Source organism: Gorilla gorilla, chromosome 2 (assembly GCF_029281585.2).
Source record: "Gorilla gorilla gorilla isolate KB3781 chromosome 2, NHGRI_mGorGor1-v2.1_pri, whole genome shotgun sequence".
In the NCBI taxonomy this organism is placed as follows: Eukaryota; Metazoa; Chordata; class Mammalia; order Primates; family Hominidae; genus Gorilla; species Gorilla gorilla.
In genome coordinates, this window is record NC_086017.1 from 159,930,046 (window position 1) to 160,074,224 (window position 144,179).

Consider the following 144,179-nt stretch of genomic DNA (forward strand, 5'->3'; position numbering starts at 1 on the left):
TAGGAAAGGGAATTCCCTGACCCCTTGCATTCCCAGGTGAGGCAATGCCCTGCCCTGCTTTGGCTCACACTCCATGGGCTGCACTCACTGTCCGACAAGCCCCAGTGGGATGAACCTGGTACCTCAGTTGGAAATGCAGAAATTATCCATCTTCTGCATCGCTCACGCTGGGGGCTATAGACTGGAGCTGTTCCTATTCAGCCATCTTGGAACTTCCCCACCCCCAAATATTTATATAGTTTCAGTACATAAGGATTTTATCCCTACAAAATCCTTATTAATTACAAAGGGATAAAGAGAATCTTCACAGTGGAAAAATCTGACTGTACCACTTTAACAATGGTCATGATTACCAGTAGTGGGACAAATCAACACTGAGTCCCACCTGATAGGATTCAATGAGAATACGGTATCACTTCTATAATACTCCTATCAAAATGCATAACCTGAATCAAACCATAAGAAAATATCAAAGATACAAAAATTAAGGAACATTCAACAAAATAACTGGTCTGTCATCTTTAAAAGTCACAACATGAAAGTCAAGGAAGACTGAGGAACATTCCAAGCTGAGGGAGACGGCAGAGACATGACAGTTACAGGTGATGTATGATCCTTTGCTAGATTCTTTTCTCTAAAGGACATGATTGAGACAATTGGCCAAACTTAAATTGAGCCTGATGAGATGGTAGTAATTTATCAGTATTGACTTCCCAGTTTAGATGTTGGAGAATTTCCTTGTCTGTAAGAATTACACACTGAAATAGTTGGAAGTGGCAGGGATTTACATCAGCTACTTACTCTTAAGTGTGTCAAGGGGAAAAAAAGTTTTTTATGCTACTCTGCAGTCTTTCTCCTGGTTTGAAATTATTTCATATTAAAAAATAAAACTCATGTACCAAACAGTAGTGCAGACACAGTTGAGTGAATTATTTGGAACCTAGAACAGAAACTGTTTTAAAACAAATGGAGTTAAAATATTGGACAAAGACAAAGAAAGTGAGTGGAGGACTTTGGAGTTAAGGATTTCAAAGGGCCTTACGTTGTTTCAGAGCAAGATAGATGTGATATTTAATTTCCCAGTTTAAGAAGTCACATAAAAATTTAAAGGTAATGTAGAGCAGAAAAAAAATGAAAAACTTTCAGGCTCATAGAGGAGAAAATGAGTAATAACAAAAACATGATCCACGTTCTAGAAAGCTGCATGGAAGAAGAAAGCCACAGAAACTGAATAAGTATGTAAGTGTGATTAAAAAAATCAAAGTTGGCAACACTATAATAAACATCCTTGGATATAAACCTCTCTCTCTCTCTGTCTCTCTCTCCTTCTCTCTCTCTCTCTCTCTCTATATATATATATATATATTTAAAGTACTTAAAATTATATAATATTTGATATTAATATAGTTTCAAAGTACTTTTCTACAAAATCTGTATTAATTACAAAGGGATAAAGAGTATCTTTACAGTGGAAAAACCTGACAGTGCCATTTTAACTGATCACCAAAAATGGGACAAGTTAACAACAAGTGCTACCTGATAGGATATTATATAAATGTCCTTAGACATTATATGACATAAGTGTTCTATGTTTTACAAAATGTCCTCAGAATCCCTGGAAATAGAATTGCTATGTTAAAACTACAGACACATTAGTGTCTCAATTCATTAACAAGTAAACAAAGGTTTTACTTAACAAACTATAACTTTTCTATTCAAAAAATGTAACTACATTTACTGTGCTCCATCCTATCAATGAGGCTCCACCACACTATCCATCTACCTACTCTCACAACAGGCCAACCTCTTTCTTGCCCTAGGGCCTTTGTAAATGCTGTTCCTTGTGCCTGGATTGGTCTCCCATTTTCCCCCCATCCTTCCTTCATAAACTCACTCCTTTTCATCTTCCCATAATTGCCACCTCCGCGGTGAAGTCCTCGCTGACATCCCTGGGAGATCACCTCCTACGCACCCCATAGCCACACTTTGTGCAAAAAAACGTTCAACAATTCTCTCCTAAAATTGAGGAGCTTAGTGTCACCTTCTTATGTTAATTTTTACAGAGCAGTCTTTCTCCTGTGACACCCTATATTCAATTTTTTTCTTTCATAAGTCAAGCTGCTAAGTGCTAATAAAACACGTAATAAAAAGGTAAATGGCCTCTGTATTAATCTTAAGTACTGCTGCCTGTAATATGATTTTTAAAGCTATATTCTCAAATTACATAAACCCCATGGGGCTGATTGTCAATGTCTTTTATACATAAGAAAGCCTCACTGTGGCTGTCATATAACTTATGCCAAATCTGTTTTCTTCTCCTTAAAAAAATATGTTTTCAAAAACTTTTTCTAAATATTTTCATGAAGTTAGTGCTGGTCAACGGAGCCACACTAAAGCACTCATAACCTCAGCTTAACCACGGGAAAAGCACTTTCTTATAGCATTGATCGACCTCACATTTATTTCAGAAAATCCACAGTTTTCTTATAAACAAGCATCTAATGCTGGTGAAAACTGTTGCCATTTCCAGCAGGAACTGACCTAGGACTCCTAGAAAGCAACTGCTTTTAAGGGTCTGGTGATGACCACTGGGCATGAGCCGGTGAATGATTAACATTGTTAGATTTGTCCGTAGTATTTAAGATGTTCAGAGTGTTTTACAATCCCTTTTCTTAGTCATAACTCATAGGCTTGTGAAGGAGGCAGCTCCTGTCATTATTGCTTTGCTATTTGGATGCTGATCCACAGAAAGGTTAAATACCGTTTCCAAGGTCACGGAGAGTTTTCCTGACAGAGCCTACTTAAGCATTCATTGCCGCTGACACAGGGCTCTAGGGAAAAGGAAACAGAGCAGGCGAGGAAAAGCCCTAGGCTACAATGAGAACACAACATCATAAGCACATCACTGGGGATAGCCTTTCTCATGTGCTACTAAAGACCACTATGTCAGCAAACATCCAATTATGTCTGATTCTTGCTAATATTAAATAACATTCTCAGGATTCCTGGGAAACAGCAAAACTATACACTGACATAGAATGGGAGGGGGACGAACTTACATTGACTTTTTCATACCTACCCAGATGTACTGTTTATTTTCTATTTATAGTATGCTAATACTAACACATGTAAGCTTATATTTTAAAATGCTAATGGAATCCTATCATATGTGCTGAAAACAGTAGGCATCGTTTAGTTCTTCTATCTAAGGTTCACAAGTAGGCTTTTATTATCAAAGGAAGACTCACTTTTCAGAGTACAAGTTGAATATCCCTTATTTGAAATTCTTGGGACCAGAACTTCTTCAGGTTTCAATTTTTTTTTTTTAATTTTGGAATACTTGCATATACATAGTGAGATATCTTGGGGTGTCTAAAGTCAAAACACAAAATTCATTTATGTATCATATACACCTTATATACATATCCCGAAGGTAATTTTACACAGTATTTTTAATAATTTTACGCATGAAACAAAGTTTTGACTGCATTTTGGCTGATATCCGTCACATGAGGTCAGGTGTGGAAATTTCCACTTGTGACATCATGTCAATGCTCAAAGTTTCAGATTTTGGAGCATTTCACATTCAGATTTTTTGATGAGAGATGCTCAACCTTTAGCACACTATGTTCAGAAAGGTTAACATCACACAGTTACTCAGTGCACCTTTCCACCAGCTCAGCGCTCCTCCGTCCCAAGTGGTGTGTCTCCCTGTGGCCATCCCCTGCTGGGCACTACTGATACGTGTACATATGTGAAAAACAACATCCATAAGGAAAGGTTAATTTGGAGAAAAGCCTAAGTGGAGGAATCGATCAGCAACAAGAGTTAATAATCAATTGCAGGTGATTTGGGTAAATGTGAAAATACCCTGAGATCACATAGTCTTTATCACATCCCCTTTAAGGAGAGGAACTCATCATTGCTCAGTAGTCACCAATCTCAGTTTACTTCTTATCCTAAAAACATGGACAAAGGGAAGATTGGAAACCCAGATTGGCCCTGGAGGCCGGCCAGCTGTGAATCCCATTCTAGGCTCTTAGTCCTTATAATCATTTGTTTAATCAGACTGCCTTCTGCACATGGAAGGGGGAGTAATGGCTATTTCTCACTTAGAAAGCAAAGTAATAGTGTACAGATCAGATCTCTAGTCTTCGTTCCAGATACTGACTTATTTTCAGTACATTGTGGTTCAAGAACACATCGATCATAAAAACGTGGCAACTTTAATGAGCTAATGTTGTCTAAACTGGAGTAGAAAGAATGCCAAGACAGAGCCTAGGGCTTCTGAGTAGATTTGGACCTTCAATAAATTTCTTTCAGTCACCCCATACTCTAGACAGAGGCCAAGAATGACCCTTTGATTCCTGTCTTCAGCAGCAAACCAAAGACTTTTTCACTGTGGGGTTTTGGGGTTTGGTTTGTTTTCCCTAAACCCTGTGACCATGACTTTCCTAGCATGTGATAGAGCTCATTGTCTTTCTGCTGAGCTCTCCAATTGGTCCCCACAGAACACATTTGGCACCCACAGCAACACAGGCAGACCACAAAGTCTCCAGAATGAGGAAATGTTGGAAGCAAATAATATATTCAGCTGAGCATTCTTCCTGGCAGTGGGAGCAGGAGCCTGATTTGGACCTTAAAAGCTTAGTGGCAACAACAAATAAGCATTGGCCTGGAAAATCCACCTCCCAACAGGCTAAACAAGGCAGGTAATATGAAAATAAGTTTGATGTATTTACAAAATCTCTCTAAATTTTCTTTTTACTGGTCGCACTCTCAGGCCACTTTCATGGAATCATTCAGTTCTGCATCCCTCGTGTGGGATCCAGAGCTCTTTGTATCTTTGATTGCCTCCCAGCACCTGAGGGTCAAGTGTCCCACTGAGAGCTTGGAAAGAGAAGCCAAGAAGATTTGGAGCTGGTGCGGGTGACTGTCAAGCGCAGATGGCCAGTTACCGACGTAATCTGTGTATCTGGGAGGCATGTGCTGTAAGAAGGCAGCTGCTAAACCAAATGAATCAAGCCACAGTTTTTAAGAAGGAAAAGTGTAGATTGGAAAAGGATAAAAGTTTTGAATGCATGCAGCTGTGCAGGGCTATGATCAATGCTTTAAAAATTAGGATTATATGCACTGATGGAGGGTGTTTTCCCAAAGTGCAACCCTATGTGAGGTCAGAGCGATAATCCATTTCATTTCACTGGCGGAGTTGGGAGAGGGCATTTAACAAGGTCAGCTTTAACACTGTTTTCCTGGGATGCTGAATGTGGTTTGTTACTGTTGATGCTCTGTGTTTTGGAATAAGGTTGTAAGACTAGGTTTAAAAGAAGGTATTGACCTGTTATTTTCCTATAAAAGTGGAGCAGAGATGGCTTTTATTCCATTTATTGATCACTTAGATGTGTGACTTAATCTGTATGGCTGGATAAATTCTGGATTTTCTGTCTATCCATGGTTTAACCCATAATGTTACTGGAAAATGAGCCAACATTACTTTGTTCTGGCTGTGTGCACAGCAGTGAATTCTAATTGTGTTTCTCAATCTAAGCCCCAGAATGAAAACTGCCAAGATCAATTCATTTTGATAAACTAACTGTTTCTGATGGCTATCTACACTGAACTGCAGCTGCTGTGTTTTTTTCTTCCTTAACAAAATGATTATGAAGTAAATGTGCTCCAACTATTGCTCACATTGTTTTACTGAACTAATGAATTGCTCTGGGAAGCTCTATGAAGACTTTTGATCAATTATTGTGTACAAATTGTTTAAAAGGAAATACATCATAATTAGGCTAACAAATCTGCTGTGATGCTGCCTCTCCTGATGAATAAATTTTGTGTAGATAGAGGGGTAGATACATACGGGTACTTTGCATTTTTCTCTTTATTGATTTTCATACATTATAATACGATGGATTAACCAACATTGGCTCACAATTGTTCTTTGTCCGAAGTTTAATGGAGGAAAAAATACCTTTTAATCCCTTATAAAAATCTCCTATAAGTGTGAGACAGATAAGCATATGGTCATCAAGCAATACTACTGAGAACATTCACCTAGATCAAAATGAGGAAATGTATTTCAGCTGTCACTGCCATGTCATTATAGCCCCCCCTTAACTGCATTTATGTTGCCAAGAGGAATCCTCACCAGATCAAAAATGATTGGAATGAGGCCCAAGACAGCTGTGGCCCAGATAAAGAAAACCAAATGATTTTCAGTCTCCTGAATACCAAGAAACAGGATATGTCATTGATGGCCAGTTAGTGATCTTGTTCTACACTCAGTACTGCTCATCTGAGTGTGACACTTTCTGTATCGTCATTGGACTACTGTCACTCATTACAGTTTAAAGAGAAAATTATTCCATTTTCTTTAAAGCCTTCTACTGCAAAGTTTGGGACTCAGACACCAAGTAATACAGTCAGAGAAGACTTCAGGAGTCTATACAAAGCATCCTTAATTCAATCAATGACAATGCCCATTGTTCTAATAATTTCATTGTTTTTGAACTAAAGATAAATTGGCATGGAAACACGTACCAGACTAGAGACTACCAAATAATATAGAGAGTATGTATGTATGGATATATATATAGAGAGAGAGAGAGACAGAGAGTATGGATTTATTAAAATTTGACCTTATATAAGAGGGGGGAAATGACTACATGAAGATAAAGGTTTTAGTCAAGCCTCTCACAGGAAGTTTTGGGCATTGATAAGAAATTAGCCCTTTTTAGCTACCTATCTTTAAAAACACTGTTAGTGTTATGCTCTATGAGATGAAACTTCATGAATTAAAAAATATGTTGTGCCAGCCACAGTGGCTCACACTTGTAATCCCAGAACTTTGGGATGGTGAGGCAGGCGTATCACTTGAGGCCAGGAGTTCCAGACCAGCCTGGCCAACATGGTGAAATCCCATCTCTACTAAAATATATATATACACATACATATATATGTATGTATGTGTATATACGTATACACATACACAAAAATTAGCCAGAGTTGGGGGTGCGTGCCTGTAATCCCAGCTACTCAGGAGGCTGAGGCACAAAACTGCTTGAACCTGGGAGGCGAAAGTTGCAATGAGCCAAGATCACACCACTGCACTCCAGCTTGGGCAACAGAGCAAGACTCTGTCTCCAAAAAAAACAAACAAAAACAAACAAACAAACAAACTATGTGGCTTTGATGAGTGTTGGCATGATCAAAGTCATTGGGACTCTATGTCCAAACAAATAAAAGGGAGTCTCTGAGACTTGGGGATAGTATGTTTCTTAGGAAAAATCTGTGTAACATCATCTCCTGTCCCCTCCCCCCAAAAAAAAAAGAGGGGGCTGGGCACGGTGGTTCACACCTGTAATCCCAACATTTTAGGTGGCCAAGATGGAAGGATTGCTTGAGGCCAGGAGTTCAAGAGCAGCCTGGGCAACATAATGAGACTCCATCTCTATAAAAATATATATTTTTTAAATTAGCCAGACGTGGTGGTGCACAACTGTAGTCCCAGCTACTTGGGAGGCTGAGGCGGGAGGATCACTTGAGCCCTGGACATTTATGCTACAGTGAGTTATAATCACACCACTGCACTCCAGCCTGGGTGACAGAGGGAGATCCTGTCTCAAACAAAAAAAGCCAAAAAGAGTTCCTTTAAGTGAACTTCATTTTCCCTGGCCAGTGAGTGATCTTGTTCTTTTCAAAGGGGCTTTCCCTGAGGAACTCTCAAGCCTCCTAGAGTTTCCTATTCCTCTAAGTTCTTGTCCTTCTCTGTAATAAAGCTTCTCTCTCCCTAAAAGATAATAACATCATATATGCAATAATTTTTTTAATGTGGTGTCTTTAGAAGAGCAATATTTTAAAAGTCAAACCCTAGTAACCTAACAGTTTGCCTAAACTTCCTTTGTCGTAGAACACATGAAGTTTATGTTTGCACAGACAAGTTGGCTTGAGGTCAGGGCCTCAGGGCCTCCCCCACTGAGGACCGAGAGCGAAAATACCGCAGACACACTGTAAGCCATTCATGTGGGAAGGGTTGCTGTCCAGTAGAGGTTGCTAACTTTTTTTGTCATGCTATCTGTTGACATCTATTAACCCCTTCTCAGAATATTTTTAAATGCATGAAATAAAATTTATAGGATTGGAAAGGAAACTGATTATATTGAAATACAGTTAGCAAATACTTTAAAACAAATGTATGATATAATAATATAGGTACTTCTTTTTGAAGTATCAATTAAGATCAGTGGCAACTTCAAAGTAATTGTAAGTATAAGTAATTTTCAAGGTATTTGCAACCATTACATTGTAATATGAAAATATTTTTTGTTTCTATTAGAGACCTAGTCATGGATGTTGCTAATAATACAGAAGTGTGTAGCCTATATTTATAGTTGAGGGAGATGACAAATTTTGAGAGAAAGTAAGGATGCAATTTTTTCAAATGCCAACTCATGGACCCCTAAGATTTTTTTTCCCCTAAGAAAACCCTGCTTTAGAAGAGGAAAGCTACAGGAAAATGTTTCTATTGCACTCTCTTCTTCCCTGTCCCCAGACTTTTCCTGAATCACTCATAATCCCTTTACCTATATTCTTTTTTCCTTCAGTTTTATCTATATTTGTTCTCTTTGAATTAGTCTTTTTTCACTATTATCTTGCAAATTCCTTCCCTTCTTTTCCTTCACTTCATTTCCTTTCCTCCCTTTCCATAATTCATTTCTCAATACACTTAGTACATCAGCAGCTCCATCAGGGCAAGCCCTTGAATGAGTCTGTCCATAGCACACAGTAGAAGTTTGAGCAAAGAAAGAAATGCACCAAGAAATGCAGCCAAGGTATAGGAGGGATTCACCTTGCTCCAAGCCAGGCCCTTTGTCATAAGTAAAAAAAAGAAAGCAGTTTTTACAGCTCAGGATAAAAGTGGGCAATTGTCTGTTTACCTTAGTCAATATAATACAGTCAGTAAAATTACCTAATCATCAAAGTAGAATATTGCAGTCATTTTTATCACATAAATATCAAGTTCTTCCTGTAGATTAAGGTTCCATTAGTTAATCTCATATCTTAATAGAAGTGATTATCATTAACAAAACCCTAAAAATATTTATAGACAGTCAAGATTATATGAAATTGCAAGCATTTAAAATTGTTCTCCACATACCTCAAATACACAACCATACATTGGCATTGAAAAATGTCATAACACCACACTCATTTACCACCCTTCTGCTCAAATAATATTCTAGATAAAACTTGTATGATTAGGCAGGGCGCGGTGGCTCATGCCTGTAAATCCCAGCACTTTGGGAGGCCGAGGTGGGTGGATCACGAGGTCAGGAGTTCGAGACCAGCCTGGCCAAGATGGTGAAACCCCGTTTCTATTAAAATTTTTAAAAAATTAGCCAGGTGTGGTGGTAGGTGCCTGTAATCCCAGTTACTCAGGAGGCTGAGGCAGGAGAATCACTTGAACCTGGGAGGCGGAGGTTGCAGTGAGCCAAGATCGCGCCACTGCGCTCCAGCCTGGGCGAAAGAGTGAGACTCCGTCTCAAAAAACAAACAAACAAACAAACAAACAAAAAAATTTGTATGATTATGCTCTTAGAGGCCATGAATTATCTGCTTGATCTCTTGGGGCTGCCACTGAGTAATCCAGAAGACCATTAAATTCCCCAGTAAGGGCCAGGCACAGTGGCTCACACCTGTAATCCCAGCACTTTGGGAGGCCGAGGCAGGCGGATTGCCTGAGGTCGGGAGTTCAAGACCAGTCTGGCTAACATGGTGAAACCCCGCCACTACTAAAAATACAAAAAAAATTAGCCAGGCATGGTGGTGTGCACCTGTAATCCCAGCTACTGGGGAGGCTGAGGCAGGGGAATAGCTTAAACCAGGCAGGCGGAGGTTGCAGTGAGCCAAGATCATGCCACTGCACTCCAGCCTGGGTGACAGAGCAAGACTCCGTCTCAAAAACATAAAAATAAAAATAAATTTCCCAGTAAGTAGGTGAAGAAAAACACTAAATAAATATGGAAACAATAGGAAAACAAGAGACTCATAAATGAAATTGATTTTTAAATTGTGCTAGATTAGGCTTACCAATAAGGAAAGGGAATTCATTAAATGTTAAGTCTTTCATTTCAGTAAAGCACATGTAACAACATCTAATATAATTGTGTGTACGACCATGTGAGCTAATTTTGCCACAAAAAAACAGCCACCTGGGTAATAAACTGTCTGAAAAAATAATGATAATTTAAAAAAATGCCAATTGGGGAAAAGCACTTAATATTATGCTGTCTAGCCAAAGAAAATGAGATCCACTCCAATTATTTCAATACTCTGACATGAAGCATTTTGTGTTACTTTGATAGTCATAATTTATCGTGAGGAAGGGCTGATCAGGAAGTGGACAGAAGCATCTGTATGGAAGCCACACCTCAGTCCACAGGCTTTTTCAGGTGACTCACCTATTTCCAAGCTACCTAGCTCTCCCTGCTGATTGTTTCAAGTGCAAATAAACATGCTGTATGATGCAAATCTTGGCTTCGCTAACCAAATGTGTGACCATAAGCAGTCATTATATTTTTCTCTAAGCCTCAGTTTCTTCAAATGTAATATGGGGTAATTCATAGAGCAATCATGAAAACCAAGTTAGACAACACATGTTAAGTTGCTAGTACCGAGCCTGACACAGAGTAAGTTCTTAATCAATAATATGGTGATGGCCTTTAGCTGATCCAAGCAACTGGCCAGATAATACTTTGAACTCTAAGAAGAAAATATGGTTGAATTTTATATGATGTGTAATGCCTTTTACCTGTTTAGAAATCTATTTTATTCTTCTTCTATTTGGTGCAATACATACCAATGGTGATCTAATGCTGTGGTATTTTTCACACACCATAGTGGAAGTATTACTTTAATGTCAAGTGTAAGCAGCTCATATTATGCTTAAGACCATGATATCTGCCTTGAAATAGCGTAAAGAAAAATCACATCCACCTGGAGAACCTGAAGATAGCTATAATATTGTTTCTATAGGGGGAATAAATTAAAATTTTGTGATTTCTTTACATTAAAATTTGAAGTACATTGACTTAGCCTGGGGATTTCCAAAATAACTTTTTAAGAAGTAATAGGGATCTTTAAAATAAAATGATTAAAAATCCATCTATTTTATTTGGCTCATTCAAATATAATATCTATAAAAGCTTTGCGTTGTGGTAATAATCCCTTACTATTTCCTCTCTCTCCTTGGTCTTTTCATTTATTCATTTCCCATTAATCGTAAAACTGAAATAAAAAGAGAATGAATTTTTTAAAGTCACTTTCCATTCTAAAGCTTTGTTAATTTCTTCTAAGTGCACTTTAGTGCTGTTTAATTTGTATCTAGGGGTAGCACATTGTTGCTGCACTATTTGCTTATTCCTCCAGATAGAAGCAATTCACTGGGCTAGCCAAATCCTCCACCTGGCCACCATCAGCATATGCACATCACCAGGAGGAAACAGGCAGCTGAGTGTACCTTTGGGCCTGTTTCCTTTGGTATTCAAATTCTCCACTTTCTCCAGTGGGCCCACAGTAGTGGGGGCATATTTATGGAACTCAGATCATCTCTGATCCTAATCCTGGCAGACAATGAACATAGCTGTGTTTCCATTCTGATATTTTAGTACTAAACAAAGCTCTATCTATTTAAAAGCTATTGCGCTGACAAATAAGGAGTCTCCAACGTGCACTTCCGAATTTAACATTAGTTGTTACCGGAACTCACTGTTTTGTTAATGTTATATAAGAAAAGTCTAGAAAGAAACAGGAGTGATCTTGTTGTGGCTCAACCAGGATTATGGATGTCCACACTTTGGAAAATGTATAGATGTTAGACTGTGGTGATATGTTTTTTAGGGTCACTGGACAACTCCATACCCCTTAGAGCTAGAATTTGGTATGTTAAGTGTAACTTGGTAATACATATGTTAAAAATGGCTTTTATCTTGGATGATAACATCACTAGTTTCTAGGCATAGCATTTTTTCTAATGTGAAAGAAGTTTTACTCCATGGATGTCACCTGATGATTGACCATTTTGATGTAGACAAGTTTGAATTTAAACACCAAATCATGCTTTATCTGAGACTCTGTTATCCAAGAGAGCAGATATTTTTAACTAAGGATGTATCATGCCACATTGAACTGAAACAAACACTAAGCACGTTGTACAAGATCAGTAGTGGCAGTAAATGTGCACGAATGACTAGGACACAGCACAGTATTTTTATTCCAAATGAAGTACTTGTAATTAGCTTTGTATTTTTTGAACAATATTTATATAGATTTCTTTATGTTAAATTTCAATAAAACATGTAGGATCCAGAAGACCTCATCTTGGAGGTCTTGGGATTTTCACCTTACAGAATGATTCTTCTTGTCCTTGGTCATATTTTTCTTGGTCTTAGAACCTGCTAAATACCAAACCTTCAGAAAAAAAAAGAAAAAGAAAAAGAAAAGAAATGCCAACCAAGCTATTCTACCAAAGAGCTGAAGAAAAGCCCTAATGATCTTTAAATCCAGTAACCAAAAGTTGCCAGCTACTTCTTCTAAAACAAATTAAATTTTTTTAATTAGTTGGGAAAATCATCTGCTACATAGCTTCTTTCTTTGCTGTGTACAACTTGAACTGCTGTTCACACCCATAATCTACATGCCTAGCTTAGTGCCCGGCACATGAAAGGTATCACATAAATATATTTAGAATTCATAAGAATCTAGTTTAGTGAATTGAATGAATGAATGAAGACCATATTCTAAGTCTTAATCCTTATCACTACTAATTTAGCAGAAATGTCCTGAGAAATGCTGATTTTCACATTCCTCCTCATCACATTTTTCCTATTGATACTGTTAAAAGTGGCAAATGTAGAACTCCACTCCAGATTTCTCCAGTGTAGGAAACCAGGGAGCAGAGCAAATCAAAGCAAGGGAAGTCTTTCAATCTTTTAGCATCTCTGGTAGATTAGTAAGGTATCCTCCTGCACGTTGCTCTGGGTTTGAAAAGGTTTTAAAACAAATTACTTTTTTCTCTTGGCCTGTCTCAGGAGCAACCTAAATCCTACTTTTCAAATGTTGAAATGCCCTTAAAAGGGAGGGGTTGAAATGATATATTCAATGAATCAGTTTTAAAGAATTAGATTGCTAGCTCTCCTCACAGCAGATAGCCTGGAAACGACAATTGCTAGGCTTTTTGGTGGTAGTAGCAGAGTAGTAAATATAATGTATATGTCATTTTTATTCCAGATGGAAAGACTAGTAGTTACTAGTGAATGACAGTAAATTGTACCAGATACCAAGTAAATTTTAACAGTTTTATAGAGGCTTTTCTCACATTCATATATTCATTAGTATTTCAATGTTTAGGTACATAACTCAAGGTTTCAATATTACACCATGTAAAAAGAAAATTACAAAAGTGTCTACAGAACAACATTCCACTCTTGAGACAAAAATCCATAGTTTGGTCAAGAAATTATTCTATATCAACCCAAAAGAAATGAAAATATATATCCCACAAATATCTATATGTGAATGCTCATAACAGCGGTATTCAAATAACCAAAATGTAAAAATTATCCAGAGGCACATGAATTGGTAAATGGATTAAAAAAATGTGGTTGCTCCAGACAATGGAATATTATTAAGCAATAAAAAGGAATGAACTACTCATAAATGCTACAATATGGAAGAACCTCAAAAACATTGTGCTAAATGAAATAAGCCACATGCAAAAGATCACACATTATATTATTCCACATATATGAAATGTCCAGAAAATAAAAATCTATAGAAATAAAAAGCAGGTCTGGAGCTCAGAATGGGAGCAGGAATTGTCTGCAAAGAAGCATGAGGAATATTTTCAGGGTGAGAGGAAGAGTCTAAAATTGGATTTTGGTGACAGTTACACAACTTGTAAATTTACTTAAAAACTATTAAACTGTATACTTAAAGTGAGTAAATTTTATGATATATAAACAATAAAGCTGTTAATAAAAGTGAGACCAAACACTTTTGTTACAGATGAAAAGCTTGATTAAAATGCTTACCTGTACAAAAAAAAAAATCACCTGTGAAATATAAAATACTTTTACTAATATGTAAAGCAATTGTCAATTGTCAATGAGAAGTGGTTTTTTTCTCTAAACAATATGATAGAAATATGAGAACAGACATTCCCTAAATTGCCCTACCTTCCAATATGTTCTCTCAACAATGTCACTGAGTAGATACTTACTGGGCGCCTCCTGTGTGTCAAGTATCATGTTAAGTTCTTAAAAAGTGAAAAGATTGAGACAACTTTAATCAAGGCCTCCTTTTTTTTAATTAATTAATTTATTTATTTACTTATTTATTTATTTATTTTTGGCTTTCCAGTCATAGACCTTCTTTACCCTCACTGATCTAGAGACTGTCTCAAAAGGCATAGACAAGCACACTTGTAGATTTATCGTTCCGATTCCAACATCGGCTGAGCCATCTGTGTGAATCAGTGTATGCCCTAACCCCTTCCCCAGATTTCGCTTTCCTCACATTCCCTTCCAGCCACATCGCTCCATTGTCTGCAAATAACCTTGCCTTTTACTTCAAAGAGAAAATTGAAGCCACCCTGCAGAAAATGCCTCTTTCCACTCACCCACTGACAATTCCTCTCACCTACCAACCCTTCAGCCCCTCCTATTCCCTCAGGGGTCAATATTCAACTCTCTCTAGTATATTTAACCTCTTCTTAATTGGTACTTTTACCTTAAGTTACAAAACATGTTCAAGATCTTTCATTATTTTAAAAGTATTCTTAAAACTTACAAACTCCTCTAGCAACTTTCCTCTTTCCCTCTATCCCTTCATTTCCTTGAAAGATCTGGCTAAATTTCCTGCTTCCTCTTCTTGAGCCCTGTCTAAGATCAGCAATGACGTGCCAGTTGCTATATCACTGTTTCCTCATCAATATTTAGTTTACTTGCTGTTTCGGTAGTATGCTTTTGGGCCTTAGAGTTGATTCTGGAAAGGATTGAGACTTTGGAGAATGCTGGAACAGAGTGAATATATTTTATACCTTCACCTCTCCAAAGACCCAGATCATCATTTCCAACTGCTTATTGTACATTTCCACTTGGATAACACATTGACTGTGCAGATTCATATACTGTATTTCATCAGATCAAAATTTTCATCAATTATAACATAACCCATTATTTTATATACCACTAAGAAAAAAATGCCACTAATTTGTTGATGCTATGCTATTCATTGTGAGAATCATAGCAAATTGAGAGATGTTAAAAATTGGGATCTAATTAAACTAAAGAGCTTCTGCACAGCAAAAAAAACTACCATCAGAGTGAACAGGCAACCTACAGAATGGGAAAAAATTTTTGCAATCTACTCATCTGACAAAGGGCTAATAGAATCTACAAAGAACTCAAACAAATTTACAAGAAAAAAACAAACAACCCCATCAAAAAGTGAGTGAAGGATATGGACACTTCTCAAAAGAAGACATTTATGCAGCCAACAGACACATGAAAAAATGCTCATCATCTCTGGCCATCAGAGAAATGCAAATAAAAACCACAATGAGATACCATCTCACACCAGTTAGAATGGTGATCATTAAAAAGTCAGGAAACAACAGGTGCTGGAGAGGATGTGGAGAAATAGGAATACTTTTACACTGTTGGTGGGACTGTAAACTAGTTCAACCATTGTGGAAGACAGTGTGGCGATTCCTCAAGGATCTAGAACTAGAAATACCATTTGACCCAGCCATCCCATTACTGGGTGCATACCCAAAGGATTATAAATCATGCTGCTATAAAGACACATGCACACATATGTTTATTGTGGCACTATTCACAATAGCAAAGACTTGGAACCAACCCAAATGTCCACCAGTGATAGACTGGATTAAGAAAATGTGGCATTATATACATCATGGAATACTATGCAGCCATAAAAAAGGATGAGTTCATGTCTTTTATAAGGACATGGATGAAACTGGAAACCATCAATCTCAGCAAACCATCACAAGGACAAAAAACAAAACACCACATGTTCTCACTCACAGGTGGGAATTGAACAACGAGAACACTTGGACACAGGAAGGGGAACATCACACACGGGGGCCTGTTGTGGGGTGGGGGTAGGGGGGAGGGATAGCATTAGGAGATATACCTAATGTAAATGATGAGTTAATGTGTGCAGCACACCAACATGGCACATGTACACATATGTAACAAACCTGCACGTTGTGCACATGTACCCTAGAACTTAAAGTATAATAAATTAAAAAAAATTGGCGGGGGGTAGGGGGAGACAGGGACCAATGAAGTGAAGGAAGGATTCAGTGAAGTGAAGGATTCAAGGAAGTGAAGAATTTAATCAGCAAGGAAGTGGAGGATTCATCTTCAGAAAGAAAGATGTTTCAAGCAGCTGGCAGAGCGTGAGCAAATTCATGGCTGTTTAAAAATGCCTGGTCTACTTGGAAAACTATGGCATCTGGAAAGACCAAGGCCAACTTGTGACAGTCTGTTATCAAAAATATCTCAGTAATTAAGCAGATTTTAAACTGTAGGGAAAGGAATAATAACCCCCATACGTTCTTAGTTGGAACAGACTCATTACAACAGACAGATTAACAAGAGAAAAACAAACAGAAGTTTGTTAACATGTATATTTCATATATAAATGGGCGACACCCAGGGAATAAGTTCTCAAAGACGTAGCTTTGAATTCCAGCTTATATAACATCTTCAACAAAGAACAGTAAATTTTTAGAGAAGTAAAAAGACAAAGAAAAAGGACTTGGAGTCTCTAGGGACAGCAACTTCGGGAAGACTAACAGAAAAAGTTTAGTTAGTAAAGCTTGTTAATGTGGATTTCTCTGGCATCACCCCAAGCCTATAAATTGTGTGTATTAGAGGGAAAATCACACCTTTTGTCTTCGTAAATCTATGTCCTGCTTTTAAGCCAACAGAGAGAAGACAGAGAGCTTTCCTGTATCTCCTTCTTAATTGCCTTCAGCTCAACAATTCTTTATATTTTGGGGTGGTATATTCTGTTCTTTCATAGTCCCACCATTGAAACTTTATTTATATAAAACTTCGCAAAATAAAAGTAGGGTTGGTAGCTATGGAAAGATTTGGGTTGCAAGTTGCAAGATCAAAGATGGGCAAAAGACAGAAAAACATAAATTGAAACAAGCAGAAAAAAAAAAATACATTGGAGTACATTGTCCCATACCTTATTGAATCAGTCACTTAGTACTAAGAATAAGTCAGTTCAGTTAAACTGAACTGAACTGAACTGAACTGAACTGAACTGAACTGAACTGAACTGAAATAAGTCAGTTCAGTTCAGTGTCGCATTTCAGGAGGTGGTATTACAAGTGGGCTCCCACAAAAGTTAGGCCTATATGGTGCAAGCACACAGTTATTTAATAAGAGGTATTTATATGAAAACAAGAGAAAAACAAAGATTAATCATTAGAGCAAATTTTAAACCAGTTACTGAATTCAGAGGGTGGCTGGTCAGAAAGAATTCTAAATGTTGGGCTCAAGCATCTTTTGCAATTTTAATGACTCCAGTGATGTCTGAGTGGCCCACAGGCAAGAGGCATGAAGGAAGTCCACATGTGAGCTATTGTGGTTATTTCTCCTAAGTTTATGTTAAGTTGTCCAGTACCAACTTGCAGGGTTTTGGGAAAAGGGTAGATTTTGTTCTTAGTGATGCCAAGTCAGAAAGGTGAGAGAATATTGGAAATCTTAATTTGGAGACCCACAGCCAAATATTGGAGGAAACTAGAAAAATTCAGAATCCAGTTCAGTTCACAGGTAGATAATAAAACCTCAAAAACAATGAATAGGACTAGAATCTAACAATAGGTGCACTGTACTTTTATTCTGAAATATTGTTTTCTCTGTAATCACCCCTATTTTTACCAAAGAAAATCACAGTAAGGCTAATTTATTTTCAAAATACGTCTAGTGTTATTAAACTTCAATTGATTATTTACATAAGTGCAGCAAAAACAGTGATTGATCACATAGGCTCTTTTTAAGTCTGCTTTGCTGGAACTTTTGATAAGAAATCTCAGATTAGACTTTTAAAAGGCTTTGACTCAAGGCCAAGGATTTGCTAGAAGACTTTGACCACAATACCTATAGATTTGATTAAATTCTTCTCTTCTTAAGATTCCTGAAATATTTTGAGGTTCCTGATTCTGTCAGGAAGTGACATTCCGTACTCACCTATAAGGTTTGCAACACTTTTAATTAGGTACTAGGCCAGGTTTTTCGAGGGGGGGGGCTTTATTGATTCCATAAAGCCAACCTTAGTTTCTTAAAACTACAGACAGCTTGTCACCCAGGCTGGTGTACAGTGGCCCAATAACAGCTCGCTACAGCCTCGAACCCCTAGAGGGGATCCTCTCACTTCAGCCTCCCAAGCAGATAGGACTACAGGCACATGCCACCACATCTGGCTAATTTTTATTTTTCATTTTTTGTAGAGACGGGGTCTTACTATGTTGCTCAGGCTGGCCTTGAATTTCTGGCCTAAAGTGATCCTCCTGCCTTGGCCTCCCCAAGTTCTGGGATTATAGACATGAGCTGCACCCAGCCCATTTCTTATTTGACAATGCTTCCTATGCAGATTTAGCATATCAAATAAGCTTAATTAATTTAATATGTCTCTTGTTATAAAGAGAGAGAGTAAATTTTTTGAGATAGTCAAGGGGCTTATCTGAAAAATCCCGAAGCTAATTCTAGGTTAAAAAGAATTTGATTTAGGGCGTTGTTAAAAATGCCAAAATGTTTAAATCACTTGAATCCATAGGATCACAGATCACTGTGAAATAATAGTCATTCAATTAACCAGAATGAGAATTAAAAGACTTCAAAGGTGGGCCAGGCACGATGGCTCACGCCTATAATCCCAGCACTTTGGGAGGCAGAGGTGGGCGGATCACGAGGTCAGGGGATTGAGACCATCCTGGCTAACACGTCTCTACCACAAAAAATTAGCTGGGCGTGGCGGCGGGCACCTACAGTCCCAGCTACTCTGGAGGCTGAGGCAGGAGAACGGCGTGAACCGAGGAGGCGGAGCTTGCAGTGAGCCAAGATCACGCCACTGCACTCCAGCCTGGGCGACAGAGCGAGACTCCGTCTCAAAAAAAAAAAAAAAAAAAAAAAAAAAAAGACTTCAAAGCAAATACAGAAAGTTACATAGTTGCAGGAAACAACAACAACAACAACAACTTTGCTCTTTTAATACAAAGGACTCAGTTGTCTTAAGTAATCAAAGACCTAATAATAGAAAACATAAAGCACAGAAAATTATTTTGATAAGACACAAAATCTTTGTTTTCTAGTCAGAGCCCTCTAAAGGTAAAACTCTTTCAGTGTCTCTTATCAAGAGCAGATTTAATGTTCCAAGAACACTTTGCTTTTTTAACAGAGAGAAAAATAGCTTCTAGTTTTACACTAATAACTTGTTGAAAGTAAGACTCATTTTTAAAACCCATATAATATAATACATTTATTCAATTTCAGCCAGCTTCAGCACAAAAGATAGTCTCTCTCTCTTTGACCCCTCTTCTCTTCCCCCACATAACTTTCTGTATCCTTTCAGTTTTCTCCTTCATTTTCCTTTTTTATTCTAAAATAACCATTCCTTTCACTTTAGTACAGAATTAATTACTCTTTTTCCTTTAACAAAACAGATCCTCATACCCTATAACTTTCCTTACCAAAAGCACATCTTATTTTCCTTGTATACTTTGCACTCAGAGTTGTTTCCCTTATTATTTCTAGTAGTTTTAATGATATATGTTAATCCAAATTTTTAACTCGAAGTAACTTTAATTTCTAGAAACATGTGCTTCCTCATAGTATAATTTTTTAACGTGACACAAGACATGTTTAATAACAGACCCAAATATCTTCAGCTTCTCTATACTATATGAAAACAAAATGCCAAAAGTATACAAACTTAAACTTATTTTTAGTAATTAGTGCATCAGTATTTTATCTTATTTGGAAATGATCTAGATATTGAATAAGTATCTATTTTTTAACTTAACTTAGCAAAACTTAAGGGTGTAAGTTACCAAAGAGATTTACAAAACTGTTTTTAAGTAGATATATTATAAAACATAATTATTGTTTGAAAGCATATTCATAAATTCTTACCCCACTTACACCTATTTAATTCACTTATTCTTCACAATTGTGCTTGGATTACCCGTGAAATTTTCAGGGACCTCAGACAAAACTAAGCATCATTTCAAGTTATTTCCCCATTAAGTATTTGCACTGCACCTGCATGTTAGTCAGACGTCACCAAAACAACAACTTAAAAGTTAAATACATCGGATTTTTGTTATTATTAAACTAACAATATTAAAGTAGTCTTATCTACCAGAGGTTTATCCAAGTCAAGTGAACTTGAAAAGCATTTGGGTTAGTTCCTATACTTCTGGCAGTTTTAGGGATAATTTATATAAGCACTCATTTTTCTTTAAGCCCATTAAATAGAGCTCTTTTATGTATTAATTTTGGCAATGCCATCCAGAGTTAGGAAAATATCACATATGCTAACATACATACAAAGACATATATAGACATGTAGACAGTAGCAGATTTTATTGCTTTCATTCTAAAACTTCAGCCATGTTCCAGGTACTATAATACAAAACTCACTAGTTTATAAAAGAATAAGCAGAATCCAAATTGTTTCTGACAAATGGGACAAGCCAGGGTTACCTGCTCAGATGGCCAAACCTTTCTACCACTATTTTTGGAAAAGACTTAGATTTTTTTATTTGCCCAACTTCCAGATAGCCTTTTTTCCTTCTGATAATCATCTCCCTGAAGTTTGCATTTCAAAAGGGATGGTTCTCAGGTAAGACAGGGTAGAACATTTATATCTCAAAGGTACAGAAAAAGAATATAAGTTTCTCTCCAAGAAGGAGCCTTGGGGAACATTTTTCTATCATCAGAGCTCAATCCTGTGGAGGCTGTTGACTAAATTTTAAGTGCCAGTATATTTCCAGTTAACCTTTGTAGTCTCGGATATATGCTTTGCGGGAATCCTGAGATCCATGAGAGCAGGACTCCAAAGCTCAAGTGACTGAGAGGGTAGAGTGGGAGGGAAAAGGTCCGTCAAAGAAGGACAGAGGGACGGAGGAGGCAGAAGCTGGAAGGAGACATATCAACAATGTAAGGGAACTGATGGAAGATTTAAGGCAACAAAAGAAAAAAGGAGAAACAGAAGCAATGAGAAGGAAGAAGCCAACTTGGGGAGATCTTAAGTTCTTAAAGAAGCTAATGAAGTTCCATATTACCCTTAACAAAATTTATGCCAATAAGAAAGAAACCTGAAAGTGGCGGCAGAACCTACAGTTAGCAAGGGTTTGAGAAGAAGGGCTTCCCATGGAGGAATTCCTATGGGAGGAGCAGGATCAAATGGAGAGAACAGAGTGGACTTTAAAAAGTTGCTCCTATCAGGCTATGAATATCAGAAACCAAACTTTTTTAACCGAAGGTATTATCTACTAAGCAACTCAGGATCAAAACCAATAAACCTTTTATGGCTTAACCACAGATACACTAGTCATCTCCAGAGGTGCAAAGATACCACCTCCATGATTTAAAAGTTCACTTTCAGAGATAGCCAAAAAAAATCAAAGATCTTTGTTGCCACAGGCGGTTAAGGATAGTGTTTGTGCAAAAATGTGTCCCAGTGAACGTGGGATGCCTCCAATCACAGCCCTGCTAATTTGAAATACCATGCATGCATTTTACTGGGATAGATTTTCCCTGCACTAACCAAAAGCAAAGAAGGTTGAGACGATGAAAGCCCCCTGTGGACTGGGATCTATTATTAAGACAAACTCTCCTGAGAGTTGGCACAAAGAACACTTAGTTTCTCAGATTCCCAACCCGACTAGCTTCCAGACACAAGTTGACACCTGCAACCCCACCCCAACACCAGCAAGGACCAGAGAAAATATTTTTACCAGTCATAAAGCCAAGCTCTCAGGACGTAAACAAGACAAACAGGAAAACGATGGTTGTCCATTGAATGAAAAGGATCAATAACAAGTGGGTACCCCAAGATAGAGAATCACATTTCAAACTAAATCATACAAATGTTTTCCTGCAGCTAAAATGAATTTGGAAAGGAAGGGACAAGGAGAAATTTTTACTTTGCTCTCTTAAATGGGCACTATAGATAGAGATCAGGAAGAGCTGACTTTGATGTAAATTCTTACCCTTTTGCCTGCTTCTGCCATTTCCCCAGGATCCCATCTGTGGGCTCTGAAGCAAGTGAATGTCCCAGAAAAATCCCACATCCTCTTCATCAGAAATTCAGGGAAAGGAATAAGAACCTCCCTAGGTTCTTAGTTGGAACAGACCCATTACAAAAGACAGGTTAACAAGAGAGAAACAAAGAGAAGTTTGTTAACAGGTTTATTTCATATATACATGGGAGACACCCAGGGAATGAGTAGCTGAGTAGCTCTCAAAGATGTGGCTTTGAATTTCAGCTTATATCGCAGATTTAACAAAGAAAAGTAAATTTTTAGAGAAGTGACATGACAAAGGAAAAGGACTGGGACTCTCTAGGGACAGCAACTTGGGAAAGACAAATAACCAACAAAAAAATGGTTAAGTAAGTAAAGCTTGTTAACTGTAGATTCCTCCAGCATCGCCCCCAGGACTATACGTGTTTAAAGCTGCCGTCAGTGGTTGTTGTTCTTGGTAGAACAGGGGCAAGATACCTTTTGTCTTTGTAAATCTTCGTTCTGCTTGTAGGCAAGTAGAGGGAGGGTAGAGAGTTTTCCTGTATCTACATATTCTTAATTGCCTTCAGCTCAACAATTCTTTATATTTTGGGGTGACATATTCTGGTCCCCCACACAATAATAGTCTATAATTCCTTGCCTCTGAAATTTATTTCAGCCCCATATTCAAACTCTCAGAGAAGTTCTGTCTCATTTTAAATAAAGATGCATCATTCACTTCAGTCTTGAAACTACCCTCTTTTAAATCACACAGTGAGGATTTACACATTTTTAAGAATTCTGTAACTTAGAAATCAGCTAATGATATTTGCTCTTAAGAATGAGAAAGAAACAATTTTCTTTGAAATGTGTGTTAAACGTGAAAGAAAAGAAAATGTAAGTAAGGAAGAATGTTTAGTGCTTGCCCAGATTTTTCCTACTTTTATTAGGTAGTCCAAAGTCCACAATGTGTTAAGGTGTATGGGAAAATGTCAAGTATACCAAGAAAACATTTAATTAGATCATAGACAATAACCAGCAAGAAACAGTTTCCCTCTTCATCACTTCCCTTTGAGGATATAACTAAAACAGGAAGAAAACAGAAATAAGTTCATAGCACCTAGTTGCCCCTGCCCAGCATGTCTTCACCTGGAAAGAAAAGAGAGAATTGAGCCAAAGAGAGGTAAGAAATAGTAAGAAAGCATCCAGTCCCATTAACTATGGTCACAGCTTCTAGGCCCAGCTGGACTGTGCAGGGAACTGTTTTTCCTGGGAGACTGGCAGCGCTTGCAGATGTCAGAAGGAACAAGTGCCAAGGAACTTTAAAGAAATCAAGTTACCTCCATTCAAGAAAAGCCTCCTACTCAGTAATTGCTGCCCTTTTAATACGCCAACTGCTGTTGCCTTCCAGCTTGCCACATCTCAACCTCAACTCCTCAGATCATGCTTCAGGGCTCTTTTTTTGCCCTGGGTACCATTGTTCCACTTCATCTCACAAATCCGTAGCTGCCTCCAAGGACACCAACCTCTGCTTTGCACAGTTCCAGAGAAGAATCTATTGCAGCAAGCAATGTGTTCATGCTGGCATTTAAGTGCCTCATTGTCTCTGGTATTGTCCTGTTATTTAATGCCTTAATAGGTTCTTACAGATGTTGCTGGAGCCATTCAAAAGCCATGGACAATGTCTAAGCTAAACTTTCTACATATATACCTTTCTCCCTGATTTGTGTCTCCATCCGTGTCCACAATCATACTGAAGTTCATGTAAGCCATAGCTTGATTTGGAAACAGATAATCATGTCAGTAAACCAGTGGACCAGTGATTCTCAATAGGGAGAATAGGATTTAGCCCTGAGGGAACATTTGGCAATATCTGAAGGCATTATTGGATATCACAGTGATATCACAATGATATGGTTTGGCTGTGTCCCCTCTGAGAAGAGGGCTACCATCTTCCAGTTAAATTGGACTTTAACTAGAAGTCCAATTAAACCTCTTTTTGTTCCTAGTTTCAGGTATGTCTTTATTGGCAGCATGAAAATGAACTAATATGGTAAATTGGTACCAGTAGGGTGGGGCATTGCCGAAAACATACCCCAAAATGTGGAAGCGACTTTGGAACTGGGTAACAGGCAGAGAGGTTGGAACAGTTTGGAGGGCTCAGAAGAAGATAGGAAAATGTGGAAGAGTTTGGAACCTCCTAGAGACTTGTTGAATGGCTTTGACAAACATGCTGATAGTGATATGAACAATAAGGTTCAGGCTGAGGTGGTCTCAGATGGAGATGAGGAACTTGTTGGGAACTGAAGCAAAAGTGACTCTTTTTATGTTTTACCAAAGAGACTAGCAGCATTTTGCTCCTGTCCTAGAGATTTGTGGAATTTTGAACTTGAGAGAGATGATTTAGTGTATCTGGTGAAGAAATTTTTAAGCATCAAAGCATTCAAAAGGTGACTTGGGTGCTGTTAAAAGCATTCCATTTTAAAAGGGAAACAGAGCACAAAAGTTCAGAAAATTTGCAGCCTGAAGATGCAGTAGAAAACAAAAACCCATTTTTGAGGAGAAATTCAAGTCAGCTGCAGAAATTTGCATATGTAGCAAGAAGCCTAACGTTAATCCCCAAGGCCATGGGGAAAATGTCTCCAGGCCATGTCACAGACCTTCACAGCAGCCCCTCCCATTACAGGCCCAGGAGCCCAGGAGGAAAAAGTGGTTTTGTGGGCCAGGGCCAGGGTCCCTGTGCTGTGTGCAGCCTAGGGACTTGGTGCCCTGTGTCCCAGCTGCTCCAGTCATGGCTGAAAGGGGCCAACATAGAGCTTGTGCTGTAGCTTCAGAGGGTGGAAGCCTCAAGCCTAGCAGCTTCTGTGTGGTGTTAAGCCTGTGGGTGCGCAGAAGTCAAGAGCTGAGGTTTGGGAACCTCCGCCTAGATTTCAGAAGATGTATTGAAATGCCTGGATGCCCAGGCCAAAGTTTGCTTCAGGGGTGGAGCCCTCATGGAGAACCTCTGCTAGGGCAGTGCTGAAGAGAAATGTGGGGTCAGAGCCCCCACACAAGATCCCTACTGAGGCACTGCCTAGGGGAGCTGTGAGAAGAGGGCTGCCATCCTCCAGACCCCAGAAGGGTAGATCCACTGACAGGTTGCACCATGAGCCTGGAAAAGCCACAGACACTCAAAGCCAGCCCATGAAGACAGCCAGGAGGGAAGCTGTACCCTGCAAAGCCACAGGGGTGGGGCTGCCCAAGACCATAGGAACCCACCTCTTGCATTACTGTGACCTGGATGTGAGACATAGAGTCAAAGGAGATCATTTTGGAGCTTTAAAATTTGACTGCCCAACCGGATTTTGGACTTGCATGGGCCCTGTAACCCCTTTGTTTTGGCCAATTTCTCCCATTTGGAACAGCAGTATTTACCCAATACCTGTACCCACATTGTGTCTAGGAAGTAACTAATTTGCTTTTGATTTTACAGGCTCATAGGTGGAAGGAACTTGCCTTGTCTCAGGTGAGACTTTGGACTGTGGACTTTTTGGTTAATGCTGAAATAAGACTTTGGGGGATTGTTGGGAAGGCATGGTTGGTTTTCAAATGTGAGGACATGAGATTTGGAGGGGCCAGGGGTGGAATGATAGGGTTTGGCTGTGTCCCCACCCGAACCTCAATTTGAATCGTATCTCCCAGAATTCCTACATGTTGTGGGAGGGACCCAGGGGTAGGTAATTGAATCGTGGGGACTGATCTTTCCCAGGCTATTCCCATGATAGTGAATAAGTCTCACGAGATCTGATGGGTTTATCAGGAGTTTCTGCTTTTGCTTCTTCCTCATTTTTCTCTTGCCTCTGCCACGTAAGAAGTACCTTTCACCTCCTGCCATGATTATGAGGCCTCCCCAGCCTTGTGGAACTGTAAGTCCAATTAAACCTCTTTCTGTTCCCAGTTTCTGATATGTCTTTATCATCAGCATGAAAATGAACTAATACATACAACTTGAGCAGGTGGTTGGGTGGTGCTATTGGCATCTACCTGGCAGAGTCCAAGAATGCTCCAAAATATCCTACAATGCACAGGGCAGTCCCCAACAACAAAGAATGATCCAGCCCAAAATGTCAACAGTGCTAAGATTGAGAAACCCTGTAGTAATCTAACAAAATATTACTTATTCAGTAATTATTATCTCATTTCTCATGTCATACATTCTTGGTGAATAGAATTGCAGCACCTAACTTCAAAGATTTATCAATGAAAAGAACCAGAATATGAGCCTGTTCTGCATACCTGCCATGCGTACATTTAAAGCATATACAGAGTTCAGCAGTATCAGATAAACAAAATGTCAAAAACATTGTCTAATCATTTTTTTGTTTGTTTGTTTGTTTTGAGACAGAGTCTCTCTCTGTCACCCAGGCTGGAGTGCAGTGGCACAATCTCGGCTCACTGCAACCTCCGCCTCCTGGGTTCAAGTGATTCTCCTGCCTCAGCCTCCTGAGTAGCTGGGATTATGGGCACCCACCACCATGCCCGGCTAATTTTCATATTTTTAGTAGAGATGGGGTATCACCATGTTGGCCAGGCTGGTCTCAAACTCCTGACCTCAGGTGATCCACCCACCTCAGCCTCCCAAAGTGCTGGGATTACAGGCGTGAGCCACCACGCCTGGCCCGACTCATATTTTGTTTAATTTCCAAAATACATGTAAGCTGTTGATATGCATAAATCATTAACAATTCATTTCATAAATGCATAAAAGAGTAAAGTCACTAACAGTTACTATCCATCTGTCTCCAGAGTGGTTTCTCAGCCTCACTAAAACCTTTCCTTCACTGAATATCATATCCCTCACTGTAACTAGGGAGAATGTATGAAGTCCCTCTTTCACATCAGGAGATCTGAGCTACACATCTGACCCTGTGTGGCCAGAATGGACAATATTCTGGATCCTCCTGGTATCATTTATGATGCTCCTACACTGAAGGATTGATTTTTGTGAATATTTATTAGAAAAAAATGCTAAGAGGAAATATGAGCAAACAAATAGTTTCAAAAATGGGTATAATGCAGGAGTGAGCAAGTGGAGAAGGAAGAAGACTGGGAGCACAAATAGAGGGAGAGGCATTTTTTTAATCCTTTTTTTAATGCTCGTGCAAGAGATGTTGGGGGTAATTGCTTCAGCTGTGTTCTTCGCACTGCCTCTGAAGCCCTGCCATGGCCGACAATTTGTGACTTGGTCCGTATTTCTCTTGATCAACCTGTCACTCTGTCAGTTAAAATTTGCCATCAAACACAACTTTTACCAACTGCTACCCTTATGCTCATTGGACTTACACCAGCTACACTTCCCAACATTTTACACTCTGAACTAAATTGTGTGTGAAAATTACCTTTTATTGACTTTAGTGAGTGCCTTATACAAACAACTGAGGGCTGATTTCAACTGCCCACTGCCAAAATAGCCCTCTGTCCCATCTGTTGGATGCACATATCATTAAGACTTTTATTAGCCTCAGAAATAGAGAACTCATTTTATGGTGTTAGCTAAAAAACCTGCAAAAGTCCTTGAAATGCAGCACTACTAGTCCCTGGTAACCACTGTGAGCAAATGATGTTAAAAAACCAGGTTGGCATCAATATTAAAAGATAAAACCGCCTCCAAATGAGAGCACCAAAATGTAATTTTATGTCTGTAAATTCATACTTTACATTAGACTACTCAAGGAAAATATACCTATTGCTCTTCCAAGAAATGAAGAGTTTTAAAAATACAGGTGTTGAGAAGAATAAGAAAATGTCTTATTCTATTTATACTGATTTGGTAAGAAAAATGACACAAAATTTCAGTTAGACAGAAAAAAATAAGTTTGAGAGATCTGTTGTACGTCATGATGATTACAGTTAATAACAATATATTGAATATCTGAAAATTGTTAAGAATACATTTTTAATGTTTTCATCACCAAAAAAAGACTAGTATGTGAGGTAATGCCTGTGTTAAACATCTTAGCCATTCCACAATGTACATACTATATCAAAACAAGTAATTCACCATAAATATATTTAATTTTTATTTGTAAAGTTATTTCTAATTTACAAATAAAAATTACATAAAAGAAATAAAGGGAAATTTCCTCGGAAGCACTAGGAAAATATAAATTCTTAATGAAACCACTGGGGAGTAAAGACATGGCATAAGAGTTACAATCAGAAGAAATCAAGAACTTTCTTAGAAAAGTAGTAAGAGGTTTAACCATTAGGGGCCCCGGGAGAAGTAATGATCTTTTACCAGAAGAAGAGAATAAAATCATGGAAGCCTAATATGGCTTTTTACAGTTCTGCTTACAATTACGCATTAAACAATTTACCCCTTGCAGATGAGTTCCTAAAGCCTGCTGAGATGTTGCGCTCGGAGAAAATAGTACATGCTGTTTTTTCTTCTGTTGTGGTTTATTTTTATTAAAACAAAAAACTTACAACAACTAAAAAAAAAAAATTCACTTTTGCTGAATTTTACTCTTTCCAAGAAGACCAACAGCTTGGATGAACATTTGTCCAATGTTTGTAGTAAGTCTGACCATAAAAGACAATGGCTTAGACATTCATGCCCAGTCAATGTCCTATGGGCTGGAATTCATAAAATAAAGGCAGCAGATGGCATACCTAAATTTAATTTGCTATTGGATTTATCCTTGTGTTACCACTCTGAAATGCAGATACCGAATGTTTATCTAATAACGCTGTTAGAAAACACAAGACCATGCTTCAAGCAAGTTTATCATGGAATCTGATGCTAGACCATCAGTCCTGAGAATGAAAACTGTAGCCCATCCACAGAGGCACTCTCCTCTTACTAAGTAGGACCTGTCAACAGCCAATACTCCATGGATCAGGGAAGGCATTTCATGTGGTTTAGAATCACTCTTCTGGCTGTAATGCAATACCGGAGACCATCAAGAGGAAGAATACGCCTTTGATTCTTTTATTCCCATTTGAAATTCGGGGGGATATTTTTGTGTGCTTGGGTTTATCTCCTATTGTTCACTGAGAAAACTGATGCTTCGTTTAATTGTTGTGATCACTTTTCCTTGTGAGTTCTCTTGAACGTTATGCTACTGTCTGATTGTCCGTTGGCATGTATACATCACACCAATATTCTGGAACACCACATACTAAAATGAAAACTTTTTGAGTCTGTGTTACTGCTCTGGCAGCTGTCAAAATAATTCTTGCTGACATCATGTTGAACAGACTTGCCTCCGAGTCAGATCAATGTTGGGGAGCATCATGCAGTGCGGCAAAATTAGGTCATTAATTGTGAAGCAAGCACAACCCTTCTTGCATTTGGAGATCAAAATTCTGACATAAAAGAAAACTGAACAATCAAAAACTCTGGAATCATCTTTTAAATCTCAAAACAAGTTGTCAATTTAGCCATTTAATTCTCAGAGTTCTTTGGAAGGATTTTTATTACATAAAAGTATGGTAATATAATACCTAGTTTTCCAAAGGAACTATGAAATATCCCAACATGAAAATATTTCACTCTTAAAGGGTAAAAATCCATGTCTAACATCCATTACACTGATCATATTTCTGAGCACTCAAATGCCAACTTTTTCAAATGACTCCAGGAGAACTTATTGTCAACCTGTTTCTCTCAAGTATCACCATGCTGATTATAGGTTTGCTTATAAAATTACCTTTTGGTAATATAGTAGGAAGAAACTAGAGTCTCAATGATTAAGAATCAGAAACAGAAAAAAAAAAAAAAAGAAAGAAACCAATCTGGTGGTTAGAACTGGATTGCCAAATGACAGCATCACCGGCATTATCTGTGTGCCTGGGGCTTGCCCTTCCAAACTAATTTTTAAAATAAATTGAAATTGAACTGGAGCCATGCAAAGTAGAACAAAGACCTTTTTGAAGATTCATATCAGGTAAACAGTAAACAGGTTGTCAGAAAATACTGACATTTGAATTGACTTTATGCTTTTATTTCCTACCCAATATGGCATTTTATATTATTAACATTTATTTATTAAAACCCTGCCCTTTCCTCAAAAGGTTTTAAAGAGCTTTAATGTTCTGTTACAGCATTTTAAGAATAAAAATAGTTTCCTCTTACCTTATAAACTGGAATAAAACAAATATTTCTCATATTTGAATTAAAAGTAGAAATGTACCTCTTCTAAGTTTGTTTCCAAGAAATATTAATATGAAAATATAACATGTAATTTATTTAATAATTCAAAATACCTAGGATTTTTTTTCTAAAATTTATTACCTATTACATGAATCAAAGATCAGACTCTTAAGATGGCCTATGAGAATTAACAAAGATAAATGTAGGAACAAAAACAGGTTGATTTATTTGGCAGCATTCCAGTTTACCTCCCCACTCTTCTGTCCTGATTAATTGCCCTCAGCGAGGAGCTGGAGCCTAGTTATGCTGTTTTCTTAATTCCTGTTGATGGAGTGTTGATATAAGAACAGAAAGAGAACCAACTGCCTTTTAACTAGTCCATTCTTCATGCACTAATCAATCATAACTTGTCCATTTTAATTATCTCCCAAATTCCAAATAGAGATACGCTTGGAGTTTCCAAATATTTGCATGATTAAATATGTTTTCCTTATTTCAATAAGGAACCTCAAATTCATGACTCAGGTGGTAAGATTTATGGAATGAAGCAATTGTGTTTCTCTCCCAGCTTTCAAAATACTGGTCTGCAATTCAGTAACAAACAACATTCCCACCAGAGATATGCAGACTATGCCCATTAATGATGATGATCATGTCTGGAAATAAAAATAAAACCATATACCAACATTAGTAGATGCCAAAAAGGAAACCCAGCCAAGAAAATGTTTACTAGCCTCTCTTTTCATAACCATAAAAAGACAGTTTATTCAAATATTAAGTATAATTATACAAAACTAACTGGCCATAGGTGCACCTGTACAACATTTTCAGGTTGTTTTTGCCCTCCTCGGAGAAATACCAGCAGATCGGGTCATCAATCAGTTATACCCATCAAGTTACAGGGTAATTCTGGCTGCCTCACAAACAACTGGACAGTTCAGTTAAGAAAGGTGCATAAAGGAGAATTTTTACTGAACTGACTGAATGAATCAGTTGTTTTGATTGGATGCAAACAAACCAAAGCTAACTCTTCTCTGAAATAACTCCCCATTTAGGAGCTTGCCTCTTCTATAATATAAAATCCTATTGCCTTTTTAACATCAGAATTGAAGCAACAAAGTTCTATTTTCATAATAAGTGGTCTAGGAATTGATGACAGAATATGATGATGAAAAGAAGGAGGAGGAGGAAATAATGACAATAATAATATGAGAGGAAAAATAATTTTTCCTCTTTCAATTGGGATGGATCCCTGTAACAAAAGATAGATTAACAAGAGAAAAACAAGCAGAAGTTTATTAACATGTATACGTCATGTATACATGGGAGCTACCCAAAGCAAAATGAGTAAATATCAAGAATATACATCTAAGAAGGTAGAGTAAATACCATCATCCACTGAAACAGAGAGAGGTTTACTATGCAGGTTTCAGTCAATATTCTCTATTAATAATACTTCCTAGTGATTTAGAGTCATCCTTCTCTTCCTGGAACAAAGCGGAGATACTCATACAAAAGGAACATTTTTTAAAAGATGTAACTTTTTTACAAATGGTAACTTCTACTCTATTTTTAAAGTTTCTCCTGTGTCTCTCGTTTCCCGTAATAATCAACTCAAAATAATCCTTAAGCTTAAGAGGCATATTTTGAGGTGGCATATTTTGTTCTTCTAAAGTCATATTTTGGAGTAGCATTTTCTGAACTTCATCGATGATAATGATAAAATGCAGGATTTCTTTTTTCAGTTCTAGATTCTGAGTGTACATGTGCAGGTTTGTTACACAGGTGTAGAGCGTGATGCTGAGGTTTGGGCTTCTGATGATCTTGTCACTCAAGTAGTGAACATAGTACCCAATAGGTAACTTTTCAACCGTTGTCCCCCTCTACCTTTCCCTTTTTGGAGTCCTCAGTGTTTATTGTTCCCATCTTTGTGCCCATGTGTACCCAATGTTTAGCTCCCACTTGTAAGTGCCAACATGCAGTATTTGGCTTTCTGTTACTGCATTAATTCACTTAGAATAATGACCTACAGTTGCAAAGAAGTTTGCTGAAAAAGACATAATTTCATTCTTTTTTATGGCTGTGTAGTATTCTGTGGTGTGTATATACAACATTTTCTTTATCCAATCCACCACTGATGGACACTTGGGTTGAGCTCATCATTTTGCTATTCTGAATAGTGCTGCAACACACATACAAATGCAGGTGTCTTTCATTAGAATGATTAATTTTCCTTTGGGTATATCCCCAGTAAGGGGATTGCTGGGTCAAATGGTAGTTCTATTTTTAGTTCTTCAGGAAATCTCCAAACAGCTTTCGACAAGGGCTGAATTAGTTTGTATTCCCACCAACAGTGTATAAGCATCCCTTTTTCTCTACAACATCCCCAACATCTGTCATTTCTTGACTTTTTAACAATAGTCATTCGGACTTGTGTGAGATGGTATCTTATTGTGATTTTAATTTGCAAATGATGCAGGATTTCTGAAAGAATAATTTTCAGATAAAAATGTTCCTAGTTGTTTATAGACAAATTAAATTTAACAGAGTTTAATTGAGCAAAGAACAATTCATAAATCGGGCAGTCTCCTGAGCCAGAGTAGGCTCAGAGACTCCAGCGCAGCCACATGGTAGATTTATGGACAGAAAAAGAAAAGTGGCATGTAGAAAATGGAGGTGAGGTACAGAAACAGCCAGACTGGTTACAGCTCAGCATTTACCCTATTTGAACATGGTTTGAACAGTTAGCCCCCTTTGATTGGCCAAAACTCAGTTATTGGCACAAGTGTAGGTTACATCTGTATACACCTCTGTTTAGTTTGTACTTCAGTATGTACAGGGAAACCTGTAGGCCAAACTTAAAATATGTAAGTAGTCAGCTTTAGGCTTAACTTGATTTAGCATACTCAATATCTAACAGACACAAATACATGTACAAAGTACTTGAACTTCTCCAAGTAATTATAACTGTTTCCTCTGACTTAACAGGAATTACTCATTCTCTGATTTCTCTCTCTTCCCTGGTATCATCTGGCCATTTGAACAGAGAGGAAGACAGTCTTCTGTTTACTCCTTACTCATCAGTTCTAGGTAGCACTCAGGTTGAGAGAATGGTTTTTCCAGAATCATCGTTTGGCCCAGTTGTTAAACTCACACCCGAAAAGAAAAAAAAAGCGTCAAGAGAACTACGCCTTTAGTTTTTGTGCCTGTTTGCCTGCCTGGCACTATAGGTCTTAAAGAACACAATTAAGCCCTTTTCATCACTGAATACCCCGTAACACTTAGCTCAAGAACGTTAACATTGAAATCACAATAAATTCTTTGGTTTTGAACCAAAGAGACCATGAATCCACAGGGCCAGATGTTTAAGTTTACGTAATTGTAATTATGTACTCTGTCTAAAGATCCCAAAATGTATTCTCAGAATAACTGGTCTGAATTGATGCTTTTGAAGAAAATATTCCACAGTCAAATGCACTGAAATCACAGGAGTGGTCGTAAGTCTTCTAATTTTAGCTGGACTTGGTCATCCCAACCCTCTACTGTGAGACATACTTGGGAAATAGCTGTATGGCAGAGTCCCCTTTTGATGATTTGTAATGCATATTAAAGACTCCAAGAAACCTTACACTAAAGGAGCTTGTTTGTTTTAGTTTAAAGCAAACATATTTGACCTCAGAACCCTTTTCTACTTAATATTATGGAATGCTTGGGGAAATCCTTTTCCAGAAATTGAGACATCACATGGGATAAATTATCACACCATGGACAGTTTGGAGAGTCTCCAAAATCTCACACTGTTACATGAAACACAAACAGACACAAAGGTGCCACTTGCCTTATTAATCACCAAAGCTTTAAGTAAAGAAGAAATTTAAAACATGTACATGAGACAGAAAGCAGAAATTTCAAAATATACGGAAAAATTATTGTGTGACTGTAGAGGCCAAGGAAAAACTTTCCCTTCGCCCTCCGAAGTTTCGCTGAAAAATCAACTCACAAAATGCAGATTACCTGGAGAAAAGATAAACAAATGTATTAATGTGCACACAGGGAAGAACTACAGACTGATTACTCTCCACCTTCCAATGGGGTTCAGAAGGTCAAATGCCATCTCGAAGTTACAGAAAGAATGAGGGCTTGGACTATGACAAAACAGGTTATGGGAGGGGAAGAAGAAGAGGCAAGGCTAGCAAAAGTGGCCTTGTTATGCAGATGAAACCTCACAGGTAGCAGCCCTCAGAGGGAAGAGATAGTAAATGTTTCTTTCAGACCTTTAAAGGGGTCAGACTCTTCAATTAATCTTTCCTAGATCTGGATAGATGAGAGAAGGAAGTCCTCATAGAAAAACTGGCTGCATCAATGTGGATTCTCCACAGATGCAAACCTCCCCCATGAAAGACTTTGTAGGGCTACTTCTGTTTGCAGGCCTTCTGAACAGACAACTCAAAATATGTCAAAGAAGTATATTTGGGGGAAAGATATTTTGATTTCCCTCACACCTAACAAAAAAAAAATTTAATTACTAACTGAAATTTTAATTGCCCTCCACTTGGAATCACAGTGTATGGATTGAGATAAACTTTCCAGTGTGTTTACAGTTCCAATTACAGCACACCACAAGCCATCCACAAATAATTATGTCCTCCTTTAGTGGATATTGGTCACTCTTTTTAGCTGTCCAGATCTGAACCCCACACCCTAAGACTGGGGAACGCTCTAGCTAAGGAGCCATAGGAGGCAGACACCTCCTACCAACAAAGTTAAAGTCAGACTCTCACTTTCCCAGCCTCCTAGTAGCAAGGGCACTAACCTATGACTTTGGAAGCTGGTGACAAACGGAAGTGAGGATTGCTCAAGATCTCTTCTGGAAAGGGTGGCAACAGCAGCAGCAGTAGTAGCTGCATTAAGTATTTTGCATGGAGTTTATGCCAGAGTTCTAGGGATGATCCCGTTACCCTGGCCTGGCAAACCAGCACATCCCACCATCCTGACCACAAGAATTGGTTCCAGATAGAGAGGCACATGTCTCAAGTTGGTCCACTGAGATTCAATCTAAATATTTGGTTTAGAATTTGGGGGAAAAGACCGGGTGTGGTGGCTCACGCCTGTAATCCCAGCACTTTGGGAGGCCGAGGCAGGCATATCACAAGGTCAGGAGATCGAGACCATCCTGGCTAACACAGTGAAACCCCATCTCTACTAAAAATAAAAAAATAAAAAAATAAAAAAGTAGCCGGGTGTAGTGGCAGGCACCTGTAGTCGCCGCTACTCGGGAGGCTGAGGCAAGAGAATGGCATGAACCCAGGAGGTGGAGCTTGCAGTGAGCAGAGATTGTACCACTGCCCTCCAGCCTGAGCAACAGAGCAAGACTCGGTCTCAAAAAAAAAAAAAAAAAAAATGGAATTGGGGGAAAAAGAAATTATCTTTTCAATAGGGTTACCAATCCACTAGGATGCAAAACTGTACTTATTAGTGGCCATCCTGTAACTACATGACACAGGTGACCAAAAATAGAGGCCTAGGCTTAACAAACATTGTAACTGCCCAATGGGTTCATTTTGCTCACTGCCCAGATAGAGTCAATTTATCAAGACAGAGGAATTGCAATAGAGAAAGAGTTTAATTCACCCAGAGCTGGCTGAATGGGAGACCAGAGTTTTACTATTACTCAAATCAATCTCCCTGAAAATTTGGAGACTGGGTGTTTTTCTTTAAGGATAATTTGCTGGGTAGGGGGTCAGGAAGCAGAGAGTGCTGATTGGTCGGGTCAGAGATGAAATCATAGGGAGTCCAAACTATTTTCCTACGCTGAATCAATTCCTGGAGAGGGCCACAGGATCAGATGAGCCAGTTTATTGATCTGGGTGGCACTAGCTGATCCATTGATTACACGGTCTGAAAAATATCTTAAGCAACAATCTTAGGTTTTACAATGGTCATATTATCCCCAGTAGCAATTGAAGTGGTTTAGAATCTTATGGCCTCTAGCTGTTTGGTTCCTAAGCCATAATTTCTAATCTTGTGACAAATTTGTTAGTCCTACAAAGGCAGTCTGGTCCCCAGGCAAGGAGGGGGTTTATTTCGGGAAAGGGATATTATCATGTTTGTTTCAAATTTCAATTATAAACTAAAGTTAGTTCACCCTACACTCAGGAATCAGGAATAAACAAGAACAGCTTGGAGGTCAGATGCAAAATGGAGTTGGTTAGGTCAGATTTTTTTTCACTATCATAATTTTCTTGCTGTTATAATTTTTGCAAAGGCAGTTTCAATATCATCAACTAAACCTGTGATGTCAACACTATTGCTAAACGTTTTAGTTATATTAATAACAAGTTCTGTCATTTAGCTAGTTTACTTTTAGTTTTGGTTGCAAACAAGGGGAAATTAGTGATGGGAAGTGAAGAAAGAACCCAAATTGGGGTTGATGGATTGCAAAAGTTGAAGCTAGAAAGACATTAACAAAAGCCAAATCCAAAAGGCAAGGTCAGTGGGGAGGAAAATACACAAAGCAGAACAGTGAGCAATGAGGTTAGAATCTGGAAGAATGAGCAACAGAATAAAATGTGGTGTACAAAGCAGATTACATTAGGATAATTTAGAACAAATCCATGAATAATAAGCAAATGTTGTGATGTATCATTTTTGTGGTACCCAAAGCATAGTACAAAAAAGACATCCCATGTGTCTATGACCACACCACCCTGAATGCACCCAGTCAACTGATCTCAGGAAAACACATTTTATATGTACACCACTCGATCATTAATTCTGAAAATACAGAAGATTCTAAGACACTAAAAGGAAACTGTCAATTCTAAGAATATACACATGGGTCAGAGTAAGATGATTTTATGACTTCAGATAAGTTTATAATTTTTATTTATGTAAATTTTCATAACCAAAAGGGAATTCTGGAAGGTATGTTTGCTATTGACCTAAGGGAAGAATAAAATTTGACCTTCCTAGGAAAGCAATATTTGTCTTAATATTATTCTCGCTATAATGTTATTATTGAACAATGCCAAAATAATTTGACTTTCTTGTGAAAATGTCAGATTGTCATTATTTCTATATCCTTCCACTCAACAAAGTACCTTGCGCTTGCTAAAAAACAAATTAAAATGAATGAGACAGTTTGATATCTCAAGGAGCTTGTAATCTCAGGGAAAGGAGAAGGCATCACAAATATTCAACTAGAATACAAAAATAAATAAACGATATAAATAAAAAATAAAAGCAAAACACTATGACACTATATAGAAAAGGAAATAACACCCACAAAAGAAGCAGACTTGTCAAAGACAATGAATTGCCTAAATTTTCAACTTTTTAATCAGTTGTGTTGATAGAGTATCAATATATAGACCATTTATATCTTTTATATCCAGAAGGTTACATAATTGGGCTTTAATTTGTTTAATAAAAACATTTTCATCGAAGCATTCAGAAGATCAACAAAACAGCTGTAACTTTTTTTTTTTTTTTTTTGCAATTACAGTGTGGTATTCAGTTAACTGAACAACAATTATTTTATATAAACTGCATCAGAGACAACTGAAGATGAAAAAACTACCATCCTCATATACAACTAATTTGGGCTGTGCACTGACAAGAACCTACTTTAAATTTCCACACCCATTTACAACCCCAGTACTGTAGCAGGCAATGTTAGTGTCTATCCAAAATACCACCAGGACAGGACAATCAGAAGATAAATTTAGTAGTGTGTTAACCATACAGAAAAAGATAGTATACAGTTTAAAAACTTATCTTAGGCAGCCTTACCTTTCAATTTTTTCTTTAAAAGGAGTGAGGGTTTACAGGGGATTTAAATGCTTTATAGACTAGGGGAACAACTTGTACTAGAGCCAACTTATTTATCATTATCTTCTTCATCTTCAATTTTTCACCTTTCTCCTCCTCATCTTTTTCATCTTCTTCATCTTCCTCTTCCTTCTTTTTCTTGCTTTTTTCAGACTTAATGACTCCTTTTTTTTGCTACATCAGGCTTTCCTTAGCCCACAGTGCAACAATATCCTTTTCATATTATTCTTTCAGCTTCACGGCCTTCTTTTCGTAAGTCTGCTTGTCATCTGCAGCAGTGTTATTTCCTATCTCTCCCAGTTTCTTTACAACATCACTGATGGATACGCCGAGATGTTCTGCTTTGATTTGGGGGCAAAATCAGGAAAAAGGCTGCAAGTGGCCTCTTGGGCACATTAGGATCCTTGAACTTTTTTTCCCCCTCTTAGGAAGGATATAGGTTTTCATTTCCTTTTCACAACAGGCCCTGTCTGCCGTTGCCATGTATTGAAATTTTCCTTTCTCTTTAGCAGAGAGGGTCTTCCACTTCTCTGAGTGCTTTTTAGAAAACTCTGAGAAATCGACTGAAGCATCTGTGTGCTCCTCCTGGCAAATTTGCACAAAGAATGCATATGATGACATTTTGTCTCTTGGCTTCTGAGGATTTCCTTTGCCTATGTTTGGTTATTTTTCCTCAGTGAGGCATGGAGTCATCTAGTGCCTGACCAGCTCTCACTTGTTCTAGCACTTTCTCTATGGATCTCAAATTATGGTAATGGCTCTTTAACTTTTAAAAAAAATTTGTTGTATGCAGATTATTGCCTCAGTGAAGTGGAACAGTCAATACAGAAACTTAAGGAAAAAGCTGCCTGTCTGTCTAAGGCAGACATTGATGGTTAACTATTGTTAACAATATTAACTATTGCACAGAATCTACCATGGCCTGCAAGGAGGAAGTCTAAGGTAATTCTACCATCCATGACAACCCTGGCCAGTGAGTTCGGGCCGCCCTTAATGCCTCCCAGGGCTAATGTGGTGTTTAGTGCATTTTGTGTGTGTGTATGACTTAGGATCCAATCTAGGATGTCTCTTTAGTCTTCTTCAATCTGGACTAGTACTTCAGCCTTTATCCTTCATAATATTGACATTTCTAGAGGGTAAATGTCAGTTTTTGTGTAGGATGTCCCTCATTTTGGTTTGTCTCCTTGTTTCTCATGATAAACAAATTTTCTTAAAGGTTAAAGAGCCATTACCATACATTGAGATCCATAGAGAAAGTGCTAGAACATGTGAGAAAAGCCTTTTCAACAAATAATAGTGGATCTACTGAATATCCATATTTTAAAAATGAATGATTCATATCTTACACTAAAGACTCACATCTTACATAAAGACCCCAAACTACAAATCTCTTATAAGAAAAAAAATAAGTGAATGTGTTTGAGACCTTGAGATAGGAAAAATTCCTTTGAAAAAATGTAAAGACGCTAATTATAAAAGAAAAATGTTGGTAAACAAACTATCAAAATTAAAAACATCTGTTCATCAAAACATAACATTGAGAAAATAAAAATGCAAGCCACATACTGGGAAAAATATTTGGAACATATATTTCTAACACAGGACTTGTATCCATACTATATAAAGAACGGCTACAACACAAGAATTAAAAGACAACCAATTTCTTTAAAAAGGCAAAAGACTTCAATAGATGCTTCACAAAAGAAGATTTACAAATGATCAATAAACACATGAAAAGATGTTCACCACTACTAATCATCAGGGAAATACAAGTTAAAATTAGAATTAGATACCACTTTATACTCATTAGAAACACCAAAATTAAATACTAAAAATAACAAGGTGTTGGAGAGAACACAAAGCCACTAGATACTGATGGAAGCTTAAAATGGTACAAACCACTATGGAAAAATTGTTTAGCAGAATCTTATTGTGTTAAACCTAGATTTACACTATTACTTAACAATTCCACTCACATGTCCACCCCCTTAAACGAAAACATATGCCAAGAAAAGAACTTGTACAAAAATATTTATTGCAGCCTTATTAACAATAACACAAAATTGGAAACAATATAAATATATATCAACAGTAAATAGCTAAACAAATTATGACATATCCATACAATGGAATATCACTTATTAATAAAAAGGAATAAACCAATAATACCAACAAAGCCGAGCACAGTGGCTCATGCCTGTAATCCCAGCACTCTGGGAGGCCAAGGCAGGCAGATCGCTTGATGCCAGGAGTTCAAGGCCAGCCTGGCCAACACAGCCAAACTGCACCTCTACTAAAAGTACAAAAATTAGCCAAGCATGGTGGTGCATTTCAGTAATCCCAGCTACTCAGGAGTCTGAGACACAAGAATCACTTGAACCCAGGAGGCAGAGGTTGCAGTGAGCTGAGATCACACGCCACTGTACTCCCACCTGAGTGACAGAGCGAGATTCTGTCTCAAAAATAGTATCAATAGTAATAATGGTAATACAAACAAAAATACTGATAAATCTCAAAAACATTATCTTGAATGAAAGAAGCCAGAAACAAAGGAATATATATTGTATAATCTCATTTACATTAAGTTTAATACAGGCAAAATTAATGTATAAAGCCAGAAATCAGAGTAACATTTGCTTGAGAGGAGTACAGAAATAGACTGGAAAAGTGCTCAAGGGAACTTGTTAGGGTGATGAAAATGTTCTATATCTTGTTTGGGATGTTTATTACATGGGTTTACACATTTGTCAAAACTCATCAAACTTTACACTAAAATCTGTAGAATTTATTGTATGTAATTCTCAATTCAAAACAGAAAAAAATACAAAATAGATTTTATTTAAATCTAATTTACTCTCAGACTATTCAAGTTCTGATCCAAATTAAATAAGTTGAATTTGAGAGTATTTACTCTTATTTCCACAGGTGTTGAGAGAGATACCCTCTCAGACTTTACACAGCTACCAAGGCAACAATGCCAGGAAAACTATTAATCAAGATATGATAGTTCCTGTTTGCAATCAGGAGAAGAAAGCAAAGAACACTCAGGATTATAAAAGCAGATGAGACCTACCCACTAGACCTGGTCAGACACAATGTTGGCGCTCTTGGTTCTGGTGACTGTGGCCCTGGCATCTGCTCATCATGGTGGTGAGCACTTTGAAGGGTAAGTAAGCCATCTTTAAGGAGCAAGTCCTTCTTCCTTGCTAGCCCCCTAATTTGGACACATTACTCATTTCCAATTTTCTGTGCTTCTATTCTCTCACTATTCAGCGAGAAGGTGTTCCGTGTTAACGTTGAAGATGAAAATCACATTAACATAATCCGCGAGTTGGCCAGCACGACCCAGGTAAGTAACAATTTTGATTTACTTCACATCTAATTTAAAATCTTAGATCGCACTGTGATTCCAACAATGGAAAAAAAAACATGAAATATTAACTATAGCACTTTTGGTAGCAAGAAATAAAAACTTGGAAAACATTTAGTGCCATAATGTCTTCTTTTTCTGCCTAAATTAGATTGCCATAAGCCCTGTAGTATTATAAATCCATAGTAACTTTTAAAAGAGCTGACAGTGTGACAACTGGATGAGTTGGAACTGTCACGAAGGTCACAGAACATCTAATGTGCAGTCACTTTCCTTCTAAGGCAAAAGAGAAAAATGATCAACTTGGATATTACTGAAAAACTGGGCTTTTGTCCAACTTCAAATTCATTTCCACATCCCATGTATCATCTGTCCTCTTTGATTTTCTTTCATTCCAAATCAAACAGCTTGGGTTTTCATGACCTTGATTCAGGTCCCCTTAATGATATGACGTGAGGGGGAAAAAGAGGGTAAAAAGCCATGAGTGATTTTCATACTTTTCTTTTGCTTTCAAAAAACTGACATCTCTGTGCTAATTTTTTAATCCACTATATATGAGGTGAGAACTGACATTTTAAACTGTATATATAATGTGGCAGGAAGCTATTGCTGACCACAAATACAGTAGTTCCACTTGGGCCAATGCCGTTTCTTCATAAATATATAAACTAAAATAATCTGCTAGCTTATACACACACACACACATATACATATATACACATGTATAGTCATTTTGTAGCTTTTAAGGCATAGAGGAAGGAAGAAGAAGGTGGAGAGTGTCATAATCACAGGCTCAGAAGTTCAGAATTGAAAGAAATATAAACTCATCTATTCCAGCAATCCACTCAAATCTGGAATTTCTTTCTGGGAAACAGCATCCCCAGTTACTACTCCTGGTAAAACCTGTTTGAGTACTTCCAGGAATAGTTTGTATACTACTTTTTGGAATAGCCCACTTGCCTTACAGATCATTCCAACTGTTTTCTTCCTTATTCTGAGCTGAAAGCTTCCTTCTCTAACTTTGACCTGTTGGGCTTAGCTGAGCCAAATATCATGTTACCTCTAAGATTTATCTTTTTCAAGCTTTCCGTAGTTTTTCTTAGCACTGGTTTACAGACTCTTGATCATTCTGCTCACATCTAGATACAGCTCAGTCTTTCTGTCTATATTTCTTTTTTTAAATGTAGTTACCAGAATTGACTATGGACCTCCAGGTGTGCTCTGATTAATGTATACTACAGGGCCATTGCTTGCCTTCATTTGTAAAGCAGACATTTATTAATGGTGCCTAAGATTCTTTTTAGCATCTTAAATAGTCATAGAACACTATGAGCTTATATTAACCTGTGTTCAATCAAAACCATTAGGTAATTTTTTTTCCTCACATGAATCACCCTCAAACAGGATATCCCTCCTTTTGTGCTTACCTAATTGACTTTTTTCACCTAAATGTAGGATTTTAGATTTACACTTTAAGATTTATCTTGACAGCCTGTTTTCAGCATGTTGAGATCTTTTAGAAAACTAATTCAGTCATCCAGGGCAATAATTCTTCCCCCTAACTTTGTCTCTCCAACAAGTTTGATAATCATGTCTTTTTGACTTTTATCCTTGTCACTGATAAAAGAAAACATTAAATAGGTCAGGAGCCACAGAATTAGAGGACTTCTTTACATTTCACTCATTCAGTACATATTTATCATGAACCTCCAATGTGCCAGACATAGTGTTAAGCACTGAAGAGATTCATTAACCTATTCTGCTTGCATAAGTTTACTCAACTACCCAAGCTAGGGGGGTGTTACCTAGGGGTAACTCTGCCCGGTGCTTTCTGGTTTATAAAGAAAGATATCAATGCAGAGACTTCATCAAATGCTTTACTAAGATCAAGATTCAACATTCTACCAGGTTAGTGCTCTCATCCAAAACTAAGGTGAAGTTAATTGGGCCTAACTTATTCTTGCTTTAAACCATACTGGCTCCCAGAGACCACAGCTTCCTTTCCTCAGCATTCACAACCCATCTGCTTCCAGTTCACTCTGCAGCTTTGCCAGAATCCATGCCAGGCCCCAGCAGCTCCTGCTTCTGGGCTTCACCTGTTTTCTTGTTTATAAAATCTAAAACTTGCCCCCTCTACTCGCCAGTGAGCCCTTCAAGCTCTGATTCTTCCAAGATTGCTGAGAAAGTTCTGCAATCACATCTGCAGTATATTTTTAGTTATCTAAAATTCAGCATTTCATAGTGGTCAAGAGCAGAGAGTCTGGACTTAGACTGCCTGGGTTCAATTCCTAGCCTTACTACTTGTTAGTCAAACTTGGACACCTCTCTGGATCTCAGCTTCCTCATTTGTAAAATGAAGATGATAATACTATTTACATAGGAGATTGTTGTGAGATGTAAATGAATTAATATAGGTAAAGCACTTAGAAAGAACTTAAATAGTAAGAATTATATGTGTTTGCTGTTATTACTATCATTAGGTCTGGGATTTTGAATACAATTTATATGGCTAGTATAATCAATCACCTATGTCCTCATCTACCTTGGGCCTCAATGTTCTCTTTCCAAAGAAGGTATTTCTGTTGAAATCATAACATGAAAAAATCTTTACTTATCCTTGTGGTAATTTCATCTCTCAGTAGTAATAGAATAAACAAGGAATAGTGTAACTCTCTCTTGGAAAAGACAGAAGCCAAAAAACAGTTAAATAGGGCTTCTTTCTTTCCTCTGGCTGCAAACATCATGCTTTAGCTCCAAGCAGTGGGACACATATTTCTTCTTTATTCTTTTATTTTCAACATGATTGAAATGAGATTTTCACTCTCCTTAGCAGTTATGGGAACAGCATATTCTGGGCTGTAGCCTTCCTGATAAGATCATTACAAGGGCATCCAGTCTTTGTATTCATCCTTGGCCATGTGTCCTTCCTCTCAGCTTTTGAACATGTCCTTTTAAATGCTGAATATATTGGGCAGATCCATGACCACACTGTACTCCAGCAGCCCTTCTTTTGTCATCTATAATTGAATATTAAGGATTTTATTTTATCTCCTCACAATCAGGGTTGTGCTTGTTCCTTTATTGAAGGCATTCACCATAAAACCTATTCACTTTTCTCTGGACTGTCTTGAAGTCTGTGTTTCTCAAATTTAAGGTGCATTTTTCTCTATGCCTGGAGTAACATGGTTACTGTCTTCCAATGTTCTTATCATTCCTACTGTACCAGTAAGTTCCTCACTGCTGTCTGGAATTGGGCCTTGAGTAGAAGTTGTTTTCTTTTCCAACAAAAAAGGAAAATTTCACCAAGATAAATGAAAAGTCTATCAGATGTTTGACTTATAGTCAAATGCAATGTGAAGAAACAAATTCATGCAAATTTTTGAAGAAAAAAAGATCCCCAACACCAATATTTATTTTTTTATTGGCCAATCTTATTCCTGGAAAAATTTCAGGTTGGCATGCTACTTTATCTTGCTTTTAGGCTAGTTTTCTGAGATATTTTAGGAAGGATTCTTTAGTTGTTAGGCAGCCGGCTGATTAAATTGATATTCTTATAATGCTATCATTTAAACATATCTCTTGATCATCCAATAAATGTTCTATATGGTTCTTTGTCACATTTATAATTTTATAATTTCAGTTTTCTAACTTTATAATGTATAGTTTAATTCCCTACATCTACATCCTATATTTCACTCCATGTTTATATTTCAGACATACATCTTATTCACAAGGTCCTGGTAATTTCTGAAATTTATATTTATCACCTTATGTTATTACTTTGACTTTATTACCTATATTCATATTTGGTGCATTGGTAAACAGCTGTGAGGCTATAGCATTGCTCCTGATTTCCAGCCATGTTTCTCCTAGGAAGTATCAGAGACTAACTCCAGTATAGTGGGTCTGTGTCACACATGCAACACTCCAGAGTGTTGTATGTTGACAGGTTTGCTAACTGGTTTTCTCCATGTCAAACTGAAATTTTTAAGCAACCTCAGGTTAGTTCTGTAAGTTTCTGTCAAACATTTATGAGATTTATTTGCCCCATCTTAAAGAATCCATAATTCTCGCACTGAAATCTTAAAAGTAACACTTTCTCTACATAGATATACTCTTCTAATATTTGGCAGAGCTAGCACCAATGGGTAAGAGCTTAGGAGGATACAGATAACAATTTTCAGTTTAATATTAGAAAGAAAACCATTTATAAGCAATTAAGCTGTTCTGAAGTGGCACTAGATATACACAAGGTTCTGCTAGAACTACCACCAAGAACATCATGCAAGCATTTGATGCTTTGAGTGGAAAGCTAGCATCTTAATACAGGCTCTTCCAAAGCAGACCCTGAGACAAAGATTCAAGGGAAAGAATTTTATCTGGGAAGTGCAGGGAGCCCTGGTGAAGAAGTGGGGAGTGCTAAATAGAAGTAAAGGCAGCCAACAAAGGAAACAGTGTTAAGCCAGCTACCACAGAGGACAACTGGCGGTAAACCCACAGGGAAACTCTAGGAATGTGTGCAAACAACACACTTCAGAATTATCCCACCTGAGAGGTGAAGGAGTTGGAGTAATTCAATATTCGCTTTTCAGGATTATTGGTTGAACCACAGAGAATAATTTCCTTAGTACCTCCTGTCTACCTGGAGCTGATAACTTGGCTTTTCCCAGGTCTACAGAAAAGAGCCCTCAGGTACAGAGAGGCAGATCTTAGCAAGGGGAGTACACTGAGCACACTAAAAGGTCCCAGCAATTATGTGCCAGCGGGACACTGTCTGGTCAGCTACAGATACATGGAAGACTTTATGTGCTTTGCTAATTCTCAACCTTGTCGTCTATAATAAAGACATACCTCTCTCTCCCACCACACCATAGAATGACAGGTGTTTATTAGGAACACAAATTCAGAGCTAAGTTTCAAAAATATGCTTTCTCTTATAATGTGCTTATCTTCAATTGCCCTTCTCTCCACAATGTTGGCTAACTAGAAGTTGTCACCAGCCCCTTGCTTTCTCTGTCCTTATCTTAGCATGTCTTTATACTTCCTCACTTCATTTAACCTCTCATCCTCGACTCACTAGGTCACCTTCCACAGCCAATCCTTATCCAAACATTGATACTCTATCCTTTCAATCCCTTTGTGACAACCTCACTCATGCTTTTTTCTTCTGGAACACCAGTATCCCTGCCTCCCATTGCCCTGACATTCCTTATGGGCCTGATTCGTGACTCACCACCTCTAGATTTCTACAGTGGTTTGAAGCTTACCAGGACAGAATATAGGTTACTGGGAGCCCCACAAGTGTATCTGAAACTGAGATGCCTTACAGTATTACCTTGTCAGTTTCTGCTGCATAACCTCTAAGTCTGCCCAAACTCCCTTCCAAGTTTCCAATCAGTGGTCCTAAATATCACCATCAGACATATCTCTAGCCCCAAAGCAGTGCGCAAACATCCGAACAGAGATTGGCTGAGACACAGGGACAAAGAAAGACCCAATGTCAGGCTGACCTCAGACTTCTAGGCTTCCACTCAGCACAAGCAAGGAAGAGAAAAACGGACACCTACAAGACACAGTATGTTTTAGTTAATATTTTTCCACTGAAGAGTGATACTTAAAACCACACATCCACAGGTTAAAAAAAAAAAAAACAGCTGTTTGGGGCTTCATCGTCTCTAATGTCTCCCCCATAAAGACAAAGGCCATGTTTGATTTGCCCACTAATGTATTCCTAGTCTCAGACACAGAGCCTAGCATATCATAGATTCTCACAATAGTTGATGAGTAACTGAATAAATGAAAATGTCAGTACATGACTGGATCCCCAAGAGCAATTTGTCTCCAGCCACAGTGTCAATATGCCCATTGTGAAAAGATACCATTTTTCTTCCTGATGTATCCACCACGGGTCAGGGATCCTCCTGGTTCCACATATTACTGTGACTTCCAAGATAAACTCATAAAATAAGTCCATTAAAAAGTAAAACAGCTTCATATTTCTCCATTAGATTTTGTAATTCTAGTTAATTCATCATTCATCTGGCACACAGATCCATTACCACAAAGCATCTATTCCAACAAGTTAGTGATCCAGAAAATCAATAAATAGAAAAGAACAGTTACAGAATACAACCAACTAGCATTATGGGAAATGATTCTATGTTTTTTCATGTTCATTGATAATCAATCAAGGTTATGTATATATTTATAAACACTTTTATCAACATCTAACTGCTTGGTTCCAACCCTTGTTCACTCAAAGGAAATATTTTCAACAGATTTCATGGATGATTTGATTTTGAAAATAACTCAATTCAGTAGAGCAATAATGTGCTCGCAGATTATCATTCATCCATTGAATTATAGGTATCCAATATATCTTGTCCTTTATTCAGATTGACTTCTGGAAGCCAGATTCTGTCACACAAATCAAACCTCACAGTACAGTTGACTTCCATGTTAAAGCAGAAGATACTGTCACTGTGGAGAATGTTCTAAAGCAGAATGAACTACAATACAAGTAAGTTTATGTTTTATAAATATTAAAATTCTCTCCCATGCATGCTTTCATCTGAGCCTTTGAATAACTCTGAGAAGGAAGAAATGAGACCAAGACCAATGCCTTCCCCAGGACCCCACAAATAGGTAATGGCAGAGCTGGCCCTGGATTCCAAGTCTTAAGACTTCAGTTCTGATGGATTTTGTGTTTAGTTATTGCTGTAATTAAAATGGTTTTTATTCTTGAACCCCAAGTCTTCTGCCAGATATCTGACTTGGTCCATTTTAGAAGCAATGTATAGCGTACAGGCCTAGCCAATGGATACTCTATTCTCAGCTAGACATAGTTTTAACCCCAAATCTTATCAGCTCTTCTTTCCAGGGGATCAGCGAGACCTATTGTGAGTTATGAGGGCTATTTATGCTTTTTTTAGCAGAAGGATAAGTCTAGAGTCAGTCTGAATGGCCCTTCTGTCCTTTTTTCTCTAAAGTCCCACCACTATCTCTAATGGTAGGAGAAGGCATGGAGAGAAAGACGCAAAGAAAGGACTAGAGTAGTTGGCTAAGCTGATCCTGTCTCCCTCACTGAATACCACTTTCGTTCATCTAGGTCTTTCATGACAAGAATGTCTTCCTAAGTAAAGGCAATTGTCCATTTGCTGATCCAACAAATCAATATTGAATGTCTACATGTATCAAGTTCCAATAAGGACAGATATGGCCTCACATCCTTCAGGGGAAAACAGACTTTAAATAAGGAATTGCAATAGTATTTAATAGATGGAAAGAAGAGTAAAGTGCTGGAGTTCAGAAGAATAGAGCAAGTCTAGGGGTCAGGGAGGGCTGTCCTAGGAAATGATTCTTCAGCTGAGAACTGAAAGATGAGTAGGAGTTGATTAGCCAGACAAAGACAAGGAAAAACGATACTTTAGGAAGAGAACAGACCATATGCTAAGGCTTAGAAGTGGGAGAGACCATGCTAACCCAGGACACTTGCATAAGAGGGAAGGAGGAAATAAAGTCTCTAGTACAAAGCAGAGGTCCTCCTCCAGCGGGTAGATTAGGGAGGAACAAAGACAAAGTCTTGGGCTCCGGTCCTGAACATTCAAATGTTTATCCAGCAATCCCCCATCACAAGCTCAAGTCTTCGTTATGTTTTGGAAAAATGTAGCCTATATAATTTTAACAGAAATTTCTCTTGTTTTTCACATCTTAAAAATGTAAAAGAATAGTATATGTGCCAGTGAAGATTTCAGAATTGTCACCTATAAAATCTGTACCTCCATCACGAGAAGTGGGTAGCATAGTGCAACAAGTAAAGGCTTTGGGAAAAAAACAGATTAGATTCTAATCCTGGCTTTGCACATTGCTGTGTGATTGTGGGTAATTTGCTCAACCTTTCTGAGCTACAGCTTTCTTATCCATAAAATGAAGATACAGTGCCTCTCTCAAAGGGCTGTTGTAAAAATAAAAATATATATATAAATAAATTACAACTGGTATTATATTGCTGAGAATGCTGCTATGGTTTACTGTTGTACAAAGAAGGAGATTATACGTTTTTTTTTTTAAGAGTCAACAGTAACTGCTATGTTTAACCCCATTATCATGCCTCACAAAGCTTAGCTATGTGCTTTCTGCCTGAAGAAAGTGTCAAAATGTGACCTTAAGAATCGACTGTCTTTTTAAAACAAAGATATAACCTGGTAAGTCTCAAAATGTGATTAAGATTCATGTCTATAACATTTTGTTCTTTTTATTATACTGAAAAGGACAGCTAAAATTCTAGTCCTTGGAGCCTTCAGTAGCATTCAAAAGATGAGTTTCTTTGTAATTCTTTAAGAAAAACAAAGATCAGCGACCATAGGTTAACCCTAGCTACCTGAATGATGTCTTAATTCTACCCTTATCACAAAACAGTAAAATGGTTTCTGATAGAATTTCAATCTCTATTTATAATCAGATAGAAAATTCACTTTCTTTTTTAGTGGTGAACTTTTTGGGAATTGTGTATGAATGTTGTCTCATCTAGAACATAGGACATCCCCTGAGGGCTAAGAGCTTGTTAATTTTTGCTTCACTGTTCGCTGCTTAGCACATTTGTAGCATATAATTTTCTAAATATTAAATAATAATAAGTCCCTAGAAATCCTGGAGAAGCATACCAGCAATATCCTTGCTGGGGTTGCAAGCAGTCCCTGTGCATCCCATTATTACCTCATATGGTAACTAACTTGTATTTAGACGATTTCCTGCTGGCAAAAATTTGCAGTAGTGTTTGTATATAACAAGAGCCATCCACTGCACACAAGTTCTACCAAAATAACTTTTCAGATTTTTTCAGTGTTTCCAACCCTCTTCACCAAGACCTGTATTATTTGGCAGCTTTAATCAGATCCTGAATTATCATAGGAAAAAAATCATAATGTGTGTAAAAAGAAAGATAACTGTAGTTTTAAATGACAAAGTTTCACTCTTAGTAACAGAAAGACTAGGAATCAGATAGTGTAAATCTCCAACTTATGGTTATGAAGCTAAGTTGACAGAACGTTTAGGTGGCCTGCCCTCCATGGAATTCCTTGCTACAGACTGTATAAAGATTGCTTTGCCCTACTTGATCCAGGGAGACTGATTGTTGCTCACACGTATATCAGCATTTTTCTGCATATTTCAGAGGCGTACAGGAAGGTGTCCCAGGACAGCAATAGGCACATAGCAATGTTCTTCAATAACAGTGGGCGCGAAGTCCAGGTACTGATCAAATATTCTATTTTCCAGAAATCTGAAAGGGGGATAAAACTGAGTCATGTCTTTCTTTACTTCTCAGACATTGTGTTCCTTGCTTTTTTGGGAGTCCCAGTTATCTAATTTGCTTGTGTGTTAGAAAAAAAAAAAAAAGGAGAAGTTGGATGGCACTATAAAACGAGCATATAAAAGTATAAAATACTATACATGCTTCTCTATTTTGGAGCTGTGAGGCATTGTTTTAATCTTCTAGAATGGAAGCTCATTATTTAGTAATAATATTTTGTAATATAGCTAAAGTAGTACTTTGTCCTAAATCTAATAAAATCAAATAACCACAGGGCTGGGAAAGATCATTTGAGGTCAGTCCCCCGCCTTCAAGCAGAAGTCAGCAACACATTTCAACCTCACTCTGATGCTCTTTTGCAAGTTACTAGAGGATATTTTTACTCTTGGGTGTCATCTTCAATTTAACTAACTGGTTTTTTATGCTTCTTTGTCCTGGATATTGATGAAAATGTTTAATATTTAACGTAGTAATAACTCTAACAGAATGTCTCTTAGTACCAAACAAAATGCCAGCCCCCACACAGTCACTGATCCTCCTAAATAACTTAAACTCGGCCAGGCACGGTGGCTCACACCCATAATCCCAGCACCTTGGGAGGCCTAGGCAGGTGGATCACGAGGTCAGGAGATCGAGACCATCCTGGCTAACACGGTCAAACCCCGTCTCTACTAAAAATACAAAAAATTAGCCGGGCATGGTGGCGGGCACCTATAGTCCCAGCTACTCGGGAGGCTGAGGCAGGAGAATGGCGTGAACTCAGGAGGCGGAGCTTGCAGTGAGCCGAGATCGCACCATTGCACTCCAGCCTCGGCGACAGAGCGAGACTCCGTCTCAAAAATAAATAAATTAACAAAAATAATAATAATAATTTGAACTCAAGGGTTGGGTGCAGGTAAGAGGATAGCAATACGTTCTGGAAGCTTTGAAATGAAAGAGGATGTCATTTTCTGGTCCTCTTGGGTTTTTTTTTTTTTTTTTCGTTCCGAGAAGCTCATCCTTATTAGGTAAGATTTGTTCTTTCACATTGTGATATCGAGACATAACTGCCCTCTTAGCAGTTTCTGTCGGTTGATTTTTTTGTTTGTTTCCAGGTTTTTGTCTTACTTGGCTTGCTTTGTTTTGGTTTGGTTAGTCTGTTTTTAGTTTTTTGTTATCCTTGAATATCATTTTCCTGAACTATTTTTTAGTTTTCCTCAATGTTTTCCTGAGTTATGACAGTGGTAACTGGGAAATTTTTATTTTTTTCATAAACTTGGAAGATATGTATGTAAATGACTAAGGCTTATAGATTGGAATCAAGCCACTGCATTTTAGAATTGAAAAGGATGTTGAATATTTACTAATCAAATGACCCCCTTCTAAAACTTATGACATTAAGGTCCAGGGATTAGATGACTTTTCTAAAGCCAATTTATGAGTTAGGCAAAACTATGACCTTGATCTTTTGATTGCTCATTCATGATTCCTTCTACTTCCACCCTATTCCTTAACAATTCAACTGGGATAGTAAATATAATTATAGTGCTGACTAAAATCATTGTTCCTAACTATAAGAGACAGACTGATGGTCCCCAAAAAACTCTATATCCTAATCCCCAGAACATGTGAATATGTCATGTTTATCACAAAAAGGAATTTAGGTTATAGATGGAATTAAGGTTCCTAATCAGCTGATGTTAAAATAGGGAGATTATTCTGGATTGTCCTATATGTCCACTGTAATCATGAGTCTTTAAAGTGAAAGAGAGAGGGAGAAGAGGTCACAGTGATTGGATGTGAGGACTTCATCCCCTGTTGAAGCCTTGAAGGTGGAGAAAAAGGATATGGCCAAGGAATGCAGGTGACCTCTCAGAACTAGAAAGGGCAAGGAATTAGATTCTCCCCTAGAGCTTCCCTGTTGATAACTCTTTTTTAGCCACACCTCATTTTTATCCCAGTGAGACTTGTGTTGGAATGCTAACCTACAGAACTATAAAATAAAAAATTCACGTTGTTTTAAGCCACTAAGTCTGTGGCAACTGACAAGAGCCATAGAAAACTAATACACTCACAAAGCATTGGCAGCTGCTCAACAGAAAATATTTCTCCATGGAATAACTTCTAAAATCTGCATTTTTTCCTTTTTAAATACTACCTTAAGATAGTTAAGACCTTAAGAAAGTGTTTGTCCTTTGCTAGGAAACAGATTCCAGTTAGTATTAATTTATTACACTTTCCAAAAACAGACACAAGTTCGTACCCAAGTTCACCAATTGAAGGAGTGACCAGGAGGAAGGTTCAGAGGATGTCCCTGACATACTTCATCAGAATGTCCTTGGGGCAGCCAGAGGAGAAGCAGACTTTTGATGTGTGTCTGCAATTCTCTGTATGTCAGATAAAATCATTTCAAGGTTTAACTGTGGATAATAGAAATTTCTGCAAAGTGGCCTCTGTCTGTAATATTCACCGTACTATGATCAAGGATACTAATGATCATAAACTTTTCTCTCTCCCAAGCGTACTTTTCACTCAAAGTAGAAAGGGAAGTGAAGTCACACACACACACACACACACACACACACACACACACACACACACACCTTCAGACTGGCCTCATAATAGAAACTATCACCTGGACAATTCATTTCTCTAAATAGTAGGCCTCAAAGGTTTCTGTTACCACTTTTCATATTACCTTGCTACAGAACGATTATTAGATTACTTAACCCACCCAAAAGACAAGCAAAGAGAAACTAGTTTTTTAAACCCATTCTTCTTTTACCAAGTAAATCTTCAGCTTGTTAATAGTTCTGAATTTCCAGACAAGATATTTTCCTCAGAACCTAGAGACAGGTCCAAAGTGACAACTCCTCCCATTTACCCAGGACTGAGTAGCTTCCTGAAACGCAAGACTTTTAGTTCTAAATTCAGAAAAGTCCTGAGGAAGAAAGACCAAAGATAGGTTTTGAGTACATAGTGTTGTGTGGAAGCCCAAGGCCCTGACCCAAAATGTCCCAGGTACCAGGAGCAACCATTTTCCAAGTTTAAGGTTCACAGATAGTCAAATACCCGAGGTTTGGGCTGTGGAAGATCCTACCTTGCTTGCATTCTCCAGTATCCTTCTTAGTGACTTACTCACTCTTTATGGTCAGTAACAGAATCTCTCTGGAGCAGCTGAAGGTCATCACGAAGAACCAGAGGACAACATGAGAATTTATGGAGAGTGCAATGTGCCATCTACTAAAGCAGTGGCTCTGGGGTTTTATGTGTGTTCACTGGGGAAAAATACACTTATGTTCATAGGAACACCCACTTTGGTTCGTTGCAGGGTACTGATAAGCAACCTGAGAAATGTGGTGGAGGCTCAGTTTGATAGCCGGGTTCGTGCAACAGGACACAGTTATGAGAAGTACAACAAGTGGGAAACGGTATGATGTGCACATGATTTAGACAGATATTACTTGGGGAATTGAACCAAGAATGCCACATTGATCTACAAATGATTCCATTTGGTAGATAGAGGCTTGGACTCAGCAAGTCGCCACTGAGAATCCAGCCCTCATCTCTCGCAGTGTTATCGGAACCACATTTGAGGGACGCGCTATTTACCTCCTCAAGGTAATCATTTTTAACCATGACCTTGCCATGTCTGAGGGCTTTAAATCAATGAATTCTAACACATGAACATCTGTTTCACAGACACACTTATCCCAAACATTGTTATAACTCTTTCCTGCCTACATCCCCGAGGGAACCAGACTCCCCAGCTTCTTTTATCATATGTGGATTTTTAAATCATTATTTTGATTTATTCAAAAGGAAAAATGCAATAAAATAAGAGAAGACCTATAAATTTAACCACATTCTTGTAAGCAATGTAAATGATTATCTACCTTGATGAAATTCTTCTTTCCCAGCTGTGGTTTGCAAATCCATTTTTAAAGAGGTTCATAAACTTCATGTCTATCAGACAACATTACAAAGCACATCAACAATTTGTTTCTGTCATTTTGTAACACCATTTTTGTCATGTAATTCTAATGAAGGAAATAAAAAGACAGGGAATAAGTGAGAGAGTAGTAAAAATTCTTACAAGATTAGCGACAATCATGATTACTTCTAATTACTCATCCAGTTGTCTTGGTCATGTCACCTAATAACAGCAGCTGAAAATAACCTCCACATGAGTACAATTAAGCAGGGTAATCAAGCATCATCTGAAAATATGAGCTTGTCAAGCTTAATAAAAATAATAAACAGCCATATAAGCTTTCAGCTCAAACATTGTGAGTCTAGAAGCGAGAACATACTGTGTTAGCATTATAGTTTAATTTAATCATGGGATCCAGCTCTTGCTGCTGTCGGGTTTCACTTGTTGAGTCTCAAGCCCAGATGGGTAGTGGAGGTTAACCCCTGAATGTCCTATTATGAATCATGGTTTCCCTTTTCCTTTTGTTTGCAATAGGTTGGCAAAGTTGGACAAAATAAGCCTGCCATTTTCATGGACTGTGGTTTCCATGCCAGAGAGTGGATTTCTCCTGCATTCTGCCAGTGGTTTGTAAGAGAGGTCAGTGTGTAGAGTGGTTTTTGGCAAAGAGAAATGTATGTTTTAATTTTCAATTAATTCCTTAAAACCTAGAGAGAATAATAACACAGAAATAAATACACAATTACAAGTTCCCAATTTTGGAAATTAGTTTCAACTTCCACCAACAGACCTTTATAAGGCAGAAAATTCTATTTATGGGCCAGGTGCAGTGGCTCATGCCTATAATCCTAGCACTTTGGGAGGCCAAAACAGGTGAATTGCTTGGGCCCAGGAATTGGAGACCAGCCTGGGCAACACGGTGGAACCTCATCTCTTTAAAAAAATAAAAATTGTATTTATTTGAATTTCACTCATCTGAACTTTCTCACCCACATTTGGTAGAGAGTCCAACAACTAGCATAGTGATTGGTCATGTAAAAGCTAATGGTTGTGGTTAAACCAATTTGATCATTATCTCTTGGCTAATAATCATTGTACACTTCAGATTAAAAGAAAAGAGTGCATAGTAGTCCTTACTCTAAATGACACTGTTTTTCATTCCTTATCATTCTAATAATAAGATGAATGTAAAGGCCTTTTAAAAACAAGTTTTAAAATAGGCATGAGTCTATACTGATATGCATAGATGATGCAATAAATAAAAGAGAGGCAAAGAACAACTCCTTCTTGCAGAAGAATTACAACTAATATATGTACAAAGAATGAGCAAAACATAAAATCATCACTAGAACATCACAGCAATAATCATGTCAGGCAAATCCACAGATGGATGTAAAATTAGTGGGTAAAAGTTTAGGGGAGAAACAGGATATTTACAGAGTCTAAAAGTTATCTCCTCGCAAAAAGTATTAATTATAAAGGGAAAACTTAGAGTGGATAAACCTAGCAGAAGGAACTACCTTAACTAAGTGATCAAGGTTAACATCACCAATAATAAATAAGACATATCAATATAACGTAGCTTCAGATATGCTGTGAAAAGACATATCACCTTTGTGATATTCTTCCTTAAAATAAATGACCTCCCTTTAATCATAAACAAAATTTAATTTTGAAAAATAATTTAGACAAACTCAAAGTAAGGGACATTCTGCAAAATAAACTGACCAGCACTCTTCAACAGTGTTAAAGTCATAAAACACAAAAAGACTGAAGACCTGTCACAGATCAGAGAAGACTACGGAGACGTGACAAATAAAGGCAATGTAGGATCCTAGATTGTAACCTAGAATGGAAAAAGGACATTAATGGATAAACTTGTGAAATCTGAATAAAGTCTACAGTTTATAGTATTGTATCCATGTTAATTTATTCACTTTAATAATTATACCATGGTTATGTAAGATGGTAACATTCAGGAAGCTGGATGACGGGTATATGGGAACTACTTTTGCAATTCTTCTGTACGTCTAAAATTATTTCAAATTTAAAAGTTGAAAACATTGAAGTGCTTTAAATATATAATAATATTATTATATACAACATAATTTTTGTGTGAAGCACTTCCGTACATATTTGTTATGTAGTCTTGGTTTCTAGACATTATGTATCAGATTGGCATCACTTAGCTTCACTATGTAGCTCACCATCTGCCTTTCAGAAGAGGATAACTGAATGTTAGAATTAAATTTTACTATTTTTCCAATTTGTAGACCATTAAAAGAACATGATTGCATAGCTCCTCTAACCCAAAAAGCACATGCTTTATCATGTAATATTGTAATTAATTTATATATATAATTACAAACAGTATATAAAAACTGTTCACACATAGAAGTCTAATCTACTTTAAAGTTTATTCAAGCAAGCCTAGGGAAGGGTTGAATTTAAGTTTAATATGATGGTGGAGCAGAGGGACTGTGACTACGAGAACGTATTAAATGGGCATGATGTCCCTCATTCATAGATAAGTATCTACATTATTTAACAGGGACAACAGGATTGTCCCTTCTTGAGAAAGACAACAAAGGAAACTCCCATCACTATGCAGCTTGGATTGTTGGTGAGAGCCTCCCCAAAATCCATGAGTGTGAGCTTACTATGAGAGGCATTCTCATTACCTTGTTATATTGGACATTCCCTCTAGTGAGATCATCTACAGGAGGTTTTATAGAAAAGAAATACATTTCTAAATGACATTATTAGGAACATGCACAGCTATCCACAGACACTTCTTACTTACTAGAACTAGTAAGTTCTATACCTTACTTACACTTATACCCTACTAACTTTGTAAAAAGCTATTGTAGTTGTTATCTTAAAAGAAATGAGTATATATGTTCTTTAGAAGTCTTTAATTAAATAAGTTTCTCATTAAAGTAAAAAGTTAAAATAAGAAGGATGCAATAGAAATATCCTGGAAACAGAGAAGAATTAGAAATAACAATTATAAATAAAAATATCAAGTATTGGTAGTAATTTGCTGATTGCTTTTTAAATATTAATATTGTCCACCTCAATAGGAAATGCTGCTTTTATTACCAAAGTTAACATTCAACAGTCTTTGTAAATTTTAACAGCATCATAATTCCATTTTTCCATGAAATTCCTCTTCATAATTCACATACAGGCTGTTCGTACCTATGGACATGAGATCCAAGTGACAGAGCTTCTCGACAAGTTAGACTTTTATGTCCTGCCTGTGCTCAATATTGATGGCTACATCTACACCTGGACCAAGGTATATGCACCAATACTGAGAGAGGCTGATGAAATTAAAACCAACCCCTCTCTATTATATTTGTCCTAACTATGTAGTCCACTTTCAGAGCCGATTATGGAGAAAGACTCGCTCCACCCATGCTGGATCTAGCTGCATTGGCACAGACCTCAACAGAAATTTTGATGCTGGTTGGTGTGGTAAGTATCTGGCTAGCCATTTTGCATGTATCCGTTGAAAAACATAAGAGGAAAAATACGAAAACACAACAGTATCTAAAATAAAAAAAAAAAGCAAGTTTTATATTTTAAAGTTCTAACCTTCTAAAAGCACCAAAAAAAAAAACCAGTTTAATTCATTTGACCAAAACATATTGAGAACTCTGTTGCGTTCCCAGCTGTGCTAGATGCTGAAAATATAAGGCTGAACAAACCAGACATAATCCTACTACTCATGGAATGTATAGTCTAGAGGGGGAGACAGCTATTAAATAAATAATTATTTACATAAAATCGTAATGCAATTAAGAATGATCATAGTAATAATTTTTTCATGGATATTAGTTTGTCCCTTACTTATTAATCTTCTTGCACTATATTGATATCATTGTGTAATACTACACGGAGACACATTGGTGATTCCATATGCAACTTCTTACCACTTTAGCTTAAAAACATACCATCCTAATCCTGTGACTAAATGGATATTTTACTATATAATATATACATAATAGGGACAAATTTAAGGACTCCTTGATAAGGACTCCTACGAAAACAACTCCCTAATTTGAAAGTTTAAAACATCCTCACAAGAACTTCACTAGGTGATCCTTGCCATTAACATCATATGTTTTTCCAGAAATTGGAGCCTCTCAAAACCCCTGTGCTGAAACTTACTGTGGACCTGCTGCAGAGTCTGAAAAGGAGACCAAGGCCCTGGCTGATTTCATCCGCAACAAACTCTCTTCCATCAAGGCATATCTGACAATCCACTCGTACTCCCAAATGATGATCTACCCTTACTCATATGCTTACAAACTCGGTGAGAACAATGCTGAGTTGGTAAGTAGCAAAGTAGTAGGTATGACATTTTACTGTTGAGATTTTTTAAATTCTAATCCTGAAAAAAAATCATTATAAGAACACTTTCTGGAAGTCCCTTTATTGATTTTTTTGGTAGTAGAATTGAAAAACTTATTACAGATTTATAAGGAATCTGGAGTTGGCTAAAAGAAATACAATTTCCACGCAGGAAATTGTTCCCCACATGTGATTTATTGACTAATCTTCAAAATGACAATAGTTCCATTTCCTCTGGCTTCACCACAATGCTGACTTACATGATGATTTCAGATGCATATGAGATAATCAACAAAGTTGCTTGATCACATACATATTTTTTTTCAGTCAGTTTTGTCAAGCTGCCCTGAGCTGAATTTGACACAGATCCAGAGCATAGCAGAGCACAGCAGATGTCATTAGGAATTTGTCAAATTTGGGTGATATCAAGTTTAGTCATTAAATACTAAAATTGTTTATTTCACTTTTTGATTGGGTGAGACTCAAAAGTAAATCAATCAATGAACAAATAATGTGGATGAGTCTTTACCACATACAGGGAATAAAGCAAAGAAATGTAAGAATCTCTGACATCAAAAAAAGCTAGCAATCTTATTGAACAATCAAGACATAATCACTTGAGCAGCTAAATAATGAGTTTTCTCATTGAGAAGTATCATGTCAATGAATAATTTTTTAAATAAGCATGTTTGAATCTTTCAAACAATATTTCTTTAATTTATGAAACATCTGGCTGCCAGAAATTGGCACCAATAAACTAAAAGAGCAAATATAAGATTTAAAGCATTTGAGTTACGCCAAAAAAAAAAAAAATGTATTCCACTTAGACAATGACATGGATATTTGGCTTACCTAAATGCATAAATTTGAAGACCTAGTAACTTTAAAACTGAAAATTGTTGTTTTATACTTTCAGATTCAGTCTTTCAGAGACCAAATAAAATATGTAATGCCGTAAATATTTTGAGAACAAATCAGAAAAATAACCCAGTCTCCTAGAAAATTGATAGCTAATAGTTGGATGGGCCCTTTTCTTTAAAAAACAATACAATTTTTCAAAAAGCTTTTCATTTTTCCCCATCCATGGCCAAAAAATATATATATATGCATATATATACACACATATATATGTATGTGTGTGTGTATGTATATATATATAACATATATATATAAAACATATATGTATATATATATATATGTTAGCACCGCTAAGCATTTCAGTTTTTCACTTAAGCTTGGTCTGTATGTGTTCCCAATGGGTGCTCACAGTATTGCTCTCCCAGAGATGGGTGTGGTTGGCTCTCATTTCTGTCCAAAATTTCTGGCCACCAGAAAAGAGGAGGTGGGGATATGTAGTTTGTATAACTCATGTAAATATATTTAAGTTGTGCCATATCAGAAGAGAAAATGTCAAAGTCATAACTACATACTAATGAGTTAATTAAAATATAAAAATTACAAAACACATTAAGGGTAGCAATAACATATATATATCCAGTTTGCTTCAATATCAACTAGTTTTAGACATAACTACTAAAAGACTAACACTAAAGAATAAAGCTTAAAGTGTTCCTGGAAGCTGAGCTACCAAAGTTTTCTTATTCAATACATTTTCTTATTGGAGGAATAAGTTTAAGCCCTTTTAGTGATGAGACAGCTTTGTTGCCACTAGTTGTATACAATAACAACCAAAATCTGGGCTACTCTAAAAGTCTCCAAATCATTCTTAAAAAAAAAAAAAAAAGGCAAGTAAGTCCTGCCTTTAGAATATTATGAATAATTTTTGCTACTTCCTAAGGGAATTTTCTCCAGTAAAAGAACCAAGCCTCAGAGTTAGCAAGTTTAACGGGCCAATTCACATGTGTGCCAAATGGTGTAAAAATGTTCCAACAGAACATGAGTCACTGATACTCTTCCCTAAGAGTCACTTCTTTGTTTAAAGTCAAGGAGAGGTAATAGTAAAAGAGATACTATTCAAAATCCTGTCTTCCAAAATTGTTAAATTCTAATTGCCAAAGAAGTATAATAAGTAGAATTCTACCGAAGTAAAATGTTCATAATCTATTCTCAAAAGGAGAAAAAGCACAAGCCACAAAATAATCTTATCTTGGATGTTTGTTTCTACACATACAAAACTAAAAAGTTCAAATGAAAGTACATGCCACTTTTATCTTTACCAGAGTACAAGACAGGTGACTAAAATGCAAAAATTTAATTTGATGTATCATACTCATTGATTTAAAAGTTATTTTTAGTTTCCAATAATTTTCTCTATTGATTAAGCTTTTCTCTAGTATCTTAAAAGAAATATTTAAATGCCACTAGTAAGTGGCATGCTACTTAAGGTGACTGTTGTTTGATTATCTGATTCATTTGGTGTCTGATTTTAGTTTAGCACGCCAAAGCAACTTTAATATTTTGAGTAGCTGGAGATCCTTCCAACTTTTTCTTATATTGTAGAATTCTAGTTTACTTACTTCCAGAGCACATTTTGCTAAAACAAGCTCATTAACTATAGTGCAATTACAAATATATGTTTAGACAAAAAAGAATATGAGTCTCTCAAAAATAACAGTATTAACAGTTTTACAGTTTTTATTTACAATGAAGATTTCAAGGGGAAAAAAAATGTCTTGGTCTAGAAAAGTTAATTTTCCACCCAAATCTAGTGCCTCCATATTAATTCTTACATAGAGAAATGTGACTCTGCTGCAGAAAACAAAAGGTAGTAAAACATTAGGAAGATGAATTCTTGCATCATACCACATTAAAATTTAAAGGAAACAATGAGGACTTACAGCATTCTGCCAAGTCATTGGTGTACAAGAGATTTCTATTTTTCTTTATACCTATACAATTATTATTTTATTTATAGCAAAAAATATATATGTTTCAAGGAGAATAAGACTAGACTAAAGGAAATTATTTTGTGCTTATGTTAGCATTTTCAGCCCAAACTTAGGACATCCTATAAGCAGCAGTCCTTTGATATCTGAGTCATGATAAAAATGTATGTGCCTTCATTTCTGAATGATTTTACATGTAGCTTGCCTAATAATTGCTCATATCATGAGACAACCTTCAGAAGAAAGAAAGGCAGAGATAAGAATGCAAAAGACCAATGAAGTAAAGAACAGGAAAACTATTATATGGATTGCAGAGAAGACTACAATGTTTCCCTAAGATATGTTTAGCAGAGCAGTAGAAAGTAGATGGAATAACAAGAATATCTTACACATATAATGCTTTCCCATTTGCAAACTGCTTTTACTCATACTATATTGTTTAAAGCAAGAATACAAAGTGCACTCTGAGCTTCTAATGGCCTCATAAACTGTCCAGTCTCTCAGTGTAGACCTCTTTAATATAAAGTTGCCACTATCGTCAAAGGAAGTTTTAAGACTTAAAAGAAAAACAATGAATTTAGATTTCCAAAATTCTAGAGGACAATGAAATATTGAATTCTGTGACCTTGTTATTGTCAGAGAAATTAAAACTGGGAGAAAAGGCTCTCAAACCTAGCCATATGGCTGCACTTATTGGGCAGGAAGAAGCTCCCAATCTTTGGTACACCTCCCCTGCAAAGATGTCTACATGACACTGTTAATAATAATAATAATAATAATACAACTTCAAAGTGAAGAATGGGAAGCCAGAAGAATATCCAGCCAACAAGTATCTTGTCCCTCTCCACAGATTAACAAAATGGAAAGCAGAGCGCACTACACAAAGGTGCCAATCCAGGGCATGAGTCTTGCACCATTTCTCTGCATCAGAAGCACAGAATGTTATGCCTAGAAAAGTCTTAGAAATTCTCTGGTCTGTTTCTCATTTTCCAGCTGAGGCATGGAATGCTTGGCGAAGCCAATACTAGTAGTCAGGGTAGCCCTGGGTCTAAGGCTACTGGCTCCTGAAGAATCTTCTAGGCTGCCTCAATTTCCAAAGACACACAGACACATATTTAAGTGGCCACATTCTATGGTGGTACCCCATATAACTGCTTTGCAGAAGAACATGCATCAGAAAGTCTTTAATCCCACACAGTACATCATAATTACCTCTGCCTCGGGACATTAATAAAGATGTACTCTGGTTAGCTAAGATGACTAACTTCTCATGGCCTAGTCTTTAAGATTCTGGCCCATTCTTTTGAGAGATATATATTCATTAACGAGGAAAAAGATAACAGTAACCAGAAGAAGAAATATGACAGACTTTCTGAAAAATTATTAAATGTGAACAAAAGATAGAAAGCTACTTCCAAATTCTAACACCTTCCAGTCCAGTGGCAACTCAGTCACTGCCTCTTAATTGAAGGTTTTTTTGTTTGTTTGTTTGTTTGTTTGTTTGTTTTTGAGACGGAGTCTCGCTCTATCACCCAGGCTGGAGTGCAGTGGTGCAATCTCGGCTCACTGCAAGCTCCACCTCCCTGGTTCATGCCATTCTCCTGCCTCAGCCTCCCGAGTAGCTGGGACTACAGGCGCCTGCCACCACACCTGGCTAATTTTTTTGTATTTTTAGTAGAGATGGGGTTTCACCGTGTTAGCCAGGGTGGTCTCAATCTCCTGACCTCGTGATCCGCCTGCCTCGGCCTCCCAAAGTGCTGGGATTACAGGCGTGAGCCACCGCGCTCCAGCCTGGGTGACAGAGCAAGACCCTGTCTCAAAAAAAAAAAAAAGAAAGAAAGAAAGAGAGAAAGAGAGAAAAAAAGAAAGAAAGAAAAAGAGAGAGAGAGAGAAAGAGAAAGAAAGAAATTTCATTGAGCACCTATTAAGTGTTCATTATAAAGTACGTTTCCTGCCACTGAGAACTTACAATCCTACTGAAATGATAAGACTTGGGTACCAGAAACCATACAAAAGGAGAACAGAATTAGGAGTTTCCAATTAGTGCAATAGTAAGAATTCAGGAAAGGAAAATAGCAATGTTTGCTGAAGCTGCTCAGTGAAGATTATAGAGAGGGGATGCAATTTGTTCTGTGCTTTGAAGTCTGGGCAGGATTTGAGTGGCAGAGAAAGGAATAGGGCGTTTTAGGCAGAGAAAAGAGCCAACAAATGAACAATGGAGAAACTGAAAGATGAAGTGGAGGAAGGAAGTAGAAGGAGATCATCCTGTATCGAGTGTTCTCCTTAGGGAAGAGTGGGGGCAAGGGCCAATCAATGAGGTAACCAGGTTGTGTAGGCACTTGAATGCCAGGATGAATCCTGTGTCACAGTGGGCCCTGGAGCCAGGGACCCGGAAAATAGGATTGCAGGTCCATTACAGGACTTCCAGTAGAATCTGGAATTCAAACAACAAACAATTTTTATTGTAACCATGTCCAAATATTTCATGGGACAGACTTATACTGAAAAATTATTGTTCATCTGAAATTTAAATTTAACTGGTCAGTCTGTATTTTCTGCTAAGCCTGAAAGTTCTGGGAATAAAGTGATGTTTTAGCAAGAGTGACCTAGCAGAGGTGTTTAAAAGATACCTGTAATGTCATCAACAGAGAAAAAGGCATTCTCATAGCACCTTTAAAATCAGTTGTCTTTCTTTTTAATCTTTTTCCTAAAATAAATTCTAGTTTACCATAACTAAATATTTTATATGACTTCCATTTCATTTGCCCCCCACTCCCACTCCCACCCCCAGATGACATTTGGCAATGTTTGGGAGACATCTTTGGTTGTCATAACTGTCGAGCTCTACTGGCATCTAGTGGGTAGAGGCCAAGGGATGCTGATAAACATCCTACAACGCACAGAACAGCCCTCCCATCCCCAACAAATTATCCAGCCCCAAATGTCAAGAGTGCCAAGGTTGAGAAACTTGCTTTAAATGAAGATAAGAACAAAGTCACACTCCTGGACAAAGGCTCTTGCCTTTCACAGGATCTTATACTTTCTTCACAAAACTTTACAATGTTCTGCAAATTACAAGTGCAAGAGAACCTACAAATCCCCCATTAGACAGTATTTATTTATTTGGGAGAAACTCCACTTCCACCAGAAAAATAAATAAATAAATACATTCTCTAGACTTTGCAATTTCAGCTGACTCACACTTCACATTTCCCTTGAATTTCAAAGAGCTTAAAAACATATATGCAGATCAGCCAAATAAAAAGTTTGGTTTTCATCAGTGAAAGCGTTCCCACACTCCCCGTGGGCTCTGTGGAAATCGGCAGGCCTGGTTCTCCTAAGCCAAACTTTTTCCTAACTCCTTGCCCTTCTCTAATCTCAGGGCCTCCTTTTTCTCAAAACATATTTGCTTTTTCAGGTCTCAAATGCTTTCTCCTTGGTTCCTGCTTATAGACCGTAAGGGCTTCTTCTTTTGCACCAAAATTATAAAAGTTAAGTTTCTTATTGGTCCCTTGGTGTAATTTACCCATTATCGCAGGACGGAAGGAAGGAAACTGCAGTTAAGGATTATTTTGATGTTTCTCTTATCACAAGTATTCACCCACAGGGATGGCTAAACTCAGAACTTTCAGTTAGAAACAAAGTTCTACAGAAAATTTTCTTTAAATTGTTTTATACCTTATAGTTGGTTTGGAGCTTTTGTTTTCTTATACTGTAATAATGGGTCACTGGAAGATTAGAAGAGGCAGCCCCCTGTCATGATGCTGGCTGTGTACAAGAGATTGGAACAAGGGCTATGTGCACAGTCACGAAAGGGGAGTTTCTTTATCATATATTCGATGGGAATGCAGGTCAGTGGAAAAGAATATCCTCTCCTTATTCATCTCACCAGGTCCTTGGAACTCAATGCCTGGAGAAACATTACACTAAGCTTTTACTTTGTCTCTTGGGCTGTGAGCTAGATGTGACATTTTAGACTCTCTCTGTCTTTTGCTCTAGGACCAAGGCCTCATTTTGAGGAAACAGATGACAAAAGAGAACATGCATAAGATGTGAAAATTCATAGCTAAGGATTAATAAAGCCTGACCATGTTTGGCCTTGACTGAAAGCAAAGTTTTCTCTCAGGCTGGTTTATATTTAGCTTCCTTCTGTTCTTTACAATTGGTAAAACCAGCTCCAGCAACACTTCTTTTGAAGTATTCCAAGGCCACAAGGAGAAGTGAAAAAGAGCAGAGGATTTAAAGAAAGAAGAACCTAGCTCAAGTCAGCCACTTATGGGGCTGTGTGCCCTTGAGCAAGTTCTTTTATCCTCTGTGAGTGTTAGTTCTTTTATCTGTAAAATGGGGATAAAAATATCTAGCTCTTATCAAGAGCTCTTTGTAAAGCTTAAGTTTTTATGTAAATGTTAGTTCTGATTTTGAATCCACTGAGAAACAATGTAAGATGTCCCTCAAAAGGCAAGTTTTACAGAAATCATCACTAATTGGAGTTTCAAGATATGGACCGAGCTCTCTGCTGCGTTGTTGCTTCTTGGTTCTTCCATCATCTGCCCTCACCTCTTTTTACAGAAACATGAAGGGAAAAGTGTTACCACTCTAAATTGTAGCAAATGCAAGAATTACCTTTCTCTCTACCATTCTTGGCAGGGGTCAGTCATCTGGGTTGATTGGAACATTCCCACTGAGCTTGCTGCCCCAGATGGCATTCCATTCTGCTAGAAAATTCTGTGTCGGTGAAATATGGACAGATAATGTTGAGAAGATAAATGAGTAACATTTGTGAAATTATTTGAACTCTTCTAAAGAAAAGACCCACACTGATTCCAGGGATTTTTGTTAACATAATTGGAATTTAAAATATGATATTTTACTTGATTAATGTCTGTTCTGACGTTTTTTGTCTTTTGGCCTTGGAGGGGCTAAGAGAAAGGATTCATAGACTTTTTTTTTTTAATTAATAGAAATAAGTAAAATGCACAGAAGATGTCAATGTCTAAATGTGGCATCCTATCAACCATCAATAAATGCCCTCCCCCAGAAGCATCCCCAATCTCCACTCAGGTGGGTTCAGCCTCTGCAAAGCTCAGCACTCTGCACCTCCACCCAAATCTTGATTATTCATAATGCTCCTAAGCCAGAGTGTTAGACTCAGTCGACTAATCATGTGCTAGGTGCTGTGCAATCTGCTGAGGATACAAAATGAATAGCCAACAATTCCTTCCTTCAAGGAGCTCACCTGGTGAGGAAATAGATGCAAAAACAACTGATTATAGCATACAGTGAACCCTGATAAAAGTGTGGGCCCCCAAAAAGGAGAGGTGCTCAATGCTTCCTAAGAGAGTAGGGGCAGCTTCACAAAGAAGATAACACTAAAACTGAATCTGGAAAAACAATAGCAATTATCCATATTAGCAAAGGGAGAAAGAGGATTCCAGTGAAGAGAAAAGGGTACCCACAGTCATGGAGGTCAGGAGAAGCAGGAAAGGGTGTATAGGGAAGTAATTCGGGAAAATCTACCTCAGAAGGAACACGGGAATGCACAACAAATAATGTAGCCTGAGAGACAAGGCCAGACCTGGTTTGCAACAACTGTTTTTGCCAAAAGAGGTTTGACATGATAGAGCCATCGAAGACGTAGTGATGAGGTGATCTTCAGAAGATGAGAGATGAGGTGGATATCAAAATGAGAGAGCAACTGAGGACAAGAGCTGAGAACTTAGGCATAAACTAAATGTTCCTCCAGTGTGCACCTGTGACAGGAATAAAATAACAACTTTTTAAGCTCACATCAACCTCAGATATTGCTTCAGCATCAAAAAAAATAGAGCAACTGTTTCCAAAAGATGCCGATGACGGTGTAGAGAAAACTCGGATGTCACTTTACATGCCCAGAGTGTGGTTTGAGGAAAGGACAACTAAACATTTTTCTGTGGCCTTAATGGAAATCATGTCTAAATTGATATAATAAGTCAAAAGAGATAATAGATCACAAGTAGCCCCCTTTGGTTTTGTCTGAAAACTGTATTACTACATTGCACCAGTAAATATATTGAGAGACTTGAAAAACAATCAATCAACACATGAGTCCAATAGATAATGACAATGACTATTAAATCTTCTCTAGTCTTCGTAACTTTATATGTTTGGAACTAATATTGAAGAATCATATTTCTACTAACTAAAAATAATAATTCAAGGCTTAAGGAAAAATTGAAGTAAAGCCTGAAGAAGGCAACCAGGGAAGGAATAAGAATTCTTTAAGATCAGAGGTTCTGCCTTTCAGATAAATAACTAACTAGAGATTTCCTTTGATAAATGGCAAGATAAAGAAATTGTAGAATGGTAGAAAATATCATGTTTACCTACAAAAAGAACTATTGCCTCACCATGTTTCACATCTCTAGAAGATGGTTTTAAATCTATTATGAGCATTATGTAATGTTTAACTGGTTCTGGTTTCAATTGGCAGTGGAACCTAAAGGTTTAAACAAAGGGTTAAAAAAATCTAAATCTAGTGTCTTTGTTACAATAAGATTAAACAAGAGGAGCAATATATTTAGGCCACAACAGTAAAGATTTCATGCAGTTAGAGAAAGCATGTCTTAGTTTATCAGTTTAGAAATAGGAAAATGGAACCCTAAAATTTGCAAGTACCGACCCAAAACTCTGAGAATAACGTTAGTTCCAGGAAGCTGATTGCATCATTTCAGTGGACCAGAACAGAAAATAATGAGTTACATTTAATAACTCTTTTTAAGTTTTCTAATTTACCACCTGGCTGATAAAGTATTAATGCTATAGGAATTGGAATCCTTGAAGTCTTACGGCCACGCCCTCATCAGTTTGACATAAGATTCTACTAAACTGGTTTCAACATTAGAATAAGGAAAGGAAAATTCCTACTTTGTAAAAATCATATTATTCTGATTTCATCACCAACCTCACAGTTTTCCAGGCATATGTAGAAGAAGTAATTATAATGCCAAAGTATGAAATATAGCCGGTTTCATAACCGGAATGAATTATGGCTAATTCTCCTGCAGTAAACAATTTGTTTTTCAAATCTGTATTCCCCAGACAGCTGAGCCAGGCCTTGCTTCTCAAGTATTTTATTTAAATAGGCAGTATGTCAGTGGAGTTTTACCACAGAGTTTCTGAGCGCAGAGAGCCTTTGCCTAGGAGTGGGGTGCAGGGAACTGGAGGGCAATGGTTCTTATGAGAAGGTGATGATGCTCCTAAGAAAAAAGATTACACGTAAGTTAATACCTAACAATTTTTTTAAATTCTGAAATTCAAACGTTCTGCATTTTGAAATAGAATGAATATTCTCTAACTTTTTAGTCTAAAAAATTTCCAAGCTGGAGCTACCACTCATCCTTGGAACTGCCAATTCCTAAGCATTTTCATGCTGGCACTGAATGTTGCATTGACTAGCCATTCCTATGTGCAGTTTCTAATGTTCCTGCCCTAACTCACACAACCCTATTGTAACTTAATCTGGCTTTATAACCTGCCACATTGCCAAGTGTTTGGTTTTTTTTGGTTTTTTTTTGTTTTTTTTGCTTTGTTTTCTTTGAGTTTTTGCATGCGTGTGTTTTGGGTTGTTTGCCTGCAAACAGGTAAACAACTTCTTTGCACAACCATAAAGACTTCCTTGTCTCCTGCTTTTCTGTTACAAACTCTTACAAGACAAGATAAATAGAGGCTCAGAGTGAATGCTTGGGGAGGGTATTAGGGAAGACATTCTTGCACAAGAATTACTTGGATCATATCACTAGGTTAAGTAGAAAAATGAAAATGGGTCCTGAATAAGCATATAATACGATCCAAATTGTTACTTACATGCTTTGAATGCCTTAAAAACAATGTACAGGGCATTTGTTTGGCAGTGTGCTTTTATTTATTTCCTTACTTATTCCTGTTTCTTTTGCAGAATGCCCTGGCTAAAGCTACTGTGAAAGAACTTGCCTCACTGCACGGCACCGAGTACACATATGGCCCGGGAGCTACAACAATCTGTGAGTCTTGGTTTCAGAACTGTGCAAAGAACCATGTGCCTAAAAAGCCAACAAAAGGCTCCTGGGGCCTTTCTTTTCTGATAGTTTAAAGCATGTGGCTTTTGCCTCACAGCAAATTTTTCTAAAATATGTAATCAGTTTTCTGTTCAAAAAAAAAAAAAAGGAGGGAAAGCCTGGACAACATAGCAACCTTTTCTCTAAAAAAAATTTAAAAATTAGCTGGTCATGCATACCTGTAATCCCAGCTACTCAGGAGGCTGAAGCGGGAGAGTCACTTGAGCCCAGGAGTTCTAGGTTACAGTGAGCTATAATTGCACCATTGCACTCCAGCCTGGGTGACAGAGCAGGACCCTATCTCAAAATAGAAAGGGAGGAGGAGAAAAATATCCTTTTCAACCCACAGAGACATTTCCTCTCTGTAAGCATCTACTGAGCACTTACTATGTGCCAGGGCCTTACTAGGCACTAAGAGAACAAGAAAGTAAGAATAGAGAGAAGAAAAGATGAAAAGAGAAAAGGAAGGAGGGAGATCAGGGCAGTCTTTAAAGAACTAGCAGTAGGGAAGCAGCAAAAATAAGCAGTCTTTTGTGATACAGGTGCTAAGTGCTGTGACATTAGGATGCACAAGGAAAGAACACACCCAAAGACCAACCAACCCCACAGTATCAGAATTAACTTCCCAAGATGATGACACAAAAGTTTTATCTGAAAGGATTGTTGCTGGAGGAAAATATAAGACAGAGTGTTTTCAGCCGGGTGCAGTGGCTCATGCCTATAATCCCAGCACCTTGGGAGGCCGAGGCAGGCAGATCCCGAGATCAGGAGTTCGAGACCAGCCTGCCCAACATGGTGAAACCCCACCTCTACTAAAAATACAAAAAATTAGCCAGGCGTGGTGGCGGGCACCTGTAATCCCAGCTGCTCGGGAGGCTGAGGCAGGAGAATCGTTTGAACCTGGGAGGCAGAGGTTGCAGTGAGCTGAGATCCTGCCACTGCACTCTAGCCTGGGCGACGAGAGCAAAACTCCATCTCAAAAAAAAAAAAAGACAGAGTGTTTTTTTGGCTAAACAGATGACAAACAAGTACCAGGGCTACCTGAGGCACAAGTCACCTTCAAGAGGTAGACACCAGTCCCTCTAATTAGACACTCAGTGTATGCAAGCAAGTGGCTAGAGTGGTAGGGGCTAGACCCGAGAGCTGTGGGTGCTGCAGCTTAGATTTATCTGGAAGGCACATTCCACAGGCCTCATTTTCAATTTCTACGTATATCTTCCTTTGCCTTCAAATGGTTTCTTTCTGCCCGAGGTTGGAAAGAAATTGAAACACACACATGAAAAAAGACCCAGTCTCATCATCAAGTGGCCTCCAGTGCAGTTGGAGAGGCTCCAGTCCTGAGTTGTTGGGATTCATTTTAAGCCTTTATGCAAAATACAATTTTCTTTATTTTTATTATTTTTAAAAAACTGCTCTGAATCATATGACGCATACTGTTTTCTTAAGGGGTTTCTAGCAGAGATAGCCCACCTATTTATATATGGTGAACTTGGTGCATGTTTTATTCAGTTCAACTAGGTTTCTTTTTCCATTACACTGTAAGACTTTGGAGGGCAGAGCCAACATCTCTCCTTTGTTCTGGCATCTTCAGAGTTGAGCCCATAGTCTGCTGTTCAGTGGGGGCCATACAATTGTTGATTGAAAAAACAGACGAGTGAATAAATGAACAAATGAATTAATTAATACATATTCTATGTGTTAGTGACAACATGATTGTTATTGAATAAATTAATAACAAATACCTTATCTACACCAGGCCCTATGCTAGATAAACACTAAAAATATGAAAATGAAGGCATAGCCCCGCCCTCAGCTTCTTCAATCTTATCATTTGGCACAGTTTCAGCCGGGTTTAGAGTTTTCTCCTCTTGCCAATCATCATACGGCTTTCCTTATTTTCCTGAGAGATACACGTCCTTTCACATATAAAGTGTAGTTTACCATAGCATACAAGCACACTGGGAATTTTGCATTACAGATTATGTACTTTCTGAAGTATTAAACACATCACTTCTACAAAGTGAAGTGGTGATACGTTTAATAAGGTTGGAGTAATTTTTTAAAACAGCCCCCATAACATTTATGATCCAGTTTACTAGAAAATTGGCCTACTCAAAATATTTTGCACAGTGAAACTTTTGTAATGAAAAAAAGAAACTGGCAATTTTTTAAAGCTCCTTCCTAGATTTAAAGTTTTTTTTCACTGCTGTTTGGACATTTCAGATCCTGCTGCTGGGGGCTCTGACGACTGGGCTTATGACCAAGGAATCAGATATTCCTTCACCTTTGAACTTCGAGATACAGGCAGATACGGCTTTCTCCTTCCAGAATCCCAGATCCAGGCTACCTGCGAGGAGACCTTCCTGGCAATCAAGTATGTTGCCAGCTACGTCCTGGAACACCTGTACTAGTTGAGAAAGCTGATGGCCTTGTTTCAAAATTCTCGTTTTTCATTTCTTTTCTTTCTTGAATTCTTATTTTGGTTTGCCTGGATGTTTTGCAGATCCCAATCTTTCTTTTAAGCTTCTGGGTCTATTAAACTAGGTAGACCTTTTCGTATTGATCATAATAAAAGTGAATCATTACCATTGGAAAACCTGACATATGGTCTACTTCTTTGGGGAAACACTGATGCGAATGAATGACTAAGCAAGCCGTGCACAGTGAGGATCTGGTCAGCTGTATAGGAGTTAACATCCCGGGGTGCTGGCTGAGACCATCAGGGTGTAGATGCACTGATTATAGTGGGAGGCTTGTGAGCTAAGAAGAAATGTAAAGGGAAATTTAGGACTGTTAAACCTGGCATACATGAAAAGACACCATCTTTCTTGGTCTAGCTTTCGTCTCAGCTCATTGAAGTTATTTTATCGGCTGTCTACTACATGCCATGCACTTTGCTAAGCAATTGAAGATGGAACAATGAAAAAGAAAGATAACATTTCTGCCCTTAATGGGTGTATAGGCCCTTTGGAAAGACAGCCATTACACAAATAATTAACTCATTAATTAACAATTTATTAATTAGTAATCTAATTTACATTAATCAAATAAGTGCTGGATGAACTACACAAAAAGAACATACAAAAAGTCTACCTGCTTGATGTACGGGAGAAGCCTCCCTCAGAAACTGCTGTAACCTGAGAAGTAAGTCACAGTTAGCTGGACAAAGGGAGCACCGCTTCCAGGCCTGTGGCTATCCCAAAAGTGTAAGAAGAAAGCCAGTGAGGGTGAAATTTAGAGAGCTGAGGAAAGAGGAGTATGTGTACAGGCTGGGGAGGGTGGTAGGAACCATGTCAGGCAGAGCTTAGAGGTCACGTTAAGGACTGGGGACACTGGACTAAGAACAATGAAAATCCATTGAAGATATTAAGTCATCAATGACATGGTTACAGTGTTTTTGGAACACCAACGAGGCTAGGGTGTGGAAAGCAGATCAGAAGTGAGACAAGAGGATACCAGGGACCCTGACTGGACCACTTGGACCAATGAAAGTGGCAAAAATCACTCCAGGACTTGATGTTTTCCGGGATTGGAATTGAACATGCAGTGTTGGGAAGTATTGTGCCAAGTTCAAATTTTAAAATAGAATGAGATGTATTAAAGTTACGATTTGGGGGCATCTCTTACTTAAAAATAATAGACTATTAACTCATTACTTTCTATAGACTTTCTGTAGACTACTTTCATAGACTATTAACTTATTACTTTCTATATGGCTTCAAGAAAAATGAGACTCCATATTGGGCATGATGTGTTAAAATATCTATAACAGTGTTCTATTCATAAAGAGAATCCATTGAAGTAGCAACGGTTTGTGAAAGTTGTCAAGCCAAAGAATAATTAATTGCATTAATTGTCCACTAGGTGGTAGCAGGGCAGCTGCTACAATGTGTCACACAATCATCTTCAAACTCATTTAGTAATACATCATTTAAATAGAGAGACAGAGACCCATACGTGCAAAAAAAAAAAAAAAAATCCCACTAATTTGTCAGCAACATTGGTGGTAATTTAAAAATAGATGTAATTTAGCTAAATATTCTTCCTCCTACTCTTTAAGTTATATCCACTTTGTGTATTGGAGGGCTAACATAGCCATAGTTACCTGAGTGAGGTAATCTTGCTGGAGGTGTATCATTAAACTCTTGTTCCACAGGATACTCCTTTGTGCTATCTCTGGCAAGTAACACCAACCCCTGACTAAGGGATGCTGTGGCCCAAAGTATGGAAATCTTGGCAAACCACAAAGAACTCTCCTAATTCCCTAAATTGAATGCTTTAAAATAGAAATTAGGAATAATATATGTGGACTGCTTTTTTAAAATTCCAAGGAATTTTTAAGGGTAAGAACAAAGAATAGGAAAGCAAATATACAAATATTCTTATTTGAAATCCCATGTATCTGAGATGTCCTGCACCTGAGAAATTTTTACTATGACCACTGTCTACTGAAAGTTAACAGGAAGCTGGGTAGAATTTCCACTTGCCTGGGCAAAACCAAGAAAAACAGAAAAAGAAATCTGCCTTAGTCTTCACTGTAGTAGTATCTGACCAGCTAATCAGAGACTGCTGTGAGTCCACCCAGCCTTGCCCACCTGAGAGCCCCAGGTTGGGGGGATACCTCTTCTTCTCCCTCTTTTATCCCACTCCCACCCTGAGATCCCAGAGCAGGCTCTGAGCCTTTCCTTCAGCTCCAAGCTCTCAGCTCCCAAAGCAACAGTGAACCAACAGCACAAGAGTAGCCCCTGAATCTTTCTTTCTCAAATGGTGTGGGTAGAAAATAGCAAGACTGATTTTCTTATCTGGATTATGGAATTCCTACATATCTAGAATCATATGCCATTTGTTCATCTTATTCTGCAAGCTGACCTATATGAATTGGTCAAAGAGAGGATTTCTAGAAGGAAAAGAAGGCAGACCATAGCAAGTTAACACGTTAATTTGGGTGCAAAAAGGGTTCTGCTGAGTGATAATGATTAAAAATGTATAGAGAAAAGCATAGCTAAACTATATGGTGATATTTTAAATCATGGCTAGACGTGCACTACTACAAACACCATAGAAAGTGCAGAGCTCAAGAAATATGGAAAATTATGGCTGCATGAAGTATTCACCTGTAAGTTACTTTTTAAAGAGGTTGATTTAATCTGTGAAACATCACAGTCTTACATAGTCAATCCTAAAATGATACGGGGTTTGACAATTATTCATCCTACCCACACATATGCCAAGACCTTTTATAAATCTTGATGCAGTAATGTAAGGCAGCACTGATCTATGCTTGCCAAGAAATAGCACTTGTTCTGAGAAAAAGCTCTAGAACATTATTGAAATCCATCTATTGTATTTTTCTTCAGAGGCTAAATAGATTGGAGAGGCAGTGGGAGTCTCAAACACATCACATGTTTATATCATATTCCAGAAAGAAGAAATTGCCAATATGTAATCTATTAAGAAGCCAAAGATGTACTTTTATTTATTAACAAAGTCTTATCCTGAGAAATACCAAGGTCCTCAAAGCACTCACCTAGATTCCCCAAATAAAATAAAAGTGTTCTTCCTACTTGACCTGAAAAACAGACATAGAAGCTTTCTCCACACAATTTTAAAATCAGTCACAGAGGAAACGGCTTCAAGAAAATATAACAGAATTCTAAAATTAAGAGGGTTTCTATTTTTCCTCTTTCACCTTTCCTGTATTTTCCAGAATCATTTTCAATGGGCATTTATAATTTTTAGAATCAGAAAATAAAACTCTAAAAAGCAAAGCTATAACATTAAAAAAATTCTTGAAGTAGTCCACATTAAAACAAATACAGAGACATATTTTATCCCTAAAGGTCACGGCCACCACCTTAATCTACCACATGATCTATTTTGATACCAGCTCTGCAGGCTGGCAGTGGCCCACTGGAAGTCTCTGTTGACAGCACATGAACATTTTATCAACTGTCTAGAGAGCATGGACATGTTTTTTAGCACCTACCACGAAGTCCCTAACATATCCTGTCTCACTAAGCCTCACAGCCACTTGTTAGAGTCACATTAGCATTCCCATTTTACAAATGAGGAAACCAAGGCCCAGAATAACTAGGCAGCCTGCTCAAGGGGATGTAGCTAGTGTGTGGGAGCCACATTGAAGTGATGTCTGTCGAAACCCAAAGTCAAGGTCTTTCTTTTTCAGTGTTCCCTGGTCAAAAGTATCTTTAGTCAAAAGCAATGGAGTTCCAAAGCATTTGCTTCGGGAGTTCTCAGTGCTGGTGAGCTTGCCCAGTGTCAAGAACATGAAGGCATTTGTAAAACCCTCCTCTTCCTTACCTGCAAGGCTGGAGCCAGAAAATCCATTTGGGGAAATAAAAAAAAGTCCCGAGTTCTATCACACACCCATCAGATAGAGAAGAATGGAATGACTGCTGCTGTACATATAACAGGGGCATGTCTCCAACCACACTATTTTGATAATAATAAGCGTGACTCTGAGAAGTTTTATCTACAGTCAGCTATACATTTGTCAATGTGAAGAGGTGGTTTTCAAAGAGGAAATTCTAATAAGTTAACTGATTAGATAAATTCACTTACTCTTTTAGGTTACCTACGATCCTAGGTAAAGGTGTTATTCTCCCATAATTAACCAAGTTGTGTTCAAGACTAAAGATCCCTCCAGAGATGGTTGTAAATGGTCTATAGGTGGCTTTCATTAATTCAACTCTCAAAAGGCATTATTTGGCAATTACAGCATCCAGGCTCTGAAGACAGTGTCCAATTAATAAACATTACAGCACTGATATTTTCTTGCTCAGGGAGTTCTCAAGTTGCCTTAGAAATAGGGGTCACCTCTGAGGACAGAGAGAAGAGAAGGGCAAAGAGTTAGGGCAGTGCTTTAGGTCTTTAGTGTTCATTTCTTTACCAAGAGAAGTACAGGACAAATATAACAAAAATGTTATCATTGTAAAATCTAAACGGTGAACACTTCAATGTTCGCCATAGTACTTACAGCATTTTTAGTACATTTATATTTTGTAATTTAAATTTTTTTTTTTTTTTTTTTTTTTTTTTGCCTCCCAAGTAGCTGGGATTAAGGCGCCTGCCACCACGCCCGGCTAATTTTTGTATTTTTTAGTAGAGACAGGGTTTCACCACATTGGCCAGGCTGGTCTCGAACTCCTGACCTCAGATGATCCGCCCGCCTCGGCCTCCCAAACTGCTGGGATTACAGGCGTGAGCCACCGTGCCCAGTCAATTTAAATGTTTTTAATTTCACAACTTGCATTCTAGCTTCAAAAATATATTTTACATTATTACAAACCACTCACCAAAATTTTATGGCCAGATACCCAAATTCATCTCAGTCTCCAAGTGCAAATTTTAAAACTGATTTCTTCCATCATTCAATTCAAGCAGAATGGTAGAGTAGTATTTTAGAACAGATAGAACTAGTAAATCCCAGCTCTGTGAACATACTTTCTCTGTTACCTTGGCCAAGTTATTTGCTAAAGGCATTTGCTTCCCATCCTGTATCTGTAAAATGGGTATTTCCTATTGCAAAAGGTAGATAAGTAGCATGTGCTTGGTGGGTTAGTGTTTTTCCCTCTCCATCTGGAAAAAAAAAACCTGGTGTGGGGGAAGAAGGGGAACAGTTTGTGCAACAGAACCCTAAGAGGAAATCAGCTGCTCATCAAGATAAGGGCTGAGGCATAAAACTGCCAGAGGGTCTCAAGGCAGGCAAAGAAGAACCATGAGGCTCATCCTGCCTGTGGGTTTGATTGCTACCACTCTTGCAATTGCTCCTGTCCGCTTTGACAGGTAAATCTTACTTACTGTGTTCCAGTCTCCGTGTGGAAGAGAATTAAAGGTTGTTTCCTTACAGTTCACTTTTTTTTTTTTCATTTGCCTCCACAAAGGGAGAAGGTGTTCCGCGTGAAGCCCCAGGATGAAAAACAAGCAGACATCATAAAGGACTTGGCCAAAACCAATGAGGTAAGCATTTAGAGGGATATTTTATCTTTTCTTACTGTTCTCTAAAAGATGCTTCTTCTTATTTTACTGTTAATGCCCACGGGACTACAAAAGACTCTTGAACATAAGGGGAAAGCAGGAGCTATCTGGATAATTCAGCCAATGGCCAATACTTCACCTGTTCTGGTTTTGGTCTTGGTTTCCAAGACTACCACTTCTGTTTTTCCTCCCAAAAGCTTTTCAAACACCAGCTTTTTCAAGGTAAAACTGTGAAATCAGGAGCTGTTCTTGGCCTCCTTATCAGGGCATCTTTCTCTTGCCTACAGGTGCCATTCCCTCTCCATTCTCCCCACTCCTACCCTCATCTCCTCTGGTGCCATAATTTCTCTTGAGTACTAACTGAAAATGTTGAGGCACTGGCTAATATCAAGATGTGACCCTTTCCAAGAGCAGGTACATTTTCAAATAAGACTTTTAAAGTTAGATCAATCCTTTAAAATCCAACAGTCTAATATAATTTTATCATGTATTCAGCTGCTCCTATTTATGTTGCACCAGCCACCTTATATATGCCATTTCAAATTCTCCAACAGATTCTCAACGTCAGGGTTATAATGTAACTCATTTGAAACAGAAGAGCTAAAGTGCAAAGACAATACATTAAATGACCAAGATTACACATCAGATTTAAACCCAGAACTGGGTCTGGGATTTATTCCAGTCTAACATACTGTTATCTCTACATCAAATCAATCAAAGGCCCTGCCTATTCTAACTCCCAAATGTTTCTCAAATCCACACATTGCCCTCCATTCCACTGCCACTGCCAAGTTCATGTTCACTCTACCTCTTGCAAGGAGAATTTCCATAGTCCCTTAACTAGCAATCAGGGCTCTAGTCTTGACTCCCACAAAGCCAACTCTGCATTGCAACCTGATTGCTCACTCTAAAACTTGACAATAGCATTCCTCCGTTTGAGGGTCATTACTAAGAAGCAGCCTAGTACGGAAAAAGCATTTACTTCAAAGTCAAACGCTTACATTCAAATCCAAGCTCTACGCTAGCTCTGTAGCCTTAGGCAACTTACTCAACATCTCTGGGTCTCAATTTCTTCTGCTATAAAATGGGGATAATAGTCATAGCTACTTCCTAGGGTTGCTACAAAGACTAAGTAAGCGTTTGATAGCACTTAGAAGCAGGCCTGCCATATTAAGCACCATACAAGCATTTTTTGTTTGTTATTGTTTTTGTTTTGAGACAGAGTCTCACTCTGTCACCCAGGCTGGAGTGCAGTGGCGCAATCTCTGCAGCCTCCGACTCCCAGGTTCAAGCGATTCACCTGCCTCAGCCTCCCTATTAGCTGGGATTACAGGTGCCCACTACCATCCCCGGCTAATTTTTGTGTTTTTAGTGAAGATGGGGTTTTGCCATGTTGCCCAGCTGGTCTCAAACTCCAGACCTCAAGTGATCCACCCGCCTCAGCCTCCCAAAATGCTGGGATTACAGTCATGAGCCACCATGCCCAGTCAGTAGCATTTTCTTTTGGTATTGGTATAGCATTCAAAGCGTTTTATGATCTGCCAAACTACCAGCCTCTTCAACATCCTGCTCCTCCACCTTCTTCCACACCCTTCAAGCCCCATAAACACCAAAATCTCACCCACCTTGGCCCTGTACATCTTTTCTCATGAAAATGTGTTTCTCTCCCTTTTGACCTGGGTAAGTCCTACTTATTTCTCAAGATCCAACTCAGGCAGTGTCTCCTGCAGGACGTCTCTTCTGTTCATCAACTCTCATGACTCAGTTTTGGCTGCTCCTTGTGCTCCTGGAACACCCGGTTCCTTCCTCTGGCATTGGTTAACATGTGGGAAACATGCATGTATGACACCGTGTTCCACACCAAACCTTTCGCGTCTCATAAGTCCCTTATTAGTCTCTACAACTGTGGCACCCAGCTCTTTGCCTCGTGCTTAATAAATGAAAGTTCACTAAACTCTAAGCTCCTGCTGCACATTACCCTGCTAGAACACAGAAATGTCTATTGTGATAAGATGGCTCTGCCTAACTTGCCTTTGCATCACACTACATCTCTCATGTGTCCAACTCATGATGTAGCTTTTTGATCAAAATAAACAAACATTGGTTGGTTCATAGCAGCCTCATGTTGTCACTTGATTGACCTCGAGGTAGAGGAGGACTCAACCAAGAAACAGCCAGGCAGACCTGAACACATGCACAAGCAGGGGTGGAAATTGAGCTTTTCCTTCACATTTCCCAGGCTGGGGACTTGTACTTCGTTTAGTTTCACAACTGAGCATGATTTTGAAGAACCACAAGAACTGGAATCTTTTCAATGTTTGCTTTTGTTTTTGTTTTTTGTGTTTTTTCTGAGACAGAGTTTTGCTCTTGTTGCCCAGGCTGGAGTGCAATAGCGAGATCTCAGCTCACTGCAACCTCCACCTCCCAGGTTCAAGCAATTCTCCTGCGTCAGCCTCCCGAGTAGCTGAGATTACAGGCATGCGCCACCATGCCTGGCTAATTCTGTATTTTTAATAGAAGTGGGGTTTCTCCATGTTGGTCAGGCTGGTCTCGAACTCCCGACCTCAGGTGATCCGCACCTCAGCCTCCCAAAGTGCTGGGATTACAGTCGTGAGCCACAACACCCAGCCTCGAAATTATTTTGATCTGAATGCTATACTTCTGAGCTTATATACCAAATTTTTGAAATTGTCAGCTAGAGGAAGAGAAAGGAAAAAAAAAATCTGCACCTGTTAACTGTCTTCATGCCCCAGACCTCAGACCTATTTCACAATCTTCACAACACTTCCCAGTGGACCCTCATTTGCCCCATTATTTTAGGAGAGAGGAGTAAAATTTAAAGAGTCCTAGTAACTTGCCCAAGGACATATTGCTAGAAAAATGACATTGCTGGGGGTCTATGCCGACTGTTTGATACAATATCTTGTATCAGGATTTCCAGAGTTTATAGGGACATCAGGTTTTGAGGACTAACTAACCAGACATTTAACTTAAATTTCCAACTAGAGGCAGATTCTGTGGCTAGATGAATCGTGATCCCATTCAATCCCAAAATTGTGGAAGAAAAAAATGAACCAAAAGATCTGCCCATCCTTTTTAACTTGATAGACCGGAAGTCCTTTAAAAAAAAAAAAAAAGTGATCAGGCTCTAGGAAGGTTTCTTTCCTCCTCCCTAATATTCAACAGTTCTTAAATATATTTGCAAAAATCCCATAAACTTATTAAAAGAAGGGTCTGTATCTTAGTTATGCTGAGCCCCAAATTCCTTTCATGGTGTATGAGACATGATCATTTCTTAATCAGTAAGTGTTGGGTAAGCAAATAAACTCTGACTAACATTGAGCTTATCTCTGCAGCTTGACTTCTGGTATCCAGGTGCCACCCACCACGTAGCTGCTAATATGACGGTGGATTTCCGAGTTAGTGAGAAGGAATCCCAAGCCATCCAGTCTGCCTTGGATCAAAATAAAATGCACTATGAGTAAGTCCTTGGCAAATATTGAAATTTGTTGGATATTCAAAGTTTTGGGAGCCTTGAAGTAGAGGAAAGTATTACAATGGAACTATTTTTAATTGGGCCCCCCAAAACGAAAGCTCTTTCTGTAAGATACAGATCACAGTTACTTCCAAACACATTATCGAAGCCTGTTTACAGAGGTGATAGAATCAAACTTGGCAGTTCAACATCTACCTTACATTTGCTCTTAGCTATAAGAATAACAATTACCTATATCTACCATCTCCAAAACCAACCCCTCATAAGCACAGAGCCCACATGAGCAGGCATGAATGGTTTAGCCACACGTCATCACTACTGACAGGTAATCGGCCCAGATCTCATGAGCTACTGGCGCTGGACTCCTTTTATGTATTTGAATTTTCCTGATACATAAAAGAAGACCAAAAAAAAAAAGTCATTGGTATGTCAGAAATACAGCAATTGGTATGTCATTGGTATGTCAGAAGTACAGCAATTAAAAATATACAATAAATAATTCTTTATGAAAAAAATTCTTCCTCAGAGAAAGCACAAGCAGAGCAGTAGAATACAGTTTAAAGCAGAGCAGTAGAACACAGTTTAAATCAAAGAGAAAAGAATCTCAAATAGCCAAAGATGCAGAAATGAGTCATTCTGGCCCCACAGAGAGGTAAGAGAAAATCTGAATATATTGAGCAGCAACCATGGGCCATGCACAGTCTGGGCCCTGGGCAGTGAATGAGAAGGAAGCCCAGCAATGAATATCATAAATCAATGTGTAATTTAGAAAATAAAATGTGTTGGCCAGGCTCAGTGGCTCACGCCTGTAATCCCAGCCCTTTGGGAGGCCAAGGCAGGTGGCTCATGAGGTCAGGAGTTAGAGACCAGCCTGGCCAATATGGTGACAACCCATCTCTACTAAAAATACAAAAATTACCTGGGCATGGTGGCATGTGCCTGTAGTCCCAGCTACTCGGGAGGCTGAGGCAGAAGACTCACTTGAACCTGGGAGGCAGAGGTTGCAGTGAGCCGAGATGGCGCCACTGCACTCCAGCATGGGTGACAGAGCAAGACTCCATCTCAAAAAAAAAAAGAAAATGTGTTTTTATACTTTCAAACATTTCATAGTTTGATGTACAGAGGGATCCCATTTTAACTTCCCCAGGCCATGTTATGCCAGGATTCCCCTTTGTTGAGACCCTCATTGTCAAAACACTGCTAAACACTAGTTCATTTTTTTTTTTTTTTTTGAACTTGCCATTTTATATCTCCATTACCTGACTTGGTACTTTAACTCAAAAGGTCTGCTTCCGGCTGAGATAAAGAAAGAGCCTGTTGATGTCAGTGATGTTATATTGCAGAGCAGGATTTACTACTGCTCACCATTAACTTGATTTTATTTATGATATTGCCAAAATATCTCAAATAAACTCCATTGAAATTTAAAAATCACGTACATAAGTGAGCAAAAAACATTCTTATTCACGGCTTTAAAGATAACATTCTATTATTTGTGATGGTTATTGATGACTTTTTCGGTTTTGTTACTGTTTCAAGAAGGTTGTGGCAGAAATGTAAAAGTTAACAAATTGAAAATATATAATTCACGCTGTGCACATGTACCCTAGAACTTAAAGTATAAAAATATATATTTATAAAAAAAACTAATTGATACCAGCTTTTAACCCTTTTAACTTAATATACTAAGTTTTTCTGTTTTTATAAATCACATCATTAAAATTAGACACTTCAAAAATATAACTACAAGACTGCAGAAATTTGTATTACATTATCTGTTTACATTAAGGTTCAGATAATGTATTGACTCTTTCATCTAAAAGAAATCAACCCTCTATCTTAAATAACCCCTGGTTACTGTGTCTCTTGTTCTGTTTTTTGAGATGAAGTCTCGCTCTGTCACCCAGACTGGAGTGCAGTGGCGCAATCTCGGTTCACTGCAAGCTCCGCCTCCCGGGTTCACGCCGTTCTCCTGCTTCAGCCTCCCGAGGATAGCTTATACTACAGGCACCTGCCACCATGCCTGGCTTTTTTTTGTATTTTTAGTAGAGACAGGGTTTCACCATGTTAGCCAGGATAGTCTTGATCTTCTGACGTTGTAATCCACTCACCTCGGCCTCCCAAAGTGCTGGGATTACAGGCATGAGCCACCGCACCAGGCCTACTGTGTCTCTTGATTCACTTCATTGCCAGCTTTCTAGTATATGTGCCTAAATTATTACACTCTTCACTTTACTTCAATAATATAGACCTGGTCTGGATTCCTATGATAAACTAATTCTTACAAAGCATTCAGCCCAAGGTAAAATAAAGTAGTGGTGTGGCCAAATTTTATATAATTTGGCTTGAACAGCAAGGTAAAGAATTAGGTATTATGTTTTCCTTAATAGCCCTATAACGCAGTTACAATGTAGAAAATGTATCTAGAAAAACTAGTTGCTTGGCATGAGCATGAATGGTGGGGTAAATCACTGTAAGACACCTAGGCAGGCGGCGAGCATCCTTCCAATTTATCAAATAGCTCACATCAGCATTTTTTCTCCTTTGGTCCTCTAGGCCTCTTCTATGCTGAAATGATTCTGATTCAACTAGATATCTAAATCCAGATCCTCAAATTAGTGTGTTTTTCACTTTATCTTATGACAAAGGAGTTTCTTGCTATCTACATCAAGAACCAATGTGTTAAATTACCTATAAAAATTGGTTTTATCAAATTAAAACATGAATTCTACAAAGTGGCCCAAATCAGCCACAGTTATGGGAAAGCCAAATAATTAGATAGTTACCTCCCTCAGAAATATAAATATGTAAAGTGATATGTGCAGACAAGAACTACTTAAAATCTTGTCTCCAAGTACTAATTATATAGATAATTTTATTTGCATATTAATTATATGCATTACTTGGTGTCAGTCAGTAACAGAAAAGAGTTCTAAGAACAGAAACATCTGGTCGGACCCAGGCACCAGGCTGAATTAAACCATATTAAGAGGCTGGTTTGACACAAAGATTTACTTAGACACCCTTCATTAGACAGTGTATATCAACTACTATTTAGTTTAAAGCATCTGTGTGATTTTTCTTTAATTTTTAGAAAATTAAGTTAGTAAGCCAGATTTTATTTTAAAGTAACATACTTGTTTCCTTTTTTACTTATTTACAAAATCATAAAAGGCCAAGTTCAAAAAACAAACAACATGGATATACTAACAAACCCAAACAGACTGGCAAACAAATATCAAAGGGAAGGCACATCCATCGGACTGAGCCTCTGGGGCAGACACTGTATTTGGATTCAGCAGTTAAAAATCCTAGTGTTTTTAACATTGTTCACATTTTAGACAGTCAATTTTTAGCATTGTCTTTTCTTTGATCAAAGGTTAAAATTAGAAAGTAAAGAGTTGTTGATGAAAAGTAACTCAGAAAACAACTATTAATATAATAAGAAAACTCAAATGGTACAATTAAGTAAAATCTTACTAGGATCCATATAAGATTATGTGAGAAATGCAAAAGAGATCTATGCCAAACTGACACAGTGATAATCAATACCTCATATTAACGTCTAACTGCGTAATAATAATGTTCAGTCAGATACAAATTCATATTCCAGGGATATACACAATCCTATCAAGTGTTTCAATCAAATCATTCTAATGTGTCATTCCATTCATTTTTTTCTTCTGCTTCACATTTTTATGTATTACTTACCTAAGAGTATAACATGCATGTTATACTACAACATGCTACATGGTACAAATGTTGAAGTTACAATTGGTCATGTGACAAACAAGAGTGTGGAAGGTAGGAAAGTGGGTTCTGAAGCAATGCTGTCTGGGTCCAGTCCCATTGAAGCCATGCATTAGATATTTAACATTGGCAATTTATTTAACTTTGCTTTACCTCATACCTCATCTATAAAATGGGAATAATAATGGAATCTATTTCATACTCTTCAGAGGTTGGTGCACAGTTGGCCCAATCAACCAACTCTCATGGAAGTCTGTGTCCCAAGATCAGGGAGCAAGTAAGAGGTTCAGAGAAGAGATGAGATAAATTCTACTTTGACAGTTTCAAGGCTCCCATCCTTTGCTGCTTTTAGAAAGCAACAAAGGACTGGAGAACTATGGGCCAATGTATGTGACTATCGTAGGCTCTGGGGTGTGTGTGTGTGTGTGTGCGTGTGCGTGCATGCATGCACTGGGGAAAGATGTTTCAGGAAGGCAGGGTCACTGTCAGGGTGACTTATAAATGGGACTGGATTCTCCTGATGCCCACATTACATCAGGATATGGTGCTATTCAAAAAGCATGGTTTCAGGTTTCCCTAAGATTCAATATCCCCCTGGTAACTCCCTAATTTGGTTACCACACATCAAATTCTACACTTACTGACATGGGATTGACTGGGACAGACTTCTTCCTGCATCCAGGACTCACTGCTAACAGCAGAAAAAAAAAAATACATGCGCATTTCATTACCAAAAGGTGAGTAATTCCTTTATTTATATAGAGTCAATGAGAAATGAGATAAGCCAAATAAGAACATTGTTCAGATAAGTACGACTTCAAGAAATCCTTTCTTTTTAATATTTTTATTGAAACATTTCCATTATAAACGATAATTTTCTACCCTACAAAATAGAGTATATTGAATATGGTTTACCTTTGGGTCAAGAATTATCATTATCAATATGAATTTTCATACTGTGCTATGAGACCACTGACCCATGTTTTCTAAGTCCTTCTGTCTAGGCAGTTTTTTTACTTTTCTCTTTTTTTTTTCTTTTTGCTGTCAGCTATCACCTACTGATAACAGTGGGTTCGCTGCTTGCTTTCAGCAAGTCATTTTCCCTAGATCCAATGCATTCCTTCTAGGTTAAACAAGATTTTTAGAACAGTATCTAAAATAAGACAAACAAGATTTTTTGTGAGGGTATTTTTACAGCTGTAAAATAATATTTAACAAATTAAGGAATCTAATAATAGGTTTTAATGTAACCATACATCAATGGACAATAATTTGATCATATAAATTGATACTGCCATATTAATCTCAAAGTGGCATTCAACATCATTCTTAACGGTGAAAGATAAGTTTTCCTGTAAAAAGCAGAAAAAAAGAATGCCGTCTATGGCTACTATTATTTATCATAGTTCAGAGAGTTTTCCAATGCAAAACAGCAAGGAAAAAAAGAGTTATTAAGAAAATTAGAAAGTATAGATATTGGCAGAAGAAATAACACAGAAAATACCCTAAAAACATAACTAAAATTCTTAAAAGTATAAAGATGGTTTTTTAATCTAATAAAATAGCTAAGTGTAATCAAAGTAAATGGTTTTTTAATGTATGAATACTGTAATAACCAATTCAAAAATGTAGTGAGAAAAAAGTCACAAAACTGGTAAAATATATATATATAAATAGATGATCAAAATACTTAACATTTTACTGAAGAATCAAAAAGATACAATTATATTATGATCCATTATTAATAATAAAATTCTTATATTTATTTATAATTTAATGTCTATCAAAAAATCCCATTTTTTCTGATGATTCTAATCCCTAAAATGATTCTGATAAGACTTTTTTTTTTTTTTTTGAGACAGAGTCTCCTCTGTCACCCAGGCTGGAGTGCAGTGGCACAATCTCAGCTCACTGCAACCTCCACCTCCTGGGTTCAAGCAATTCTTATGCCTCAGTCACCCGAGTAGCTGAGACTACAGGTGCCCACTACCACACCTGGCTAACTTTTGTATTTTTAGTAGAGATGGGGTTTCACCATGTTGCCCAGGCTGGTCTCAAACTTCTGGCCTCATGTGATACAACTGCCTCAGCTTCCCAAAGTGCTGGGATTACAGGTGTGAACCACCATGACCAGCCAAGACATTTATTTAATATAGGTGAAATTACTCAAAATTTTTGGAAAAAAAGAATAAGATACATCATCCAGTATTAAATTTTACTGTAATTAAATATGATTTGGTTTATATTAAGGCATAAGAAAAAAGATTAATGAAGCAAATAGAAATTTCCCAGACAAAATAAATAAAATACTTGCATATATGATGATGACATTTTTTAAAAATAAATCTTGAAATGAGGCAGTTTGTATTTAAATTCCCAACTCCACCTCATACAAACTGTGAGTATTTAAACCTTCTGAGCACTAACTTCCCCATCTGTAAAGTGGTAATACTGACAAGGTTAATTAAATAATGTGTATAAAGCAGTACCTGGCCTGTATTACACATATGGATATCTGAATCCAAGTGAAGACGTCATGTAGGCAGTTGGATGTGTAAGCCTAGAGTTCAGAGGAGAGTCCATACCTGGAGATTCAAGTATGAGTGACCAACAGGTGACCATTACAGCCATTGGACTCCATAAAATGATGACATGAGATGGCTCAGAAAGAGATGAAAATAGGAAGATGAGGCTGGGAGCAGTGGCTCACGCCTGTAATCCCAGCAATTCAGGAGGCTGAGGTGGCAGATCACCTGAGGTCAGGAGTTCGAGGCCAGCCTGATCAACACGGAGAAACCCCCTCTCTACTCAAAATACAAAATTAGCTGGCGTAGTGGCACATGCCTGTAATCCCAGCTACTCAGGAGACCAAAGCAGGAGAATCACTTGAACCCGGGAGGTGGAGGTTGTGGTGAGCCGAGATCACACCATTGCACTCCAGCCTGGGCAACAAGAGTGAAACTCCATCTAAAAAAAAAAAAAGAAAGAAAAGAAAGAAAGAAAAAGGAAATAGGAAGATAAGGTGTAAGCCGTAAGCCTCTTGACCCTCAACATTAGTCTCCTAGTGATTTTTCCCACCTCTTATTTCACCCCCTCCAAATCATGTTAGCCATTTTCTAGATCCATCGCTATAGGCATGTTGTTTCAACACTTTGTACCTCATTTTTCTCATCTGTATGATAAGCATAATAATCTAATGTGAAGATTAAATGAATTAATAATGTACATATGGAGGTCAGAGCGATGCCTGGCACAAGGTAGTGCTAAGTACCTGCTTACTATTATAATTATCATTATTATTCAAGTTTCTCCCAGCTCAGAAGGTGTGAAATTATAAGGTATGATCTGTAGATGTGTGCATGAAAGAATCCCTTGTTGCCTGTGTTTATGTGGATGTAGATGTGTGTGTGTTTTGGAGAAGGATGGGGAGTACTATAGCAGTACAATACAAGCCACATGCATAATTTTAAAATTGTGGTAACCACATTAAAAAAGTAAAAAGCAACAGGTAAAATTAACTGTAGCAATACATTTTATTTAGCCCAATATATCTGAAATTTTTATTCTACACAACATAAAACTTATTAGTGAGATAGTTTATATCATTTTTATACTATCTTCAAAATCTGGTGTCTATTTTACACATACAGCAATCTACTCTTGGACAAGCCCCACTTCACATGTCCTGTATGCACCTGGGGCTAGAGACTATCACACTGGACAGCACAGCTCTAGATAAATGGGGAGATCAGAAGCCAGACACATGACATGTCCAAAGGAGATAGCTAGAGGAGAATAATGAAGAAACAGAGCAAACTTGATTAAAGATAAAGGAGAAGGAAGAGAAATTTTCTGCAAATGAAAGATAACTGTGTTTTCCTTTCTCATGATAAAACATGTATTTTATCATTCCCCTGTCAAACAGAATCTTGATTCATGATCTACAAGAAGAGATTGAGAAACAGTTTGATGTTAAAGAAGATATCCCAGGCAGGCACAGCTACGCAAAATACAATAACTGGGAAAAGGTACAGTATAAAATGCCTGTACTTTTTTTTAAGTTGCCCTTAATATTTATTGTCATTTTGTTTTCTTTTATTCTAATTTCTCAAAATTGATTTTGCTCTTAAGATTGTGGCTTGGACTGAAAAGATGATGGATAAGCATCCTGAAATGGTCTCTCGTATTAAAATTGGATCTACTGTTAAAGATAATCCACTATATGTTCTGAAGGTAAAAATAATTCAAGAACCACTAATTCTTATTACTGTTGAAAAACATGAATTTAAAAGTTACTTTGTAACACAACTGAGCTAATTCTGAGATAATACGTATTATCTCTGAAAGAATATTTAAGCTCTAGACATCCATTAAAGAATAGAAGTGACAAGTGGTTTTGGTGGAACCAAGAAAGTGTCTGGATAAACATTTGTCAGAGATTGCACAGTGGACAAACCCAAACAAATATTTCATCCCACAGCTTTATTACAAGAGTCTGTGATGTCTCTGGTATAAAAAACCCTCATCCCTTAAAATGTAGTGAAACTGATGAATGAATGTCATGAAGGGAATTTAAATATCATAGCATCATAGGACTGTAGAACAGTGTGTTAGGCATTTCAACCCTGGATTGCTTGATGGTTCCCTATAACAGAGCCAACAATTTCCATTCCATTGCTGCTGGATTTTTGCACATCCAAAGATACTGCTCCCTGAAGCAGCCACTTAACAAGTGAGAAGCCCATCCACATCCCAAACCCCCATTCATTCATTATCTCCAACCACTCAAAACAAACCTGCACTCTCTTCAAAATGACAGCCATTCAAGAATCCAGTACTATTTCCCTTCCCCACGCCAACACAACACAAGATCTTCTCCACTCCAGGGTAAATATCCCCAGTTTACAAAACCAGAAAAACAAAAGGAAATGGCAGAAGCAAAAGTGACTTTATAATCAATTTATCAGAACACAGGATGTTAGTAATAAAATAAAAACAATGGACTATGAATTTTTTTCAAAATCCTACCAGCTGCCCTGACACTAGAAAAATTTTTTGAAAAACATGCATTGTAATAGATTATGAATTATGTATAGACATTTAAGGATATGTCCCATGGTCCCTTCTGAGAACAATATGTGCATACATGGTTCTCATTCAACAATAGACAGGGGAAAGAATTGCTTTGAGAATATGAATGAGTTATTGGTCAACAAGGGATCAATGTGTGAGTTTGTTCAAAACAATATCTCAAGTTTATTTTTAAATAGATTGGGAAAAAGAATGAAAGAAGAAAGGCTATTTTTATGGATTGTGGCATTCACGCACGAGAATGGATCTCCCCAGCATTCTGCCAGTGGTTTGTCTATCAGGTAAGTGAATCAGAAGACTCCCAATTCTCCTTTGACTGCCAAGTCTCCAGCACTTCACTAAGTGGCGACATCCTTTCCAAACACGCAATTCCACTTAGCTAGAAGAGCCCATACTTGGTGCCGTCAGGGAAGAAACGCTCTGAATTTTACTCGTCATTATAGTTTTTATGAAATTGACACCTTCCCTTCAAACAATTCTTAAACTCAAGCTAAGAGTTTATGAAACTCAGACTTTTCTTGGGCTATCATATGAAAGTTTTTACTGTAGTCAAGTATGGAAAATCTGAAACAACCTTCACATAACCTACAAATGTAACTTTTCTTCAATGAGCTCAAAACATAGATATTTAATTTTAATTCCTCTTTAGATAATACATTGGTCACACATGTACTTGGAATTTTAATATTTAAGTTTCCTTTCTGAGTGAAAAATAATTCACTTTTTTTTTTTTTTTTTTGAGATGGAGTCTCACTCTGTCACCCAGGCTGGAATGCAGTGGTGCAATCTCAGCTCACTGCAACCTCCGCCTCCTTGGTTCAAGCAATTCTACTGCCTCAGCCTCCAAAGTAGCTGGAACTACAGGCATGCGCCACCATGCCCAGCTAATTTTTGTATTTTTAGTAGAGACTGGATTTTGCCATGTTGGCCACGCTGTTATCAAACTCCTGATCTCAAGTAATCTGTCCCCCTCGGCCTCCCAAAGTGCTGGGATAACAGGCATGAGCCACCACACCAGGCCTACAATTCAGTTTTTTAAAAGGTTAATCTAGTTTATATATTCAATATTCCTCTCACTCTATTGCCAATGTATTTTGACTCCTACCATATTTTAATTTTCTCTTTCTGTCAGCTTTTGCACATGGCACACTGGTGAAATATGTGTAACAATGGTTTTCTGGGCATAGATATTTTTCTAGAAAAGAATCCACCAGGAAGTGACCTGTAGTTACTTTTGCTCTCCCAACTGAGGGCCAAGAGCTGCCCCTACTCAACACATAAAGGAATGCACATCACAGGTCTACAAAAAATCTCATCTCCAATTCAGATGTACCTGGAAGGACTTCCCAAGAGTGGTGAGAGAGATTTTAGGTAGCTACAGAAAGTGCATGTGATTAGAGAAATTTCAGTCAGATATAGAAAAAAAAAAAAGTTGTTCAATCTCTGAATTCTTGGGTATTTTATTAATACAATTTTTTTATTTAATCCTGCTTATAACTATCTCACAAATTCTCTCCAATATTTTCATATTCCTGCGCTTACAGACTCTATCTATATTTATGTAAAGGATGTGAGAGAATCAATTAAAAATAAGTTGTATTACAAATTTTCCATTTGGCTTCCAACCTTTCTATGAAACATATCTCTCATGCTACATTTGGAATGCTACAAGTCTCGATAATTAAATGCTCCTTTAAAGACTATTCATTTCCATTAATGTTACTAGTCTAAATAAGTTAGGTTTTTTTCCCCTTTAAACTACATGGATTGTTTATTTTTGTTCATTTTAGGGAAAATATGCTTGAAAACATATGACCTTGGGAAGTGACTCAAGTTATTACTATTATAACCACAGCTTTCCACATAATAGCTAAACTTCATACCAATAGCTTAATTTTTTTTCACCTCCGACAGGCAACCAAAACTTATGGGAGAAACAAAATTATGACCAAACTCTTAGACCGAATGAATTTTTACATTCTTCCTGTGTTCAATGTTGATGGATATATTTGGTCATGGACAAAGGTACTGCTCTCTACTCTCTTGTTTGCATTTAGATATTATTTACTGGCTTTAATACACAATGTTATGCATTCAGCTTAGGGTTTAGGTAACTAGCTAATTGTAATTCAGAAAAGTATATTTTTTTAAATTTCAGTTTCAAATTAAGTATGATTTCTTGGTTGCATAGGTATCCTTGAAATAATATAAAATTTTTGCTGCTGAAGCTAGTTATGTGGAAAAATGAAATAAAGTAGTAATTACAGAGGAAATGTATGATTGCATTATATGATATGGCATATCTAGCTAAGAATAAAGCCAATTAATTGATTTTAAAACAAAAACCTTTGTATTTCATCAATTTTGAATAGAATTTGAGGTAGAATCATTGTATCAAAAAAATAAGAGAGAGGTGCAGATACCTATTTGTCTTTTTACACTATATTTTATTATCCTGCTTTTGCTAAATAAGAACTCTCAGGCAGACACTGTCACATCAAATTATTTTCTGCAAATAATGCTCCAACAGTAAAAATTTGACCTGCATTATATCTGAATCTATATATGGTGAACAAGCTAATGAAGTTATAATTTAAATTATGGTTAATTTCAGAACACCGTTAGTCATCTTCTAATACTGTGAACTAATCAACAGTGTTTAAAATTAACTGAATTATTTCATCAAAGCCTAAGGATATAATATTAAAAACCATGATTCTGAAAATACTACAAATTATAAGAAAACAATATTTTTTTCTTTTTATAATAAAGGGCCTCAAGTTAACTAGATAGATTTCAAATAAAGTTGCAGACACCTGCAGAGAGAATTTGAAATGATCAAATTGAAAAATGCAAACTGATCTTGTGTAAACACTTACATCATTCAATCTGGCAGAACCGCATGTGGAGAAAAAATCGTTCCAAGAACCAAAACTCCAAATGCATCGGCACTGACCTCAACAGGAATTTTAATGCTTCATGGAACTGTGAGTAGCAGACTTGCTATCAAGGAAAATTGCTGTAAGGAATATTTAGGTCCCAAACTTAACTAAAACACCTACTTGTTCAGTAAAAATAGTTATGCTTTGAGTGAGCGTTAACTTTTGTATCTATAACATGAAAGACAATCATCACTACCATTGAGGGATGTCTTGCTGTGTGGAAGGAAATGAGGAGGAAGGGACTGTTTATCAAACCATCTCTTACTTACTGTATCTAGTTTGCTAAAAATTAAGCGCAATCCAAATGTATAAAAATTCAGATAATCTGAATAAAGACCTCAGATTCCTCTGCTTCCTGATGTGAGAAATGTCAGTGGCTAAAAGCAACATACAGACAGTTTTTCAGATATTTAGTGAAAAGAGTCATCTGGAGCAAAGAAAGTGAAAAAGTTTAACAGAAATACGATGATAAGCAGAGGCCTGCTACATCAGGCGATGCTTTAGTTGCTATACAACTATGACTTCGTCACTGCACATTTTCAAGGAGAAATTACCATTGCCCCAATTTATATATTTCTTCTGTGCCTAATTTTGTTGAAAACATCACCTGAGCTTTTAACTGTATTCTACCATAATGAACATAGAATAGCAGCAGCTATCCCTAATTGAGAGCTTTCTGCTGAAAAAGGCTGAAGAAACTTGTGCCCAGGGAAGGTAATTCACACCAGCCCCCAGCGCATTAGAGCTGGGGTTGAATTAGAACTGGAGTCTATCCGGCTCCAAGTCAAGGCTGCTTCTGATTTATTATTCCTGTGGCCTTGGGAAAGGACAAGGAAGTAAACAAGGCTTAGAATATTCCAGTGGGCTAAGTCTGTTACAATCTGGCATGTGTGTGCAATGTTAATCTGTAGTGACTATGATACAAGAGACATTGAAGCAGCCCTGTAAACATGAGAGGCAAAAACATTTCAAACATTCTGTGAATCTATAATACATTAGAAGAGGCAGGAGCTATATGGATGGGGAGCAGACTGTGGTCTCATCCACCTATGTCTTCTGCAGCCATTCCTAACACCAATGACCCGTGTGCAGATAACTATCGGGGTTCTGCACCAGAGTCCGAGAAAGAGACGAAAGCTGTCACTAATTTCATTAGAAGCCACCTGAATGAAATCAAGGTTTACATCACCTTCCATTCCTACTCCCAGATGCTATTGTTTCCCTATGGATATACACCAAAACTGCCACCTAACCACGAGGACTTGGTACGTAGACAAAAGTTTGCACTTCATGCTTCGACAACACCACTGACTTTCAGTCTGTTCTTCATTAACTTGGGTATGTTGAAAGAATTTCACATTTTAATGTCAAAGAAAAGAACTAATGAAATTTGCCTTGAAGTTAAAATCATGATCTTTAGGTTGATTTTTCATTGATAAAAGTATATAGATAATAAATTCCTTTAATGTGATTCTCAGGAGGAAAAAAAAATCAGGAAGAAATGTCTAGGCAAGGCACAATAGAAGTCTATTACAACACAGCTCATTGTGGGGTTTAACATTTACCGTGGGTCGTACGGTAAAACCATGCACGGAAAAAGCCCAATAGAATAGCAAAGACATTTACTAGTCCTGCCCCCCAGATATCAGATTTAAGAAGATACATTGTATTTTTATCCTGATCAACTTGGAAATTATATTCTTTCACAATCCAAAGAAGATTATAAATGTTTGTGAAGCTTCTTCACTAAGAATATGTTATCTTTCCAAAACTATGATCCATTAAGCATCATTTTTTTTATAAAAACTGATTTGATAATGTGAGTGTTAAAAAAAAAGTCTGCATATGGGTTCCAATGAATCATAGGAAGTGACAGAGTGAATGGGTGCATAGAGGGATAAATATTTTGAATTGCTATAGAAGAAAATAAATAAAACAGAAAAAGTTTAGTGGCCCAGATACCATGGTGATTGGCAAATATAGCACTTTCAGTAATAGCTGTGGTCCAAATACTGCCTCATAAAATATTTTAAAATTTTTAAGAGGTTGCAATTTTCATTCTGACCTCAGTCCATTGTATTTAGCACAACAGCATTTAATGTTAATTGGAGCAGAGACTTGAATCAGTCATTAAAATCATCTCCATATATACAACAAAGAAAACATAACAGCAATATATGGCCCACAGTCATTTATTATCCAATCTAGGTGATAATCTGAGGGCGTGAGTTCAATTAATGCATACCAATGTACAGCACTGTGATTTCAATCCACCGTTAGGAAAATGATATTATGGGTTAAAAAAATACATATCCACAAAAAAACCACTTTGAGTAAAATGAGAGTTCTTGCATAGCAACTAAATTGATTAAGAAAAAAATTATTTATTGGTTATATACGTCATACATATAGTCTTTTAAAAATCTTTGTGAGTGCAAATATGTTAGTAACTATATTCCATTAAAATTCATTCTGACAATCACTCTCATAGCACAAAACACTAACGTGTAGTAAAAGGTCATGACAAAATGCCACTCTGAAAGAGACACCCTAATTAACAACTATTTTAAAAAGCGGTCAACCACCCTTCTTCCCTTGGTATGCTGAAGCCAGATGAGTAGAGAAGATCCTGTAGCAATATGAGCCTGTTAGGGACCAAGGAATGTAAAACATGGAAGAAGATGGAGAAACTGTCAGAAGAGACAATTATCTGAAGCCAAAAAAACTGACAGGAAAAATAATGTATATTTTATATTTTAGAAGAAAGGAATGAGGAGACAGAGAGAGAAAGAAGAGTAGAAACACAAAATGAGATATGGCATTACTGTATATAATCGACTGCATATTTAAGTCTTTTTATTTTTATTTTTATTTTTTTAGACGGAGTCTCGCTCTGTCACCAGGCTGGAGTGCAGTGGCGCAATCTCGGCTCACTACAACCTCCGACTCCCTGGTTCAAGCGATTCTCCTGCCTCAGCCTCCCAAGTAGCTGGGACTACAGGCACATGGCACCACCCCCAGCTAATTTTTTGTATTTTTAGTAGAAACGGGGTTTCACCATGCTAGCCAGGATGGTCTCCATCTCCTGACCTTGTGATCTGCCCACCTCAGCCTCCACAAGTGCTGGGATTACAGGCGTGAGCCACCGTGCCCGGCCAAGTCTTTATACTTACCACATATATTACTGAAAATAAGTTTCTTGTTTAACCATTTATTTTGATCTTCAAATGCCAAATACCTGGTAAATTTGACTTTTTTCATCCCTAGTAATTTACATATTTACATATATATATATGTATGGGCTTTGGTTTTGTTAAAACCAGGAACTGAATTCCGGCTTCACCAGTTGCAACTAACCAGGAAATAGTACTGTCCATCTCATAGGGTTGTTATGAGTCTTGAAACTAAAAATCAAGGGATAAGCACAGTGCCTAACCTGTAAGACTCCATTAAAAAATTGCATACATACATAATTACATATTCCTTGGTATTTATACAGTATCCTATTATTTCACTCTAACTTTCCTTTCTCTCCAGGCCAAAGTTGCAAAGATTGGCACTGATGTTCTATCAACTCGATATGAAACCCGCTACATCTATGGCCCAATAGAATCAACAATTTGTAAGTCATTCCTCTTATTTACTGAGCCCTTTTCCCTAATTATTTTTTACAAATATTAAAGAAAATTATGGAATTTGCAATTTAGGTTAGAGCATCTGGAATTGCTAATTTAAATTCTACTTTTTACAGGATATTCTGAATTATACGTGAATCTAGGGGATAGATTCTGACCTTTCCTTGGGATAAGATTTTTCTAGAAACAAATTATACTGAACTTTTACAGGGTTACAAGGTCAACGGAAGCTATTAAGTCAAGACAGATTTACAGTTTACTTTATCTACCTTCCTGTTTCCCACCTCTACCACCAACAAGGTTGTACCCTTCCAGGAACTAATGAGAATTCACTGGAGTGAGAAAAAAAAAAATTAGCCAGGCATGGTGACCTATGCCTGTAGTCCCAGTTTCTCTGGAGGCTGGGGTGGGAAGATCATTTGGGCCTGGGAGGTCAAGACTGCAGTGAGCTGTGATCGTGCCAGTGCACTCCAGCCTGGGCAACAGAGCAAGGCCTCATCTAAAAAAAATCACACAAAAGAAATTAGACGGAGTAGAGTCTACATTTTTTTTTAACCATTTAACTTTAACTGGACTCTTTCTTACTTGCCTTGTCTACATGTAAGTATGGTCTTTTCCCTAGCTGAAAAACAGCTAGGATAGGAAAACAGATAGAAAATCAGTTTCAGCTCCTCTGTTCGTGTAAAACAAGTTCTCTCTCCTTCTCACTTGCTCCTTCTCACTATGTTCAACCAAAATCTGTATGGTGAACTAGAAGGGAGATCACAAGACTCTAGTTCTGTCACTTTTGTTTCATATTCTCAGCACCATTTCTTACTCTTCCCTATTTTTAAATTTATGTTGTCTTTGTGTGTTTTTAAGTTATTGACTTGGATTTCTTGGCCTTGATTTTCTTGTCTCTTATTCTATATACAAGAAATCAGCAATTTTTTTTTCTGTAAAGGGCCAGATAGTAAATAGCTTTGGCTTTGTGGAGGTACAGTTTCTGTTGCAGGTACTCAACCGGAGGATAATAGCTCAAAAACGGCCATAGACAATAAGTCGGCAAATGGGTGACTATGTGCCAATAAAACCTCATTCACAGAAACGGGAGGCTGACCAGGATTTGCCAACTCCCATACTTTATACTAAATAATATCTGCAAATTTTTATGGAGTCTTTACAAGTTAGGCACTGTGCTTACCCCTTGATTTTCACAATCTCAAGCTTCACAACAACCCTATGAGGTGGGGAGTACTATTTCCCAGTTATTAGTAACCGGCGAAGCTGGAACTCAATCTCAGATTTTAACAAACAAAAGCCCTGATCTTGACCACTGCACATACTGTTTGTGCATTTGGATTTTGTAACTTAAATATCCAGGATTTTCTATTTTCAATGAACAGCCAAAAAATCCATTTGAGTATCACCGAAGACAATTAACTCAGATCCCGGGAAGTGAGACCACTTTCTGCTCTTACAGCAACTCCCACTAAGCTTAGTTTGGGAATTATTTAGTAAAAACTACCTTTTCTCCAAACCAAGTTCAAGCTTCAGTTCTTAGTCTCAAAATTTATACAAAATTCCCCATGAAACTTCTCAAAAGCAAGAATTATGCTTCAGATTTCCTCTTAGACCCTGTAACATATAGTACAGTGCACGGCATGGAACAACAGCAGAATTAGTTCCCATAAACTTGCTCAATGATAATGGTGTCCTGGCTTATTCAAAAGAAGTGAATGTGACTTGAAACCACAACAGTACTGGACTTGATTAAGCCTGCATCACTCTCTAGACCAAATATCCAACATTGTTTAGCATTAAGACTACCATTTAACTTTTAAAAATTTCATGAACAACCCTTCCACCACCAAAGATACACTCATATTTTTATTATACTTTTAGAATCTGTGCATTAAAAAATACATATGTGCATATGAATCCAGGATTCCTTGCAACAATTTTACCTGACCACAGTTTTTAAGTCACTTCCGTATTCCAAGCTGAAAGTATAAACTTTGAACTGAAAGTCTACATCCTCAGCAATTGCGATGGAATTTGAAAATGCCGGAATCAACATATACAGTTTCTAGGACTTACTTATTAGATGCTTCTTTGGCAGAACTGGAAAATGACTAAAAAATGGACAAGTCCCTTTCCTCGAGCACATTCATTAACAATCACCTATCAACCAGTCACTGTTAAGGTGCTGAAGAAAAAGTGTAGTGATACAGATGATCCCCAGCATCCACATAGATCTTGCTACAACCTAGCCATGCTGGGGACTCATTACACATGCAGGTGGATGACCACAAGATTTCAAAATACATGTTATGTACCCAGCTATGTGAGTGGACAAAAAGTAAGCAAAGTAAAGAACAAGAAGACAGACCAGAAGATCAGTTTAAAATGGCAGCCCACTTAGTAGATACTAATAAATAGCAGGGCCAGATTGGCCACCCAGACACCACATAAGAGCAATTCTTCTAAGCAAGAAAAACACACAGATAGTCTTAGAGGCAAAGAACAAAGCATTCCAAACAGGAACAAACTTTGCAAAAGGCAATTAAAGCATCAAATAATTATCCGTGTGTGTGTATCCACAGAAGTATGAGAATACAGAGCTGTGCATAGCATTGCATTAAGATCTCTTAATGAACAAAAATATATGGTGTACCTAGCTAGCAGGCTAGCACTTTGGAGCTTTCAGAGATAAATGAGAGGACTTAGGACACAATAAACTACTCTTAAGGAAGTCACATTCTAACTGGAAGGAGCGGAGAGCCAAAACTACCATAGCTCCATGCCATCACGTGTCACTTTCAAAATGGAAAGATACAGTCAAGAGGGATTACTATTCCGTTTAACTGTGCAGCATTATTTAAAATTTTTATTACATTATACTACAACATTTTAAAGGCATTGAGATTTAGAAAGAATTGCCTTTGTCACGCAGTGCTGCAGCAGCTTGATAAACGATCAAGATTTCTGGAACAGACTGCTTTAATAAAGCATCTGATAGAATGTTAATCAAACATTCATGAGAAACAGGGTAGCAAAGTAGTTGACTTGGTAAGAATAAAAAATAAAAATGTGATTAAAGTTTAGTCATTCCGATAACCTGATTGTCACTTAACATGTCCCCAGATTTAGGAACAGCATCTAGCATTTGTCAGTGATTTCCTGTCTTTGACTTGATGAAGACAGAAAAAAAGGACTGGGGGAGCATTTTTTAAACTCAACTTATGGAGGATCTCTGGCCTTTAGAAAAAAAAAAATATGTTTGCTATTTGAACATGAGAGGCAAACATATCAGGTAAGTTAAAATCATAAATTTTGAAACCAGGGAGAAACATAGGCAATGATCTATTCCATGGTTCTCAAGCCTGACTTCCCATTAGAATCATCAGGAAGCTGGCCAGGCCTGGTGGCTCACTTTTGTAATCCTAGCACTTTGGGAGGCTGAGGAGGGCGGATCACAAGGTCAGGAGTTTGAGACCAGTCTGGCCAACATGGTGAAACCCCATCTCTACTAAAAATACAAAAATTAGCTGGGCGTAATGGTAGGCACCTGTAATTCCAGCTACTCAGAAGGCTGAGGCAGGAGAATCACTTGAAACCAGAAGGCGGAGGTTGCAGTGAGCCAAGATCACGCCACTGCACTCCAGCCTGGGTGAAAGAGCAAAACTCCATCTCAAAAAAAAAAAAAAAAAAAAAAAGAATCATCAGGAAGCTTTTAAAATACATGAATGATTATACCCCCAGCCCCCAGAGATTCTGATTTCATCAGTCTGAGGAGGAGCTCAGGCACTCAATTTTTTTTTAAGTACCTTAAGTGATTCTAAGATGAAACTAGGGTTGAGAATCGCTGATCTAAGCAAAACCTCTCATTTATAGACTGAAATTCAGATACAGAAATATTTCATCACTTTAGGGCAGAACAAAAACAAAAATCAGCATTCAAGACCAGAGTTAAAATGGTATACCTACCACTTTGCCCCAAAGCAGCAATACTGAGATGGCACAAAAAAGTAAATAGTAATGTTTAATGTGAAATGATTGTATTTGCATATAAACAGCATATCCAATCCTTCATCATCTTAGAAATAACTAAACATAGTACCTAGTGAGCAAGAATAGTTATTTGAGTTGATAAGAACCAAGATTGCATTAGTAATAAAATTCATCTGTGAGTCACATCATGAATTAAAAAGTTAATTTCGAAGTACATTTCTTGTAGCTTCCTTCGTGTATCAAAATTGCTAGATCTACCACTGATTCTCAACCCAGTGCTCTTTTTCCATATTCTACATATTCTACTTTTTCAGAATTTACATTCTGAAAAAGACAAAGTTAAGACTTGTAGTTCGTAACACCAGATCTCTACTTACTAACAGACATTCAAACTGATATTACAGAGAAAATATTTCAGTGTATGCCCATGTATCTCTGGCTTCAGCTCTTGCTTCTAATATAATTTTCACTTAGTATTAATATAAAAGTACAGGTTATTATATTGAATACATTTAAATAATACTTTTTAAAATGATACAATTTTTCAGAAAACACTGTATCAAGTAAGCAATAAATGCAGCACACATTAAGTCACCAGCGTCACTTTATATGGATCCCTTTGGGCTGAAATCAGTTTTCTAGTTTGGTACGGTTTCATTTTGATTTGTTCTGATTGAATTTGTTGCAACCAATATTGTGCCTTGAAATAAGTAGGAAATATTTTCTTAATGTTGAACATACTCAGAATATGCTGTCAACAAAAACAAAATTATCTTATGGAACTGAGTAAAGACTTGTTATTGGCTAGAATATAGAGTGGCACATAGGTAGCACAGTACAATGATTAACAACATGAACTCTGAAGACACCACCTGGGCTTGAATCCTGATTCGACCATCTACTAGCTATGTGTTTTTCAGCAAGTTGCTTAATCTCTCTGAGCCTAGGTTTATTCTTTGGTAAAATGGTAATTGTTACTTACATTTGGGATAGGAATTAATTAAATGAGTTAACATGCATAAAGCACATAGAAGGGTACTTGGTATTTAGCAAGTGATTATTATTATATTTTATAAATGCATACACATGTTTTAGTAGGTACACATGGAGATAAAGAAAAGGCTAAGTATCATGTTAAACAAATTAAGTTCTGGCCAGGCACGGTGATGCACACCTGTAGTCCCAGCTACTCAGGAGGCTGATGTGGAAGGATCACTTAAGCCTGGGACGTCGAGTATACAGTGAGCCATGATCATGCCACCGCACTCCAGCCAAGGTAACAGAGCAAGACCCTGTCACATACACACACACACACACACATATACACACACACACACACATACAAATTCTATATTTTTTTCTCAAAGTAAAAACTTGCAATGTTGTATTTACTTTATGACTTGATATAGTTTTGTTTGCAAATTTAAGATCTAGAAGATATGAAATGTATTCTACTTCATAGCATCAGATAATTATGAAAAATCAAATTCCATATATTCTCAATCACCACTATTAATCTTAATGACAAACTTCACATAAAGTAAATCTCTCAAAATAGAATAGCCATGCCCTTTAACCCTTGGAAATCACAGCAGTTTACTCGACTGCAAATAGAGAGCTACTGCAACTAGGAACTGGCCAAGTTTATTAAAATGTCTAACATATCCTAAATTACAAGACATAATTCCTATTTACTTTACCTCCTTTGCTACCAAGCTTGCATCTTAGCGTGATTTCTTTCTCATGAACTTAAATCCAACTAGCTAAAAGTGGCAATCTTTTTGATCACTGAAGCCAGTCTCTATATTTCAGCTCACGTGCTCCATAAATTACATGCAATATTTCACCCTGTTAATAACTCTTCTTCTTGCCATTCCTTTGGCTTCCTTGACTTTGAACTCTACTGGTTCTCTTCTTCCTCCTCCTCCTTTTTTTCTACTCTCTCACTGACTGCCTCTAAAAGTAGACATTTTCCAAAAAATAGGGTACAATATATGGATACTTCCTCAGGTTCTCTTCTCAGGTCCCTCCTCTTACTTCTGACTCTCCTCATCAAGAAATGACCTCTATCCCCACAGGCTGGAATCCCTCATTTGTTACCTAGGGCACCAGGCAATCACCTTTTACCCACTAAGTGAACCAACCAGACCAAAATAGCAATGCAAAGGCTTTGAAAACTATATTGTCAGCTGAGCACAGTGGCTCATGCCTGTAATCTTAGCACTTTGGGAGGCCAAGGTGGGAGGATCACCTGAGAACAGGAGTCTGAGACCAGCCTGGCCAACATGGTGAAACCCAGTCTCTATTAAAAATACAAAAATTAGCTAGGTGTGGTGGTACGCACCTGTAGTCCCAGCTACTCAAGAGGCTGAGGCAGGAGAATTGCTTGAACCTGGAAGGCAGAGGTTGCAGTGAGCTGAAATCGTACCACTCCACTTCAGTCTGGGCAACAAAGTGAGACTCTATCTCAAAAACAACAACAACAACAACAACAACAACAACAACAAAAACCAAAGCAAAACTGTCTGGGTGTGGTGGCACATGCCTGTAATCCCAGCACTTTGGGAGGCCAAGGTAGGCAGATTGCCTGAGGTCAGGAGTTCAAGACCAGCCTGACCAATATGGTGAAACCCTGTCTCTACTAAAAATACAAAAGTTAGCCGGGTGTGGTGGCAGGCGCCTGTAGTCCCGGCTACTTGGGAGGCTGAGAGAGGAGAAGCACTTGGACCTGGGAGGCAGAGGTTGCAGTGAGCCAAGATTGTGTCATTGCATTCTAGCCTGGGTGACAGAGCAAGACTCCATCTCAAAAGAAAAAAAAAATACTATATTGTCATCAGTATCACAAGACACAAAAGTAGGCCAGGGCCTGTTTACTAAACCTGAACAGGGTGACTACCTGCTAAATTGAAGATTTAAGTTACAATTTATTATATAATGTAATAGCTAAAATGTCCAGAATATAATCAAAAATCGCTTGTAATACTAAAAACAAGAAAAATTACAGCTTGAATACAGAGAGATAATCCATAGATGCCAACACTGAGATGATTGGAATTTCAAACATTGGAAAAGAATTTCAAAGTTGCCATCATTAAAAAAAATGCCTCAACAAACAATTACAGATGGCCTTGAAACAAATGAAGAAATGGAAAATATCATCAAAGAAATAAATATAAGATATAAAAAGGAACCAAATGGAAACCATAGAACCAGAAAATGTAATAATTTGAACAACAAAAAAACTGGAAGGGCTTAATAGCAGAATAAATACGACAGAGGGAAGAATCAGTGGACTTAAAGACAGAGCAATATAATTCACTCGCTCTGAAGACAGAAAATAAACAAAAATAAATAACTAAACAAAGCCTCAGGAACAAATGGCATAATAAAATATCCAACATTCATGTCATCAGTCCAAGGAAAAGATAAATAAAGGGAACAGGAGCTGGAAAAAAATGTTTGAAGAAATAAAAGCTGAAATATCCTACGTTTGACAAAGACATAAACTAACATAGTCAAGTAGCTGAGTGAAACCCAAACAGGAATAACCCAGAGAAACTCACATCAAAGTACATCATAATTAAACTTCTGAAAACTAGACAAAGAAAAAAATCGTAAAAGGAATCAGACAGAAATGATCTAGAGTTAAAAACAGTTCCAGTAACAGCAGATTTTTCATGTGAAACCATGGAAGTCAAAAGGAAGTGACATTTTCTCAAGTGCTGAATGAAAACACCTATCAACCCCAAATTCAATAAATTCAATGTATTGCAAAAATATTCAGAAATGAAGGAGGGAATAAGACATTCTCATACAAAGGAAAATCAGCAGATGTGTGCCCCGCACACCTACTCTTAATGGCTAAAAGAACCCTCTGAACAAGAAGGAAACAATCACAGCAAAAGGCTTGGAACTGCAGAGAGGAAGGAAGAAAAATGGATTCAGTATAAATAAATAAATTAAATAATAGACTATCTTTCTCCACATGATGATTGAATCAAAAATTGTAAGTCTATTTGATGTGATGTTCAATGTATGTAGAGAAGTACTCAAGACAATTGTACTTTAAAAGTGGGAAGGGAAAAAGGATCTAAAAGGAAGTAAAGTTTCTACACCTCACTTGACATAGTAAAATGTCAATACCATTAGACTGTGGTAAGTTATGTATGTGTATTATAGTACCTGGAGCAACCATTAAGAAAACTAAGCAAGTGACATTATAAATCAATCAAATGGAATCCTAAAAATGTCATGTAACCAAGAGGAAGGTGTAAAGCAAGAAAAAGAAGATAAAGGGATAAAAACAGAAAGAACAAAAAAGAAGAAATAATGGCATGTTTAAGTCATATCAATAATTTACCTACATGCACTAATTAAAGACACATGGGCAGAATGAATTTTTTAAATTATAATTCAACAATATGCCATTTATAAGAAACTCATTTCCAATATAACAACACAGATAAGTTGAAATGAGAATGATGGAAAAGATATACTATGCCATTAGGAAGAATAGCTACATTAAGTATCAGATAAAGTGAATTTCAGAGCAAAGAAATTTGCTAGTGACAGAGACATTAACAATGATAAAAGGATCCATCCCACCAAGAAAATAATGATCCTAAATGTGTGCACACCAATTTCACCTATGATGTCTATGCCAATAATTTAAACATTCATTTTTCCAAGCTCTTTCTTGAATGTCTGATTGATGTTAAACGTATCACTTTGTCTTCCTTTGCCTTTTCTTTTTCCCATCCCAATGCTCTCTGCGTTCCCATTTCTTTTAACAGTATGTTTTTTCCAGCTACCCAGATTGAAACATCAATCATTTTTATGAAATCCCAGTGTTTCTTATGTAGAATCCCTCAGTTGTTTCTAATGTGGTGACTCTACCCTAGTCAGGCTTTCATTTCACACTACCTCATAACTGGTTTCTATTCTTTTCAATCCAGATTAACAAACCTAAAGTACTAAAAGGCCTCCAAAAGAAAATCGAAACACCTAGTCCCGATTCACAAGGTTTTCCAAGCTTTACTCACAAACTCTCACTGCTCCCTTTGCTCTGGTCCAGCTGGATCTCATTGGTTTCTAACAATGCCTCCATGCTTTTCTATCCTTGTAGTTCACTGGCTAGAATTCCTTTCTTCCATCTCCAGCTGAAAACACACTAGCCTTTCTTCAAGGCTCTCCTCCAATACCATCTCCTCCATCATGAAGGCAGTATTTGAGCTGGCACTGGGCATGAAAGGCCATACTCCTCATCAAGAATAATCTCTTTTTTCTTTTAAATCTTGGTAAAATATTGTACCTTTTCTATGGTACTTAGCATATTCTGCTCTGCCTCTATTGACTTATACCTTGACTTCTGCCTCCTAAATTGTAAGTTACTGAAGACACCAGTGGCATCTTCTGTATTTTTGTACCCTGCAACAATTACTCTCCCCGGTGCCAAGAAATGTGTCTTGTAAATATGAAAGGTTTAATAAATATTTGGTGACCAATTTAAGAGCCAACACTATCTCTTCATCAAAATATCCCTTCTCTCTTTCATCGCAGCTTTGAATTCTTATCTTTCAAATTTTTCAGATCTTTCAAACTGTTATTATTAGTTAAACTCATTACTTGTCCTAGAGCATAAATGCCTTCACATACAAAAATAACCTTTTATATCACATAAAGCAAAATGTGAGCACATAAATGCAATTATGATATGTATATGCACTTGTATATGTATATAGCCTCTAGATGTGAGTTATATGTATATAACCTTTAGATGTGTGTTTATATTTCCAATGTTTTTACCAAAAAATAGAACCTTGAGTTAAATTTCATAAAAGTTTACATGGAAATTTTGAATTAGGAGATTAAATATGTCTTTAAAATAACTAAATTACATTTTCTTGGTCTTTTGACTATGAAATAGTTTACCCTAGCAACATGAAAAACAAGAGACCTAAGCTATTAGAAGAAATGCAGTTCTATGTATCTTGTGTGTATAGTTTTTCCCTGGTGGTTTTCAACGACCAGTGACTCCTTAGCTGGTTTCCTCAGCTGCTAGCACTTGCTCTGGGTACTTGTCCTGAACACGTCCATCTGCAACAATGTGTGCCTAGGAAATAAACTCAACTTAGTACTCACCCAACCAAAATGTAATTTTTTAAATGCAGCACGCACTTGGTGGGTTCCAAAGTCATGGTTATGCTTTACTATGCACTCTGTACTATTCAGACCACTACTCTCATTCATTACTGCAATTAACTGTACACATAACTATTTTTTATTGCTAATTATACACCACTGATTTCCACTTTAAAAAAACATTAGCATTTGTCTCTAATTAAATATTTACTGCTTGTGTTTTACAGACCCGATATCAGGTTCTTCTTTAGACTGGGCTTATGACCTGGGCATCAAACACACATTTGCCTTTGAGCTCCGAGATAAAGGCAAATTTGGTTTTCTCCTTCCAGAATCCCGGATAAAGCCAACGTGCAGAGAGACCATGCTAGCTGTCAAATTTATTGCCAAATATATCCTCAAGCATACTTCCTAAAGAACTGCCCTCTGTTTGGAATAATCAATTAATTAATCAATCAATTAATCCTTTTTTGTGCCTTTCATCAGAAAGTCAATCTTCAGTTATCCCCAAATGCAGCTTCTATTTCACCTGAATCCTTCTCTTGCTCATTTAAGTCCCATGTTATCACTGTTTGCTTTTACTTACTTTCAGTAGCACCATAACGAAGTAGCTTTAAGTGAAACCTTTTAACTATCCTTCTTTGCTCCAAGTGAAGTTTGGACCCAGCAGAAAGCATTATTTTGAAAGGTGATATACAGTGGGGCACAGAAAACAAATGAAAACCTTCAGTTTCTCACAGATTTTCACCATGTGGCTTCATCAATTTATGTGCTAATACAATAAAATAAAATGCACTTAATGCTTTAAAATTCATCTTTTTATGATAAACTATATTCTCTGTATTTCTCTATAGCATTAATAATCAATATTAATGCCATTCATTCAGTCTGTTAATAAGAAATAATATCTTCAATTTTCAAAAACATAATTTGCCTATCTTTTTCTGATAGAAGTAGACATTGTTTATATCTTCAAAAAAGCAAAAGGATGTCCTAGCAGGAAATAAAGTGGTTCATATAGAGATGAATCTCAGTCCTTTAAATAACCAATCCAGTTCTCATCAGCATAATGTACATTAAATTCAAAATAGTTTAATTTAATCTGCCATAATCAGAAGAAACCACCTGCTAAAACATCTCTTTGACAGTACAGACACAGACAAGACAGTCTGGTCAGCTGTGACCCCTGCCCTCCTAATGGATAGAAAGGAAACCTGGAAACGTACTGTAAGTTGAGGACAGAAAGTCATGTTGACCAAAGGCAATCAGGGTAACTTGCTGCATTTGTACCATTTATACTCCTATTATTTAAGATAGTATTATTGGATAGCTTCTCCCCAACACCAATACCTCAATGTGTGATCAAGTGGCAACAGTGGCAGTGTCTACATTCCCAGAATCCAGACACAGATGCCCACCACAGGACTGACTATAATTTGACGGACAAGTAGAGAGTTCCTTGACTTCCAGTAAACTTACTTCTCAGAACACCCCAGACAGTTTTCAATGACTGGGAAAGGTCCTGAGAAGTCAAGTCAATAAACAGTCTGGGACATGCCTCATGAATCCTTTAGGGACACATAAAAGAAAGGATGGCATCAAAGCTACAAGATGATGGTGTGTTCTGATAATCATGAGGTAGATAAAAGTTTCCCATGCAAAATTGTCCAGGAAAAACAAATGTAAACTAACAAAATTGCTTTACAAGGGGAGAAGGGGAAGGTGACAGAGTCAAGAAAGTAAAAGACAAAAATGTGGCTATGAGATTATATTGTCTGATTAAAAATATGATATCTATGTCTAAATATTTAGCATTCCAAACTAGCTTCGGAACGTGGGAATGTAAATTTGTTTCATTATACATGCCATATTGGAATTACATACTCATTCACACTTACTTACTCAAATGAGAAAGGACTGAAATATATTCTAACCCTAAAATTCATATAAATACCTCTAATTCCATTGAGCCTTTAGATGGAGGAGATAAAAGAGATAATCCCAATTGCAGAATATTGTCCCATGTCCATCCATTATTCAGTTTATAAAGACACAAAAGTTGTACACACTATTTGAATTATTATGCAGCTTAATATTTTTTTCTCAATCAGAAAAAAAATTAGCCTGAGTGGCTAAAAATAAAAAATCCTAACAAGATCTCATCCTAATTAAATAGTTTTTGAATGGCATCTGAGGGCATTTACTTCTTTGACTGCATATGAATTGTAAAAATAAATATGTGAAGACAAATATCTACATTAAAGTTAAAAAACTAAAATTTTACCTTATTTGTGAGAAAGTTTGAGTGGCAAGTGCTGTGATTCTTCCCTTTTCATTTCTCATCTATCAGTAAAAGGGCTTTGTACCCAAGTTACAAGTTGTGCTATCACATAACAATATTCTTGACAGAGGCCAGGCACAGTGGCTCATACCTGTAATCCCAACATTTTGGGAGGCCAAGGTGGGGGGATCACTTGAGCCCAGGAGTTCAAGACAAGTCTGGGTGATAAAGTGGGACCCTATCTCTACAAAAAAATAAAAATAAAAAATTAGCCAGCTGTGATGGCACATACCTGTGGTCCCAGCTACTTGGGAAGCTGAGGCAAAAGGATTGCTTGAGCCCAGGAGGTCAAGGCTGCAGCGAGCCAAGATCACACCACTGCACTCCAACTTGGATGACAGAGCAAAACTCTGACTCAAATATACATATACACACATACACACACACGTACATATGTGTATGTACATATATACAAAAAATATATATGTGTATATACATATATACAAAATACATATGTAAATATATATATATCATCATTCATTTTCCAATTTTCTTACTATAAAACTCACTCAAGAGGCATTGTTTCATATTTTGAAAATGTGTTCTTTTATAGCAATATCTAATTGTTGAGGTGCACATCTGAGATGTACATCTCTATTATGAAAAAATGAAACATCTTATTTTTACTTATGCAAATAAATGTTTCCAGTAAGTGTTATGACTCCAAACTGATCTTTAAATGTCATATCAGAGGTCCCTTCCCCACATTTGACACATTGGATATGTTCTTTGACCACAGAAGTGCTCATTGGCTAAGTGAACATTAGGCTTACTGACAAGAGTATCTGTTTCCCATTTAACACAAACATCTATGCCTGATTTTCTTTAGATGAAAAAATAAAGAAGTAACCCCCAAAGAAACTTAGAACATGTCACTGCAAAGACACAAATTTTCTCTGCCCTCATGTTCTCTCCTAGCCTCCTTATCTCAAAAAAAAAAAAAAAAGTTTAAATTATTTTGACCTTTCCAAAGGGACGGATGTTGTGCTTTTCTGGACACGGGAAAAGGTCAAGGACAGAGAACTCTTCTTGGCCCCACCATGTGGTTCCCAGTGCATAAACTAACCTTTTATCTTTAATATAGAAAATGGAAATGGGAGGTTTTCTAAAAGAGAATATGCACTGGTCCCCCAAATCTACAGTGAAGTATTGCAGTATTAAGTTAATGTTAAATTTCCCAGGATATAAATCATACAAAGCAGCAGCAGCAAGGAATCTTACTTAAATACTCATTTATTTGAGCATCTAAAAGACGCAATGGAGTCTAGAAACTGTTCCTGACCGTTGACCCTCAGAGACTGCATAGTGTTCTCTAAAATCTCTCCTCTTTTCCTTGCCCTCTTTCTTCATTCTATTCTCCCTTAGAATAGGTCTCCCAGTTTTGAAGCAGGCACATGGCCATACAAATAAAGGTTCTATTTCCAAACTCCTTGCAAATAGAATCATGGGATTGACTACTCAAATTTTCTCATAAGTAAAATAAAATTTTAGTGTTTTAACTTTAATATAGATATTAGTCTTCACATATTTATTTTCACAATTCATATGAAGTCAAAGAAGGAAAATACTCTGGGATGCCATTCACGAACTATTCAGTTAGAATGAGGAATGGTCTTGTTAGGATTTTTTATTTTTAGTTACTCAGGTAATGTTTTTTCTCTGATTGTAAAAAGAAATATTAGGCTGGGCGCGGTGGCTCACGTCTGTAATCCCAGCACTTTGGGAGGCCGAGGCGGGTGGATCACGAGGTCAGGAGATCGAGACCATCCTGGCTAACACGGTGAAACCCCGTCTCTACTAAAAATACAAAAAATTAGCCGGGCGTGGTGGCGGGCGCCTGTAGTCCCAGCTACTCGGGAGGCTGAGGCAGGAGAATGGTGTGAACCCGGGAGGTGGAGCTTGCAGTGAGCCGAGATCGCACCACTGCACTCCAGCCTGGGCGACAGAGCGAGACTCTGTCTAAAAAAAAAAGAAAGAAAGAGAAAAACAGAAATATTAAACTGCCTACTAACTCAAATAAAATGGTGTAAAGCTTTTGTACCTTTTATAAACTAAATAATGGATGCACACAGGACAATATTCAATAATTGGACTATTCTGGTCTACGAGTTGTAAGAAGCAGCATCATATTGCAAAGTCCAGAAAGCTCACTTCAAAGACCTCTGGAACACTTTGGCTCTTTTTTCTCTCTCTCCTTTTTGGCTGCAATATTATTGTGATGGCTGACGCTGAGCAGTCATCTTGGACCACAGATGATCTTGAAAACTGAAGCAAAGAAAATGACAAAAGGAGCCTGGGCCTTTCAGAACTTCACCAAGCAGGGATGCTAACCAAGGCTTGGACCACCTACCTTAGGATTTGAATATGAAAAGGAAATGAAGGTCCTCTTTAGTGAAACCACTGTTAATTTGGATTATTATTCTTTACAATCAAGCCTAATCCTAACTGATGTAGCAAGCCAGAAACAACAGGTATAACAGTTCCAGAGGTATCACAGATGGAAATCCTTGGAGGATAATGTAGTGTTATGCAAAATCGCAGAGCTAGAAATCAGGAGGTTTGGGCTTGAATCCTGACTCTATTACTGAAAGATATCTAGCAAGACACTGTCACCTTTTGCCTGCCCTGCTTATCTCATAGCTTTTTATTAAAATTTGAGATAATAGATGCTCACCAAGTTAACCCACTAATTTCCACTTTGTATTTGGGACAAAGTACACTTGTCTTAAAAGGAGTTGGCTCAGGTGGTTCCTACTTGAGGTAAGTGTTGGACAGTATCAAAACAACAGGTGCAATTGCTGCTCTCAAGTGTGGTTCTTCACCAAGTTCCACTATGATGGGGTATAAAGTAATGTGTGCATGTGCATGTGTACATTTTCCTGTGTGCAAAATTTTCATCAGATTCTTACAATATGGGAGTTATGGACCCTCAAAAGTTTAAGCATAATTGAATACAAAACCAAACATAATTTGAAATCACGTTTTCACACATTAAAGTAAAAATTAATTTTAACTCTGGAATTTTTGTTTGTATAGTCATTTGCCCCCTTTTTATTGTCGTTTCTTACTATTGATTTTTTCTTTGTTTTATGATGATCTTTTAAAAAGAATACAAAATTTCCCTTAGATGGCTGGAAAATATTAAACAGTTTTACTGAACAAAACCAGGAAAATTAAATATCTCAAAATTGTATGAAATGATTAAATTCTGCCAACTTATTTGTAATAATATTGTGGTCCTTACAAATGATGTAATATTTTTAACTATGCATGCTATGATATTTTGAGGGATCCTTACATGTTTCCCTCAAAAAACATCAACCCACCGAAATGGGAAAAGCAGTATTCTATTATTAGGGAAGAACAAACTCATGGAGAATTACGTAAAGTTCAGATTACCTCTGGTTGCATAAGATGCCTCCTTTTCATTCAATTGGTGACATACAGAAAATTATGCATGGAACTCAAATTAAGGGAAAGAAATACATGGCCCCTTCCAAACTCGAAGATTTTATTGCATAAAACCACTTTGAAAGCTACATTTTCTAAATAGTTAGGCTAATATGAATACATGGCAATATTTCAAAGATTATGGCTTTACACTTCTTTCTACTCCTTTTTAACACAATTGTATTTCATGATTAAAATGCCAAGCCATTTTTCTATAATGAGTCATAATAGCATCTTGAAAATTTTCGGCAGCATATATATAGGCTACTGTCAGAATTTTCTTAGGCAAAGCTTTTGGGAGACTCTCTTGCATTTCATTGTCACAAGATCCATTATACCAGGACAGATCTCAGCCTGCCTGAGTAATATCTATCTGAGGGTTATAATTTTGTCATAAAAATTTACTCTCACATGAACTTAGCATAAAAGGTCTCCGTCCAGAAAACAGGAATTGAAATGGATATATTATCACTTAAACTGCTTTTTTGCTCACTTATCCTTCAATTACAAGCCTCAAGTTCACTGGTGTCAAGAGAGGTTAAACCAGAAAAATGTAAAACAATTTTTGAAATATGTGAGGGAAATTTGACACTTAACATTCCAAATGCATTATTATTGCCATGGTATCACTGAAGTGTGCTATTGCTTCATTTTACGTGGTGGATTAAAAGCTTAAAAGACTACTCATGAAACAAAAAATAAAAGATCCATATGTACCATTTCATACATAAAACAATTTGCGAGAACTCTGATTTTTTTTCTTATTCAAAAAACCTCTAATTTCTTTTTTTTTTAATCTCTGCTTTGCAAAACTTAGAGAGATAATTAAATTTTCACAGGGCAAAGAGTGGGGAGGGGAGAAAGGCAAGTTTTGAGAATTGCAATCATACTGGCAGTAATGTGCTTATGAAAAGTAACATTTGCATACTACTGGTAATTTTTTAATTGCCTTTGCATGCACATCTGCATTTGATCACAAGTCTATGAGACTAACTTGCGAGAAGGTTATATTATCCCCTTTTATATATTAGAAACTTATGACTCAAAGTACTTCAGTGACTCGCATATATAAAGTTGCAACTTGAAAACTAGATCTTCCCACTTTAAAATTTAAATTCTTTCCATTACACTACACTGTCCAATGGTCATCATTTCTCTATAAGGCAGAGAAAGCAAGACTGTCTAATTTATGAGTCATCAATTTAAATTCTAATTGTCAAGACAGGCTAAAGGTATATCGTCATAATGACCCATCAGACACTCTTCTGAACTAAGGATTCTCACACTTGAGTATGCATTGGGAGGCTCACTAAAGCAGACTGCTGAGCCTTACTCATGGAGTTTCATAAAACAATAGGTCCTGGATGGGGCACGTAAACCTGCATTTTTAACGAGTTCCCAGGTAATGCTGATACTGCTAGTCCAAGAACCACACTTTGAGAACCACTGATGCAGAATAATTTTAAAATTTTCTATTTTTTCAATTATTATTTCTTCAATAATTTTGGTGATCTTTATTTATTTATTGCAGTTTCTTGGCAAAAAAATTTACTCATAGGTTTTATCTTTAATTAAAATTACAGACAAATCAAATAAGAGAAGAAATTAGGATAACAGTTCCATTTCAATTCCTATCTTCTATTAAAATGTTTGTAAGAAACAAAACCAGGTGTGGGAACACAGGTTTACATATTTTAAACCCATTACACATTAAAACAGTTTAGAAATATACAGAAATAATTAAATATAATAAATAGTCCTTGCTCTGAAATATTGATTCTACAGATTTTATAACTGACAACAATTTTATTATTCATATTCATATTTTATATTTTATGTATTAATTTATTGAATTTTAAAATGTTTTAAGTTTTATGTTAAATGTCATATCCAAATCCACTTTGGGAACATAAAAAAATGTAACTTCTGCCCAGGGGTGGGTTCATTATGGCTACATCCAACTGAGAAAACTCTGGCTTCAAAATCATTATAAAAATTCCTTTGGTGGTGAGCAGTCACTTTCTTAATAGTAAAACTGGGAAAATTATGTGAGAAATATTTGCAGAAGTATTTTTGGAGTTAATAGCATTTGTTTCATGAAGAGTAAGGAAAGATTCCAACTGATTTGATTCTTTGGCTGTCATAGAAACAGGGTAATGGGATAATCTGAGGACTTTCTTAGGTGCAGGCATCCCCTGATATTGCCACTTGACAAAGCTCAATTGTGTCTGCTCCAATTAATCTTTTACAAAGACCGAGAAATGAAGAAAATGTAAGAAACAAGTCTAGGCTTTTTGGCAGAAGACTGGAAAGAGAAGAATTGGGAAGAAAAACTTAATACAGGGGCTGGGCGTGGTGGCTCAAGCCTGTAACCCCAGCACTTTGGGAGACTGAGGTGGGAGAAGCACCTGAGGTTGGCAGTTCGAGATCAGCCTGACTAACATGGTGAAACTCCGTCTCTACTAAATACACAAAATTAGCTGGGTGTGGTGGTACATGCCTGTAATCCCAGCTACTCGGGAGACTGAGGCAGGAGAATCGCTTGAACCTGGGAGGCAAAGGTTGCAGTAAGCCGGGATAGCGCCACTGCACTCCAGCCTGGGCGACGGAGTGAGACTCCATCTCCAAAAAAAAAAAAAGAAGATTAACGTAATACAATCCTATTCTCCCTAGCCCCCTGCCCAAATTTCCACTTTCTCCCAAAATCATCTAAATAGTCTGCTTCCCAGCCTCATTGCAACCCAACTGTTCATTGTATTTGGTCCATAGAGAGCACGTCTGAGATGAATCGCCTTTCCTCAGGCCTTGGATTAGGGCAACCTTGGATTAGGGCAGCCTCACGATTTGGCATGTCCAGTGTATTTCCTATTTAAGTATTAATTTTTTAATAAAATAACTTTATAAGAGTTAAAGATCTTTTATTCCTTTATCTTATTCTAAACCAAATACGTTTCTGGTATACATTTTGGTTTTTGTTGTTGTTTTTTGTTTTTTGTTTTTGTTTTTGAGATGGAGTTTCGCTCTTGTTGCCCAGGCTGGACTGCAATGGCATGATCTCGGCTCATTGCAACCTCCGCCTCCCGGGTTCAAGTGATTCTCCTGCCTCAGCCTCCCGAGTACCTGGGATTACAGGCACCCACCACCATGCCCGGCTAATTTTTATATTGTTTTGTAGAGATGGGGTTTCACCATGTCGGCCGGGCTGGTCACGAACTCCTGACCTCAAGTGATCCGCCCGCCTCAGCCTCCCAAAGTGCTGGTATTATAAGCGTGAGCCACCATGCCCGGCCTCTGATATAAATTTTGAAAGACTAAATAAGAATAAAGGAATGACTGTTGAATGTACAACAGATGTTGCATACAAAGACTTTGTAGACACCCAAAGGCAGGTTTGAATACAGGCTTCACCACTTACTAACCATGGCCCATCAACCTATCTGTGAAATTCAAATAATGGAACCTATATCTAGAGATTATTATGAAGATTACAAAAGAAGTATATAAAACATATGGATAACCAATTGTCCCAGTTTGCTCAGAAATGAAGGATTTCCCAGGATGCAAGACTTTCAATGCTAAACCAAAGCAGTTCCAGGCAAACTGGAATGGTTAGTCACCAAGCAGCAGTGAAATGTTTCTCAAGTAAAAATAAATCAATATTAGGACTCCTTTTTCTCCCCTTCTAATTTTCTAGAAGCTATTTTCATCAGAAAAAAATATATAAACTATATTGATTAGCAGCCATTGCTTTTCTATCATGTATTAAATACTTTACACAAATTATATCAATTATTCTTTAAATAAGCCCTATGAGCTAAATGCCACTTTAATCACTCGTATTGTGACAAATGCCAATGTGGAGGCATAGAGCAGCTAAATGTCCTCCTCAAAGTCACATAGGTAATATACAGTAAAACAGAAATTCAAGCCCAAGCAGTCAAATTTAAAATTGTGTGCACTAAACTCTTTATTCAGACCAACAAACTTAGCATCACCTGGAGCCTGCTGGAAATGCAGAATCTCATCACCACACCCACCCAAGACTAAGTGAAGCAGCACCCATGCTGAAACACAACGCTACATCACCTGGGACTTTTACAGTTGGAAATAATTTAGCATCTTGAGCTATAGAGAACATTAGCAAAGTCCCGTTTCATGCCCCTGATTTGAGGTCACAAATCTAATGCCCAGAACCTCTAAAAACCACACAAAAACTTAATGAAGGAAACTAAAGTTGAACTAAAGTAAAACTCACCTCTCTGAAAATCTAGCCAGAGCTTGGACCACAAAGTAGACTTAAACACACTAAGAGAACCTGGAACTGAAACAAACCCAAAGAGTGGAAAGCACAGGGTGGTGGCTGTTGTTTTCCTTCAAAATATACCTGCTTAACACATGACCAGAACTGTACCTTTTTCCTAAGCCAATGCATCAGGAAGCAGGGAGAGAAAGAGACCAAAACATTAAAGCATTTTGAAAAGAAACTTTGAGATGATCCACTTTTTGTGCTGTTCAAGTTCATAGCTTTGACATAAAACTGAAAATATGAGGAAAATTCATAATTAGGAGACTTGCTTATGGTTAGCATGAATTTAGAGTTTTAAATATAAATATAAATTAGCAAGTATTTAATGTTCTTTTCAAAAGCAAGATCTTAGTAGCAATAATCTATCAAGCACTCTTACCAAAAGCTGAAAGCACAGCAATAAAATCTCATTCAGCACTGAAACCAGACATACAAAGTCAGAAGTGATGAAGTCATTATCGTTTGCTAGATTAAAAACACTCCGTCTCAATAACAACTCAGACCCAGTTCAGAGTAACAGCTTCAGTCTATCAGAGTAAATATTTTATGTGCCAAAATATGTTGGGTACACAGTCTGCACCAAATTCTGTGCTTAATTAGCTGCATTTCATCAGATGCCTTTATACAAAGGCTACCTCTTCTATATGACATATTTTTTCTATACAATGTGAATAAAATAGTCACTGAAAACAACTGCATTTGGGAAATAAGACTATAATTCTATCTTCAGAATTCCTCGGCTAAATCTAAAAATTTTTTCTCATGGTTTTTCTTTTTTAAAATAGTGCATAAATATCTTATTTTTTCATTAAATTTAAATTGAATTTTTAAGGTTTTAGTATCAGGAATCACAACTGACATCCTAAGCTATATTAGAAGAGAACTGATGTTTCTAAAGTTTCATGCCAGAGGCTTTACATCAGGATTTTATTTAATCTCCCAACAACGTTATGAGACAGATACAATTAGCCACAACTGATAAAGAAGGAAACCAAGAGTCCATAAGAATCGAAGAGAAGCACTGGTGAGTTCACCTGGTGGCAACATTAGGATTTGAACCCAGGTCTGAGACCCAAGCACAATGCCTTCCAAAAGTGACTATGAGTCATTCAAGGCCCCTGGGGTTGAAAATAGTAAACTGTTGCCGGGCGCAGTGGCTCAAGCCTGTAATCCCAGCACTTTGGGAGGCCGAGGCGGGCAGATCACGAGGTCAGGAGATCGAGACTATCCTGGCTAACAGGGTGAAACCCCGTCTCTACTAAAAATACAAAAAAATTAGCCGGGCGTGTTGGCGGACTGTAGCTGGGACTACAGTCCCAGCTACTCGAGAGGCTGAGGCAGGAGAATCGCGTGAACCCGGGAGACAGAGTTTGCTTTGAGCCGAGATCACGCCACTGCACTCCAGCCTGGGCGACAGAGTGAGACTCCGTCTCAAAGAAAAAAAAGAAAATAGTAAACTGTTTTCCCTCTAACAAGTAGGAAATTACAGACAACATAGACTCACAAGGGATAAGTAAACAAAGAGAAGTTTTGATGCCCCTCCCAAACACCCTTAGATCCTTAACTCCATCCACCATAGCCCAAGGAAAAAAAACCAAAAAAACAAAAAAAACGGTTACAGCTCTCTCTTAATGATGAAGAAGAGGGGTCATGGCTCCACTGAGTGCAGGTCCACCCAAGAAAGCTGGTCAGCCTTATCCAACAGGGCAAGGACAGCAATTTCCTAAACAAGTTCCCAAACAGGCGACACAATGGCTTGGACCAGAATGCATAGACCATAGTACATCCAGCTGCCCCAGGGAGTGAGCCACCAGGTTTTTCTCTTTTATAGAGTCCTCTGTATCTGGAGCCTTTATCCGAAGCATTCAGCCAAGCATTCAGAAATTGAGCTCCCCATGTCCAAATAACCCACCAAGCCTGTCCAAGGACATTGCTAAATGTCAGTCACCCTCTTACTAAGCAAACATAGCATTGGTACCTACAGGTTTCAACAAACTTACTGGACAGTTTCGTTATCAAAAAGGAATAATATCATATTTTAAAATGACATTTTCTTGAAAGTCTCAGCCTCCAAAAAGTGTCTTATCAACACGACTCGCTTAATTCAAATTTTATCCATTCTTCAGGGCATGCTCAGACCTGGCCTCCTCGTGGGACTTTTCCAAAAGGTTCCGGTCTGCCTATGCTCTCCTCTCTCTCAATTGCTCCCAGAGTTTGAGTTGCTGTCTTTAGTAAACTGCCTCGTGCAGATTTATTCCCAAGCATGCTTCTAAACTCCTGGAAACTGGTCTTTATCACGCAGACTTTTTTTAATTCCCCATAGCACCTAACACATCTTGGACATAGTAAGAATAGGGCTGATTCTGGCAGACTGCTTCAGCAGGGCCTCCTGGGATGGCAACGCCTAGGTGGAGTGATCACAGTCCAGAACTGATGTGCAGAAATGTCATCTGGAGTAACAGTCTCTTCCAAATAAGTGCATGTTAACCAGACTCACTATGGGCTGACTTCCACATGAGACTGCCAAATTATTAATAACTTACTATAGGCTGGCCAGGTGTGGTGGCTCACACCTGTAATCCCAGCACTTTGGGAGGCCGAGGAGGGCGGATCACTTGAGGTCAAGAGTTTGAGACAAGCCTGACCAACATGGTGAAACCCTGTCTCTAATAAAAATACAAAAATTAGCTGAGCATGCTGGTGCTGGCCTGTAATCCCAGTTACTCGGGAGGCTGAGGCAGGAGAAGTGCTGGAACCTGGAAGGCAGAGGTTACAGTGAGCCAAGATCACACCACTGCACTCCAGCCTGGATGACAGAGCGAGACTCTGTCTCAAAAAAAAATAAAAAATAGCTTACTAACTTACTATGGGCTGCTAGGGGTTTGGAGTGAATCAGAGAATGTAGAGTAGATACATTTAAGATAGACAGAAAGCATTCATCCCAAGCAGTTGTTAAAGAGGCAGAAATGCATATGGGATGGGAAAGCATATGCTGTAAAATCATGCTGTCTCAACTTTATACATTTTGATCTGGCAAGTAACATGGAAAAAGAACAATACCAGCATAGTGCTTTCCAGTGCCATCTTTTTCTCTTCATCACTGTTCTTTGTACTCAAAAACTAAGGTCATCTTTGCTTTTCTACCTCAAAGAGCCTAGAAGTGGTGGGTGGGGGACAGTAAATGCCCCCAGGGATGAAGTTAATCCCCCTAGAGGGTCACTGCTTCCAGTGATCACGTCCTAAATATGTATTCACATCTTTGTCTCAGACTGTGCTTTCAGTTGAATTAAGGAGGGAAATGAAGGCAGGGAAAATTATCAAATTAACCAGAAGAGATGAAAAAGAGGCTTGTGTGATTAATTCATGCTGTCATCCAGGCCCTAAGTATCAATTTGTCAGAAACTTTTTACTCACCATAAACAGAAGTTAGTTAATTTGCAGCAACATATGATTCAACTAAGAAAAATAATACAGCAGTTTGTTTGGTCAAACATAGGATGCTAAAGAAACCCCAGTGCTTATACTACCAATGCTGAAGAGATCAAGATCATGACACAGATTACAAAAAACAAGTCTATACAGCCAGGCGCAGTGTCTCACTCCTGTAATCCCAGCACTTTGGGAGACCAAGGCAGGCGGATCACAAGGTCAGGAGATGGAGATCATCCTGGCTAACACGGTGAAACCCGGTCTGTACTAAAAATACAAAAAAATTAGCTGGCATGATGGCAGGTGCCTGTAGTCCCAGCTACTCGGGAGGCTGAGGCAGGAGAATGGTGTGAACACAGGAGGTGCAGCTTGCAGTGAGCCGAGATCATTCCACTGCACTCCAGCCGGGGCGACAGAGCGAGACTCCGTCAAAATAAATAAATAAATAAATAAAACCAGCTTATACACACAACGCTATGCATAATTGACAATAACAGTGTTGTTATATTTAATTTTTAATAGACTTTATCTTCCAGAGCAATTTTAGGTTCACAGCAAAACTGAACACAAAGCAGAGCTCCCTTCCCCCACAACACACAATCTTATCCATCAACAATATCCTGCACCAGTAGTGTCATTATGACAATCAATAAACCAACATTGACACATCATTATCAGCAACAATTTAGATTAGCTTCACTCAGGGTGTTGTACATTCTATGCATTTTATATTTAATTTCAGGTATTTACAAAATGGTACCCAAAAATGAGATATTTCCCCAAAGATATGCTCAAAACTGACAGATGGATTGCCACTGAGCTAACAGAAAATCTTCCAGAATAGATATCCAGGAGCCCTATACAACCACTAATTAGGTTTGTTCTTGGTGCTTTACAGGAACTTGTATTAAGATGGGGAAAGAATAAGTTCATTGAGAAGTACAGAATCATTCCCATTGGTTTATCTAAACCATTGCAAATTCTCACATTTTGAATCAACAAACCATTTAAGAATTCTTTGAAGATGGATAAAATCAAGATAACACAAGCAAAACTTTCAGAATAGTTGTTAGCAGCTTGGAAGAAAAGGCAAGAGGTAATGGTGGAGCACTCTTTAAAGAAATAATCCTTCACCAATGCTCCTGGTGCCTCCTGAAGAGTGGGAAAATATAGATACTGATGCCTCTAACTGGAAAAAAAAAAAAGATTCACAAGAGCAAAATTCTACATGTGAAATAACACATGTATTGTGCTCATATTTGCATTTATATGTATGTAAAATTGTGATATTTACTTTTGAAAACTTGTCTAAGTAGGTCTAAAAGAGCCTTTTGAGTATAGAATTAAAATCTTAAAGATAAAAAATTTTAATCTTATTGGTAGCATTTTATTCTTTCTTGACAGAATTGATGGCATCTTAAATGCAGTAAAATAATACAAATACTTACAAAATTATGGGATGATCTGTGGGAGCAAAGGTCTGGCTTTCAGAGGTCAGAAGGCTGAAGGAATCACAGCAAACCACCGCTGATGATGTCAGCTCCCTGCAGCACCAAAGCAAATGATTCACAAAGGAATGCCCAGGAGTCAAAGTAAACCTCATGACTACCATTTGCCATTTACCTGCCCACCTGCTGTCAGAGAGTAATACCTTCTCCTAATTTTCCACTTTCAATATCCCAAGTAAGTGTTTCTCATTAACAGAATCTGAACCAGAATTCCATTGGCAAGAGATTCTGGGAAATGTTGTTCCTAGGCTTCTCTCCTAAAATGTAATACTGTCAGCCCCTTTTATATAAAATAGGGGATGGGGGTGATAGTGCGTTAACAGTAGACAATCTGCACAGTTGCTTTGAGGATGCTGATGTCTGGGATTATTGTTCTCAATTCTTCACTCACTCCTTGATAGCTGGACACTCACAGTCTTTCCCATGTGATTTTGCAGTGCCTCCCACTGTGGGTGGAGCATATATCCCTGGTGGGCTTGGTCAGGTGACTTGCTTGGGCCAACAGAATGTTAGCAAATATGAGGCAAGCAGAGGTTTTAAACATGCCTGTGTGGTTTGGCTTCCCTGTTTGCACATCCATAATCTTCCATTAGAAGAGCATGGCCCCAGGTGGCTCATGGCACTGGTAAAGCAGATGAAAACCCACCTCACAGCCTGGAGCCAAGGCCAGCCAATTCTGGAGCCCAGCTGAGCCCCCAGACAACCACACACCCAGAAAAATTAATACAAGGATTAAATGTACAATATTTAAAAGAGTGCTTCACACATATTAATCATAATATTTTCAAGAATCTTATAAATTATATCATACTATAAAAATGTAACACATTCAGTCTTTGTTTAAAGACAATAGCAGATATGAAGTGCTGCGTGACCCTTAATATGTTAAAGTTGCCTTTTTAAATTTTTCTGAATCAAATTAACTCTAGTTTCAGTGCCAAGCATTAGGGTTGCAAGAAGTCTAATAACTGTCCTTTTTTCATCCCTGTTGCTCTCTTGCATGATAGAAACCCAGGGACTTGAATGGCTCCAGACAGAGGGGAAGGGCCAGACTTTCAGACAACTTACGGAAATAACTTCCATAAGTTCCACACTTTCAGACAACTTATGGAAATAACACAAATTTCAAAAAAAAATTTTGTACTTTTCTGGGACACCTAATATTTCAAAATATATGATTACTACGTGTTCTCTATATTGTCAGAATCTGAAGGAGTAAATGTCACCCATTGTCTTAATTTATATTTATATTCCTAACTACTTAAATTAGAATTAGAATTAGGATTTTACAGGGCTATTTGGAAGTAATAGTGCTTTTAAAAAAAGGAGATGGTCTATCACCATTTTAATTTAATGTATCCTTAAAAAACGTAATCAGAGTAGTGTAAAAAGACAGAAGAAGATTTGTCTTAAGTGATATACATGCAGATGCAATTAAGCATACATCAGAATAAGTGTATAGAAAACCATTCAAAGAGTAACATCATTCTTTGAAGGGTAATTTGGCAATACTTATCCAGAGCCATAAAGTGTTTACATCCATAGACCTTGAAATCTCATTCTTAGGAATAAATCTAAACCAATAAATCAAAAGAAAAAGAATATATGTATAAAGATGTTATACTCATCTCTAGTTATAAAAAGTAAAAATAATTTTTCTACAATAAGAGTTTCGGTAGGTTTGGGTATATAAATTTTTTAGAATTTTATGCATTCTAAAAAATATCCATGTCTAAAAATATGTCTAAAAACACACACTGAGAACTATAAAAATAAACAAAAAGGACAAACCAACAGAAGTACAGTCAAAGTAATGTAGAGTGAAAAAAACTGTAAAAAATATGATTGCAGTTTTTTACTGAAAACAGTAAAAAAAAAGTGACTGTATGTGCTTAAAGACTGGAAATAGAGCAACACAAAGAGCCTGGATGTAATATTTTACATTTTACATGTATATTTATATTCTAAACACGTTTTATAAAAATAAAGCCATCACACAAAACTATATGTTACTTTGTATTGAAAAAAATAAATATTGGCTCCTAAAAATAGTAGCAAAGGTGTGGGTAGATCCGTTTCTAGATCCTACCAGGAAGGTGAACAGGCACTATTATTGGTGCTCACTCCCAACATCAACCAAAGAGAGAAAGAAAGGTATGAGAAATTCCTGCGATAAAGGCAGAGGGTTTTTTTTTGAACTGACGTGGGAGGGAAGGAATGGATTTGTCTAGCACAAGAGACAGATCAGTAGAATATAGAGAGGATAAAATAGAAAAGATGCTATTGCGACAAACGGCACACACCCCACACCTGTAGCAACTCAGGTCTCTCATCCAAGTGATCTCAAAAATAAAGGAAAATCACTGACAGAAGCCACTCTGTGAAAAACGAAGTAATGACTTTGGGAAGTTGCTATGCTTAAGGAAGATCCCCACTTAAGTACTTTTTCCTAAGGAGGCAAAGATCAAAGAGCTTTCTTTAGCTGTTTTTTAGAGTGAGGAATAATTGACTCCGGTTCTTCACTGCCTGGGCCTCTCCACATTAGGGCTCATGCCTGCACCCCACCCGCTTCCCCTGACCTAACTGTGGTGACAGATGCAGAGATCCAGCCTTTCTTTGTATCATTGCTTGACAGAGTTGAAAATATCCCCAGGAAAGACAAGCCCCCACAAACCCAAGGATAAGATAATTGAGGAGCGCAACTATCTGAATTTAAGATTGTGTCCTAAGCAAAAATATTTAAATCAATAATTTTAAATCGCTTTAACAAAATTTTTAAAAGGAAAGAATGTATTAATATGATTTTTAAAGATGCACAGAGAAAAGAAGGTATTTTAAAGAGAAGTTTATAATAGTTAAAGAACACAAAGATAAGATACATTAATAAAAGCACACCATTGATGAAGGAAGAACATTAAAAAAAAACGTAAATAGGTATAAGAATAGGACCCCAAGTGTTATAATTCAAATAATAAGAATCACGAAAGAGAGGAAAATTTATAAAAGTAAATATTTGGGCAGGGTGCAGTGGCTCCTGCCTGTAATCCCAGCACATTGGGAGGCCAAGGCAAGCAGATCACTTGAGGTCAGGAATTCGAGACCAGCCTGGGCAACATGGCGAAACCCTGTCTCTACTAAAAATACAAAACTTAGCCAGGTGTGGTGGCTGGTGCCTGTAATCCCAGCTACTCGGGAGGCTGAGGCACAAGAATCACTTGAACCCAGGAGGCAGGGGTTGCAGTGAACCGAGATCATACCACTGCACTCCAGTCTGGGCAACAGAGCAAGACTCCATCTCAAAAAAAAAAAAAAAAAGTAAAGTAAATATTTGAAGAAACAATGTAGATAGATGTCCCAGATTTTTAAAAAGATAACAGGCCCAAAACTGAGTCTATAGAGTGCCAAAAAAGAGAAAGAAAGAAAAATCCACATCACATTATACTAAAATTTAAACATAAATATTGTCTCAAGAGACAAAGATAAAAATAAAATTCTAAAAGCTAACAAAAAGAAAAGCATACTATATGAAATAATTTAATAATTTAATTCTTTTTCCTGTGGTATAAGAATTAAATTGTTTAATTCTTAATTACATTTTACCACAGGAATAAGAATTAAATTATTTAAAAGCAAAACTGACTTCAAGAAGACTACGGAAGCACAATGTCCAAACTACTGGGAAAAAAAGAACTTAGAATTTAGAATTTTGTATCCACCCCAAATATCAGTCAAATCTAAGGGCTTGATGAAAATCTTCTGAGGCATGTAAGACCTCAGAATATTTGTTATGCAATGACCTATGTTGAAAACGTTGTGCGGATAAAATTCTCAAATAGAGGAACAAACAAACACAAGAGAGGTGGCAAGTGATATATAAATAAAAGAGATCAAATACCTTTGTGTACTTGTTTGCTATCTTAGAAAGAGAAAGCAAGCTATTACAAAAGTAACAGAGGAATCATGTTTATAATAACTCCTAATTAAGAGAGCCAAAGGACAAGGAAAAAATAAATAAATAAAAATGAAAAATATATTTATATTAAAAAAAAAGTTTAGGTACTGTCAGTATGTTGAAGGTTGAGCTCTCACAAGAGATGTGAGAACATGATAACACAATATTTCTCAGACTGTAGTCCACCAAGCTGGCCTGTGAACTTTTCATCAGTTCTTGACAAGAGAAAGATCTTGCACCAGAATGCACATTAACTTGTTACTAAGCACACTGCTTAGTTCAGTTGACTGGATTTTCATGTAGAGACTTTCTCAATGAAGGGAGCAATGCTTTGATATACATTCTGGTATAAAGTGCTTATCTCATTGTGAATCAATAACAGATAATTCCCTAATCAGCATTTTGGGCAGATACAACAGCAATTTAAAGCGGGAGCGAGGTGAAGTGGGTAAAAAGAAGTAGAAACAGAAGAGAAAAGGCCAGATGCGGTGGCTCACGCCTGTAATCCCAGCACTTTGGGAGGCCAAGGCAGGAGGATCACGAGGTCAGAAGTTCGAGACCAGCCTGGCCAACAAAGTGAAACCCCATCTCTACTAAACAATACAAAAAAAAAAATTAGCCAGGTATGGTGGCACACGCCTGTGGTCCCAGCTACTCAGGAGGCTGAGGCAGGAGAATTGCTTGAACCCGGGAGGTGGAGGTTGCAGTGAGCCGAGACTGTGCCATTGCACTCCAGCCTGGGCAACAGAGCGAGACTCCGTCTCAAATAAAAAAAAAAAAAAAGAGGAGGAAAACACAGAAATGAAACAGAAATAATAAGCTACTTAAAACTGTTCCATATATAGGAATTAGCATAAATGAATATAAACTAAAGATAAAATTCACATTTTGGGTCTTATAAAAATCTAAACTAAGCTGTTTATAAAAGACTTACCAAAAGCATATGAAAACACAGAGGTTAAAAGTAAAAGGATAGAAAATGAAATATGAAACAAATACAACCAAAAGAAAGTTGTTGGCCAGGCATGGTGGCTCGTGCCTGTAGTCCCAATACTTTGAGAGGCCGAGGCAGGTGGATCTCTTGAAATCAGGGTTTTTAGGCCAGCCTTGGCGACATGGTAAAACCCTATCTCTACAAAAAACAGAAAAATTTGCCAGGCATGGTGGCACACATTTGCAGTCCCAGCTACTTAGGAAGCTGAGGTGGGAGGATCCCTTGAGCCTGGGAGGTGGAGGTTGCAGTGAGCCAAGATCATGTCACTGCAACAAAGCGAGACCCTGTTTCAAAAAAAAAAAAAAAAAAAAAAAAGAAGCTGTTGCAGCTATATTAATAACATAAAATAAATGTTAAAGTAAAATATTATTAGAGGACAGAGAATTCAATTTACTATCTAATTCAATTCTCCAAGAAGAAAAAAAGTAATTTTAAATGTGTAGTTACCTAATAAAATTGCCTTAAACTACATGAAGTAAATTTTATTGAAACTTCAGGAACAGAGTAATACATTCATCATTGTAATGAGAGATTTCAGCACACCTCTCTCATCTATTGACAATTTAAATAGGAAAAAAAGCAAAGATATACAAGATCTGAACAACACAATTAAAAAATTAACCTAAAGAACATATATTGAATTATATATCCAAAAACTAAAATAATACGTATTTTTTCAAGTATATATGAACATTTATAAAAATTTATTATGATTTAGGCCATAAAGAAATCCACAACAATTTTATAAAAACAAGCATGCAATGAAGTTGGACAATTACACAAATATAATTTTTTTAATTCCTACTTATTTAAAAAATTTTTAAACGTCTTGATAAATAACTCACAAGTGAAAAATGAAGTCATAATGGAAATGTTAAAACATCTAAAACTGGCTTAAAATTTTTTTAACTACGTATCAAAATTTATGTGATGAAGCAAAAGCAGTGACATGAGGGAAATTTGTAGCTTTAAACATAAATATTAGGGGGGAAAAAACAAAGCCTCAAAATTAATGAATTGATTTCCCATCATCAGAGTTTAGAGGCCAGGCCTGGTGTCACACACCTGTAATTCCAGCACCTTAGGACGCTAAAGCAGGAGGACCACTTGAGTCCAGGAATTTGAGACCAGCCTAGGAAATATAGTGAGACTCCTGTTTCTACAGTTTAAAAATGAGCCAGGCATGGTGGCATGTGCCTATAGTCCCAGCTCCTCCAGGGGCTGAGGTAGGAGAATCGCTTGATCAAGGCTGCAGTGAGCAGTGATCATACCACTGCACCCCAGTCTGGGCAACAGAACGAGATCCTGTCTCAAAAAAAAAAAAAAGAAGAATTTAGAAAAAGAACAATAGGATAAAACTAAAGAAAATACAAGGAATGAGGTAAAATACAGCAACAATAAAATAGAGAAGACTAACGAAGCCAAAAAATTAGCTATTTGAAAACTTAACAAAATGAACAAACTTTGACAAAATTACACAACAAAAACAGAGAAGGCTCAAATGATTTCAGAAATTTTAAAAAACAGAAAAAAATTACTACTGAAAAGTTAGAAGTTATAAAATGAGTTCTGCTTTCAAACAAACTGAAGAATCTAGGCCCAGATTGACCCTCCTACCAGAAACAACCAAAAAAAAAAAGTCACAATATATGAAACAGTAGTTTTCAGATATTGATCATCAGGCATAATTGACAGTGATTCCTCCTGAGAAAGGAGGAACAAATGAGGGAAGTCTCACAGTTACCTCAGCGTACTGTCTGTAGAGAGTTTTCAGGCTGCAGCTTAGGCAGGGTCTGTAGTATCTCAATCACATTACTAGTGGGAATGTAAATGAGTGCAACACTGTGGAAAATAATTTAGCACTATATTGTATAGTTGAAGACATATGTATCTGGTAGTCTAGCAATTCCACTCCTAGGTATATATCAAGAGAAACTCTTTAACATACACAACATGATACATGTACAAGATTGTTCACAATAGCAAAAACATGGAAACATCACAAATCTCCACCCACAGCAGAGTAGACGAATAAACCATGTTATATATCTACAGCAGTCAAAACTAATAAATTATACAGAGACATGCTGCCTATGGATGAATTCTAGCAATATGATACTAATGCAATAAAAGAAATTACCCCAAAGAATACTTCCAGCATGATACTATTTTTGTAATGATAAAAATAAGTAAAATAAAGCAATATAGGAACAAATAAAAATGTAATTAATCTATATTTTAAAAAAAAGCAGCTTCCACTTCCAGGAAGATAAAGTATATGTACTTTTCCTCATCCCTCTCACCAAGCACAATTAAAAACCCTGGATATAACATATAAAACAAATATCAAAAGACTCTGAAAGGGAGAGAAACTAAAGGAGACTTCCTTGGAACGTTGGGCTCAAGGAAAACAAGTGGTGGGTACCATGAATGTTTTTTTCTACCAGACGTAAAACTGAAGAAGCCAGAAACACAGAAACACCAATGGGCACAGAGGAAAAAAAAAAAAAAACAAAAAAAACCACCCTAACAAAAGAATACTCTCCCTAGCCAACAACAAAAAAACAGGAGACAGCCTAGCAAGACAGAAAACCTGTAGGCAATAATTACTCTACTTTAGCAAAACACCACAGAAAAACTATGGCTTGCCCCATGCTGGCAAAGGCTGAGTGAGGAAGTCTAGATTTCCACCCCTAATAGGAACCCCCTTACCAAACCAGACAGTACAAAATGAAACTGACGGACCAAAATCCCTTATGAATATAGATGTAAAAATCCTCAACAAAATATTAGCAAATAGAATTCAACAATATACAAAAAAAGAATGATGTATCATGAACAAGTTGGACTTTAACAAACTACAAAAGAAAACTTTCATTATTGTATGAATAGATGCAGAAAAATTATTTGACAAAATTCAATGCTCATTCATGACAAAAACTCTTAGCAAAATAGTACTAGAGAGAAACTTCTTCAGCTTAGTAAAGAGTATCTATTACCAAGAAAATCCTTGCAGCTAACATTATACTTAATGGTGAAAGGCTGCATGTTTTTCCCTGAAGACTGGGAACAAGGCAAGGACGTCTGCTCTCACCACTCTTATTCTACATAGTGCTGGAAGGTCTAGCCAGTGCAATAATGCAAGAAAAAGAAATAAAAGCATGCAAATCAGAAAAGAAGGTACAAAAATGTCCCTATTACAGACGACATGATTGTCTACATAGAAAATCCCAAGGAATTTCAAAGAAAAAAAAATTTACAAAAAAAGAGTAAATTCAGTAAGGTTGCAGAATATAAGAAAAATATACAAATATGAGTTATATTTATATACCACCAATGGACACTTGTGGACACTGAAATTAAAAAGTATAATATTTACTATTACACAAAAAATTAAAATACTTAGGTGCTAAATCTAACAAAACATGTACACTACTTGTATGCTGAAAACTACAAAATACAATGAAATAAATAAATAAACCTAAATAAATGGAGAGACATGTTTATGGATTGAAAGAATCAACTTAGTAAAACTATCAGTTCTCCCCAAATTGACATACAAGTTTAATACAATTTCTATCAAAATCCAAGCAATAATTTTTATGGATGTAGGCAGGATTATTCTAAAGTTTATATGTAAGTGCTCAGGAACCAGAATAGCTAAAACATAGCAGTTTAGAGGTGATTGTCAGCAAGATGGCAGAATAGAAAACACTGGATTCTCCTTTCCTCCGTAACACACCAATTCAATAACAATTCACAGAACAATCCCTTTGTGAGAAATCCAGAAATTGGTTGAGAGACTCCTGCATCCTGGGCAAGCATGAAACCAGCCACACAGAAGCCAATAGGAATAGTCAAGATACTGTCTAGCTGTAGCCCTACCGCTGGCATAGCACCCTATGACTGGGAGAAAACCCTCAGCTCCTAACTTCTTCCTGGGGAAAGAAAAATATTCTGATCCTTCTGGAAGCTACCCAAAGCACTAACTTCTATTCTACCTGTCTCAGAATACTGACAGGAACCAGCATTCTCTGGTCACTGGAGGCCACTGGGAAAAAAAGACTGCAGCTTGAATTAACAAACTAGCACATGCTGCAGTCCCACTCTCTGACTCAGTGCAAAGCAAGCAGGTAAAAAAAACTCAGCTTCCAGCTTCTCCCTGGAGAGGGAAGGAAATAACTAACCATACATTCAATGTTCTTATTTTTCTGTAGGCTACCCAAGGCACTGCCTTCTGTCTCAGGCTACTGAATGGACACAGCAAACTCTAGATGCCTGGGGGCCATTGGGAGAAAAGATAATGATTTAAACTATTTAGAATGAAGGTTTTAGAGACCCGCAGTACTTCTGGCTGGGCTGATTGGTCAGGGTCTTCTGTATCAGACCAGTCCCTGAAGACTGATAAAGGCTATGTGTGAAAAGCCTATAGCTAATATCATACTTGGCAGTGAAAAGTGAAAACTTGTCCTCTAAGGAATAATTCAAGGATGCCCACTCTTACCACTTCCATTCAACATAGTACTGGAAGTCCTAGCCAGAGCAATTAGGCAAGAAAAAAGAATAAAAGTCATCCAAATGGAAAAGGAAGAAGTAAAATTATCTGTTTGCACGATTTTTTTTTTCTTTTTTTGTCTTGAGACAGAGTCCTGCTCTGTCACCCAGGCCGGAGTGCAATGACACAATCTCGGCTCACTGCAACACCCACCTCCCCAGTTCAAGTGATTCTCCTGCCTCAGCCTCCTGAGTAGCTGGGACTGCAGGTGCCTGCCACCACACCCAGCTAATTTTTGCATTTTTAGTAGAGACAGGGTTTCGCCATGTTAGCAAGGCTGGTCTCGAACTCCTGACCTCAGGTGATCTGCCTACCTCAATCTCCCAAAGTGCTGGGATTACAGGCATGAGCCACTGCACCTGGCCTGTTTGCATGATGTTATATATAAAAGCCTTAAAGATTTCACACGACAAAAAGCCTTAGAACTTACAAATAAATTTGGTAAAGTTGCAGAATACAAAATTAACATACAAAAATTAGTTGTGTTTCTATACACTAACAACAAACTATCTGAAAAGGTTATTAGCAAAGCAATCTTATTTGCAATAGCACCAAAAAAGAAAATACTTAGGAATGGACTTAACTAGTAAGGTGAATTACTTCTTCATTGAAATCTATAAAACATTCACAAAAGAAATTTTAAAAGACACAAACAAATGGAAAGATATCCATGTTTATGGATTGGAAGTCTTAATAATGTTAAAATATCTATGCTATCCAAAGAGATTTACAGATTCATTGCAATCTCTATCAAAATTCCAATGACATTTTTATAAAAATAGGAAAAAAAATACTAAAATTCATATGGAACCACAAAAGACCCCAAATAGCCAAAACAATCTTGAGAAAGAAGAACAAAGCTGGAGGCACAACATTTCTTGTTTTCAAAACATATTACAGAACTACAGTAATTAAAAGAGTGTGTTACTGTCGTAAAGATGGACATACAAACCAAGGAACAGAATAAAGAACCCAGAAATCAATCCACACATATATAAACAACTGATCTTAAAAATGGATGCCAAGAATAAACAACAAAGAAAGAATAGTCTCTTCAACAAATGGTGTCAGAAAAACAGGATAGTGACATGAAAAAAAAATGAAATTGGACCCTTATACCATACACAAAAGTCAACTCAAAATTGATTAAAGACTCAAACATAAAACCTGAAGCTATAACACTCCTAAGAATATATATAGAAGGAAAACTTCATAACACTGGTCTTAACAATGATTTCTTGGATATGACACCAAAAGCACAGTCAACAAAAGCAAAAATAATCAAGTGGGATTGTATCAAAGTGAAAAACAGTACAAAAAAAAAAAACAATTAACCGAGTTAAAGGCAACCTACAGAATGGGAGAAAATATTTGCAAACCATACATCTGATAAAGGGTTAATATCCAAAATATATAAGGAACTCCTTGAACACAATAGCAAAAAACAAAAAACAAATAACCCAATGTAAAAATGGACAAAGGACTTGCATAGACATTTCCGCAAAGAAGACATCCAAATGGCCAATAGGTATAATATGAAAAGATGTTTAACATCACCAATCATCAGGTGTAATACTATGATTAAATAAAAAAAATAGATTTTGGTCTTTATTCCTGGCTCCTGAACAGAATTTCTAAAATGCTTATAATTTCCTAAATGACAAGAACAAAAGTAGCATATTTTGTCATAAATTTGGTTTTTGTCCCCAGTTTTTAAAATAGCTCCACAGTGGTAAAAGTGGAAGGAGCATCTTTTGTTGTTCATTACAAGCCACTTTCAACCACATCTGAGTTTATATTAATGAGATAACTTTTGGAAAGCCCCTAAGAATAGGGCTGATTGCCAGGGAAACCAACCATATGATTAGAGAGTTGGAACTTTCAGCCCCACTTCCCCAAGCTTTGGGGAGGGGAGAGAGACTGGAGATTGACCTAAACACCAGAGGTCAATGATTTAATCAATTATGGCTACATAATGAAGCTTCCATAGAAAAAAACAAAAGTATGGAGTTCAGAGAGCTTCTGGGTTGGTGAGCACATGGTGATACTGGGAAATGGCATGACCAGAGAGGGCATGGAAGCTCTGTGCCTCTCCCCCATACCTTGCCCCGTGCATCTCTTCTGGCTGTTCTTGAATTATATCCTTTTATAATAAGTCAGTTGACGCAGGGCAGGTGATCCCCAAAATTGGGGAAAGCCCAGGGGGGTATTTGGCTTCAACCAGGAAAGAATTCAAGGGCAAGCCAGTTGTGTTAGACAGCAACTTTAATTGAAGTGGCAGCGTACAGCAGCAGCAGAGGCACCGCTCCTTGCAGAGCAGGGCTACCCCACAGGCAGTGTACCCAGAGTAGCAACTCAGAGGCACTTCCACAGTCATATTTATACCTGCTTTTAATTATATGCGAATTAAGAAGTGTATTATGTAGAAATTTCTAGGAAAGGGGTGGTAATTTCCAGATCATCGGGTCGTTGTCATGGAAAGCAGGGATAACTTCCTTGTGTTGCTATGGCAATGGTAAACTGACACGGTGCACTGGTGGGCACCTCTTATGGAAAGCTGCTTCCACCCTGTTTCTGTTTTAGCTAGTCCTCAATTTAATTCGGTGCCAGAGCCTTGCCTCTGTAGTCAAGTCCCACCTCCTACCTCACAGTAATCTAGTAAGTAACTGTTTTCCTGAGTTCTGTGAGCTATCCTAGCAAATTATTGAACATGAGGAGATTACAGGAACCTTTGATTTATAGCACGAGTAATAATGTGGACTTGTGATTGGCATCTAAAGTTGGGGTCTTGTGGGATTGAGCCTTTACTTTTTACATCTGATGCTAATTCCAGGTACATAATGTCAGAATTGAATTCAATTGTGGGACACCCAATTGTTATCCACTGTGAATTGGAGACTTGGTTGTTATGGGGGAAAACCACCCCACACATTTGGTATCAGATGTGTTCTGTGTAAGCATAGAAATAAAAATAGTTTGTTTTTGTTTTTATAGAGAAATGCAAATCAAAACCACAATGAGACATTGCCTCACACCTGTTGGAATGGCTATTATGAAAAACATAAAAGGTACATATTGGAGAGGATGTGGAGAAATTGGAACTCTTGTGCATTGTTGGTGGGAATATAAAATGGTACAGCCACTACGGAAAATAGTGTAGAGGTTCCTCAAATTTTTAAAAATAGAAATGCCATTTGATTCAGCAATCCCACTTCTGGGTATTTATCCAAAATAATTGAAATCAGGATCTCCTAGGGATAATTGCACTTCCATGTTCATTGCAGCATGATTTACAATAAGTACAATGTAGAAATAATCTAAATGTACCTCAATATATGAATGAATAAAGAAAATGTTGTATATACATAAAATGGAATATTACTCAGCCTTTAAAAATAAGGAAATCCTGCCATATAAGAGGAAATTATGCTAACTGAAAGAAGACAGTTACGGAAAGACAAATACTACATGATACCACTTATATGAGGTATATAAAACAGTCAAACACATAGAAGCAGAGTAAAATGGTGGTTGCCGGGGCCAGGGAAAGGGAGAAATGGGGAGTTGCTAATCAACAGGTGTGAAGTTTCCATTATCCAAGATGATTAAGGCACAACATTGTGCCTATAATTAACAATACTGTACTGTACACTTAAAATGTTTTAAGAGGATAGATATCATGTTGAGCATTCTTACCATAATAAAAAATATATAATATGATTCACCAGTTGCAGTTCTAGACATTTATCCTAGAGAAATGAGGACATATTCACAAAAAAAAACTGTACGTGAATATTTATAGAAGCTTTATTTGTAATAGCCCAAAACTGAAAACAACCCAGATGTCATTAAGTGGGGAAATAGTTAACAAACTGTAGCACATCCATACCATGGAAACTCAGCAATAAAAAGGGTTGGACTATTAGTGAACACGACAATCTGGATGAGTCATCAGAGAATTATGCTGAGTGAAAAAAAATACTAAAGATTGTTTACTGTTTGATTCCATTTATATAACATGCTTGAAATGACAAAATTACAGAAATGGAGAATAATCTAATGGTTATCAAGAGCTAAGGCAGACGGCAGAATAAAGTTGTGACTATGAAAGGGCAGCATAACTGATCCTTGTGGTGATGGAAATGTTCTGCATCTTGACTCTATCCGTTTTAATATCCTGGTCGTGATGTTATACTGTAGCTTTTCAAGACGTTGCCATTGGAAGAATCTGAATAAAGGGTACAAGGGATCTCTCTGTGTTTTTTACAATTGTATGTGAATCTAGAATAAACTCAAAATAAAAACTTTAAAAAACAAAGGAAAGCAATAGAATGATCAATGCTGCTCTCAGGAAGATGGCCCTCTTGTGTAGAGGAAGTCAGGGAAATGAAGGAAGGGAAGACCATGTAGTTAGATGTAGGTTATTGTCCTCTTATTTTGGGTGCTAAGTTTACAGGTGCTTATTATATTATTGATAACTAAGTAAATAATTCAAAGCAAAAGTTAAAATACAAGACACTGGTTTTACATTTTGTCTCAGTGTCTTATATTCTAAATAAAATGTTGTGGCTAGACAATGCTATGTATGCATTCAGCAAACTGTTTTATTTTCGTCTCAGGCACAAGGAAAATCTACATTTCCTATATCCCCGTGCATCCAGATGGGACTGTGTAACTCAGTTCTGGCTGATGGTATTGGCCAAAAGCGAAGTACATGACTTCAGTACTGCCCATAAAACATCCTTTACAATATGCCACCATATTCCTCCTTCATTCCCATGGCTAAAAAGTGGTCGAGCTGTACAACAGAGGAAGCGTAGATAAATGAATTTACTGCCTGGAGGAGAGCCACTCAGGAAAGCCTTCTGACCAGGAATATCTGTATTGAATTCTGCAGGAGCTAAGAAGAAATTTCATTGAATTAAGCCACTGTGATTTGAGTTTTTATTTATTATTACAGAATAATCTAGCCTGCCCTAATATAGATGCCAAAAAGATCCCCCCCAAAAAATGATGGAAACTCAAAATAGCAAAGACTAGAATGGCTGATGAATTGCCCAAATCTGGGAGAAATAGCCACTATTGCAAAGTCCTTAGAATTAGATTGAGAAATATAACTGGTGATCCATGAACGTGTTGGCACTGGGTTGCAGCAAACCTGATGGCTGAAAAGAAGGTAGAAAGATGCTTTGCCCCTCCCAACTGTCTGCTCTGGCTCAGAAATGCAAAGACACTGCCAACCAAAAAATGGAGCAGCCATTCCTCTACTCCTACAGCGCTGCTTTCAAAGCTGCTTTTAACCAGTTCTGTTACCTCCCCTTCCACTGCTATCCCATTCTCGCCAGATTTTTTCTAGTTAAAAAAAAATTACACACTTGGGAGGCTGAGGCAGGCAGATCGCTCGGGCTCAGGAGTTCGAGACCGGTCTGGGTAACATGGTGAAACCCCGTCTCTACAAAAAAATACAAAAATTAGCCAGGCATGGTTGCGCCTGCCTGTAGTCCCAGCAATTCAGGAGGCTGATGTGGGAGGATCGCTTTAGCGTGGGAGTTTGCAGTGAGCCAAGATCACACCTCTGCACTCGAGCCTGGGTGACAAAGAGAGATCCTGTCTCAAAAAATACATAGATACAGATATATTTGGAACCCCCTTTGTAATCTTCCCAAATTCTTCATCTGTCCTTATTACCCTGTTCTGAATATGGTGCCCATTTTTTCATGTTTTCATACTCTTACTACATATGTGCTTGCCCTAAAGTAATATATAATAGTGTGGAGTGTATTTTAAAAATTTACCTAAATGTGAGCTGTGTTAGTCAGGGTTCTCCAGAGAAACAGAACCAATAGGACATAGATAGAAAGACAGACAAGCAGTTCCGGAGATTTATTATAGCAATTGGTTCATGCAATTATAAAGACCAAGAGTTATAAATATCGATGTGAATAAATGTAAAAAGTATAGTGTCAAATGAAAAACTAAGTGGCAAAAGGATCCATAGGATAGGCTTCTATGGTGGCTAATTTTATATATCCACTTGACTGGGATAAGGGATATCCAGATAGCTGGAAAAAGCATTAATCTCTGAGTGTGTTTGTGAGGATATTTCCAGAAGAGACCACTATTTGAATTGCTGAACTCAGCAGAGCAGATGACCGTCCTCAGTGTGGGTGGGCATCATTCAACCTATGGAGGAACTGAATAAAACAAAAAGACAGAGGAAGGGTGAATTTGCTTTCTCTGCTTGAGCTGAGATATCCACGTTCTCCAGCCCTCAGACATCGGAGTTCCTGGTTCTCAGTCTGTTAGACTCAGATTGTGTCTAACACCAACAATCCCTCAATTCTCAGGCCTTCAGACTCACACTGAATTACAGCAATGATTCTGGTTCTCCAGCTTGCAGGCAGCATATCATGGGACTTCTCAGTCTCCATAATTACGCGAACCAGTGTCCAAAATAGCTCTCCTCTTGTATGTCTGTCTGTCTGTCTGTCTATCTATTTATCCATCCATCCATCCATCCATCCATCAATCCATCCATCCATCCATCCATCCATCCAAGTCCTATTGGTTCTGTTTCTCTGGAGAACCCTAATACGGAATGCATATTTTATAAGTTTGTTTTCCTATCTGAAAATTACTATTTGTCTTGTCACTGATTTAGATATTTTCTTATAACCTTTCATCTGGCTTTTTAATTTTCTTCTTTAAAAAGTCTTGCATTGTTCTTAGGCACTTATTTTTCCTGTGTTGAATGATATTACGGTAGCTAGTCTTTTAAGATAGCCCTCCAATGAAATGTGCCTTCTGCTCTTGGTGCCCTTACGCAGTCTTCTTTCACATTGATTTTGGACTAGTTTTGTATCAAAGGTATATATAATAGCCTCATAATATGTCTTGATAGCTCTTCCTCTTTTCCTGTTCTGTGGAAGAAGTTGTGTATAATAGAAATTATCTGATCCTTCTCTTTTTAAAGACAGCACTTTCCACTCTTGAGGAGCTTCCATTATTAAACTCCTTTCTTATAAATAAACTAAATTTTGATACTATATAACAAATTGTTTAATCCTGTCCTCTAGGGATAGAAATAGTTACAAATGAAAACTTCAAGTATTTTGGTGTGGCTATTATACCTCTACCCATACCCAAAGATTTTTTTTTCATTTTTGAGCATAAGTAACTGCAGTTGCTTTAACCAGTTTTTCTGAAGGCTGTGAATACATGACCTCATCCCCCTCCACTGGACATGCTCCTGTTTATTGCACCAAAATTCATGAATAAAGTTACAAAAGAAAATCATCTAAAAGATGGAATTGGCATGAGAGATGTGATCAAATAACAGATTATTATAATTGTCCCTCTTCTGGTTTTTAGTATGTTCAACATTTTCCACAAAAATAGTATAAACACTAAGAAAAAATGATAAGGAAAAATTAATTACCAAAAGGGAATGATATCATTATCTTAAATCCTATATATCAAAGAGCTGTTTTGCAAATATTCAATCATGAGAAGGGGCATCATTATTGGTAACAAAAGTAGCCTTCATTAACATTGTGTTTTCCATGACAGTCACACAAATTAAAAATGAAAAAAAAAAGTCTTGAATGTACAGAAGTTCTAAATCCACAACACACTAATAATTTTTTTAACTATTGTATCTAGATATTTGGTTTATACTTCATCCTAAGACCTCCAAATTCTAAAATTAAATACATTTATGAGTTTTACAGTATACCATTTTTGTGATTCTATCTTCTAATGGCTCAGTAGTGATAAGAATGTCGAAAATCATGGGTTTATTTCTGAAATTAACTATCACTAAGTGGCCAAATTTGCTTTTGGTAAATATTAAGCAATAAGAAACCTAAGATTAGACACAGTCTCATGTTCACTCAGACAACGAAGAACAAAGATCATTTGGTCCTTAATTAATCCAACAAGTATTAGTTTGAACTCCATTTCCCCTAAGATGAAGGACTCTAACAGAGGATCTTAAATGCATTTCAAAAGGCTTTTTAATATTTACAGGAAAAAAATAAAAATTTCTTCTATACAATTATCTTTTTAAAATCAGCAATATAAAGAATGCTGGCAAATTAATGCTTTACAAGAAAATATTAAAATAATAGCTTGTGTTATTAAACAAATGTCTTAAGTTATCTGGAAAACATCAGGTATTCCTTCAACTTGAAGTTCTTGGTAGGGTACATGGGGCTGCTGGGTTGGGAAATGTGACTTCAGTTTTTTGAATCCCAAAGATTAGTAACCTATGAAGAAGGCATAATCTTTCAAATTGTCAGTCTAGTGTTTTTTATTAAAGACTTCTTTAATGGAAGAAAAAAGATAAGCTACCTATGTTCCTCTGAGGTGCTATAGACAGCACTTTGATATTGCACCATTGATCAGAATTGATCTTTATTTTTCTGAGCCAAGTGCAAGATAAAATAAAATGAATTCCCTTCAATTCTCTGTCACTGAAAAGATTTGAATATTGAATTAGTCAGGGTTGTCTAGAGAAACAGAGCCAATAGTAGGTGTGTATATAGAGAGAGATTTAAGGAATTGGCTCACACAACTGTGGAGGCTGACAAGTCCAGAACCTGCAGGGTAGGCCAACAGTCCACACCCCCAGGAAAGAATTAAGGTTACAACACAACTCCACAGGCAATGTGCTGGTTAAATTCCCTCTTCAGGATAGATCAGTCTTTTTTCTTAAGACCTTCAAAAAGTCTTTTTTCTTAAGATAATCAACTGATTGGATGAGGCTCACCCACATTATGGAGAGTAATTTGTTTACGCAAAGTCTACTGCTTTAAATATTAACCTCACCTAAGAAATACCTTCACAGCAACATCCAGACATGTTTGACCAAATATCTAAGTACAGTAACCTAGACAAATTAACACATAAAATTGACTATCACAGATATTCTGATATATTTCTGAATGGATTTCTTAAAATATATGAAACTAAGCCAGGTGCAGTGGCTTACACCTGTAATCCCAGCACTTTGGGAGGCTGAGGTGGGTGGATCGCCTGAGGTCAGGAGTTCAAGACCAGCCTGGCTAATGTAGTGAAACCCCATCTCTACTAAAAATACAAAAAATTAGCTGGGTGTGGTGGCGGGTGCCTGTAATCCCAGCTACTAGGAAGGCTGAGGCAGAAGAATCGCCTGAACCCAGGAGGCAGATGCAGTGAGCCAAGGTCGCGCCATTGCACTCCAGCCTGGGCAACAAAAGCCAAACTCCGTCTAAAAAATATATGTGTATATATATATATATGTGTGTGTATATATATATGTATATATATGTATATATGTATATATGTGTGTATATATGTATATATATGTGTATATATGTATATATGTGTATATATGTATATATATGTGTATATATACATATATATATACATATATATAACTAGTAAAATACTTCAGGAAACACTTCCAGCAAGAAAAAAAAATAAAAATTAGCATCAAATATAACAGGATAAATTCTGTAGTATATTCAAGTTAAAAATAGTTATTGCAAATGAACAGGTTTTCTGATCTTTCTAGATTAAATACAAAACAGAAGAAAATGACAAAATTTTACATCTCACACTGTCTGGCAACCCAACATAGAGTTCACAGTGTCATGATAATTGACTTTCACCATCTGTAACCTTGCTAGGAGGTTAGAAAGTTCATTCATACTAGTACTTTTCCTAATATACTTTTTTCAGTTTGAACTACATTCTTTTTATATCTGAATCTCAAGGGGAAAATATTGACTATGTAACAATACCATACCAATTTTTTATTTCTATTGAATATATAATCTTTTTCTTGTTCTAGTATTTCAAGAACTGAATGGCTGTTGAACACAAGCTAAAACCTGACATCCTATGATCACAAAAACTCAGATGGAATCCTAAATAGTTGTATTGATGTTTGGCAGTTATAGCTGGGTTACCTTATTGCTGGTATATGCCCCACATATTTTTTCTTTATAAAGAAAATAGTTCGAAAAAAAATGTATCCAGTGACACCCTGCTTTTCCTGCCAATGATCTAATTGACTGTAACTATGCTCTATTAGCTCTGTGTATAATACGCCAAATTTGCAGACCAGTCAATAAAGAATTGTACGAGCCCCTATTGTGTGTGCTGGCAAGAGGGAGATGACTGACACTTGCTTTCAAGTTTCCCAAGGATGAGAATGTTGGTTTTCTTTCTCCCTACTGTTCCACTGTGTGTCAGTATTAAGCAGACATACCCTGCATATTTATAGGTAACTGCTCAAGCTAAGGGCCTTCTGTATTCTTGGCTCTTAGCCCCACCAAATGACATCCCATCAACGGAATTTTTTTAACCATCCCTTGAATTTTGTGTGGATTCTCACTGACTCACTTTGTACTGGTTTTCTTTTCCCTGTTTTTCTAATTTTTAAGATTTTGTTTTCATTTTAAGGTATTTCTCCAAGTCCATTTTTATTCTTCTGAACTTTTTAATATTGTTTTACCTTTATTGTTTTCAATTCCTTTTCTTAGTCCTTAATGCTCTCTACTTTTGTGTTTTCAACTTTTATATCATGGATTTTAGTCTTTTATGTTAATCTTTTATCTCTCTTACTATTATATTTTTAACTTATGATTCTTTGTATCTTTATTTCAAATTGCTTATTTTAACTATAATTTTAGTGTCCAGTCATTTGTCTTTATTGAGATTTAATCATCATGTTTAGATATTTTCCCTTTTAATTTATTCCACATCTCAAATTTTTGTTGTAATCACCTCATAATACTTTACAGTAACAAGTAGGAACACTTCCATGAAGACAGCCCTCACTCAAAACGGCTGAACAAAATAAAGGGTTAGGAGGGTAGAATATATTAACTCACATTACTAAAAATGTCATCTTGTAGGCTTGGTTTTAGACATGGCTGAATTAAAAGTTTTGAAAACTCATCAGGATCCCGTTCTCTCCATGCTTCCTCTGTAATGCCGCATTCTAGAGAGGCTCACCAGCACTACCAACAGGGCGGCAGAGTTCCAACCTACTACCTCCTTTCTCATTCAAGTTCCTCAAAAGAGAGAGGCACTTCTCCTTCTGGGTCAGTCCTACCCAAGAAACAAGGATTCACTTGAAGCCAGAAGCAACCAATGTGACCAGGTAGAGTTTATTAACTGACTCAGACCTATGTCAAGTGTCTTCTCCCAGAACAGAGGGTAAGGCAGCCTCAGCCAAAGCAACTTGATTATTAGAGGAGGGAGGCTCCTCAAAATGAGAGAAATTATGGCAGGTAAGCAAAAGAAAACCAATATCTACTAAATCTAACATCCTTTTCTATTGTCTTTAAAATGCTCCTCAGGATTCTTGACTTCGGAATTGTCAAATAAGCCTACAACACGAGAGGGCAAGCTGGAGACCTTGTTTCTTTCCTCTTTTACAGCAGCCTCTTCTCCAGCTCCCCATAGCGGGTGCTCTAGCATTTTCAGGGATGATTCTCCAAAAACAAAAACTTTCCAGAACTGTAAGTCTTACCAAACAGCCGAAACATTGTTAAGTGTAACAAAGTAGCTTCTTGACATGTCACACCATCTAGGCTTTAAAAAACAACAAAAAAGCATCAGGTACTCCTTTAACCTTAAAATGTTAAAATCCAATGGAAATGGAGTCTGTATGGGCCAAAGGGAGTTGATATATGAGTCCTTCCTTGCAGAAATGCCCTTTTTGCAACATCACTGGCCTGATCTCAGAACCAGAGGCTCAAATGAGTGAAAAGCATCAAGATAAAGCCAACAGTGACACTTCTTAGCTCTGGTAGATTTCTTGGAGTGTACTCCTCAACAGCAAAGACTCCTTTTAAAATTAGGCAAAGGCTGCATTTTTGACTGATTTTATTAGCATTTTATAACTTTCCCCTTTCATCTTTTCAAATATTAGAGAAAACAACTGTGGCAGGTATTAGTGTGCATTAGCCACCTTCATTGCATCCAGGCTGCTGTCCTGTTTTACACTTCATTTCATCAGAACTCCTTTCTTCCGAGTCTAATTCAGTTCCAAGAAGAGGATAGAGTTATAACTCCCTCTCACGTCACTGTCTGCACACAGAGAATCCCTTTGTGATGGTTTTATTATTTTAATTTACTCAACACTCTCAAGAATAGAATTAATCATGTACGGGGAAATGAACAACCCATACATAAATTTAACACATGCATAGACTATAATGACCTCTTACTCTTCTTCCCATTTTTCTTGAATCCTTTCCTGGTATTTTAGGGGTGATTTCTACGGCTTAAACATATGCATGAGGAATTACATAAAATGTCACTAGCCAAACTATTCTGCATTGCCTCTTGACTTAATGCTTTCTACAATTATATAAATCCCAAACCCCATGGTTCAGCACTAAGCCAAAAACATGCCACATCTACATGACACAGAAGAGCTTAAC

The 144,179-nt window shown here is 37.3% G+C and overlaps 2 protein-coding genes and 1 long non-coding RNA gene across 4 annotated transcripts; all 3 read left to right on the top strand.

Moving 5' to 3' along the window:
• Positions 1-4,542: 4,542 nt before the first annotated feature.
• CPB1 (carboxypeptidase B1) lies at positions 4,543-72,757 on the top strand. 2 transcript variants are annotated; one of them, XM_019023947.4, is made up of 12 exons: positions 4,543-4,712; positions 41,220-41,460; positions 41,568-41,643; positions 48,060-48,184; positions 54,285-54,384; positions 54,473-54,574; positions 55,422-55,523; positions 58,075-58,185; positions 58,274-58,364; positions 59,023-59,225; positions 70,023-70,107; positions 72,385-72,757. In XM_019023947.4, the coding sequence occupies exons 2-12, from the start codon at positions 41,390-41,392 to the stop codon at positions 72,570-72,572; spliced, it is 1,254 nt and encodes a 417-aa protein (XP_018879492.4). In that variant the 5' UTR covers positions 4,543-4,712; positions 41,220-41,389; the 3' UTR covers positions 72,573-72,757. The 2 variants fall into 2 exon arrangements, with proteins under 2 accessions (XP_018879492.4, XP_063560359.1); XM_063704289.1 differs by lacking the exon at positions 4,543-4,712 and adding an exon at positions 25,800-25,835.
• Positions 72,758-77,792: 5,035 nt separating this feature from the next.
• CPA3 (carboxypeptidase A3) lies at positions 77,793-108,225 on the top strand. The gene is made up of 11 exons (XM_004037819.5): positions 77,793-77,964; positions 78,063-78,138; positions 81,513-81,637; positions 89,328-89,430; positions 89,534-89,635; positions 90,673-90,774; positions 92,408-92,518; positions 93,390-93,480; positions 94,498-94,700; positions 96,973-97,057; positions 107,432-108,225. The coding sequence occupies exons 1-11, from the start codon at positions 77,897-77,899 to the stop codon at positions 107,617-107,619; spliced, it is 1,254 nt and encodes a 417-aa protein (XP_004037867.1). The 5' UTR covers positions 77,793-77,896; the 3' UTR covers positions 107,620-108,225.
• Positions 108,226-133,670: 25,445 nt separating this feature from the next.
• On the top strand, positions 133,671-136,585 carry LOC129532322 (uncharacterized). The gene is made up of 3 exons (XR_008678013.2): positions 133,671-133,769; positions 134,734-134,807; positions 136,359-136,585. It is a non-coding gene; the product is annotated as an uncharacterized lncRNA (long non-coding RNA).
• Positions 136,586-144,179: the final 7,594 nt, after the last annotated feature.

Coding starts and splice junctions, on each gene's coding strand:
- CPB1 (XM_019023947.4), top strand. CDS start 41,390: ATGTTGGCGCTCTTGGTTCTGGTGACTGTGGCCCTGGCATCTGCTCAT. Junction 54,385..54,472: donor AGTACAACAAGTGGGAAACG/GTATGATGTGCA, acceptor TCCATTTGGTAG/ATAGAGGCTTGGACTCAGCA. Junction 70,108..72,384: donor CCCGGGAGCTACAACAATCT/GTGAGTCTTGGT, acceptor TGGACATTTCAG/ATCCTGCTGCTGGGGGCTCT.
- CPA3 (XM_004037819.5), top strand. CDS start 77,897: ATGAGGCTCATCCTGCCTGTGGGTTTGATTGCTACCACTCTTGCAATT. Junction 81,638..89,327: donor CAAAATAAAATGCACTATGA/GTAAGTCCTTGG, acceptor CCTGTCAAACAG/AATCTTGATTCATGATCTAC. Junction 94,701..96,972: donor CACCTAACCACGAGGACTTG/GTACGTAGACAA, acceptor CTTTCTCTCCAG/GCCAAAGTTGCAAAGATTGG.